This window comes from Saccostrea echinata, unplaced genomic scaffold, assembly GCF_033153115.1.
Source record: "Saccostrea echinata isolate AGI-Se365-2 ecotype Australia unplaced genomic scaffold, CSIRO_AGI_Sech_v1 ptg000010l, whole genome shotgun sequence".
Classification (NCBI taxonomy): Eukaryota; Metazoa; Mollusca; class Bivalvia; order Ostreida; family Ostreidae; genus Saccostrea; species Saccostrea echinata.
In genome coordinates, this window is record NW_026889759.1 from 1,425,061 (window position 1) to 1,539,806 (window position 114,746).

General features: G+C 33.5%; 3 protein-coding genes across 3 annotated transcripts; 2 read left to right on the top strand and 1 right to left on the bottom strand.

The window, feature by feature from the left end:
* Nucleotides 1-19,975: 19,975 nt before the first annotated feature.
* LOC133184113 (annexin A5-like) lies at nt 19,976-34,520 on the bottom strand. Its single transcript, XM_061318970.1, has 16 exons — nt 34,478-34,520; nt 33,285-33,317; nt 30,156-30,348; nt 29,667-29,743; nt 28,655-28,759; nt 27,925-27,972; nt 27,272-27,343; nt 26,118-26,361; nt 25,577-25,671; nt 24,558-24,671; nt 23,857-23,947; nt 23,549-23,649; nt 22,249-22,500; nt 21,787-21,862; nt 21,308-21,420; nt 19,976-20,836 (listed from the first exon to the last, which is right to left on the bottom strand). Exons 2-16 carry the CDS (start codon nt 33,297-33,299, stop codon nt 20,711-20,713), a joined length of 1,722 nt encoding a protein of 573 aa, XP_061174954.1. The 5' UTR covers nt 33,300-33,317; nt 34,478-34,520; the 3' UTR covers nt 19,976-20,710.
* A 2,141-nt stretch (nt 34,521-36,661) lies between these two features.
* On the top strand, nt 36,662-64,354 carry LOC133184114 (cyclin-G-associated kinase-like). The gene is made up of 24 exons (XM_061318972.1): nt 36,662-36,843; nt 39,290-39,351; nt 39,736-39,795; nt 40,984-41,086; nt 41,772-41,908; nt 42,538-42,663; nt 42,774-42,863; nt 43,518-43,653; nt 44,293-44,430; nt 46,299-46,494; nt 46,609-46,661; nt 46,976-47,124; nt 47,673-47,795; nt 48,242-48,375; nt 52,343-52,456; nt 54,488-54,568; nt 54,947-55,064; nt 55,624-55,703; nt 57,666-57,859; nt 59,324-60,367; nt 60,455-60,691; nt 60,970-61,118; nt 61,518-61,694; nt 62,172-64,354. Exons 1-24 carry the CDS (start codon nt 36,714-36,716, stop codon nt 62,271-62,273), a joined length of 3,933 nt encoding a protein of 1,310 aa, XP_061174956.1. The 5' UTR covers nt 36,662-36,713; the 3' UTR covers nt 62,274-64,354.
* A 4,626-nt stretch (nt 64,355-68,980) lies between these two features.
* On the top strand, nt 68,981-112,255 carry LOC133184115 (nuclear pore complex protein Nup153-like). Its single transcript, XM_061318973.1, has 18 exons — nt 68,981-69,106; nt 72,577-72,690; nt 73,612-73,780; nt 74,558-74,707; nt 76,392-76,504; nt 76,820-76,936; nt 78,020-78,133; nt 78,366-78,419; nt 80,189-80,284; nt 80,420-80,469; nt 81,338-81,434; nt 84,790-84,984; nt 85,308-85,440; nt 93,307-93,456; nt 94,571-95,713; nt 102,866-102,945; nt 109,332-109,516; nt 111,202-112,255. The coding sequence occupies exons 1-18, from the start codon at nt 69,032-69,034 to the stop codon at nt 111,260-111,262; spliced, it is 3,096 nt and encodes a 1,031-aa protein (XP_061174957.1). The 5' UTR covers nt 68,981-69,031; the 3' UTR covers nt 111,263-112,255.
* Nucleotides 112,256-114,746: the final 2,491 nt, after the last annotated feature.

The following is a 114,746-nucleotide window of genomic DNA, read 5'->3' on the forward strand; positions in this document are numbered from 1 at the left end:
TTTTAAAAAATTAACATTCCAGACTAAAATGCTTTGTCACAATTGCTTTATAATTTGTTACATAACTTTTCCCCCTCAGAACAAAATCCTTTCGGTTCCTGATTATTGTATTTAGAAATCAAAGCATTTTTGACAGGTAAATTGCTAGCCTTGATTGAACAGCGCTAGTTAAGTTATCGGTTTTAGATGAACTATCACCCTCACATCAGTTTCTGCTAGATAACTTTGCGTGTTATAATTAACTAACATACGGATGTTGACAGTTCAGGAGAGCTTGTTCCTTATATCTAGAGGACAGTCCTATTTGATGTGGTGGGTGATGGTGGAGAACCGTGTAGGAAGAATGCGTGGCCCGCAACTGTATCGAGGGAGGAAAGTTAGCTGAGGAAAAATTTGTTCCCCGTTTCTGGAGGGGATCACGTAGGACATTGTTCATGTCACGTATCGTGGATTGATGAAGAGGCGTTGATCACATTAAGCTGATGGATTAATTACTAAGATATTATAAATTTATACCATACAATCACCTTTTTTACATTTTGAAATTTACATGATGCATTGAATGAAAACAATCCTTGAAAACATAATTCCGCTGTTTGTTTTTTTTTTGGAATGTCGATGAAATAAGCTTAGTGTGTGTGTGTGTGTGTGCGTGTGCGTGTTTTGTTTTTGTTTATATGTATGTATGTAAAACAGTCATATAATCATGTGGTAAATTTTGTATTTACGGGATGGAGCTAAATGCAGAATTTACAGCAAGACAACTTATGTTGCATGTTGTAAATTTGACATTTACATCCACCCTTCCCAGTAAATTCAAAATTTATAACAAGATAATATGCAGAAAACACCTAGTCGCCTACATTTGTTTTAAAAAAAAATACAAGAAACGCTCAGACGCCTAAGCGTTCAGTCGCCAGATATTTACAAGAAACACTCAATCGCCTATATACTCCAGTGCATGTAAAATAGACATTTACAAGAAACACTCAGTCGCCTATATGTCTATATATGTAAAATGATATCTATAAGAAACGTCCAGCCGCTTACATATATACATGTATGTAAAATAAACATTTTGCAAGAAACTGTCACTTACCTGTAAGTATGAAAAATAGATATTTACAAGAAATGGCTAGTTGCCTATACACATGTTTATATGTAAAATAGATATATACAAACGCTCCTGTATTTATATAGAAAGACATTTACAAGACTCTAGATCGCCTAAATGAATATAAAACAAACCCTTCATATCCTTCAAAATTTCCGAATCCGTTCCAACTAAAGAGCAAGAGCCATGAACCATCAAAAATGGCCCTGTCTCAAAAATTAACGGGTTTTTGTCAATTGATAGTGAAGACCTTTAGCTTTGCTTTGCCGTTTTTCTTTTTTCGATATCGATTATATTTTTTGAAAAATAGAGTTTGAAGTATGATGGTGTTTTAAAAGAAAATGCTAGTAGAACGTCATTTTCGGTAAGGTAACGTCGTAGGGCAGAAAAATTACCTTGATCGATTTTACATGCATGAATATGTGACTTTGAATTAAAACTAGTATTGATAATATAATAGACATCATAATTAACTTAAGACAATTAAAAGCATTTGGAACTTGATTTTACATTGCCGTCTTTATGGTTAACTCGTGTCTAACTGATTGAATTTTATAGATACATGTAGTAAAACTAGCGGTACTGTGAGCACCGAGCTCACAAAATGATACCCCTGCCTCCCATATGTTTATAATGGCAAAGTCCATGTTTTGCTATGGAAGACCTAAAATATGTGTCCGATCAAAAGTGAAAAAGGAGGTGTACAATGGCACTATGTAACAAAGATTCTGTGAAAGTATCATTAAATCTTATTCATGCGTATAAGAGGAGTTGCGGATAAGAGATGGGTATCCCTAATATTATAGAAAGAATGGCAGTGTCTATACATGTATTTTGCTATTGGAAACCCGAAACATGTGTCCGATCAAAAAAGTGAAATAGGAGGTGCACGATCATTACATCTTGATGATAATTTTTTTTATATTTCCATCCGTACTAGTAATTCGATGGCATTATTTCTGTGTATTTGATGTCCAACCATTTTTTTTCCTCAGACAGGCGCGAAACTAGAGGTCATTTGAAGTCGATCTAGATCTGAATGAGGCAGGGGATCGCCGTTACATCCACCCATCCTTTCATGAGCTCCATTTCATTATTTCTTTTGTTTTTATTGAACAGTAGTAATATAAATTTAAAAAGCTCTAACATGTTCCTGTCTGGTGAAAATAAACACTAATTGATTAAAGGGAAATCGTATAATCAACACTGCATGCAAGGCGTGTTTATATATTGTTAAATTGTATTGTGTTTTTCATTTATTGTAAGTTTTTTTTTAATAAGTTTTTGAAGTAAAATCCAAGTACTGGCCCTGTTTCTGTAATACAGTAAAACATGCTTATAGAGAACACGTTTATAATAAATATAATGCATGAATACTGTGATTTTCATTCGTCGTGGCTTTTAAATATATTGTGAACTCAACGGATGTAACGAATAACATTTATAACGAATCAAAATTGTCTGTCCCTTGCACTTTGTTATAAACTTATATTATACTTTCATATAAATTAGTTGAATCTGATTCGTCGAGATCATTTGTTAAAAAACACTATTACCCGCTGAATAATAAAGCCACGCCCTCCAGCGTAGCAACAGTCAACATTGCTTGACGAAGGGTGATATTCCAAAAAATATTGATTGTGCAAAATTTATGCGCGCAAGGTTCTCTGTAATATGTATTTGTATAAAACATTCAGTATAATATAATAAATATTGCATGTACATGTAGTTGAGTGTAACATTGAAAATTTTCACCCCTCGAAAACCATTGTCAACCTCGGCTGCACCTCGGTTGACAATGGTTTTCTTGGGGTGAAAATTTTCAATGTTACACTCAACTACATGTACATGCAATATTTATATAACGTTACTGAATCTTTTTAAACCATAGTATAATTATACTATGGATAGAAAATTATAACAGAAATTAGTGACTGTGGTAAAATCTTCAATGTTCATAAATTGGTGATGATGATTTCATGTGCTAATTTAAAAGTGTATAGTTATAAACTTAACATCTTTGTTCGTAAATAATTATTGTTTAACGAAAAACTTGTTTATACTTACATTGTTTACATTGCATTTAGCATCACCGAAAGATTATATTGCAACAAAAAAGGGGGCAAACCGCTCTTTCAATGACCATTTTCATAATAAATAAGCAGTCAAATGTTACGTTCTGGATAAAATTCGAAGGGGATTCCCCGCCCCCTGAGCCGTAATAAAAAAAAATCAAAAAGCATGGGGTGGGGGGGGGAGGGGTGGGGGGTTAGAATGCATTTTACGACAAAACAGAACTCATGGAAAAGTATTAATTCCAGATGTGATGCTGAATAATACATTTTCCCTTAATTGTCCAGATGTTATTTTTCGATTATCTATCCAGAGAGACAAAATGAAAAGGCGGTCAGATCCTATGCCACAGACATGTATAAGAATTTTATTTACCAATAAATTAATTAATTTGATATAGATCTCTGGAATGTTACTGGAAGTTGTAGAATTGATTGGGCGATTGAAACACTATACTACAGACCAAAAACGGTTCCTACCCCGCAGACGACTGGAGCTGAAATTTACACGCTTGTTTGTTTTAATATAACGTATATATTGAAATTGTAAATATTGGGAGGAGCTGTTATATTAATAAACCTCGGCCCATAAATTAAGATAGAGCGATATCTCTTACTTAATCAAACTCTGCATTGAAGAAGGAATTCAACCCTTTTCAAATGATAATAGATAATGCCGAGGCCTGACAAAAACTAGGTTACTTTTAATTTACGTTATCCCATAAATGACATAAATTAAATCACATTATATATAGGTGTGAAAATTAGAATCTCCTCAAGACTCGGTAGAAGTAAACACTGAAAAATATGAACCAAGTTTGATTTTTGTTTTTCGCTTTGTCCTCTCCCCCTTATTTGTGAGTTTATCAGCACAACTCTTGAAACTCAATCATCTGAATGGTTTTAATGTAATTCGTCGAATTTATAGAAGGACATTCATTTATTTTTATATGTCACCTCATTTTGTTCCTTTGTTGGGTACATCGAATAAGAAATAAGATTACCTGTCACAAAATAAGACCTCAATTTCTTACTTTTGACATAAGATATTAATTTGACTTATCATGCCATAAAGGGTAACACCTCTATGTAGAAAAAAAACTTAAAGAAAGGAAAAAAATGGAGTGTATTTAACAAAGTTATAAAACAACTTAAGAGTCACACACAAGTGGCGTATCCTTGACAAAGGAAAGATGTGCATATTGATGGAGATGATTTAACAATTAAGTGTTTTTGTAAGTAAAAATAATAAAAAAAATATTCCTTGATAAGCCATATTTTTTTAGTATTCAGATGATTGGAATATTAGGAGTTTTCATGCTGTATATGGTTTTTTCGATCAAACTGTTGAACTGAAAAGTCCTAGGGACTGAACTGATTGTGTAGGTGAGTTTGGGAGAAGTTAGAATGATGATCGTATATTATTATTCAGCTATCTTAGGCATCTTAGCTTGTTAAATAGAAATGTTTTACTCCAATTCATATGTGTTTCTGTTATGAATGGTTTATTAGTACTATAATCACGCAAGTGTCTATACCATTTCCCTAATGCAGAACTAAATCTTTACATATATACTTGAAAAAGTTCGTGAATGTCGTGATCTGCGCTGTTGCGATAATCAACGTCTTTTCTGTCATATTTCTAAATATATTTTTAGAAATAATTTGTCTTTTAAAGAATCTTTTAAGATTAGATTTGTCGTGAATACCAAAGTTTAGACATAATTATTCTCCCACTGAAAAAATGTGCTGATTTGTTTTGCTGATTTTCCGTGTTGTGTACTGGCCACGCAGTTTAAGTACAGGTGCCCCCAAACGTTTCACAGCTCGTCAACAATCATCCTCCAGACGTTTTACTGGAAGCTGCTGTTGAATCATTTCTCGACTACACTGACCTCAGTGCTGTCTCTGCTGTAGTTATTTGTAAGGGAATTCTAAAAATTCTATTATCAGATATAATTTCGTAAATATTAACAGCATACGGATTACTTCAACTCAAAATAGAAAAAACGGAGAAAAAAAATCAAGCAAAATTTAATAAATGTATCAGACACACCCAAATTCCATATTTGATAACGAAATTGATCATTACAAGGAGTATGAAATATAAGATAGGCAATGAATATGATCACCGACTGATCAACTCAAAGAATTGATCTCCAAACAACTATGTAATTTGACAGCTCGCCTATGATGTGCAGCTAATATAAATCCCATATGCACCACCACGACTGTTCGATACACACCAATCTGAACTTTTATTCTATAGGGTGACCTTCTATAATGTGGGCCTGAAATCACCTTAGTTTATGTCATTTTTACAATAAAATCGATCAGGGGTTTAAGAACGCTTATCAAATGGTTATCAGTCCCCCTGTTTTCTCTAATAGGATTTGATCATGTCATTATTTGTATTTACAGATATATAAATGATCCGTGTCAATCAATCAAACACCTAATATTAATGCACCTGTAATTCTAAACTTACAACTTATGGAGTTGGTGTTTATATTTATTATTTTTATTCTCTCTTTAGTGATTAAAAGTGCTGATATTTTTAATTTCTATTTTATGAAACTTATTTCAAATTTTCTTCCGAGACGTCAAATTTCTTTCATTTTTTCCCATCTTATTTTGGTAAACTGCATTATGAAGAGAAATTGTGGCGCCATGTAGATTTTAACAGAAAATTAATCACCGAAAAAAGGTAAAAGCAGACGTTCCTTGTGTAAATTTCTTACAAAATGCTTGATTACATGCCTAATGTGTTGTAAAGTATACCTGTAGCGCAAAAACATCTACACACAATTAAAAATGGGGGGGGGGGGGGAGGTAAGTATGCAATATTTGATTTTAGCATTTGTTTCAATGTTGAAATTGATTCCTTTCAAATTGAAAAAGCTACTAATTACTAAAATGATATATAACAAGGTATTATAGGTATTATCATTCAATGAAAAATATCTGGAAAAAATAGTTAACCACAATAAATTTCTTCCTAACGAATATTTTCCTCCAAGACTTGATTGACCATTTATCTTATATTTCCAATAGCTGTGCTTTTCTGAGCAACCTCTATATTTTATGTTCTTTATTTCATACATTTTCTACATTCAGGAACCATCCTGAAGAATTGGATTCAATTTTGTGCAAGTTCATGGCCACATTAAATTTTTGTCTCTTTGGGAGCAGACCTCAATATGCAACATGATAAAAAGCCCCCCCCCCCCCCCCGCCCCAATAATTTTGCCAATATATAGTATACTATAGAAAACATAGCTTCTTTTTTTTTTTTTTTTTTGCTCAAATATAATGTTTGGTTATACCCCCCCTCCCCCCGGTTAGCATTGTTGCTCGTGAGCCTCATATTGTCTATATGCTCGTGATTTTTATTAAACTTCTTTTCATCTCAGCATATACTTTATTTGAAAGACATCTTGTAATCTTTATGGAGCCGCTATCATGTCAGAGCTTTGAGCAAATCAGGAAATAGAAAACACATTCCAAACTTAAGTGCGGAAAATAAGCTATAAGGCAATATGTTTTAATGCCTTTGTCGTGAACTAGGAAGACATGTTAATGTCAACATGACAAGCCTAGTAGAGAATTTTAAAGCCAAAAACAGGATTTGCGGCATGTCCAAGTAGGTTGTAGGTCAAAGGATCATTTCAACCATTTGTATTGTTTAATTGACAATTTAAGCATAAGACAACGAACATTTTTGAAAATTCTAGTACTAAACTAAAGGTGTGGAAAGAAGAGAGGTAAATAAATAAATAAATAAATAAATAAGTGAATTTAATGAGTGTTCTAGCGCTTTTGTCTCGAGATCACATCTGAATATAGATACTACCGGTAGATATTATTAGCTTAAGCACTTCAAATCAAATTAATATTCATACGAAACGTTCGGTAAAAAATTAATAAATAAATAAACAAAACATTTAAAAGAAATAAAATTAAAAATAAAATAAAATACGTCGTATAAAACAAAAAACCTCAAAGAATTCGATCAACTAACAAAACAAACACAGAATGCAAATCTTGTTAGAAAGTTGTTTTAAAACAATACACTGCTCACCTAATCTCGACTGAGATTCAGCTTAGCTGGGCACATTTGTTTGGACTGACACTTTCACCGGTGAAAGTCCAGTTAAGCCGGATCTCAGTCGAGAGCAATCGTTCACCAACTTCTAGTAAACTTCCAAAGCAGACTTCCAACCTGCAGAGCTCATAAACAATAAAAAGTCGGTAGTGTTTTGTGAGAAGGTTTTAACAATGTGAATATGGGGATAAGCAGGTCCGGTTGAGGGGACCTGGAGACTAGCCCCCCTCTCTTGTAGTAGCGTCTACACAACCTCTGAGGCTTCCCGCGCGGCGGGTGATTACCGGAGTTCATTTGATCACGTTACGCTCGTCCGCGTGTTTTTGGACCCGTTTCATAGTTTGATTGTAGGTAAATAGGACCAGTGAGCTCGCTCTCAATACGATCTAAAACTCTGAATACGATCATTTCAAATAGCAATTTACATCACTTGACTCACGGTGAGAAAATGACATGAGTTTAAACCATCTGGTGAATTAATTCAAGTTTCTTTCTCTTCAAATTTATTTTCACAAGCATATTTTTCAAGGGTTATTTAATGGTTATAACATTGAAATCAAATGGAATGTATGTTGAGAACTAATCTTTTGGAAAGATGTAAAATGATGTACATTTTCTTTGAATCCATAACTGTCAGCATGAAGCTATCATTTGAAATATTCTTACCTTAAGGATATCAAAGAATGTACAAAATGTAAGGCATGGTGCTGAAATCCCATACAATAGTCGCCTAATTTAAAACGCATCAACTTCAAATTCAGAAGGTCAACATAAGTCTACAAATGTTGTTGTCAACAAAGCTTAACCACAGCGAAGGCATTACAAGAAAGGACATGACCCTGTTTTGAAACTTAAACTGTCAATTTTTTCCTGCGTTACAAAAACTATATAATTCATTTTCTGTCAAAGAGATAACTTCTAGAAACCCATTCATCTATACATTGACATTTTGTAATACTTTCTAGTGGACCATTATCATAAATACCTATGTCTTGCACGTAAATCAGGATGCCAGTATAAATTTGTTGGACGTGCTTATTCGGCTGATGTGATATTAATATATTTTTGGTAAGCGAAATCACGAGCAATCGAATTCTTTTAGAAGGCATATGCATTTTTAACAAAATTACCAGAGAGGGTTAAATGACATACAGCTATTTAATGTCTGATCAGTCAATTGACCAGAATATTTTCCCCGAGTTGTTGAGAACACCTCGATGTGTTCTATTGCCCGAGGCCAACGGCCGAGGGCAATAGAACAAACTGAGCTGTTCCTAGTACCGAGGGAAATTATCTGGCCGGTTGACTGATCAGGCATTAAATGACTGTTTATTACTTTATTATATACTGATTATTTGGGTGCTCTGGTTCAATACATCACCGGTCCGAATTTCACCAACCATTGACCTGCGGTCCAATAGATCGAAAATAGTTCGAACGGATAAATATACATATAAAATAGTCTGAATACTAAATATTTCAAAAAAAAAAAAAAAAAAAAAAAAAAAAAAACGGTTGTATTGTATAATAAAGGTTAGTAAAATACCAGAACCTTCTATATCCTTCATCAAGTCCCGGGAATCTTACAACATAAACCATACCCCAAAGGAGGTTAAAACAGAAGAGTTGGTGATTCTTCAAAAACCTTTTGATTAATTTCCGCGCCAAAACAACAGAAAAGGAGAAAAGTCGGTCCCTGGTATAATATACTAAATACTAACCTAGTTTAATATGTAGCATGGAAAATTATACGTCGAATTACATTTTAAAACAAAATGGTACGGTTTTAAGGTAAAATAAAATAGAAAAAAAGTAATCTATGATGAAGACTTTTTTAAATATACGTAAATGCTAATCTCCCTGAAAAGATTCTATTAAAGCTTGATTCAGAAATAAGATGGACATTATTTTCGTATGTTGTCGTTGCCAGGAGCGAAACCGAACATAAAAATTGTTACAACTGGTGGCACAACCAAAGGACACCAAACATGACACTATCAGCATGAAATTTCCCTTTTAAGTATTTTGTATTTATTCAAGTTTACAAATCTCCGATAATTTGAAAGAGATTGCTTCTATAAGGAAAACTGTTGTAGAAAGACCTCTGCTCTCTGCTTTTGAAATTGTAAAAAAAGAAAAAAAAGAAAAAAAAAGGTCTTTTAATTAAATGCATGCTTGTAAGGTTTTTGCACGCCGAGAACTTTTCATGAGGACAGGGCTTAACTCATTAAAAATACATTTGCAAGGAATAAGTTTTCCCGCTGTTGAGCATTTATGTCGATTCATAGAAAACCCATTACAAAACCCGGAAATCCGAATTGTTTTTCTAGTGACATGGCCCGACACAAAACTCATTATGTTGTCGATTTTAATCCATTTTTGTCGGTCACCGTAATCACTGAAATTGTGATTTTGACCTATATTCTTGGTAGAAGACAGAGATTAACCGGTTAATCCCCTGTCTAATATATATCAGACTTCAGGAGTCCTTACAGCTCTGCACACTATTTCTTGTTATAAAATTACTTTTTGTATCATATTGCTGCGATACTATCAAATTAAATGGAGTCCTGAAAGCGACATATTAACCTTGCTAGGACAGGCTATTGACAAGTGCCCATTAAAGGCTTACACCGGAGTAGAACGACTCGACCTGAGTTATTTTGTTTTGAAAGATATCCCGTGATCAACATTTGTTTCAATAGGTTAAAAATCTACTGTCCAACACCTTATTTTAAAAAAGACGACCCGCTTGTGAAATGCTAACCATAAAAATAACCATCTTATCTATAAAATGTCAACATACCAACTCGCTTTTTTCAGTTATTAGACTTGTAATGAAACGCCAGCTAAAAAACACAGACTTATGTCACCAGCTTGTCTTTTTTCCCGATATTATTCTATTTATTATATAATGAATGTAGTTTCCTTCAAAGGAGATTATCATTTTTTGTAAAATTATTACGTTTGACCTACACACTTTAATCGGTATGTCTTTAAGGTAAACATATTCTCCATTTATTTGGTTGCACACTCGACATACGTGTCAACATTGACAATTGATAGATAAAATTTAGAACAAGTTTTTAAGCGATCACTTCACATAAACAATATTTGAAAATATCTCTAATGGGCTTAGTATATGACATAACCTTTTCAGTTTCCTTGATTTTGACACAGATAGTGGCCCTGAAGGTATTTTTTCAAAAGAAATATTCTTTAAATTCCAAATTTGAAGGTGGAATCTTGTAATGTATCAACATTCACCAGTTACAATAATTATATAACTAATGTATCTAACGTACTTTTAGACGAAACGAATTCCTTTAAAGTTAATGTAATTCCTGTGCAATTACATTGGCAAGACCTCGGGATAAAGTGGACACAATATTGATGTCGGTTTTATATCTTATTATGTCGATAAATTTTGAACTTTAAATGTTTAACAAAATTCTGTAAACAGACAACAAGGGAAGGGTTGCTGCAATTCTTCACTTGTTTAGTTTACAGCTCTTCGTTTATGAATGGGTTGCTTCATTATCGTTCTATTTCTGTTGTTTTACGAGGCTTTCAAATATTTTGGTACCATACCGCTTATAATTACTACTGCATGGGATCGCCACACTATGATGGAAATAGGTTTCGTTGAAAAACTATCCTCGGAGTCACGTTTTGTAGATTTTATGCACATTGAATGAAAATGTGCAATATATAATACAGGTGTTTAATTTTGTTGTTGTTTTAAAAATAATCAAAACACTTCATGTTTTTTTTTTTCTGTAGTAATTAAGGAAATTCAGATTTCATAGTTATTTATTATTAAAAACAGCAAATATTAATGTTATGCAAAAGTAAAAGCAATGGAAACGTTGTGCAAGAATTGTAACAGTGTTTTGCTAAAATACATGAAAGCATTTGCCGATTGCTACTGTAGGCGACCAATGCCTGATTTCCCCCTGATTGTATATCGCCAAAAGAGTACTATTTGTGTACTCAAATCTGAATTCTTTTTTCTGTTTATAGTTTAAAAGTCCTATCATTAATTTGTTATATAGCTAGATAATAACAACATTGTGATAAGTGGGTGGGAGGACCCAAGGCTCGCACATGGTCCAAACATTGATGTACCATGACGACGCAGAAAAAAAAGTAAACTTAACTGACTTAACTGGCCAGTGCTTTTAGTGTGAAATTACAGGTGCAGAGAACAAAGGAAGAGATATTCGGAATACCCCTCTCTTTTTATTCCTTCAATGGGATTAAATTTCAAGTCTTGAAATTCTTATGATAATGAACATGAAAAATACCTTCACATAATGTAGTTTTATGTAATGCGTGCTAATTGTGACGGATAGATTTTTTATTTCTAGTTAAGTTGTGTAAAGAAAAGTGTCAAATACCCGAAGTAAAGAAGAGCTTAAGAATTACCATATGTATGTCTTCTGTGGGGTAGATCTGTAGGTAAGGTCGGGAACGTTAACGTATTGTTTGGCATTTTACAAGTTGTTTGAACCTCCTCTGATGGAATTCAAGATGCGAGCAGAAGATAACAAAATTAGGTAAAACTATTTTGTATTAATGCATACAATATGATAAAAAGACATTAAATGTTACCATTAATGTCTGAGGATACCCAAAAGGAGTCTTTCTCTAAGTGTATGGTGACGTGACTGCACGCCACCTGCAGAGTGCAGAAGTTGATTTAATCCTTGTTACTGCGCATGATCTTGCACATGGATGCATACAACGATCACACAATGCTTCTGAATCAAAACGCTTACGAGCCACATTGTGAACTTGCTTTAATTGCAGAGAGAGATTTTAAAACAGAGAATTATCAAACCGATATATCTATGGCCACAGTTGGTCCTTAAAAGCCTGTGAAAAGTTACTTAATTGTTTAAAGGAGCTGTTTGTTTAAGCTGTTTAAAGCTATTTGACAAGCTTTTTCATGGCCATCTTCCAATTTTTTTTATGTAGTAATATTCCAACATCACCTGCATACGGTGTTTATGTCTCCCATCTGATTCGATACGCAATGGCATGCTAAGAGTACGATTAATTTTTAAATCAATGCAAGCTACTGACAAATAAGTTGATGTTACAAGGATTCCAACGATTCAATTGAAAGTCAGGTTTTCGCAAAATTCTACGGTCGTTATAATGATACAACCTATAGTTAGGTTGTATTCAGTCTGACATGTTTCATACCATTTTTAGATTGTTGCTTTTATACTAAATTTGACTCTGGAATACTCCGTATACCTTATTATATTGGGCTCATGGCGGGTTTGACCAGTTAACAGGGGATTCTTGCTCCTCCTAGGCACCTGATCCCACCTCTGATGTTTCCAGGGATCCATGTTTTTGCCCTGTTCACGATTCATTTTGTTTTTTCTGGATTTGAGATTGATCATTGTTTGTTATCTTTAATTTTACAAAACTTATAATACCTGTCCAACAATGAAGTTAAGATAGTAAGAAAGTTTGAAGATATAAACGATTGCTTTTTGTGATTAACAAGATTTGTAATAATGTGATATTAAAAATAGAGATGCTATTCTTCATTAGATGATAGTTGGTACATTTTTTGTTATTATTTAGAATTCCTCTGGACTTTGCTTATTACCAGATTGCTACATTTTTAGTAATACCTAAGTCTTCTTTTTACTACACCGGATTTTTTTATTCATCGATGCAAGAACGACAACTCAATCTATAATTTAGCTAATCCATGGTTAAATAACCATATATTAAAATGCCCATGTAAACTTGTTCATAGAACCTTTCTAAGCTTATAAAGGAAGATTTTTGATAACGAGGGCACTGTTTTAAGACTGAATGATTACACCATTCAAAATCCGACCTATAACGCAACTTATTGAAAGTTGTTAATTTGGATTCTTGGATTCATTTTTGGTATAAAATGGCACAGTAGCCACACACCAAACTTCTACACATTCTTACACAGAAGCAATCATCTTATCCCACATTATAAACTATTTTAAATACATTTCTGAAGATTTTATAACCATTGAAATCGTGGGAACGGATAGCAAAGTAATTTAACAGCTGCTCTAGTCAAAGTTATCTTTTATCAGGTTATCCACCAAAAAATATCGCCATTGCCGTCTCTGAATACATTTTCTTATGTCATATCCTCAGTATCATGTCCTTTGCAAACGTCCATTGTGTTAATATTTGTCAAATGAGCGTCACGTGACATTTGTTATCCTCTTGCGCTCTCACTTCTCAGTAGGTGTTTTTATTTTTGAAAGAAAAGATTAACAGTGGATTTGGGGTCGTTACTCCGGATTTTTTCCACACTTTATAAAATCTTTTAATGAGCATCCTTTGATAATCCATGGAAGAGATACAAGAAGGGATTAACTTGCAGAATTGGAGTGACAAGAAAAGGAGAAAGGGGGGCGATATTATTACTTCACTAACAACTTGTCACAGTTGCGTTAATCTTAGTCTTTCATTTCTCTACAATTAGTTGGTATCATTTTACACCTTAAAAAGTCACAAGACATGTGATAACGATTGAAATTTTAAGATGACCACAAATCAAACGACACTTATTCTATTATACAAAGAATTTGGGCTATATAGAAAATTATTTATTTTCTTTTGGGGGGGGGGTCGATTAAATTAAATAAGTTGCTTTTTGCTTCTAAAATTTTTACCCCTTCCCCTTTTCTTAAAAATATAGCCTTAGTCTTATCAATAATGTCATTCAAAAGACCCGTAAAGGTGTTATACCACGGAAAATTATAAAGTGAAAACTACACTAGACAAAATTGCTAACGCACCACCTAAATAAATTAACATTTTTCTTTTCAAAACTTGTTTATGATGTTTTTGATACATAATTATGTTACTTCATTAAAAAAATGAGACATTTAAATGTTTTAACTGATAAATAACAGCAATGTTTACTGAAGCGTAACCACTTCATAGAAAAAATTAAAAATCATATCTATACTTTTTTGGAATAAATTTCTAATTTTTTCTTTGTGGTTGTGTTCTTTATGTTTGTACTAATTAAAAACATGTGTTCAATCATTATGCAAACTGGAAGTTACAGATAAGAATTAAGTAATAACTATTAAGTAACAAGAAATAATAAATAAGAATAAACAAATAAAAATTAAGTTATAATAACAAAGTTGCAAGATGTTTTAAACAGATAAAAATTTAGTAGTCACAATTGTACTGGACGTTAAACTACAATTAGTCAATCAAAAACCACAGCTAAACTAGGACTAAGCATATTTTAATAACAAACATAAGTCAAGGTACGTGTAGTCCATAGCTACGTTACTCTTAGTTATAACCAGCAACAAGTCACAACAAATAAGTCATAAGAAGTAAGTCACTGTCACTCCAGGGCTTCCGTATTATTTCATGGCGTGAACGTTGTACATACGTGGTGTGTTTCTTTGGTTTAATCTCGTAGATATAAATAAACATATACAGTTCATTTGCAAACCAATTGTTCAATAATGTTTATTTCATAATTTTAAAAAAACATTGGTTGTGATTTTATCTGTATCTATTCAAGTATTATTTGATTTTTTTGCGAAAATAGTAATTCACAGGCATAAAACACTAAAACTTTTAAATATTATGTTCCTATATATACACTTTTCCTCTGTGATATATTAAATGTTGCTTACAATGTAATGCTTAATTGTATACAATCTTTTTATCCCACCATTCCCCACAATAAGGGAGAAAAGTAGAGGTTAGTTAAATAGAAGAGAGAGAGAGAAGATGAAGGGAAGAAGGAAGAAAGAGGAGGGGGTGAGAGGGAAAGGGATGGAAGAAATAGGGTAATGTAGAGAGAGGGAAGGGAGAGTCCTCGGGGGAAGGGAGAAATTGGGGAATGTAGAGAGAGGGGGAGGGAGAGTCTTCAACCACTTTTTCTCCCTGCCTCCTCTCTCTTTCCATCCTCTTTCATCCAGAAAGGGAAAAAGAGGAGGGTGGAAGGAGAGAGAGAAGGGGGGGGGGAGAAAGGATATAGAAGGGGAATGTAGAGAGAGGGGAGGGAGAGTCTCCATCCACTTTCTCTCCCTCCCTCTTCTCTCTCTCTCTCTCCATCCTCTTTCTTCCAGAAAGAAGGGAAAAAGAGAAGGGTGGAAGGAGAGGGAAAGGATGTAGAGTGATGGGAGGGAGAGTCCCCAAGGGAGGGGAGAAATAGGGGGATGTAGAGAGAGGGGAGGGAGAGTCTCCATCCACTTTCTCTCTCTCCCTCCTCTTTCTTCCAGAAAGAGGAGGGTGGAAGGTGAGAGGGGAAGGAGAGACCCCATTCCCTCAATATCCCCTCTCTCTCCATTAGGGAGAGAGAGGATGGAGAGAGTCCCCATCCTCTCCCTCCCCTCTCTCTCTCTCCCTTCCTGATGGAGTGAGAGGATAGTGAGAGAGGGGAGGTGGGGAGAGAGATTGGGGGCATGGAGAGAGAGAGAGGGGTGGGAGGGAGAGAGAGAGGAAGAGATAGATGATAGGAAGAGGGACTGGGGAGAAGAAGGAGGGGAGGAAGAAGGAGAGAAGAGAAGATTGAGAGGGGATGGAGGGAGAGGAATGGAGGGACAAGCAGGGGATGTGTTAAGAGGAGGGAGGGAAGGAAGAAAGGAGAGAGAAGGGATGAGTGAGAAATAGAGGAGAAAGAATGTGAAAAATGGGGAAAAATGACAATGGAGGAGAGAGAGAATGATATGGTACTTGAGATGCAAAAAGTAAGTTTCTGTAGTTTTGAGTCATATAAGGATACGTCGCAGAGACCTTTTTTAAAATTGATAAATCATGCACCAACAATTAAAGTTTGTTGGTTTTTGGCATTCAAAATATAGGATTCAATGACTTTATAATGATGAGCCTTAAAATTAAAAAAATTAATACTCTTTGACCTCCCTTTATTGACACATCTAAACCTCTTCATATTCAAATATTTAGCTGAAATGAAAATTAAGAAATTAGGTCACGATGACCTACTTTTTAATTGACACACTACCAAAAAAAAAGGATGAACTGATCTTGATGTCCCAATCTTGAAAATCTGTATTTAAACCAATTTTGAAAATATAAAGCCGCAAAAGCTATAAGTAGGACACTGTGTCTTTTTTTTTTTAAATTGAGTTGTTTTATGCAAGTCAAGGTCTAGAGATTCAATGAGTTCTTTTACGCCAAGTCAAGATCTATAGATTGATTGTTTATGCCAAGTCTAGGTCTAGAGATTGATTGAGTTGTTTCACTCAATGGCATCAACAAAATTTATCTTGACCTTTCCTTTCCTTTGACCTTGACTTAAAATTTTTATTTAGCTAAGTATTCAAGATAATTTTATAGAACTGTATTTGCATATACATATTAATGACAATTATTCAACAGCAGCAACATTTTTTTCCTTTTTGCTATCTGCTATCGTCCGTTGATGTTCGTCGTCAATTGGTCGTAATCTTTCAAACAATTTTAGCTTCTTCTCTGGAACCACTGAACCAATTTCAACTAGTTTTAGTATATAGCATCTATGAGTAAAGGGGAGTAAAAATTTTGAAATCCCCCCCCCCGTGGGGCCTGAGGGGTGGGGCTAAAACCATCAAAATTAATGCAATCTTTAAAAATCTTCTTCTTTACTCCTGGACATCAAGCAGTCAAACTTTTTGCATGGTTTAATTAGCATAGAGCCCTCTACCAAAATTGTGAAATTCATGGCCCCTGGTTCAGGGGCTCTGGTGCTAGGGTGGGGCTCTTATGATTATATAGTGAAAATGCATTAATTCTTTAAAAACTCTTCTCATCTGCTCCTGGGTATTTAGCCAATAAACTAAGTACGTAGTTATGATGAGCAAGAGTGCCTCTTCCAAAATTGTGAATTTCATGGCCCCTGGGACAGGGGTTCTGGTGTTAGGGTAGGGCTCTAATGATTATGTAGTGAATATGCATTATTTCTTTGAAAATTTTCTCCTCCGTCACTTGGTATTAATCAAACAAATTAAATACATAGTTATGATGAAAAAGGGTGCCTCTTCCAAAATTTTGAATTTCATGGCCTCTTAGTCAGGGGTTCCATGGTGGTGGGGGGTATTTATTACATACTAAAAATGAATTAATGCATTGAAAATCTTCTTCTCTGCCTTTTGATATTAATCAAAAAAACTAAATACATAGTTATGATGAGAAATGGTCCCTCTTCCAAAATTGTGAATTTCATGGCCCCTGGGTCAGGGGTTCTTGTGCTTGGGTGGGGCTCTATAGATTAATTAGCAAAAAAAAATTAATGCTTTGAAAATCTCCTCTGCCCCTGAGTAATAAGCAAACAAACTATATACAATATTATCAATGTAAATGTATTAAATATAATTTTAAGTAAATGTGCATTTTCTTTGCTCCTGGGTGTCTAGAAGGCAAACAGAGTATACAATTGTAATAAGTGAAGCAAATGAGAGTTACTCCCCTTTGCTAGATGTTTTAATCAAGAAATCCGTGTATATAATTTAATTAACAGGTTATTTGATTGAATGAGAATACAAGAAAGAATAAATAACAAGGTCAAAAAATGTTGATGTATCAATAGCTCTCATCAATATGTATCAGCATGTGAAATTTGATAAAAATATCTTGAATAGTTTCTTTGAACATGAGCTTTGAACTGAGCTAAATGTGGAGTGTGACGGACGGACAGACAATGGATGGAAGATGGACAGGACAAACTCTATATCCCCTGGCCATATTCATGGCGGGGCATAAAAATCAAGGTATTTTTATCAAGCTTTATATTCTTACACATAATGATGAAAGTTATTTAATTGCATCAACATTTTTACCTTGGCCTTTCCTTTGACCTTGACCTCATTTTTCTCAAATTTGTGCTTAGCTTAGTTTCAAAGAAGCAAATCAAGATATTTTTATCAAACTTCATATGCTGATGTTTTTATGTAAGCTTATGCACTCGTACATTATTTGGTGTGTATTTACCAACTGTATCCAATTCTTTTTTTTTTACCTTGACCTCCCCAATGACCTTTGACTTCACTATTTATTGTGTATTAAACTGAATAAACTCAGTTTTAAAGAAACTATTCAAGGTATTTTCTGCAAACTTCATACACTATTACCAATTTTAGTTGCATTGCTATTGGACCCTGGGAGGGGCATTCATACCCTATGGACATGTTTCTAGTTTTTTGTATCAATTTAAATGAAAAATATAATATACATCTGTTTTCAATATAAAGTTTATCAATATTCAAGGCATTGTTGTCAAATCCATTATTCAATCATAATTTATTTAAACTTCTCGTAGCCAAGTGACCTTTTACTTCAATATTTTTAGTCATGACAAGCCTTTAGGTCTTGGCTTAAATCATGCAAGGTAAGAATAAATCTCCACTTGTGAATGGTGGTAATGGGGAGTGGGTGTAAAAAGCTTTTTTCAATGAAAAGGAAACTTGAAAGGATACATAATTGGTTTATTTTGCTTAAATACTGTAATTCAAAATATGTTTAGACAAAGCATTGCTACAAAATGAGAACAAATTAACATTAAACAATTTTTAAATTTTTTTTCCTGAAAAAGGAGGGAGGGAGGCAGTTCATTGTCTACACAGAATAACATGATAAAATGTAGTTAATTTTTACTTTGACAAGGCAAGTCTAAAATGTTGATTCAAGATGGAGTTCCTTGCCCCTAAATATGTGAATCTTGCATACTGTGAAGTTAAAATTAGCAATCAAAAATAAGTACATTCCACATCTTGGGAAATTAGCCCAGTCTTAAAATACAAATTGTATATCTTTATTCATGTTCATTTATTGGGTTAATATGAATAAGTGGACAAGAAGCAGCACAAAAAGTGCTAAAATATGATAACCACTAAAATATGATTACCACTTAAATATGATTACCACTAAAATAAGATTACCACTAGAATAAGATTACCACTAAAATAAGATTACCACTAGAATATGATTACCACTAAAATAAGATTACCACTAGAATATGATTACCACTAAAGTAAGATTACCACTAGAATAAGATTACCACTAAATAAGATTACCACTAAAATATGATTACCACTAAAATAAGATTACCACTAAAATATGATTATCACTATAATAAGAACATTTATAGTACGTATTATGCTGTTGCACTGTATATCTGTTTTTTTTGCGATGATCTTTTTTTTTGGCATTTTTTGTGATCATTTCTAACTCGCAAAAATTAGAGACAAAACTCTCCATTCTAAAAGCATTACCAAATCATGTATAGTATAAAATACTGTTAATGTACTTAATTTAGCGGTAATCATATTTTAGCATCTTTTGCTCTGCTTTATTTCTGCTCATTTATGTACATGCTAATAGATGATTTAATTTTTATTTGTTGTTTTCAAGACTCAAGTGTGCTAATTCATGATTGTGCTAATCAAATGAATATGAAGAAATATGCTAAACTTTGACTATGTTAATTAATGAATGTTTACAGAAGTTTTACATATATTACACAATCAGTTATTCTTACAACAACCACAGTTGTATTGTAAAGGTTATTGCAAGCTCACTCAGCAATAGACATGCAGTGAACACAATATACAACTATGACTTAGTAAAACATTAAAGAAACAAAACAAATTACCAACATTTCTATACTCAACCTAGTTATTTAACGTGATTTAACTCATACATGTACTAATATATAAGAAGATAACTAATGCAGTGTAGTCAATAGTAACGTTCATTTATTCCAAAGTAAATAGAATATCACAGTTACACTTTAATGAAACAAAGTACAAAACAAAAGTGTCCAATTTTTAAACACATAGAAATGATATATCTGAATCTTATCAGGAGTTAATTTTAAAGATATTTTCAGTACTGTAGCAACAATTATGAATTAAATGTCGATCACAATGCTTTATACAGAAAGGAGTTTTAACAATAACTTGCTACCCTTGAAAAATTAAAGTCTGTTAGGCAGAAAAATGGCCACAATTAATTTAGGCATGATTATAATGATGCTAGTATACTGGTAAATATGTAGCAAACACAAAGTACAATGATAATATCTATTTTAATTTAGTACAAACAGGCTAATAGATATAGCATGTAAGTCTCATTTACATGCAGTCTCATGAACACACAGTCAGTATATAATTTGTAAAGGAGAAATGATCTGTAGTTTCCTCACTACAATTACTTTTTATCAAGTTCCAGTTTGACCCTCCACAATTAAGACAAATACAATACAGAACACTATTAATAGGGTTTTTTTTTTTTACAATAAAAAGCATTTTCATAATAAATGACATCAACATATACTACAAGTTAAAACAAAAAAGAAAGAATGATAAAAGAACACTCTAGTGCCTGGGCTATTATTTCAAAAATTGTTTTCCTCAATTTCTCTGAGTGCGTTCAATTTTTACCGACAAGTGCTAACAGGACTTTACGGTAATCACCACTTGTGTCGTCATGAATCCATTTCCAGAGTGTTTGATCAGTCATAGCCAGGAACTCTTTCTTTATCTGAACCATATCAATCTGAAACAACCAAAGAATAATTGTAAAGCAAATAACTTCTGCTTACATTTTGTGTTCAAAATTCAGAGTTGGATGAGATGTGCTCACTAGAGCCTACAGTTAAGGTATCCTATAAGCAGTACATTGTATAGTTCTTGAGAATGATATATTTTTAGAAAGTGTTGATAATGTTGCTATACTTTGTCCATATGCATTTTTTGTACAAACTCAAAATCTACCTACTTGTGCATACACTGAAATTGAACAAAAAGTTGTCCTGGTGTTCTTTATTTATTTCAACAGATGTGACTCTTTACAATCTTACTTTTTCAAACTCTCTGTACCATTTGTGGCCACCATCTGGCCTCAAGAACATGCAATTATGCAATCAAGACATAATCCAGAAAATTATTTTCTCTTAAATCTACCATTTGCAGAATGACTGATCCTAACTTGTTCAGAATAGGGAAAAACCAACATGTATAGTCTTACCTCTGCTCTTGAAACAATGATACGAATCAAGGTCTTATCATCAGTTCCTAAACCTTTAATGGCTTTTTTCAGGCGTTGGGCAAAATATTTTGGTCTGCACTTAATATTTTGTGCTGTAAAAGGTAAAATAACATTGAAAAAAAAACATTGGTATATGTTATCATAATGACAGAAATGTGTCATCCAAAAGATAAAAGTTTATATGGACATCATAGTGATGTTTGTACAAGACTATTTACAGATCAAAAGCCAAACAAAAAAAAATATATGGGTTCTTTAGAAAAAGGAAAGTCAAGATGATATAGGAATGCTGCACTCAAAACACAAGTACTTTAGGGTAACAGAAGAAAGCTTCAAGATTTTTCTTAACAAATGTCATTTTCAGCCCAGTGATTCTAGGAACAGAAGGAAAATTTTTTTGATGATATTTATATAAAATATGGATAAATCCTTTAGCTTATATATGATACAACTGTTACCTATGGCTTTAAGGCCAGATCGAAAGTCGCCTGAGGTCTCTCTGTCAACAGAATTTGTGATGTCTCTTTGAGTAAGCTGAAAATACAAGAAAATCAAAAACATATAACTTAATAAGTATAGAGAGGATAGGTAACATCCCAATGGGTGGAAACATGAATTTTACAAACAATAAGGTGGTTGCATGAATTCATGATTTTCCAAATAACAGTTGTCCTAATGCAAAAAAATACCCAAATGAGGCATTTCCAAATGGTACAAGTACCTTTGAAAAATTTACACAACCATCCCATTCTTGCAGTATTGACTTTGTCCATGTGAAACTTGTCCAAAGGTCAATAACCTCAAATTACCTTACCCCAAAACATTTTACTGAAATTCTAACTGAAATTGGCTTGTTTTTGTTGAAAGTATCAAGTCTTCAAACTGCTTATTTTATTGACGAGATTGCCCTATAAACACACCTTTACATACTCATCCCATGTGGCTCGTAACTGATAGTAATCTCTGGTCGAAAAGATACGGATAAATTCTTCTTCATCCGTACCCCATTTGTCTTCTCCTGCTTTATAGAGTTTCTCTGCATCTCTCTTAGCTTTCTTCATGTCTGCTAATTTTGAGTAGTTTACTTGAAACATTCCTGTTCCTTTTCCATCCACTTCAATCTCCTCTACTGCTTTTTCCAACTGTTCCCTGGTAATTTCATTTCGATTACCCTATCATCACAAATGGTAAGAGAATATCAAATTAGTTTCATGAAACTAGATTCTGTATAGGGAGAATAACTAGGTACTTATAAAGTTTTACTTTATTCAATTACTTTCAATTAATCAAAGAAATGAAAAACTTATAGGTTAAAATGTCAATTAATTATGTTGAAGACAAAATTGAAATTTGCTGAATTTTAAACACTCTCAATTAAGTATCAAAGGAAAAAATCAGTGAAATTATTCACTCCAGAATTGTACTTGTATATTGATATGCCACTTGAACAAGTCACTCTGTTCTTATGTATTTATAATAATTTTAGATTGAATTCTTTATTTATTTTCATCTCAGCTGAGGGCTTTGAGACTTGAAAAAATTTAATCCATAATATACACTGTATCTACTAGACAACAATTTCTCACAATGAATTAAAGACAGGGCATAGACAACTGCTTCTTTAATTAAAACAAGGAAATTTTCATAGCTCATATGATTAATCATTTACAAAAAAAACTTTGATAGAAATCATTTTGTTTCTATACTACACATTCACTGAAGTTGATATTTAAAAGATGCTGGAAATCCTTACTGACATTAGCTATGTACTTTGGAGACCAGATCTTCCAACAATCTGTTGGAAAGTTAATGGGCACAAATTGTGCTCCTTTATTGGCTGACCTGTCTTTGTATTCTTATGAAGCAGAATTTGATCAAAAACTTCTTCATGAGAAGAAGACAGCTCGTAATGTGGACTTCAATTTTACAGTCAACACTTTGTAAATTCTATTATCATTATAATGACCTTGTTTGCAGGATTTGTGAGATTGATTACTTTTCATTATCTTCACATTTTATATATATATATATATATATATATATATATATATATATATATATATATATATATATATATATATATATATATATATATATATATATATATATATATATATATATATATATATATATATATATATATATATATATATATATATATTCATGTATAAACACACACACATACACCCTCACATGCAAACAAATGTAATCTAGTCAAACCTGTGCTGCTGCTACAAGTAGTTGTTTGAAGTCTCCACTGGTGTCTCCCTCAATGTCCTTTTCTATCAGAGTCCCTGATACTTTTCTGTGAGGACTTGCCACTAAAATTAAAATAATGACTGATATTAGGGGAAAGGACAAGGCACAAACTTGATTGCTTTCTGAACATCAATGTTTTCTAGAAATATACAAATCAGACAGCGTGTTTTCATTTTTTTGAATGTACATGTTTATAAAACTTTAGAGACCTATTGTTTATGCTAATTTAGCTTACATTTTTCTACTTACACAATAAAATAAAAACTTACCATCTCCATACACTGCTCTAAGTTCTTGTATTTGTGGGTTTGTTCTTGTCATAAAAATTTCTATAAGACTGGCTTCATCTGTTCCTGGTCCCTGTAACATGTTAAAACATAAGCGTCATAAACTAACAATGCTCACCTGATGTGTATTGCTTTTATTGTGTAAATATTATTGTGACCCATGGAATATGTAAGTAATATTACAATCAAACTAAAATCTTATGAAGAAGCCCATGATCCACACTGTTCATTTGAGTCACCAGCTCATTCACCTTATATAGTTCCTACTACACTATCATCCAGTTATAACCTTAGAATTTATAATTCAAAAGTAGTTAAAAGATGATGGCACACAGTAAAAATAATCATAAAAGAAAAAGAAAATGCACAGTTTCCAAATTTCATTCAACACAAGCACTTTCTGGATTTAATAATCCGTCTTCAGGTGTTAATACATTTGAACTGAAGACGGATTATTAAATCCAGAAAGCGCTTGTGTTGAATGAAATTTGGAAACTGTGCATTTCTTTTTCTTTTATGATTATAATGATTCATTAGCATACTGCTGACGAACAGCTGAAGAAAACTCCACTCATTGCTTTAATCATATGCCAATTGATGGCTTTAAAGCAAACCAGTACAAAATTGGCTACAAAACTGATAAGACAAGTTCAAAAATATTAACAATTAAGGTTAAAACTTACATATATTGCTTCCTTAATGCAATATGCATCATACACAGCAGGGGGAACAAAAAGTGCCATTATTGCAGATCTGTAATCCCCACTCAGCTCTGATTCTACATCCTCGATCAAGTCCTGTTAATTAAACATGATGTAACACTAATAATTTTTTTTGCAGATTTCCAAAATAGGCACTTTCATTATGGAAGATGATCATCAAAAAACAGTATATACATACATGTATATACATATGCTGCACATAGGATAAAATTGTCACCCTTATATCTCACTTTTAAAAAGGATTTTGTTCATTATAAATCAAGTTTTAATCAGTTAATCAAATTCAAGGACAGGCTGTTTTTAATGATTTCTTAAAATGTTCTTGACTGACCAGATGACTTTCAGATTAAGTAATGAAAATGGTCTTATCAATGATTCCATTTTCAAGATTGAAAGTATTTATATGTATACTACTTAAGGTTAATTCTCAAAAGCTTTGCCATCTCTGGATCAATGATATGAAATGCCAATAAATTATTAAAATTTATTTTCATTATATTTATTTGAATAAGGAGTAGTTGGAAACTAATAAAATCCCTTTTATCAAGGATACTTTTAGCCAATCACAGTCAAAAATACATATAGTGTAATATACAGTGACATTTCTTTTCTAAATTTCACTTTCCTGAGGCCGTTATCTTGAAAATATAAATGATCTTGGTCCATGTTCTGGTCAAAATTAACTTCTATTTATTTAAATCTGAGGCACATCCAGTCCAGTATTACTATGCAATGTAATCCAGATTCTTTTCTACAAATATTAAGTGTCTGCAATTCCTATGATAATCAACTAGCTCCTGAACCCTGGATAAGTGTCACTCTCTGATCTATTGGTCCGTAAGTCCATATTGTCTCTCCAGTACATGTACTTACATGTATACACATTGTAATTAAATCATGGTTCAAGTAAGTCAGTAAGACAATTATAAGCAAAAGATCAGCAAGGTAAACAATAGAAAAATAATCAACAAAAATCCTACCCTTCCATATGCTGTTTTAAACATCTTTTTCAGCTGTTGTCTTTGGGCATTGTTTCTGGTGGTCAGCACATGAGTGATTGCATCTTCATTAGTACCTAATATGGAATTAATGTACATAAACCATAAGCAATAAGCAACTTTAAAGTTCACTGAAGTCAAATAGATATACTTAAAAATTGATAGGGAAACTTGAATCTTTGTATTTTTCGTTTAAGGAAAAACAGCAATAAATAATTGTGATTGCAAATTTTGGACACAATATCAATCAGGTAACTAAAATTTCATCAGGGGATGGATTTCTTCCTTAGATAAATAAATTTAAAATGGTCGGGTGAGGGATCTTCTTAGACCATTGTAATTTAATTATCAATAGCTCTATGTTTTATTCTGTTAGGTGAAATGCCTTGTTTTTTCTTTCCAAACAAAAATACAAAAAAATCTACTTATTCATGTGTTATTCTAAAAATAAATCTTTCAGCTTAAAGCTGTAGTTAATATTGCTATATTAGTATTTCAGTCAAATACATATTTTCAGTCTTACCTAAGCCTTTCATTGCATCTCTCAGATACTGCACATCACATTCAGGGTCCCATTTTGGATTTTCTGACAAATCCTCACCTTTTGATGCCATGAATTTAAAAACAGGGTCTTCAGGCTCATATCTAGCATAGGCACCAATAGTACCCTGTGTTATGTCAAGAGTTCCAGAGACTTTTAAGCGACGCATCAACTCATCAATATAAGTAGTACGCAGTCTTTCCTTCAGCATAGCCTCAACATCTGGCTGTAAACAAAATACAAGATTCAAAATTCTGGGAGAATTAAGACTACTGTGAAATCATCATTGTTTGTTAGGGAGAACCATTGTTTGTGGATTTACCCATGACTTTACATCAATGGTTCATTGAATCTTTTTTTAATTATTTTACATGAAATTTGTTGGTTGTTTTTTTCAGGAAAAAAATGGAAAAATTGTTTTGGTTGCTGCAGAGCTAAAACTTTGCGGTTAATTAATTTAATGCATAATACATGTATATATTTCTACATTAATATCTATATATCTAATAAAACATGTCAAGAAGAGTAAGATAAATATTTTTATTGCTTAAACTGTACATATATTGTTAGATAAGAAGTTGCATGAAAGGCGCTAAAATATGACTACTGCTAAAATAAGTAAGTTAATAAATTAAGTAGGTTTAATAAATAAGTAAGTATATGACAAATCATGACCCTGCTGTCCTGTAGAGGAAGAATTATTATTTAATTTTTTTGTATATTCCCTTGTAAAACTTTGATACCCTAAAATGGCCCCACCATACCCTTAGTGGCCATATTTTGAACAAATCTGATTTTTAAATGACCATATTTTTGCTTTTGATTAGCCTATCTCAACCTTTCTAAAGAAAAACATGGGCCTTCATTTAAATAAACTTTAATTTCCTTCACCCAAGGAAGCTCTTTGTCAAGTTTGATTGAAATTGGTCCAATGGTTCTGCAGAAGAAGTAAAAATGTTCAGAGATGGACAGAGGGGAAAACATCATACTTCAATAAGAAAAGCTAACTTGAGCCTTTGGCTCAGGTGAGCTAAAAATGGATCATTAATTCCTATATCCCTCTACTAAATAACTACATAAATAATAATAAATAATCTACTATCCCTACTCTATTAAATAAGATATCAAATCATTACATCTACATCGTCTTCCTCTTCCTCCTCCTCCTCATCTTCTTCATCATCTTCTTCTACCCTCCTTCTTTGTTTCTGACAACAAAAATTTAATCCATAGTTACTGTATGGTCTCAAACTTGTAATACATATGTCACTGCTATATTCAGTACATAAACTCTGAGCTTTAAATAAAATATATGCTAACATTGAATGCTGAATGAATTTAAATGAGAACTTTATAATCTGAATCTTCCTTGATTATAGTGCTAAGTCACTACTCAACAAACCAGACTTGTGCCTTAATTTTCAGGGTTTTTCAATGAGTTATTTGTTTATTCATGCAAGAGTTCAAAGACACAAGTGAATTAATGTGTAAAAATTTAAGAAAAAAAACTTCATTAATTAAGTAATAGGTTATTATTGTGCAACTTATTCAGCAGTGTGCCTCACATTCTCTAGACCATTAGTATTAGTACTTTCCTTTAGAAAACAAAGACTGCTTTAAATGTATTGTAATCCAACAATTACTGAAATACTACAAACAGCTCTTATTATGATGCCTTTTATTTTTGTGTGTGTTGTTTTTGTCCTAGATGTCTGGAAACTGAGCAGCAAAATGTGGTGATTTATCTGTGTAAAATAACTAATTTCTGATTGGCGAATAAAATACATACCCTTCCCTTCTTCTTCTTTTTCTTAATTCCCATTTGCTGCTGAAGTTGCTACAAGTAAAAAGACAGAATTTTATAGAAACACCTGAATATAACACTGTTAATTGATAACTGGAGAAGAGGTTTTTTAAAACTTGGATATTATCATTAACATAAAAAAACAAGATGTACTGTGAGCACTGAGCTCACAAAATGATACCCCCCGCCTCCCATTTGATTATAATGGCAAAGTCCATGTTTTTCTATGGGATACCTGAAATACTTAGTGTCAGATCAAAAAGTAAAAAAAGAAGGTCACAATGGTGCTATATGTAATGACAGTTCTGTGAAAGTATCATTAAATTTTATTCAGTGATATAGGAGGAGTTGTGGATAAAAGATGGGTACCCCTCAATATTATAGAAAGATGGCAGTGTCTATGTTTTATTAATATGCGTCTGATCAAAAAGTAAAATAGGAGGGCACAATGTATCAAAGATTCTGTGAAAGTCTCATTAAGTTTCATTCTGTGGTATAAGAGGAGTTGCAGAAAAGAGATGGGTACCCAAATAGGGTAACAGACAGACGGACACCCCCATCACTACACCCCCCCCCCCCAACTTGAAAAGCAGCGCAAGGGGGTATAAAAATTGATGTGACAATTTTAAGTGCAGATACTCTGAATATGAGATAATATACATTTCATGTTGTGAAACTCACTTGGTTTGCAGTCTGTGAATAAAAAATTTCTTACTTCTTTCATTTGCTGTTGTGCATACCACTGATTCTGGTACATCTGTTGATTGTACTTGTCTACCATTCCCTGTGGAGCTGGTGGTGGTGGTGGTGGTTGCCAGTGCTAAACAAAATGATAACAACAATACATAGTGTACAAAATGGTTATTACAACACATGTAGTAGTGTACAAAATGGTTATTACAATATAAGTAGAAGTCTATAAACTAGTAATTACTATGCATATAGTAGTCTACAAAATATACTTATTACAACACATGTAGATGTCTACAAAATAGTTATTACAACATATGTAGTAGTCTACGAAATGGTAACTACATTTACCACACATTTAGTTGTCTACAAATTGGTTACTTCAACACATGTTGTAATCTATAAAATGGTTGTTACAAACATGGATGTAGTATAGTCCAAATTACTTTTTACAGCAGTTTTAATCTTCAAAATGTTTGTTACTGCATATTTAGTTTTGTCTACAAAATGGTTACTACCACACATGTAGTAATTAATCTACAAAACATGTTGTAATCTACAATATGGTTATTAAAAAAAAACTATATATAGTAGTCTAAAAATTTCACAACCCTCTGACAACTCTATTTCAGTCATACTTAATAGTCTAAAGAGTCCATATTGCTGACCTCATAATGATAATTCTGGAAAAAATTCTTTCTTCCAAACCAGTCCTTGCAGTTTACAGAGCAGATTTAAGATACTTTATTCCTAATTTGAAATATCATATGACTTTTCTTGCACCTGAACAAAGTGTTTAAATATTCTAAGAAGAAAAGCAGCAAAAGAGGAGATAAAATTATAAGTGTGGGTCGTACATCATATGATTCTCTGGTCATTTTTTTTTTATTCTGAAGATATTTTTTTTAATTTAAAATTTTTTTTTATACAAAGTGATTGACATGAGAGCAACAGCATCTCTGCTTGAACCCAATTTTCTTCATCAATGCAATGTATGTGCGTCTGATATTATGAAGTAAAAATAATAAGCAACAAACCTGTTGTTGGTACTGAGGATTGCTTTGGTACTGTTGATAACATCCCTGAATTGCCTGGAATGGATTTGCTCCATATCCTGAAGGAGAAAGAAAATTATGAATCAAAATACTGAAATTCAACAATTTTAGCCAGAGACTGCCACCTATATACAAATTTGACATGAATGTTTGTCTCCGTTAACTCAGGATTAATTACGAGACATATAATGTAAATGTATTATATTTAGCATGTAAAATAGATGGTGGAAATTGATATTTCAACAAGTGAGCATAGATCTGATTTAGAGCTTTGATGATCGAATGTGCTTTATATAAATATATATACATGTACATACAAAACATTTAATGACGTACTTGGTTACAAGCTGTACCATAACACATCCAATTACATGTGTCCTCATCCTAACCCTGGGGGTCACAAAGGTGACCAACTGACTGGTTAGGAGTTATATATAAATCGTGATATTTTCTCTCATACTATATACTTACCTCCTCCATAACCCCCTGTGGGAGGGGGAGGGGCAGTTCCCATCTGATACTGGTTGTATGCAGACTGGTTTACATTGTAGGCACTGTATCCTCCATAACCCCCATATCCTTGTGGTGGGGGAGGAGGACCAGAACTAGTGTATCCTCCATATGCACCATACCCTCCACCTCCACCATAGGAAGGATAGTTACTCTACAAAAAGAAAAAAGAACTTGATAAATGTTAATGCACTCCACAAAATAAGGTCATACCTTCATAAATCTAAAATATATTTCTTCGTTGAAGTTCTATTTTTTTTTCATTCTCAATCATCTTTTTTTTCATTATCATGTTTCTAAAGTATCTGTGTGCCACATGATATGTCATCCCAAGGACAAACTGATTTATTAATTTTCCAAGACCATGACAAAGAATTATAGAAATTCTTTAATATTAGAATCTTGATTAAGATGGGTCATTTTAATGCACGACTTCTTTACTCATGTAAACCTCATTTGATTTTTAGCCCAGTATTAAAATTGCAAAACTAATAAAAAATAAAATATAACAATAATGAATGAAAATTAATAGATCAATGAAATAATGATGATCTTTGTTATATTTTGCCTCTTCTGTAACATTTTATAGTCCCAAACCTACTAACTTTAATTAAAATTAAGAAAGCCATGACCCTTAGAAAAAAAATAAAATCCCTCCTGAAGAAATACTAACATTGTGAGAATCACACTGTGTTGTAATCCGTTAGTGACTTTAAAGGCAGCACAAATTTTAAAACAAATATCTCTCTTGCATCAATAATGATCCCCCACACCCTTTAAAAAACATAGGTAATCAAAGATTACGAAGCTCACCTCGACGAATGTTATCTACATGTAAGGCAAATTTCACATCATATTTTTTTCTAGTTAGGGTACATCCCAAGATCAATATCCATGCAAGTTTGATTTAATTATAGATCTGCTCAAAAAACTTTTGACCTGTTTAGTAATCAAGAAAATTTTGGTCAGTTCCAACATCCAAAGCAAGTCTGGAAGTTTTCATCCTTAGATGCACCATCTATGCAAGTTTAATCATAACAGGCCATAATATTATATAGCTACTCCAAAAAATTACCCTGGTCACTCATCTGGAAAATGTACATCAGATTCAGAATACAAGGCAAGTCTGGAAGTATCCATCCCTAGATACATCATCCATGCTAATTTGGTTAAAATATGGCTAAAATTCACTCATGTGGAAAACCTAGGTCAGATCCAGCATTCGAAGCAGGTTGGTTAGTGTACATCCCTAGATGCATCATCCATGCAAGTTTGGTCCAGGTAGGGCTTATAGTTACTTGGGAACGAGACTACTCCTAAATCTAAACCTGGTCTCACATGTGGAAAATCTAGGTCAGATCCAGCTTCCGAAGCAAGTGTGGTAGTGTCCATCCCTGGATGCATCATCCATGCAAGTTTGGTCCAGGTAGGGCTTACAGTTACTTGGGAATGGACCTGCTCCTAAAACTTTAACCTGGTACACATCTGGAAAATCTACATCAGATCCAGCATCCGAACTAAGTGTGGCCATGTCCATCCCTAGATGCATCATCCATGCAAGTTTGGTCAAGGTAGGGCTTATAGTTACTTGGGAATGGACCTGCTCCTAAAACTTTAACCTGGTCACTCATCCGGAAAATCTACATCAGATCCAGCATCCGAAACAAGTGTGGTAGTGTCCATCCCTAGATGCATCATCCATGCAAGTTTGGTCCAGGTAGGGCTTATAGTTACTTGGGAATGGACCTGCTCTTAAAACTTTAACCTGGTCACTCATCTGGAAAATCTAGGTCAGATCCAGCATCCGAAGCAAGTGTGGTAGTGTCCATCCCTAGATGCATCATCCATGCAAGTTTGGTCCAGGTAGGGCTTATAGTTACTTGGGAGTGGACCTGCTCCTAAAACTTTAACCTGGTCACTCATCCAGAAAATCTAGGTCAGATCCAGCATCCGAAGCAAGTGTGGTAGTGTCCATCCCTAGATGCATCATCCATGCAAGTTTGGTCCAGGTAGGGCTTATAGTTACTTGGGAATGGACCTGCTCCTAAAACTTTAACCTGGTCACTCATCCAGAAAATCTACATCAGATCCAGCATCCGAAGCAAGTGTGGTAGTGTCCATCCCTAGATGCATCATCCATGCAAGTTTGGTCCAGGTAGGGCTTATAGTTACTTGGGAATGGACCTGCTCCTAAAACTTTAACCTGGTCACTCATCTGGAAAATCTACATCAGATCCAGCATCCGAAGCAAGTGTGGTAGTGTCCATCCCTAGATGCATCATCCATGCAAGTTTGGTCCAGGTAGGGCTGATAGTTACTTGGGAATGGACCTGCTCCTAAAACTTTAACCTGGTCACTCATCTGGAAAATCTAGGTCAGATCCAGCATCCGAAGCAAGTGTGGTAGTGTCCATCCCTAGATGCATCATCCATGCAAGTTTGGTCAAGGTAGGGTTTGTAGTTACTTGGGAATGGACCTGCTCCTAAAACTTTAACCTGGTCACTCATCTGGAAAATCTACATCAGATCCAGCATCCGAAACAAGTGTGGTAGTGTCCATCCCTAGATGCATCATCCATGCAAGTTTGGTCAAGGTAGGGTTTGTAGTTACTTGGGAATGGACCTGCTCCTAAAACTTTAACCTGGTCACTCATCCGGAAAATCTACATCAGATCCAGCATCCGAAACAAGTGTGGTAGTGTCCATCCCTAGATGCATCATCCATGCAAGTTTGGTCCAGGTAGGGCTTATAGTTACTTGGGAATGGACCTGCTCCTAAAACTTTAACCTGGTCACTCATCTGGAAAATCTAGGTCAGATCCAGCATCCGAAGCAAGTGTGGTAGTGTCCATCCCTAGATGCATCATCCATGCAAGTTTGGTCCAGGTAGGGCTTATAGTTACTTGGGAATGGGACTTGCTCCTAAAACTTTAACCTGGGACGCCGACGCTAACGCCGACGCCGGGGGTATAGCATAAGCTCATCTCGACTTCGTCGAGGTGAGCTAAAAATGGATCAAATACAAATAATTCTGCCATGTCTCTTTCTTTGAAATTGAATTAATGTGTCTGATATTATAAACATAACAAACCTGATAGTATGACATCAGCACTTTTTGTTCTGTCTGAAAAATCACATGAAACAAAAATAAATAAAATAATCACCCGTTTAAGGAACACACGTATCCCTAATATGTTCATGAAGCATAAAATGTTTAAATATGTTTCATTTAAAAAAGTCTTCAGTTTACACCAGGTATAACAAGTTTCTAGCATGTAAAATGAAAAGATATAACTATGAAACTTCTGTATCAAGTCCTGGTATCATTAAGTATATTTGTGTTTCTGCAGTAGATGGTAAACATATGATAAGAGAGGACATAAAAGTGCCCAGTTGTACCACTAACATTTTTAAGTATTCATTTGTGCCAACCACCATAAAGGACTGGAACAACCTACCATCCAACATTATTAACTGTAAAACATCAGAATAGTTTTAAGGTTGCAATTGCAACCACAAGTTACTAACTATTTATTTGTTAACATTAACTCATCCTGGATAACTTTGCTCAATTGTGAGAAACTAATATATAATTTCCAGTATTCGTACAGATACAGATACCACCATAAATTACCAAAATTTTCCCTAAATTTTTATTTGTAATGTCTTTAAAATGAGAAAATTTATGATTATTTGCTTTTTTCCCTTCACATGGACATCAGATTGTTCTACACTAAAGAGATTATTTTGTAATAAGACATTGCAAAATAACCAGAAAGGACAAATAATTGTCACTCCATGTCAGTCCCTTTAATAATATTATGCATGTATTTTAAAAATTTTTGTGACATCATCTTTTCTTCTTGTATATAATCCAATATTTGTAAGAATTCTCTTCTTGAATGCTTAGGAAGTCCAATATTTACCATACCAGCTGCAGTCTAATATATCTCATATGCTACATAGAAAAAAAAAGATATTCCCCTGATTCAGGGGGCTAATTATGTTCTACACCATCAAGAGAAAATAATATTTTTTTAAAATCAGAAATGACTCAAAAGTGCATGGTTGTCCCCTAACTGATAAGAATTTTGCCAAGGGGCTGTAGGAGGGAAGGTGAGAGCATTTATTCCTGCTGTGAGGCTGGTAAAATGATAGCTGTCTTCTACCATATTTCGTCTGCAGGTGCCCGATCGAGTGACCATACGTTTACATTTCTTTCACCAAAGTTATCATACTTGCTTTCATTCAAATAAGCTAAACATAACATAACGACAGGCTTACCTCGAGTTCGTATTTCTTTGTAAAGCCTAAAAGTGAAATCTGGTGTCTTTCAAAATTCCATCCTTGACAACGTCAAAACATCCAGTTAAACCCGATCCCGATCAAAATACAACGTTACAACCTATCTGATGCAGTTGCCATTGAGAAATCGATTTGTTTTATAAGTTAAAATAATTTGCAAACCAATATTACACCAAATGATCTAGTTTTCTGGTGAGATTGTTATATTAAATCCAACTTTTCAAATTCCGTCCTGGATCAGTTTAATTTCGATCGGGATAGGTTCAAATGGGGTAACGCGAATCACTGAAATGACCGGTAATTACCGAAATGTCCTTTAAAAACACCGAATGCCCAGATAAGTCACCAAATTTTCCTTCATGTGTTTTTGCATGATTTTTTTTCATGACAAGTAATGTTTTTATTTTACATCAAAGCATTACTGTCAGTAAAATTAATTATTTTCATGTTACATCTCGAAGCATATTATAGTAGTGCAAAGAGCGATAACTCGTACTGGTGATACACATCTAAGTTGTGAAGTCTTCGATGTTGTATGAAATCCTTGAAATAAATAATAAAATCATCTCCTGATAATCACATGACAGCTGATTGAAATTGATGTTTTAATGACCTTAAATTAATTAATAAATTAATGCTAAAATTCATTCATAATCTTTATTTATTAATAATGCACATCCATTAACATGTTAAAGCAGATAGCAATATTATATGTGAAGCTGATAAGTAAGTAATTTATTTATTTATAGTTACATGTGTACATAAATTATTTTGTTTACAAACTGTATTTAAAAAAGTCAATCAACACCCGGCCCATCGGGCCTATATGCCACTTTAAACACAAAATTGAAATACAATATACAAAGAAAAAAAAGGGCACAACTTTAAGAGATAAAAAAAAAATGTACATAGAAAATATACACAATGTTGAAATATATGCATTTTGTAAGTACCTGTATGCTAAGATTAGTAGGTCTGTTATAAAAATTATTGGCAGATATATATGACACTGAGGTACATTTTATAAATAAATAATATAATATATACATGATATATACATGAAAACACAAATAAATATCGATTTAAATACACTTCATTAAACATATAAACCCATAAAGCAACTATTAAAAGAACGTTTCCGACAAATGGCATACAGCTGTGTATTAATTAATCAGTACGTATTTAGAGACCAAAATAATTAAGTTAGGATTTTCATTCATTACAAAGCTTTGCTTTAATAACAAATGTGCAGAAATGCTGAAAATAACGCACTCATTTATTAACAAATTTAATTTATCTAAAAATGGTTATGTTACATAATTATTGCACAAAGCTTATGCATATCTTCAATTGTGAAAGTTTTAAAGTATTGTATAAATGTATGACCAATTGATGATTTTTATATGTTGGGCCTTTGCCAATTATTAAAAATTGTGTATGTGCCAATAAATATTTGTATTAATAATACGGTTTTATATTATATATATATATATACAAGACATCCAAGCAAAATATGATATCTTCTATACATAGATCATTACAAAAAATGCCATATTCTATTACTTCTTGAATCTATTTTTTTTTATATCTACCTGTTTCTACTGCATTTAAGCAATGAAAAGAAAACCTTATTCTATAAATTTCGGTGATTCGTAGCACCTGTTCAAATGAAAAAAATCTCTTATTCACAAATTTTTATATCATTATTTCTGTTAAAAAATATGATTGTCTTAATTTTTCACAAAAGTAGCAAAATATGTCTTGAAGATTTTATCCATTTACTTAAGCAGAGACATAAATTATATATATATATATATATATATATATATATATATATATATATATATATATATATATATATATATATATATATATATATATATATATATATATATATATATATATATGTCTCTTAAAAATCTTACTTAACCATGTTAACTGCTTAGGAAGAACAAACATTTTCCAAAATTATTTCTTTGAGGAAAAAGAATAATAAAAATACATTATGATAATTTACAGGTTACAGCTTATATAAGTCTTTCGAAGGTGAAATATGCAAAGAAGTACGTTTAAAATCTGTTTAATAAAATGTTGACCTGTAAATTAAACTTCCTCAATATTTTCGTTTAGATCGGGTTCGATATGTAAATAAATTATCCTTGACGTCATCTGTAAAAGTACAACATTGAATGTTATGTTATAATCTACAAAAATAATGACGGATTTCTTCAAATCCGCTTTCGGTGTGTTAACTGGGAATATATCTGGACCAGAGAATGATTTTGTTGGACAAGTTGTGGAACTAGGACAGCAAAAACTTCGTGTACGAAGAGTTATAGCGGAAGGTACGTGCAAGCTCATGATATCGGAAAATCCTCCCACCGAGCATTATAATGACAAATTTCCCGAGTAAAGGAATATATAGTGTCCTTGAACATTATATGCCTTCGTAAAATTTTGGTATTTTGTGAAAGGTCTTTCTCTTGAAATATCGAAATCAATCATATCGGTATTTAAGAATCGTCAACAACAATAAGTAATATTTACAAAGAATTGTTGTTTGTTGGTATGATGCACATCCTCAGTGACTTCTCTAAGACCTTCTTTCAGTGAGAACTTGAGTTCAGATATCATGTGTGCCCTCAATTGATTTTAAGGGGAAGAAGGACCTTGAGCTGAAAAAATACTTGTCATTCAATTTTTTTTTATATTTTGTATATTTCTAATTAACTATGTCCCACATATCTTAAAGCAGAAATATCATTAGGTTTCTGACCTTATTTTCGAGATATTGATTAACAAATACTATGTCCTACAGTATCTAAGTGGAGTTTTAATTCTCCATGTTTCCGGGCTCATTACTCTGTCCACAATGGGATTTTTTAAGCATTTATAAAAAAATATGTAAGTGGACATGTATCTTTTAAAATATTTTAGAGTATGAATAGGGTTAAAGATTCGAAAAAGCAAGTTTCTTCTATCACTCTGCATCTGGATAGGGAAAATTACGTACTTTTTAAGACAACTTAAACAACATAAAACGTAATTTACAAAAAATTCTATCATTCAATATTTTTAAATTTACCTTGAAATGCAAGTCCTTCGTATTATTGATTTACTGTAAAAATCTCGAATGGTGAAGCTGACCTCAATATTGCACAGGACATCGTGAAAGAAGGCATAAGCATGACAAAACCGTGTCATGTTTACATTTCCCGAGTACAGGAAAAACCAACTATGACGTCACGCGTAAGCTAAATAAGCAAAATAAGATATACCTACATAAGATTTCCGTCATCAGCAATGCAAAAATAATTTTTGCGTTCCCCGTTTCTCAGAATATTTCATCAAATACTGATTATGACCTGTTTTTACATAAAAATACCGCCCCTGTATTCACCGAGTATGATCTTGCTGTACTAACAGATCGTGTATGACGTCACCGACTTTTTGGACGCGCAGTTTAGGGAAACAGAGGAGTGGATCAAACAATTTCATAATTTGTTAATTTTACAAGAATGTTAAAACTTTTTATTTTTTATACATAAGATGGTAATCAAAGTAAACAAATTGTCAAAAATTAATACAAGAACTGATGCTTTACATGTTTTGCACTTATATAAACGGAGACTATGACATAGTTAAACAGAGTCATGTGACCATGTGTCCTTCATCCCCTTAATCTAATTCTCCTTATTTTACCTCTCCATCCCACAATCCCAACTGAGAAAACTAAAATAGTAAGATTGTAAAAAGACAGAACCTGATTGAACAGCTAATATGTTGTGGATTGGATATGTACATCAGATACACTATATGCAATGGGGGGGGGGGGGGGAGGCAAAAAAAATTAGTGATGTAATGATTGTCACCGACTTTTGATTAGCAGTCATCATATTTAATGAAACAATATTAAAAATCAGCATGATCAGTTGGTATTTTCATAATCAACATCAGTAATTTTTCATTGTATGGTCTAATCTTCCTCCTTTTTTACCATGAGCTAACAAAGATGGAACCTGATTGAACACAACAATTATGGCAGATGAAGATAGTTCATCTGAGACAGATAAAACAAAAATGAAAGTTAGAAACAACAGATCTTTTTCCATTAAAAACCAAATTAAAAGCATGAGACTTCATTTCTTGTAACAAGATAAGTGATGAACCTGCATCCAGAAAGACGTCATAGATATGACACAGCCATCTGTAGCAAAAAATTAACAAATTAGAGTAGATAAACTATGTGACCAAGCTTATTATATTTACAGTCTCAAATTTATATTTAAAATATCTACTTTTAAATATCAATTTGAATATGAATTTAGATAATTATGTTTTACATTGATTTCAATAGTTAATAATGAGGGATAAGGGATAAGGACTTCCAAATAAAAAGAAGAAATATTACTAGAATTTGATTGTGATAAGATACTGACTGCAGCAAATACAGTAAAACACGATTATACCAAAGTGCCAGGGAAGGACGATTTTGTTTTGTTATAAGCGTAATTCGTTATACATGTATCAATCAAGTTTACAATGCATAATAAAGTCACAGGAAATGAAAATCACATCGCTGGAAGCATCAATTCATAATAATCGTGTTCACTATAACCGTGTTTTACTGTCATTAAAAGGTTCATGGAATACACAACACATTTAAAAAAAAATTGTAATTTGGGGTAAAATAATATTCAATATTAATTTATTGTGTCCTTAAACAAATTTTTGATTATTTTTGATTAATCAGTCAAAAAATTTTTTAACATATATGCCTTCTCCTTTCAGGTGGCTATGCTTTTGTGTATGTTGCACAAGATGTCACCACTGGAAAAGATTATGCCCTTAAGGTAAGGGCATGTATTCCAACAAATAATAATATAATGGTTGTGACATTAGCACTAAATGTTATATATTTCATTTCCAAAATTTAAGAAAGAACCTCAAATTCTTAAAGTATATATATAGAAATTGCTGTCATTTTTAAAGTAAAAAGAATTTTTGAATTTGTAAAGATATTTACAGTAAACTAATTACTATTTGCAACAACTTATTCTGAATATTCTCGCGATTTGTCAGTTTGATCTATCAGGTGCTAATAATTTTGGTGACAGAGGAAACATTCCACATATGTTCACAATTAAATAAATTGTTCATGGCAAGATATAGAAAGCCACCTGTAAATAACAGTTGATTTACAATAATTTATTATTAAATGATTTTTTTTCCCTCAGAGGTTACTTGCCCATGACAAAGAAAAGAACCAAATGGTTATAGATGAAATCAAATTCCTTGTATCCTTTTTTATGCCTGCTGTGTTTGGTAACATCACAGTTTGACATGAACACTATACTTTTCATGTAAATTAATCTCAAAAGTCAAATCTATAGACTAATGAATTCTTCCCCTTGGCTTAATTCTTACACTTTGCTACCAATACAATTAGTTGATTTGAGAGAGAATTATTGAATATAGGTATACATGTATGAATTTTAATTATTGAAAACTTTAACATGCCCAGGCAGCCATGGATACATGCAATTTTGTTCACCCACTGCAAAATGTGTGCATCTCGGGTGTTCGGGGACATGGTTATTTCAAACACTAAGATAATTGATGTTTGTTTGTTAAAAGAGTTAAAAATTCTGATCTAATCACTCCCTGTGTATATTTTACATAAGTTTTTTGTTTAGTAAGTAAATATGCTTAGTATATCCATAAAATCTGGAAAGTGCTATTTTGGTATTTAATATTTTCCTGTGTTATGAATCCTTATTTCATTAAATGGATAATGGATATCATTTTATTTACAGTTGAACTTCGATACCTCAAACACTATCTCAAATACCATGGATATGTCCAAGTTATTTGGAAGTCCCAACCACTTATTCTTGAAGTATTTTACTCTTGATATCTCAAATACTCAGATGTCTAGAAGTTTTTCACTAGTCCCATCAAGTTCAAGATAATGACGTTTAACTGTATTTTCAAATGGGAAATAATTTACTGGTGCCATAAAGAAATTACTTTAATTGTCACATCTGTGTGTCCATCTTTTTTCTGCTTTTTACATCGTAGCTTACCGGTACTCCCTTTCTTATTATCATAAGACAGTAACTTGTATTTGAATAGACATGCATGGGAGCTTGAGTAACCTAAATTTGTTGTTTATTATATCCATTACAATTTAGTAATTGGAGAAATATGGGAGGATTCATAAATTTTCATAAGTGGTTGGGGGGAGGGGGCAATTTCCAGTAAAATAAAAAAAACCTTACTCAAGTATTTTCATTTGGGAGGATTACTGTGTAAGTAAATGAGGAATCGAGGATACATATACTTTTTTCATCTCGTTTTCGGTGCTTTGTAATTTCATTAATTTTCTGTTTTTATTTATGAGACTAGTATACTTGAGTTAGCAGTATCTATGGCATACCCCTTTACCATGTTTACAACTGTTTTTGCCTTAACCTTGCCAACAGAAAAAGCTAACAGGTCATCCCAACATTGTACAGTTTATTGCTGCTGCCTCAGACTCGGACAAAGGACAATCAGAGTATCTACTGCTAACGGAGCTCTGTACAGGTGGGTATATTTCATAGATACAGGTAGGTGTATCTCTGATTCTCATAGAAACAGAAAGGTATATCTCAGGAACAGGTGGACATAGGTACAGGTGAATGAATCTCTTAGGTACAGGTAGGTGTATCTCATAGAAACAGAAAAGTATATCTCAGGAACAGGTGGGCATAGGTACAGGTGGATGAATCTCTTAGGTATGGGTGGATGTATGTCATAGGTACAGGTGGATGATCTCATAGGTACAGTTGGATGATCTCATAGGTACAGTAGGGTATATCTTGGACTATCTCCTGGGTACAGGTAGATGTATTTCAAAGGTACATGTTATTGTGTCTTGTAGGTGAAGGTGGGTGTATCAAATTCAAAAGGTGAACGTTAATGTGTATTAGGCTGTTATTTGTTCATAAATCTAAACTTAAATGGGATGCATTGATTACCCCCCTGGAATTTGTAGTTACCTTTAGCCTTTTCACAAAGACATACATGTGAATAGGAAGAAAACAAATCATAAAAAAGATTTCAGTAAAATTCACCAGGATTTCCAGGGAATTCGAAATAACCTGAATTTGACTTGAACTTTTAATCATGAAAAACTTTCATCATGGGATGGTGACCACAAAAAAGTTTATGGTTTATTGTTGCCTTCATCATAGAAGTCCACCAGTTAAGTGTGTTTTTTTTTTTCCAGGTCAGCTAGTTGATGTGTTGAACAGTGCTGGCTCACCATTACCCTGCAATGATGTTATTCAGATCTTTTACCAAACGTGCCGTGCAGTGCAGCACATGCATAGACAAAATCCCCCAATTATTCATAGAGATTTAAAGGTAAGTAGATGCAATGTTTCACTCCAAGCTATAGGCTAAGGTTCAGATCAAAAAGTGTTCATATATGTTGTTGTTTGCAAGTTTTTGACTTTTTAAAAACAAATTTCTCCAAAATGACTTGCCTCCAAGCGTTCCCAGATTTATCAATTTTATTCTTTATTTAAATGAGACAACACCAATTTCAAAGTAGAGATAATTAGGAAATGGTAAAAATAGGGATTAAAAGATTGTTTGTTGAAAAGGAAGCATCTTATAGCTTTCGTATAAAAATTGTCTGAATCACTACTTTTGGCTGGCTTTGGCACCCTTACGATTTTTCTTAAATTTGACAATAACTCGAGAACTAAGTGACTCAAGTAGGTATTTAGGCCCATGGACAATGCGTTTTTATGTTTTACATGTTTCACATATTTGTCAAAACTGTGTCCCCTTTGCTCATGATATGCACATTTATTGCCGTACACATCAAAGTAAGTGATGATTTTTTTGAGGAAGTTTTTCTTTAGCAAACATGCACTATATTTTTTACCTAATGATAATCAAATACATCATTAAAAATATGCAAAATTATGGAATACTTCAAATTTTTATTCCAATCAAAAAAGAATTATATTTCTTACTGATTGAAGGCTGAGAATCTGTTGATAAGTTCTAAACACATGATCAAGCTGTGTGACTTTGGTAGTGCTACAACAACAACACATTTTCCTGATGGCTCCTGGTCAGCAATTCAACGAAGTCTGGTGGAAGATGAGGTAAATAATCATTGATTGTTAATCCTCCTTATAAATATTGGGCAGAGTGGAGATTAGACATGAATACTGTATATAGAAAACTTTTCTTCTAATTCGTTATATCATTTCAGATTGCCAAAAACACAACACCTATGTATCGTGCACCTGAAATGTTAGACCTTTATCAAAACTTCCCGATCTGTGAAGCTAGTGATGTTTGGGTAGGTATTAAGAGTTATAAAAACATTGCTTATCAGAAAATTAAGATTTTGAACTTTCCATGCTATTAGTTTATAAATTCAATGAGGAGTAAACATAAGAAAAATTTAAAGCTATCATTTTTAAAAATGACTGTAAGCATGGATATTTCATGATTGGTAGTATGATAGTTGACACATAGTCTCAAAGTTACTTGGTATGTTTCATTTGCAGTTTTGATGGAATTATAGTTTGTCTTGAATATTATAATAATTCTCCACTTCATGTATGAGTAACACTATTTCAAGATTCCACTAGAACACTAAGTATGCATTTATAGTGTACATGCAGCAGTAATGTAATCTGATGTTTCATATCCAGAAAGACAGAACCATCATGTTAAGTATAATCTCAGAGACATCTAGGTAAATGTGTACTCTTCCATATCAATGATATTAGAATCAATTCAATTGATTTGACCATTTGACCCAGCACCCTGTTATGTGGATTTACAAAGAAAATAATGTCTGCCTGAATGACCACAAATAGATACCTAAATATGTACAACCTGAGGCACTAAAAAATCCTACATGTTACTTGACACAGGTAATTGACCCATAACAACATTATATTATACTTTTGTGATCTAATTTTATTCTTTTTTTAAAACTTTTCAGGCTTTGGGGTGTTTACTATATATGCTTTGCTTTGGTAACCACCCATTTGAGGATTCAGCCAAGCTGAGAATCATCAATGCTAACTACACCATTCCAAGTGCAGACACCCAGTACACAGTTCTGCATGATCTCATTAGTGAGTGAAAATATATGTCCATTTGTCAAAAAGTGTCATCATACATTAGACAACTTTTTTATACCCTTGGTACCAAAGTCTATCCATTTGCCTGTTTATTCATCTGTATGTCAGTAGACACAAGGTTATTAATAAGCTTACGACATTTTTGGTCTCTCTCTGGCTTATATATCATGGAGTATTCCCACCATATTTGCAAAAATATTTCCATAGACTTCAAGTGCAAATTTAATGATTTGGTGCATCTTTGTATGTTTTTGTCTTTGCATAACATTTATTTGAAATATACAAGTACCATGTGCTGATTTTGCCCCTGTGTTTATCAGTCTTATTAAGGCTATTCAAGTTTTGAAGTACATGTATATCTGCCATAAGAATAAATGAGGTTATGGCCATTTTTTTTTTGCCTAAATCCAAACTTTGATGGAAAATTCAGAAATTGTATTCAACCAGGACAGTATTTTCAGACTTCAGATCATTAATTTTTTGCATTAAATATGGTAATCAGAAGATTTTATAAATTCAGTCATATTACAGAGAAACAGATCAGCTTCTTCCAAATGCATGAGATGAAATTATGCTAGATCATTGCATGCTGTTAAGAACAAGACGTTTTGTATTTATCTGATTTTCTTCCAGAGAGTATGCTACAAGTGGACCCAAATGACCGACCAACTGTTCATGATATAGTTGACAGACTTCAAGAAATAGCAATAGCTAAAAATGTCAACTTAAAAGGACCTTTACATATAGCAGAAAATATTCCAGCAAATATAGGTAAGCAAAAAAAACAATCCCGATACACACTTATGCGCACAAGAAAACCAAAGAAAAAGAATTGTTCTGGATAAAAGAAGGGGGGGGGGGTAGGAATCACTCCTTCAATTTGTGTATTACAATCTGGCATTAATTTTTTATGCTAAAAAACTTCATGCTGATGCATGAACTTTCATAATCATTAATGTTCTCACTTCAAGTTTATTCAAATCATTGCTTTCCTATTAAAAAAATATTTCAACTTTAAAGTGATAAACCCATGGGTAAATGGAAGATTAAGGCATTATCATGATGTTCAAACTAAGCCTTTCTTGTTAAAAGACTTGAAGGTGAAACTTCATTCAAATGATTTATACATGTATTCAGAAAAAAGAGACCAAAATCATTTTCCAAGCTACTTTACTGAAGTGTTTTTATGCCCCGCCATGAATGTTTGTCATGTCCGTCTTCCGTTGCTCTGTTCAAAGGTCAGTTTCAAAGAAACTGTCCAAGATATTTTTATCAAACTTCATATGCTGATAGATATTGATGAGGGCTATGCAACTGCATCAAAATTTTTGGACTTTGACCTTTCATTTGACCTTGACCTCACTTTCCTTAAATTAGTGTTTAGCTCAGTTTTAAAGATACCATTCAAGGTAGTGTAATCAAACTTCATATGTTGATACATACTGATGTAAGCTATTCCACTGCATCAACATTTTTGACCTTTACCTTTTCTTTGACCTTGACCTCACTTTTCGTAAATTAATGTTTAGCTCAGTTTTTAAAGATACCATTCAATACAGTGTTATCAAACTTCATATGTTGATACATACTGATGAGAGCTATTCAACTGCATCAACATTTTTGACCTTGACCATTCCTTTGACCTTTTGACCTCACTTTTCTTAAATTAGTGTCAAACTTCATATGCTGATACATATTGATGTAAGCTATTCAACTGCATTAATATTTTTTACCTTGACCTTTCCTTTGACCTTGACCTCACTTTTCTCAATTTGTGTTTAACTTAGTTTTAAAGAAAACATTCATAATATTTTTATCAAACTTCATATGCTAATACATACTGATGTAACCTTTTCAACTGCATCAACATTTTTTGACCTTGACCTTTCCTTTGACCTTACCTTCATTTATTTTAAATTAGTGTTTAGCTCAGTTTTAGATAAACCATTCAATATATTTTTATCAATCTTAAATATGCTGATACGTATTTGTGAGAATTATTCAACTGCATCAAAAACATTTGACCTTGAACTTTCCTGTGACCTTGACCTCACTTTTCTTAGATTTGCATTTTGCTTAATTTTAAAGAAACCATTTAAGATATATTTATGTAAGTTTATGCACTTATACATAATTTGGTGAGAATTTATCACCTATTTCCAACATTTTAGATTTCAATTTCAATTTTAAAGAAACTGTTCAAGATATTCTCATGAAACTTCATACACTAATACAAATTTTCATGTTGCATTACTAATATACCCTCGGCTGGGGAATTCATGTCCTATGGACATATTTTTAGTTTTTTTAAATGATAGGAATTATCAGGATATGTTAAAGATGGTGTAATGACAATTCAAATCTCATGTACTTCAATTTTTTTTTTTTTAGGAAAGTGCATAATTCTTTTGAATTTGCATGTGTAAAATCAGTTTTTAAGGAGCAACAATAATTTTGTCAAATACATATATTGTACATTTGTTAATATCATGTAATAAAGTAAATTGAATGTGTTCAAGTCCAGTATTTTCTTTAGATTAGGACACAGCAAGCTACCTACCAGTAAATCGTTTTGTCAGTTTGAGTTGCAAGTGATATTATTTAGGGAACTTTGTCAATCAGCAATTTTTTTTTTTTAGTAATAGACAGTGCAGAAACACATCGGCGACCTAATTCTGTGTTCTATGATGAGGGGGAGAGAGCTGAGAACTATCCCCCACCCCCCACACAAAGTGCAAATGCTTCCTCAATATTCAACTCTTTGAGAGGTGGAGCTGGAAATTTGATGAAAAATATTAAAGATGCATCAGCAAAAGTTATAGAAACTGTATCAGCGTATGTCTTTACAAGTTACCATAAATTCTGCTCTATGATATAGTCAACTATAGATTTCTGCTGTAAATATTAAATTATTTGTAATATACTTATTTTTTTTTTTTTTAATTTCAGTACAATGGGAAAGACAGATTTGGACATCAGCTACATTACATCAAGAATCGCAGGTATGAGCATATTATAGTGGATGAAATAAGTTCAATATTCTTAGATAACGCCTCACTTTATAACTGATATATTCTACATTCAACATATAGATGTATGATATTTATATTGGTGAATAGAATGATATAGATTGAAGAACAAAGAAATAGAAAGGGTTTATGGGGGTAGGGGGTCAATATGTCTTAATGATAATTTATGCTACAATTTCTTAACTAGTTCTTAACATTAGAATATGATTGCATCATACATTGCCCTTGAATAATTTTTATTAGGTAATCAAATCAGGTAAGCCTTAATTTTGTTGTTTTTTTTCCAGTGATGTCATTTCCAGCTGAGGGAGTAGAGTCTGCTTTTAAGAACAACATTGACGAGGTCCGCAGTTATTTAGAGAGTAGGCATAAAGACTGTTATGCCGTGTACAATCTGTCACAAAGGACATACAGAGCCATCAAGTTTGAGAATAGAGTGAGAAAATTATTTTCATTGAGCTGACATTCTCAGATCTTTTTCATGATTGTTAAATGGAGATAGATTTTTATTGGGGTAAAAAGCTAGCCAGTACAAATGCTTGAGCTTAGGCTTTTGTTAATGTAATTTGAACTTCGTTATACATGTATTTTGAATACTGATTTCTCAAATTCCATGGATATGGTGAAGTGATTTGGAAGTCCCAATCACTTATTCTTTAGTATTTTACCCTCAATAACTCCAATCCTTGTATATCTTGAAGTTTTTTTTGGTCCCATCAAGTTTGAGATAATGAGGTTTGACTATATTCATTGATTCCTTGAAGTTTGCATTGAAAAAATTGCTTGTGCAGCCCAATGTATGGGTGTCTTTTGAAGGAATAAACTCTTCTCAAGTGGTGTCTCCACCCAGTGCACCATTGTAAATTTGTTGACTTTATGGGTTGTAATGCATTGCAAAACTATAATTTCCTTTAATGTTGTATGTTATTAGGCTATAGTTTATGTATTATAGAGGTTAAAGATGTTTTGTTTTTCTGCTTTTAGGTGTCTGAATGTGGATGGCCTCCTAAGAAAGCTCCTTTACTTACCAGTCTCTTTCAAGTCTGTCAGAACATGCTTCTGTGGCTGCGACAGAATCCAAAAAACATCTGTGTCATTCATTGCATCGTAATTTTTCTTATCTTTCATGTCACAAAATATTTTAATGCTGCAAATTTTCTTTTTATAGTAAATTTGCATAAATCTTTTTCATGGAAACAAGTTCAAAGCAAACACATGAAATTAAATACACAAAGAAAACTCAGATTTTGTCACTGAGTATCAAATATCATCAAAAATAGCTGAATGTAACAAGGTATGGATGTACATTCAAATTAAGCCCAACCAGGAGATTGCTATAATAATGTTTAACTTTATATTCTGAGAAACATTGGTTGTAAGGACTCCATTACATGTATAAATAAGATTTTTTTTTTTACATTAGAATAAGGATGTTATGAGATTTTAATGATGCTACATGGAGCATTTGTATATGCATGTACATGCATGTGAGGAGAATTTTTTCCATTACAATTGTAAATGTATTTTAATCAAGATTTTTGTATGTTTTTCAGGATGGCAAAGCTTCATCTGCAACTGTAGTGGGGGCATTCCTGTCATTTGTCCATCTGTTCGAGTCACCTGAACAAAGTATTCACATGTTCTCCATGAAACGAGGCCCACCAGGAGTCACTCCTTCACAGAAAAGGTTGTTTTATAGCATAATTACATTTGCAGTGTAAATTCTCCCAAGATTTTTATCAGTTTTAGTCAACTGTTTTTATGATAAATAATAATGCTTAGAAATCTGTTTGTTTATTGGTTGTTGACAAATTAGTTTTGCCAGTCAGAGCTCAGCATACATACAGGTATATGTGTGCTTGCATTCAGTTTATTATAGGATTAAGGATTTTTAGCTCACCTGAGCCGAAGGCTCAAGTGAGCTTTTCTGATCACATTTTGTCCGTCGTCCGTCCGTCTGTCCGTCTGTCTGTCCGTCTGTCTGTCTGTCCGTCCGTCTGTAAACTTTTCACATTTTTGACTTCTTCTCAAGAACCACCGGGCCAATTTTGACCAAACTTGGTACAAAGCATCCTTGGGTGAAGGGGAATTTAAATTGTTAAAATGAAGGGCCAAGTCCCCTCACAAGGGGAGATAATCAAGAGAAGACAAAAATAGGGTGGGGTCATTAAAAAATCTTCTTCTCAAGAACCACAGGGCCAGTAAAGCTGAAACTTATATGGAAGCATCCTGGGGTAGTGTAGATTCTAAATTGTTCAAATCATGACCCCCGGGGGTAGGGCGGGGCCACAATGTGGAATCAATGTTTTACATAGAAATATATAGGAAAAATCTTTAAAAATCTTCTTCTCAAGAACCACTGGGCCAGAAAAGCTGAAACTTATGTGGAAGCATCCTGGGGTAGTGTAGATTCTAAATTGTAAAAATCATGACCCCCGGGGGTAGGGAGGGGCCACAATAGGGAATCCAAGTTTTACATTGAAATATATAGGAAAAATCTTTAAAAATCTTCTTCTCAAGAACCACTGAGCCAGAAAAGCTGAAACTTATGTGGAAGCATCCTGGGATAGTGTAGATTCTAAATTGTTCAAATCATGACCCCCGGGGATAGGGCGGGGCCACAATAGGGAATCCAAGTTTTACATTGAAATATATAGGAAAAATCTTTAAAAATCTTCTTCTCAAGAACCACTGAGCCAGAAAAGCTGAAACTCATGTGGAAGCATCCTGGGGTAGTGTAGATTCTAAATTGTTCAAATCATGACCCCCGGGGGTAGGGCAGGGCCACAATAGGGAATCCAAGTTTTACATTGAAATATATAGGAAAATTTTTAAAATCTTCTTCTCAAGAACCACTGAGCCAGAAAAGCTGAAACTTATGTGGAAGCATCCTGGGATAGTGTAGATTCTAAATTGTTAAAATCATGACCCCCGGGGGTAGGGCAGGGCCACAATAGGGAAAATAAGTTTTGCATTGAAATATATAGGAAAAATCTTTAAAAATCTTCTTCTCAAGAACCACTGGGCCAGAAAAGCTGAAACTTATGTGGAAGCATCCTGAGATAGTGTAGATTCTAAATTGTTCAAATCAGGACCCCCGGGGGTAGGGCAGGGCCACAATAGGGAATCCAAGTTTTACATTGAAATATATAGGAAAAATCTTTAAAAATCTTCTTCTCAAGAACCACTGAGCCAGAAAAGCCGAAACTTACGTGGAAGCATCCTGGGGTAGTGTAGATTCTAAATTATTCAAATCATGACCCCCGGGGGTAGGGTGGGGCCACAATAGGGAATCCAAGTTTTACATTGAAATATATAGGAAAAATCTTTAAAAATCTTCTTCTCAAGAACCACTGAGCCAGAAAAGCTGAAACTTATGTGGAAGCATCCTGGGATAGTGTAGATTCTAAATTGTTCAAATCATGACCCCCGGGGGTAGGGCAGGGCCACAATAGGGAAAATAAGTTTTGCATTGAAATATATAGGAAAAATCTTTAAAAATCTTCTTCTCAAGAACCACTGAGCCAGAAAAGCTGAAACTTATGTGGAAGCATCCTGAGATAGTGTAGATTCTAAATTGTTCAAATCAGGACCCCCGGGGGTAGGGCAGGGCCACAATAGGGAATCCAAGTTTTACATTGAAATATATAGGAAAAATCTTTAAAAATCTTCTTCTCAAGAACCACTGAGCCAGAAAAGCCGAAACTTACGTGGAAGCATCCTGGGGTAGTGTAGATTCTAAATTGTTCAAATCATGACCCCCGGGGGTAGGGTGGGGCCACAATAGGGAATCCAAGTTTTACATTGAAATATATAGGAAAAATCTTTAAAAATCTTCTTCTCAAGAACCACTGAGCCAGAAAAGCTGAAACTTATGTGGAAGCATCCTGGGATAGTGTAGATTCTAAATTGTTCAAATCATGACCCCCGGGGGTAGGGCAGGGCCACAATAGGGAATCCAAGTTTTACATTGAAATATATAGGAAAATTTTTAAAATCTTCTTCTCAAGAACCACTGAGCCAGAAAAGCTGAAACTTATGTGGAAGCATCCTGGGATAGTGTAGATTCTAAATTGTTAAAATCATGACCCCCGGGGGTAGGGCAGGGCCACAATAGGGAAAATAAGTTTTGCATTGAAATATATAGGAAAAATCTTTAAAAATCTTCTTCTCAAGAACCACTGAGCCAGAAAAGCTGAAACTTATGTGGAAGCATCCTGAGATAGTGTAGATTCTAAATTGTTCAAATCAGGACCCCCGGGGGTAGGGCAGGGCCACAATAGGGAATCCAAGTTTTACATTGAAATATATAGGAAAAATCTTTAAAAATCTTCTTCTCAAGAACCACTGAGCCAGAAAAGCTGAAACTCATGTGGAAACATCCTGGGGTAGTGTAGATTCTAAATTGTTCAAATCATGACCCCCGGGGGTAGGGCAGGGCCACAATAGGGAATCCAAGTTTTACATTGAAATATATAGGAAGAATCTTTAAAAATCTTCTTCTCAAGAACCACTGGGCCAGAAAAGCTGAAACTTATGTGGAAGCATCCTGGGATAGTGTAGATTCTAAATTGTTCAAATCATGACCCCCGGGGGTAGGGCAGGGCCACAATAGGGAAAATAAGTTTTGCATTGAAATATATAGGAAAAATCTTTAAAAATCTTCTTCTCAAGAACCACTGAGCCAGAAAAGCTGAAACTTATGTGGAAGCATCCTGAGATAGTGTAGATTCTAAATTGTTCAAATCAGGACCCCCGGGGGTAGGGCAGGGCCACAATAGGGAATCCAAGTTTTACATTGAAATATATAGGAAAAATCTTTAAAAATCTTCTTCTCAAGAACCACTGAGCCAGAAAAGCCGAAACTTACGTGGAAGCATCCTGGGGTAGTGTAGATTCTAAATTGTTCAAATCATGACCCCCGGGGGTAGGGTGGGGCCACAATAGGGAATCCAAGTTTTACATTGAAATATATAGGAAGAATCTTTAAAAATCTTCTTCTCAAGAACCACTGAGCCAGAAAAGCTGAAACTTATGTGGAAGCATCCTGGGATAGTGTAGATTCTAAATTGTTCAAATCATGACCCCCAGGGATAGGGCGGGGCCACAATAGGGAATCCAAGTTTTACATTGAAATATATAGGAAGAATCTTTAAAAATCTTCTTCTCAAGAACCACTGAGCCAGAAAAGCTGAAACTTATGTGGAAACATCCTGGGATAGTGTAGATTCTAAATTGTTCAAATCATGACCCCGGGGGTAGGGTGGGGCCACAATAGGGAAACATTGAAATATATAGGAAAAATCTTTAAAAATCTTCTCAAGAACCACTGGACCAGAAAAACTGAAACTTATGTGGAAGCATCGTGGGATAGTGTTGATTCTAAATTGTTAAAATCATGACCCCCGGGGCTAGGGCGGGGCCACAATAGGTATTACAAGGGGGGAAGTCTGGTAATGAACAGCATGGCTAAAGTTACTCAGGTGAGCGATGTGGCCCATGGGCCTCTTGTTAAAATTATTTTCACTAGAAATAAGACTGTTTATAATCATTTCAGCAAAATGTATTTCTATATTGGAGAGTGACTTATCTATCAGTAACCTCTCCTGTAGTTACTGATCAGCAGGTGATTAAATTGTTGACTTGTTTTGTAGATATATTGGATATATATCTGACATGGTTGCTGATACTCCATATGTTCCCCACAACTGTGCTGTTCTACTGAAATCTATGACATTATCCCCTGTTCCACTTTTTAACAAAATGAGGTAATAAAGGATTGATGCATTTTTAGCTCACCTCGACGAAGTCGAGATGAGCTTATGCTATACCCCCGGCGTCGGCGTCGGCGTCGGTGTCGGCGTCGGCGTTAGCGTCGGCGTCCCAGGTTAAAGTTTTAGGAGCAAGTCCCATTCCCAAGTAACTATAAGCCCTACCTGGACCAAACTTGCATGGATGATGCATCTAGGGATGGACACTACCACACTTGCTTTGGATGCTGGATCTGACCTAGATTTTCCAGATGAGTGACCAGGTTAAAGTTTTAGGAGCAGGTCCATTCCCAAGTAACTATAAGCCCTACCTGGACCAAACTTGCATGGATGATGCATCTAGGGATGGACACTACCACACTTGTTTCGGATGCTGGATCTGATGTAGATTTTCCAGATGAGTGACCAGGTTAAAGTTTTAGGAGCAGGTCCATTCCCAAGTAACTATAAGCCCTACCTGGACCAAACTTGCATGGATGATGCATCTAGGGATGGACACTACCACACTTGCTTTGGATGCTGGATCTGACCTAGATTTTCCGGATGAGTGACCAGGTTAAAGTTTTAGGAGCAGGTCCATTCCCAAGTAACTATCAGCCCTACCTGGACCAAACTTGCATGGATGATGCATCTAGGGATGGACACTACAACACTTGCTTCGGATGCTGGATCTGACCTAGATTTTCCGGATGAGTGACCAGGTTAAAGTTTTAGGAGCAGGTCCATTCCCAAGTAACTATAAGCCCTACCTGGACCAAACTTGCATGGATGATGCATCTAGGGATGGACACTACCACACTTGCTTCGGATGCTGGATCTGACCTAGATTTTCCGGATGAGTGACCAGGTTAAAGTTTTAGGAGCAGGTCCATTCCCAAGTAACTATAAGCCCTACCTTGACCAAACTTGCATGGATGATGCATCTAGGGATGGACATGGCCAAACTTAGTTCGGATGCTGGATCTGACCTAGATTTTCCAGATGTGTACCAGGTTAAAGTTTTAGGAGCAGGTCCATTCCCAAGTAACTGTAAGCCCTACCTGGACCAAACTTGCATGGATGATGCATCCAGGGATGGACACTACCACACTTGCTTCGGAAGCTGGATCTGACCTAGATTTTCCACATGTGAGACCAGGTTTAGATTTAGGAGTAGTCTCGTTCCCAAGTAACTATAAGCCCTACCTGGACCAAACTTGCATGGATGATGCATCTAGGGATGTACACTAACCAACCTGCTTCGAATGCTGGATCTGACCTAGATTTTCCACATGAGTGAATTTTAGCCATATTTTAACCAAATTAGCATGGATGATGTATCTAGGGATGGATACTTCCAGACTTGCCTTGGATTCTGAATCTGACGTACATTTTCCAGATGAGTGACCAGGGTAATTATTTGGAGTAGCTATATAATATTATGGCCTGTTATGATTAAACTTGCATAGATGGTGCATCTAAGGATGAAAACTTCCAGACTTGCTTTGGATGTTGGAACTGACCAAAATTTTCTTGATTACTAAACAGGTCAAAAGTTTTTTGAGCAGATCTATAATTAAATCAAACTTGCATGGATATTGATCTTGGGATGTACCCTAACTAGAAAAAAATATGATGTGAAATTTGCCTTACATGTAGATAACATTCGTCGAGGTGAGCTTCGTAATCTTTGATTACCTATGTTTAACTAATGGCAATGTTCATATCAGTTAGAAGATCTTTCTCGTTTACTTGTATACACATTCTGAAATCTTCATATATCTGCAACAATTGTCTCACTGTGTCACAATATTAAACCAATAAAATTATGTAAAATTAACTTTCAGACACAATCCTGGTGTTGAACTCAGATATTTTTAGGTCAGATCAACAAATTATTTTGATTTAATTCAAATAATTTTTTTTTTTTGAAAAGTGAATGGAATTTGGCAGGAGACACAACATATTTTAGCACACTTATTACCTATTTGATGTTGCACTTTGGGGTAAAAGGTGTGTAATCACATTCTTTCTACTGTTGATTTTCAGGAATGGATGCAGACCATTTGTTGAGGTTTATGTTGATGAAGAAAGGATCCTCACAACTTCTCAGGAATATGACAAAATGAAGTAAGAATGCTTTCTTCAAAAAAAAAAAATTCTACTCATTTAAACAAAAAATGGCTGTGTCCTCTAGATTTACAGTAAACTTTTTAAACATTGATTCTGAACTAAATCCCAGACAGCTCCAAAGAGTCAAATACTATTTTTGTGCTTGTTTTGAGAGTTTCACAACTTCATATAGAAGATTGTAATTCTAGTCCACAGGTAGTGTAGAATCAAGACAAAGGAAGGACCTTTGATTTGGTTTCATGATTTAAAATTATCAGTGAATTGAAATAAACATTTATATTCTGTTCTCAAGTGCAGAATTCCTTGGCTCAAACAGTTGAATCAATATTCGACCTTACATTTAATCATTACATGTGGATTATTTTATTCCTTTAGAGGTTATCAGGTAGAAGACGGATCAGCTATACTTCCTGTTAACACCACGGCTTTAGGAGATGTTACTGTTGTTGTGTACCATGCCAGATCTACTTTTGGGGGCAAAGTTCAAGGAAAGGTAAGGAAAAATCTAGTTTTGAAAGAAGATACATACAGTGTATGTGCTTGTCAAATTTATATCTTAACATCACTAACTTGGCATGTTGATTATTTATTTGTATTATATTTGTGCCTGTGATGAATATGGATATTGTTATAATTATTAAACCCTGCAAGTCCTGTGTTTGTTGTAATACCATATATACTCACCTATAAGTCGGTCCACCTATAAGTTGGTTGTATTTTTTAAGCTTAAATTAGAGGGATCGACCTGCTAAAATACCAATCTTTTTATAACTCGCATATAAGTCGGATAAAGATTTCTGGACCAAAGTTTATCTCCCAAAAAATCGAATTATTGGCGAGTATATACGGTATTATTGTTAGATGTTGTCAGTGGAATTTTGATCATCAATCCTTAATTCTTTGCTTACTCCATCCCTTAGTGTAAATGTTGAAAGCTGGTGTTGTACCAGGTTATTATATACAGTTCTGTTGTCATTGCAGTTTTCTTTAATGCTGCTTTCTCAGTAGGTCAGTTAAATTAACATACAATTTATATTTTTTTATTTTCAAAGATAACATCTATGAAGATGTTTCAAGTTCAGTTTAACACTGGAATGGTCAGACCAGGGACAACATCAATGAAGTTTACACAGTGAGTAGCTGCTAAATTCCCAGAGTCATCTAATGATACCATCTGCTACATCTTGTTGGTTTTTGTGTTTCAAAACTATGAAAACAAAAGGACAGACTAAGTATAACAAAAAGCAAATTACATTATATTAATACAAAGTAAAAAACTAAAACACCACAACAAAAGATATCAAATATTAAGTTGCATGACTTGCATCTCAATTTTTTTTCGCAAAAAGATTGATTGGTATCAATACTTTAAAAATATTGCAACGTGGGTATTGTTTTCAGAAAAGGGAATTGATTTTTGAGCAGTAGATTTCCTCAGAATTGCAGAAATAACATGGTCAGGAATAACATAAGTGTATATGGAAATGTCATTAAATAGTGTAGAAAAGATTCCCCCTAAGTTAATTGCTTGCTGTAGAAAGGCAATGGGGTAGGAAGGTGGAGGCAGTATTCTGATAACATGGATAAATATGGGCTGCATTCAAGATTATAGCAGCTAGTCTAGATACATGTATCTAGATTTATTGAATGCACATTATGAATAAACACTTGTTGTCTATGTAGTGGCTAAGTTAGCATATTGTTCAAGATCGTTCTATGTAGAGCTGCATAGCCGCTAGAACCTTTAATACTCTCCTGAAATCCACCTCTCAAAGTTGATAAATGTCAAAATGCCCACAAGATTTAATATTTTTATGCCCCGCCATGAATATGGCCGGGGCATATAGTGTTTGTCATGTCCGTCTTCCGTCCTTCTGTCCTTCTGTCTGTCCTTCCGTCACACTTTGTGTTTAGCTCTGTTCAAAGCTCAGTTCAAAGAAACTATCCAAAATATTTTTATCAAGCTTCATATGCTGATAGATATTGATGAGAGCTATGCAACTGCATCAACATTTTTTGACCTTGACCTTTCATTTGACCTTGACCTCACTTTTCTTAAATTAGGGTTTAGCTCAGTTTTAAAGATACCATTCAAGATAGTGTAATGAAACTTCATATGTTGATACATACTGATGTAAGCTATTCAACTGCATCAACATTTTTTGACCTTGACCTTTCATTTGACCTTGACCTCACTTTTCTTAAATTAGGGTTTAGCTCAGTTTTAAAGATACCATTCAAGATAGTGTAATCAAACTTCATATGCTGATACATACTGATGAGAGCTATTCAACTGCATCAACATTTTTTGACCTTAACCTTTCCTTTGACCTTGACCTCACTTTTCTTAAATTATTGTCAAACTTCATATGCTGATACATACTGATGAGAGCTATTCCACTGCATCACTATTTTTTGACCTTGACTTTTCCTTTGACCTTGACCTCACTTTTTTTAAATTAAAGTCAAACTTCATATGCTGATACATACTGATGTAAGCTATTCAACTGCATCAATATTTTCACCTTGACCTTTCCTTTGACCTTGACCTCACTTTTCTCAATTTGTGTTAAAATGTTGCATTACTAATATACCCTCGGCGGGGCATTCATGTCCTATGGACATATTTCTAGTTTTTTTAAAATTTGAGAATATTTAAGTGCTAGATTGGACACCATTCTCTCCACAGTTCACATTGTTAAGAAATTTTGAAGTGGACATATGAGGAGGTGTAATTTATAAAAGAGTAGGTTTACAGATAGTAAAAAGGAACACATTTATTGAAAACATAGTAATGCAACAAAGTGATGTTTTTTCTCAAAGTAAATTGAGTTTGTCATTTTTATCAGTGATCAATTTTCTCAATACATGTACAAAGTATTGTATAAAAACCTTATTTTTTCATCTCAGTCTAGTACAACTGAATGCTAGCCTTTGTATCTTTTTCCTTATACAGTCAATTTGCCAACATTTATTACAGTTTTGATTTATAAATTACGAAGTACATATGTAATTACAAGAGAAATGTGCTTGCTATTGATATTTAGAACATTTATTTAATTTTAAGCATAATTCATCTTTTTGGGGGTTTCAGATTTGATTTAGACCAGTTAGATACTGCTGAAAAATATCCTGAACTGTTTTGTGTAATGCTGGATTTAGCTGTGTCTAAGAATGAAAGGCCTACAAATAAAGGACAACCCTGGAAATCCTTTGATGGCTCAAAGTTATCCCCCAAGATTCTCTTTTCCAACAAAGAAGAAATGCATGACACATTTAAAGATTACGGTGAGATTTTGACCATGGACTGAAACTCTTTTTTATCTGTCATCATTAGCATAGGCAGGGAATAAAGTGTTTTAGAAATAAGTATAATACTCTAATGCTTCCTTGTATCATTATCTTCCATACATGAACTGGGAAACAGATATGGTTTTATATTTATTAGGGATGTCAAAATATTTATTTTCTTTAGTCGAATATTCGATTGCATTATTCGAACGACAGTCGAATATATTCGAAACTTTTTCGGAAACTAAAATTTTATTTCAAACTTCACTGGTACATCACATATTTAATCCCAAATCCCCCTTTTTTTTAAATTGATTAAAAAGTTACATAAAATGTTACACACAGATGTTCACTTGGACTTAAAATGTGGATAGCGTGTTTATATTTACTTAATATAGACCGTTAATTTCTCCAAAATGTAGGATTTCACCGTCAATCATGTTCATAAATTGGTCTGTAAAGTCGGTTTTTTAGGAAGCATAAAAAATGACTGTGTGATATATTTTTTTAAAGCTTATTAAAATGATGTGGGGCACATACGGTGACCTTGATAATGTTAAATATTTGGAAATACTTTTTGTACCAATTATCAAAATGTCTTTAGAATATGTAAAAGAATATTAATTTTATAATAATTGTCGTAGTGTCCAAACATGTCACGGCTATAATGGGTACATGATATGAGATCAAGTCCAATTAATAGTTTTACAAAGAAAGCGCAGTATGGCGAGATAATTTTATTATGAAAACAACACATTAATTGACAATAATTCACGCGGAAGTGAAGCGTTTTTAATCACTGTACTTTCAACATGTAAAGTCAGCAGTTTTTAATGAGGTAAATTATCTTATCGACTATGTCTGAGGGAAGACGGTTTCTCAATTTTAGGCTGAGAATTCCAACTCTTTATCACTCTTTTATTGAATTTATTTATTCGAATGTCGTTTCGTTATTCGATCGTCGGTCCATTCGACTGATGGTCGAATAGTCGACTATTCGTTGACATCCCTAATATTTATTAAGTTTGCATATACTTGTATAGTCAAATTTCATTATCTTGAATTCAACAGTACCAAGATTAAACTTCGAGATATCCAATGATTCAAGATAACCAGGGTAAAAGCATAAAGAATAAGTGGTTGGGACTACCAACACACTTTGACATCTCTCTATATTCCAGGTATCAGTGTTCAAGATAATATATTCAACTTTGACTAATCCGAAAGTTGTGTATTCCAAAATTCTGCCTAATACAATGACAATCTTTACCCCTGTTCAGTAAATTCAATTGTTCATAACATTGTCTAGACTGGAATGTTGTCTAATCCAGCAAATTTCTAAGGAACCAGAGGTATCTGGATTAGACAAGTTTTACTGTACTTGTATTCAAAAGCTCATTATAAATGAATCTCTCATTCGCAAAACTTATTTTCTTTTAAAACTCTTATTTAATTTTACAGGAGTGACAAAAAGAGCCAAGTCTCAGTTATCTAGATCATCTAGTCAGAGTTCTAGTGGACAGACCAGCCCAGAACATGTTCCAAACATGCCCAACAAGGAGTCCTCAACAGAGAATCAGGACCAAAGAAAAGAAAGGATTACAAAATACAATGAAGAGAAATCAAAAGCAAATGTGGCTTCCAGTGCAGCAAGTTTTCTTTCCTCTCTGTCTTGGCAGAATTCACATCAAGAAGAGAACCAAGATAAGGATAAACAGAGCAATTTTTTAAGCAGAGAGGAGGGGGAAGGGTTATTGTCTGGTAGTGATGATGATGAGTTTGCTGCACTGTCAGAACAGAGGAGCAAACCTGTCAATGCAGAGACTTTGTTAGATTTTAGTGAGGACAAAAGTGATGTAAGGAAAACTGAGGAACAGGTTAATTCATCAGATATAGGAGATAAAAGCAACAATGAACCTCTAAATCAACAACAAACATTTGATCCGTTTGCAGACTTTGGTTCCTTTAGTTCAAACAATGAGGTTCAGTCAAACAAAGACTCGAGATCTACAGAGGAAAATGGTTTCTTATTTGATGCATTCCAAGACCATAGTTCAGCAAACTTAAAAACAAATGGAAGTGTATCAAATGTTGATAACTTGCTAGATTCATTTTCATCAAGTACTGAACAATCACAAACAACCAATACAAAGAAAGATGACATGTTTGACTTTTTAAATGATACTTCCAGTGGGTCTAAGGATGATGTTAATCTCTTAGGTTCCTGGGACATCCACAATGTAAAAGATTCTATTCCCACTGTTAACATTCCCAGAAACAACTCTAGCTCGAGCATGCATCAGAGTAGCTCTGCTTCTAACTTTCAACAGTTTTCAGGAATGGGCAATGCAAACATTCCAAGAAATAGTAGTGGGACGTTTACAACCGGCCAAAAACAGCCATTGTTTGGCCAGAGTCGCTCAGGAAACAATTCCCCTCTCACAATAGGTCAAAATGTCAAAGGACAATCTACAAATTCATCATATGACCCTTTTGCTGAATTTGGTAATTTGATTTTATGACCTTTTATAAAAAAAGAGCAAATTTACATTATTTTCTCCATTTTGAATTGTTATGATTTTTCATTTTCAGGTAACCTAAGTGCTGGTAGTAAAGGTAATTTCAGTGGTAGTTTTCCCAACTTGAACAAACCTCCACAGCAGCCAACCCCTAAACCACCAGCAACTAGTGGACCTAAAACACAAGGGTCACCCAAAGTTGCAAGACCCCAGAATCCTCCAAAACAACAGACTTACAGTAAACCTAATTACAATGTTGGAGGATTTGTCACAGGCGGAAGAGATGAAAGGGGCACTAGAAAACCATTTGGTAACTAATTTCTGTATGGCGCTGTTAACAATTAAAAAAATGGATCTTAGATGCAACATTGTTTGTCTTCTAAGATCATGACAGATATAGTTTTAGATGTGGACTAATTACCGGTAATATATTTTTATTGAAAAAAAAGTTCAAGTGGGATTAAGATCTTGATTGTTTAACATACAAATTCAGGGTTAACAAACATGATAGATAGATTAATACATTTGCATAATAATGCAAGACTTTTTTTTGTCATAGTCTTCCTTTATTTCAACATTATATACTAGGTCCAAAGCCTCAAGTTAGTGAAAGTGCATTTGAAGATCTCCTTGGTAACCACCAGTTTACCAGCTCCAAACAGAGCAGTACACCAAAAACACTGGGAGCCATGAAAAAGCAACAGAGAGCTGAAGAAATGGATCCAGACAAATTAAAAGTAGGATCTGATTTGTCAATATATACATGTATTAGTCATAAAAAGCCTCCAGTTGATGCATGATGTTAAAAAATCTTGGTCTTAGTTTGGTACTACATGTATGTCTCGTTTTTGAATGTGGACTATTGAAGTTGTAGGTATGTAACTTTTAAAAGGCAGGAACAATTATTCTCACTATCAATGTCAGTATTTTTTTTTATTACACATGCACTTGAAGTACATGTATGAATAAATCCTGAAAGCCTAAGCTTTTAACTATGTATTAAGTACTAAATGTACTTCCTGATGATTGCATTTTTAAAATGACATACCAACGTATGTTTTGTTTTGTAAGATTATTAACTTTTTCATGTTTATTATAGTTATAAAAGTGATAAGAAATGAATTTGTTGATGACAGGTTTTGGATTGGATAGAAGGGAAGGAACGTAATGTGAGAGCTCTGCTGTGTTCATTAGACAAAGTGTTGTGGGATGGTGAAAATAGGTGGCAACAGGTTGGCATGCATGACTTAGTGACGGCAGACCAAGTGAAAAAAGTCTATCGTAAAGCTGTGCTCTCTGTCCATCCTGACAAGGTAAAGAAATAAAAACAATTGAAGACGGAATAAAAAGCAAAACAAAAATTCTATCAGAAGAAAAACTAAGCTAGTAAGATAAAATGATGTACACATGCAGCTGTGTTACACTTTGTCAATAAAGAAATGAAAAATGCAGACTTGTGCAAAATATTCTTACTCTTGGTTTTACTGTTTTCCAATTCCAAATTGTTTTTAGATTGAAAATTTCATGCATCATTTATAAACAAAATTGAAAGAACGTGTACATATTTTCCTGCTTTTAAACTGATTTTTGGCTGAAAACAAATTAAATGGCATACAAATCAATGTAGTTACTGGTGCTCCAAGCCACTCTAGGGCAGGCTTCAGGGTGGTGTTCCAAGCAGCTTTAATGGAGGCTGCATCAGCTTGTTTGATCAATCCTCCCAGGTATTGCTTCATAGCAAGTTGTAGTCTTTAGAATAATGTTGTACCCTTTTTTATTATTTTTTTTAGCTTGGTGGATCACCCCATGAAGCCTTAGCAAAGTTGATATTTATAGAACTGAATGATGCCTGGGCGCAGTTTGAGGAGGAGGGCATGAAATCCCTGTATTAGGATTCCTCATCATGTACATTGCATAAGTCTTTCTGAAAGGACTCCGCATTGAAAGTTTGCCACTTCAGAAACATTATGATTGGATACATGTATTTATATAAACTATTGACATTATCATACAAAGTGATAGAATTCATTGTATTACACTCATATGGAATATTTATGGATTATGCACTGGAATCAATTTTCTCTAATTTGTATTTTGTACATTTTACTTTTAGATCACAGATTTTATTTTCTTGGTTTACAGTTTTATTTTGTTCCCCCCCCCCCCCCCCCCCCCCCCCCCGAAAAAAAAACAACAACTACAAACAAGCACACACACATGCATAAAGTTTAGAATGTTATTATAGAAAGAGTTACTGCTGTTTTTGTATGTGCTTTTGTTGATTTTTATGTCTATAACCCCCTTCCTGTCTGGGTTATGCCTTTGTATTGAAGTATTAAACTGAAAGTGTTACTTGTCATAACCATAAACCAAATTCATAATTTCAGTCTTTTTTTTTTCTTTTTTAGATTGTAAGGCTTTTTATGGTATTTTACAGTTGTCACATGAGCACTAGAAGTAGTGTTACATTTGGACATCTGGGGTCAGTAAGAATATAGGTATAAACAAATCATGCACAATATCATTTTTTTTTAAAAAAAAACACCTTTTACACATGTATATGTTTCTGTATAATGTAATGCAATTTTCACAGTTGGTATATTTTGCAAATAACCAGAAGTTTTTATTACATGAGCAATATTTTATCATGTTTACATTGTACATCTAATTAAAAAAAAACAAAACATATCACAATGCTTGAAATATGAAAACTGTTTCAAGGCAACAAAATTGCATTTTGATATTTTCTTTTTCTTCTTGGTCTATATTTGACTATTGTATTTGAATCATTTTGAGCTCTTTTCATTTCCCCTGGGTAAAGAATTCTGAGAGAAACAACCAAGCAGTACTACATATAAACCCTGCTTACTCTAGAGTAAAGCATGTATGGTAGAAAACAAATTACATGCAAACTCTTATTATTAAATTAAGTGATGATATGTCTTCTTAAGTTATTATAACAGCTTCTATCTTGATTCATACTCTTATGTGGCATTAACCTTGCATATATGGATAAGAATATACATATGTACATTTTTTTTTTGTGAGATTTTTTTTAACAGAGCCAGATGTGATATGAAAGTAACTTAACAGTAGTAATTGTGTTTAAAAAGTTGCTGATGAAACTTTTATGTAGAGGACAATGTCCCTCCTTTTTAACACAAAACAGATTCTTTAGATTGTGTTATTTAATTTTGCTGGTATGGTACCGTAACTATTATTATTTTTCTGTGAAATTAACCACCGCTGAATAAAATTATCAGTTCACAAGATAAATTATCTGTTACAAGGCACACACATATAATGTGAAATAAAGCAATTGATACCATTGTAGAAAATCATGAAGTTTAAGCACTGTGGAATTAAAATGACTTGCAGTACGTAAATTAAAATTTTTTTAACTTGATCAAAATTTTGTTCCATTTCCCCTTTGTTATTCACTGGGGAAAAATGCCATAGGTTCTTAAACAAAAATCTTGTTTTTAATTGAAAATAAAACAACCCAGTAAATGATATTATTCTGGGTCAGAAAATATTTCTTCTACAATTACCAATCTACATGTATAGATTAACGTGTTGAAGTACAAGGGAAGTGAAACATATTATTTCAAGTCTCACTGGTGTACACAAGCTTTTATTTTTTACAAGGATTTGTTTTGTTTGAAGTAGCAAATGTTATATCTATGAATTGTTGATTATATTAGAACAGACGAAATATTAATTTCCTTATATAATAAAACATGTGTAAATGAAAATGTTGTAATTCTTAAAACATATTGAGAGTAAGCCTGCGGGATAGTTGACTTGCATGTGTTGTAGTGGTAGGTCCTATGCATTGTTCTGAGCAATCTTGTATGAAAATGAAGTATTGTTATTGAAGTTGTATAATTATTTATAATAGATCCTGTAAACAAACATAGTCTAACTATTTGACGTGTAGTATATGGGTATAATAAAGCATTCCACGGATTGATCCTCTGTATTTTATATTTAAGAAGAAAGTGGCACTCACACAGCACCTTAACTTTTGTTCTTTTAACAAAAATGTATCACATGATCATGATCCTGAGGCAAAAATATGAGGATCAAAGGTTTGTTTCTTTTGTGTGTGTGTGTTTTTAAAGAGACCTGACTTACTATTTTACTTGATAGGCTTCAACCACAACTCACCAAGGGACTTTGGTTCTTGGCTGCTTTCTTCCACTGGACCCAAGTAAATCCTCCATCTCTTGCCTTTGCTTCTATAGATCTATTCCAGGTTTGCCTGGGTCTCCCAGTCTCCCAATTTTCCTCTTTCCCTGTGGATTCCATTCAGGAGCTTGTTTTGTGATGCCTCGTGGTTTGCTCATTGTGTGGCTGATCCATCCCCATTTTCTCTTTCTGATGTCTATGTTAATGGGATTTTGGTTGATTCTCTGTGATAGGCTATAGTCTGATATAGTATCGGACCATCTGATGTTAAGAATATGGCACAGACATTTGTTCACAAAAGTCTGGAATTTATTATTAATTGTTGTGATCACCTTCCAGGTCTCAGAATTATGAAGAAGAACTGCTTTAACATTGATGTTGAAAACCCTGACCTGTTCATGGAAAGTGCTTGGGAGTTCCATCTTTGTCTGAAGGTATTGAATGGATACCTTGCCTTCTTGATTCGGCTTTTGACATTGTCATCTGTGCCCCCATCCTTGCTGAGATACCGTATATACTCGCCTATAAGTCGGTCCGCCTATAAGTCGGTTGTATTTTTAGCTCACCTGAGCCGAAAGCTCAAGTGAGCTTTTCTGATCACATTTTGTCCGTCGTCCGTCTGTCCGTCCGTCCGTCTGTCTGTCTGTCCGTCTGTCCGTCTGTAAACTTTTCACATTTTCGACTTCTTCTCAAGAACCACTGGGCCAAATTCAACCAAACTTGCCACAAAGTATCCTTGGGTAAAGGGGATTCAAGTTTGTTCAAATGAAGGGCCACACCCTCTTGCAAGGGGAGATAATTAGGAATTAGTGAAAAAATAATGGCATCATTTAAAATTCTTCTTCTCAAGAACCACTGGGCCAGGAAAGATGAAACTTATGTGGAAACATCCTCAGGTAGTGTAGATTCAAGTTTGTTCAAATCATGACCCCCGGGGGTAGGGTGGGGCCACAATGGGGGATCAAAGTTTTACATAGAAATATCTAGGAAAATATCTTTAAAAATCTTCTTCTCAAGAACAGCAAAGCCATGATTGGTCATATTTATATGGAAACATCCTCAGATAGTGTAAATTCAAGTTTGTTCAAATCATGACCCCTGGGGGTAGGGTGGGGCCACAATGGGGGATCAAAGTTTTACATAGAAATATATAGGAAAATGTCTTTAAAAATCTTCTTAAGAACAGCAAAGCCATGATTAGTCATATTTATATGGAAGCATCCTCAGGTAGTGTAGATTCAAGTTTGTTCAAATCATGACCCCCGGGGGTAGGGTGGGGCCACAATGGGGGATCAAAGTTTTACATAGAAATATATAGGAAAATATCTTAAAAATTTTCTTCTCAAGAACAGCAAAGCCATGATTGGTCATATTTATATGGAAGCATCCTCAGGTAGTGTAGATTCAAGTTTGTTCAAATCATGACCCCTGGGGGTAGGGTGGGGCCACAATGGGGGATCAAAGTTTTACATAGAAATATATAGGAAAATATCTTTAAAAATCTTCTCAAGAACAGCAAAGCCATGATTGGTCATATTTATATGGAAACATCCTCAGGTAGTGTAGATTCAAGTTTGTTCAAATCATGACCCCCGGGGGTAGGGTGGGGACACAATGAGGGATCAAAGTTTTACATAGAAATATATAGGAAAATATCTTTAAAAATCTTCTTCTCAAGAACAGCAAAGCCATGATTGGTCATATTTATATGGAAGTATCTTCCGGTATTGTAAATTCAAGTTTGTTCAAATCATGACCCCCGGGGGTAGGATGGGGCCACAATGGGTGATCAAAGTTTACAGAGGAATATATAGGAAAAAATCTTTTTCTCAAGAACAGAAAAGGCATGATTAGTAAAATTGATATGGAGGCATCCTTGGGTAGTGTAGAATGAAATTTGTTCAAATGAGGGACCCCAGGGGTAGGGTGGGGCCACAATGGGGGATCAAATTTTTACAAATGAATATATGGGAAAAAATCTTCTGCTCAAGAACAGCAATACCATTTGTTATATTGATATGAAAGCATCATCAGGTAGTTTAAAATTCACCCCCCCCCCTCCCCCCCCCCCCCCCCCCGTTAACTTTTCAGTACTAAACTGATTTTTGCTTTTTTTTCCCTAGCCAATTTGCTCAGGTGAGCAATGTGGCCCATGGGCCTCTTGTTTAAACTTCAATTAGAGGGATTGACCCACTAAAATACCAATCATTTTATAACTCGCGTATAAGTCGGATAAAGAGTTTTGGACCAAAGTTTAACTCCCAAAAAACCGACTTATAGGCGAGCAGTATATACGGTAGTTTCTTTGATGTTCTCTCTATTTAACTGAATTGATATTTCCTGATTGTTTTAATTCTCATCACCTCGGTATTCTTAATGTTTACTTTTGTGTTTCTGATGCAAGCATGACAATTTTGTATGGTGAAGATTCACTGGATTCTGGACTTGCTGTACTTTGTTTTCGTGCATGATCCAGTGGATGATTATCAGGAATGTGGTTGTTAACAGAATGCAGCCCTGTCTTACCCCAGATTCCACACTAAAATGATCTGTGAGCTTCCCTTTTTGGATGATGGGAATTGTGGCATCTTCATACAGATTTCTGATGATGTTGATGAACTCTGGTAGAATTCCATAATGCTGCATTAACATCCAAATGGTGGACTTATCCACACTGTCAAAGGCCTTCTCAAACTTCCACAAAGATTGAGTAAAGAGGAGATTACCGTTTGATGGACTGTTCAATGATGATGTTTAGTGTGGCACTGTGATCTGCTGTTTTGACAGAACTCTTTTTGCTCTGATCTTATTTTCTTGTCCAATGCTTCTGTCATTCTTTATAAGTTTAATGGTAATCATGTTAGAATCTTGCTGGCTATGGATAAGAGCTTGATTCCTCATCAATTGAGACACTGTGATATTGTCACCTTTAGTTTGACCAGGTATACTGTTATTCCAGTTATCTGGTAGTTTTTTTCCTCTTCCTATATCTTTTACAGGAGTGGTTGTAACATCTTAAGACTTTGTTCATCAACAGAGGATTTGTCTGGCTTCCTGATGGCTTTCAATTCAACACATCTTGAGCTCTGCTCGGGAGTCATCTTCCGGATCCAGGTCATGCATGTACTTGTATTGTTGCAGTTTCTGCAATGCTAGGCTTTTAAACGGGGTGGAGTTGTTAGCTCAATGTCCAACCTTCCTCCTGTACCCCAGCTTGGAAATAATGGCAAAATATTCCATGTAACATTTCAAGCAGTTTTTTTTAGGAGACTAAGGTTGTTACTATCAACTCTTGGGAGAATGGGAATATCAGACATAATGGAATAACTTTGCCTTGACAATTAACATCTGAGGCATGTGTCACTTGGCTGTATATAAGGAAAGGTGATTGACAAGAAGTATTGCTTGAAAGAACTGAAAAAAAATTGCAGAAATGGTATACTGGTTATACATTCATAAAATTTAAAAGATAAAATTGCTCCCCCCCCCCCCAAAAAAAAAATTAACAACATGTTTCATCCAAAATACAGCATGTATGACAATAGACTGTTTCACAATAACTGTGGTACTTCTCTTTTGCAGGGCAAGTTGATTATAAATGTATATACAGTTGAACTTCTGCATGATGACTAGAATATACAATGGATATCTCGTACGTACGTGTTTTGGAAGTCCCAAGTACTTTTTCTTTAATAAGTATTTAACCTCAATATCTCAAACTCTCAGATACCTCAGAAGTTTTTTTCACATTTTCATTGAGTTCGAGATAATTAGATTTGACTGTACTTTGGTGAAAATTATGACATCTAGCAGCAATTCCATTGTTTAATAAATGTCATTTATTATCTACCATCAAAAACTTTGCCAAATGTTATTGATTTGCCCTGCAGAAAAGCAGTTACTGTGAAAGGGCTGTATAGTTCTTGAAGAAATAGACCTCTCCTCTGAGAAAAGGATTATATTATAAAACTGTCACAGCTTAGTAGTTTCTCAAAGAATGGCCAGTAGACATATTGGACATCCTGAATCCACTGCACTAAATAAATAATTTTGTATAAACTTTACATCTCAACTCTTAGACATTACTTTTATGTATAGCAATAGAGCATCAAGGTTGACCTGGTCTCACAAATTATATTTCTAAAATGTTAGACTAGCTGTGAAAAGAAAGGCAGATTCAGGAATTTTTCCTTTAAAAAAAAAAAAGAGGAGGCATTAAATGCCCCACTTCAATTTTTGAATAACAATTATGTTTATGAAATACTAGTCATGTTACATTTTTACAGCCTCTGTAATTATTTCTCACAAAGGGACCCTTTACAAATTAAGTCTTTCTCGAGTCATCGGAAGTACAACTTGTCTAGAGACCTTGCAGCCATCTTTTTGAATGTATGTCGCGTGGATTTCTCTTATTTTGAATTGATTTTAAAACATTTATTTGGAGTACACTTTATCCACGATGACCGACAGCGGAGGTGGAAAAAGTAAAAGCAAACGATTTCACGGAACATCTAAACCGTACGAAAGAAGACAGGTAAAGTGATTTGTGTATTCGAGGAAAATATTTTCTGTATTCTGTTTTTATAGATTGATTGAAGGAATAAAAATAAGCGAGTATTTGTGATATTTAGCAGAAATCAAATGTATGATAAACCTCTTAACTGCAGCTTCATAACTGTCCAAGAAGACGTACAATGTCATTTCTCATGCTGTGAAATGTGACATTCTGAATTTCCTCGAAATAGCAATTTCATTTTAAATGGCTTATATGCGATACTCAGAATTAAAATATTGTACACAGAAAGCAGACACACACTATCTAATATGTTTATCGTATGTCCTACAGGTATTAAGGTAATATTCTAATCATGACAATTTTGTTAAATTTTTCATTTTCCAACAACATAACAATGCAATGTTTTGAAATTTAACATGTTGCAGTCAGACGGATGGTTCACTGGGCTGCGTTCAAGATCGTAGTGGCTAACCTAACAGCTAGGTTGTAGATATCTATCTCTATTGAACGGACAGCTAACCTAGCCCCTAAGTGTTAAATTTCAAATATAGATATATCAATAAATTACCAATGTCTGGTTCTCGACAACTTTTACTGGAAAACCTTGCATGTATTTTTAGATTTCTAACTTTTTGCGGGTAGTTACACAATTCCGAGTCAATTCTGCGCTTAATTTTTTTGACTGATCGATATGAAGTATAAGGTTTTAGAGATCATGATTTAGTATGACTAACGAAAGATGTTGGATGTAATGTAAAGACACAAAAAAAAACGAGATTGGGAATACGATGGTACTTGCTGATTGTGAGATTTCAATGAATCTGTGGAATAATATATTTCATGTAAATGCTTTGTTTATTTCAAATAAAGTATAAAACATATATTAATTGTCACGTTAAATTAATGTTAAAAAATATTTATGTTTCTTTCCTTTTTTTGACGGACTCATAAAATCCCTTGTGGACTAATAAAGTAAAGAAGCACTAGTCCGGCCAGACTAAAACCTTAAAATGTTAGTGTCGAACCCTGCTATCTCTTCCTACATAGCAGCTAGGCTAGCTCTCAGTTCAAGAGCGTAGCTTTACGTAGAGGGTACGTAGCAGCTATGCTGTTGAACACACCCCTGGTAGACAGATAGCTTAGTTGGTAGAGCACCTGTTTGGAGTTCAGGAGGCCAAAGTTTGAATCCTAATTTGGTATGTTGTGTTTTCCTTCTTGTTTCAAAATGATGATTTAGATATTACAGAATTAACATTTTTCTAACCTTTATTGCCAAACCCTCTAACTCCATCACTAGTCACTACCCTTACTCCGTCACTTTCGTGAAACTCTGCACTGTTTGTTAACAAATGTGATTGTGACGTCATTTTTTACATGCTGAAAATCTACAATCAAATGCCTAGAAATTTTTACAGTCAAGTTCAAGAATATGTCAAAAATAAATACCTGGGTAACTATTACACATGATCTATTGTATCTGTCAAATTTTATGTGAAATCAGTAAGTACTTTTTCCTTTAAGCACAATTCCATCGATACCTCCGACATGTGCATCAGTATGCTCATTTTTATATGTCAGTCATATTTATTGAAGGTCTTTGCCAAATGATTGATATGACATACCATATTGAATACGGCTAAAAATATTGTTATTTTTCGTCTTAATTTGCCCTAATATGCTACACGTTGGAGATAACATAGCGTGACGTTATTGCATAAAAAATATGTTATATTAATGTTATTTTTTTCTGTTGTTGATACTTTTCCTAAAATACAATTTAATACTATTTCAAATCATCAAAACTAATTTTCTATGTTTACAAGTTTAAGATGAAAGGAAAAAAAACTTAAACTGGAAAAAAATTTCTAATTAATACGTTGACATAATGTAGAGGGCCCTGTTGACGAAGTTAGGGTTCATTAGACGTAATGTACACAGATGTGATACATGTTCTATTTAGAGTAGTTTTGTACAAGCCCAATAAATGAATTTTTTGAAATAGTTCTGAAAACAATGTTAAAGTTCATTACTAAGTGTAGCAAACAAGAACTGAAACAAATCAAAAAAATTATTCAGAGAGTAACCTGATGTGTTTTCCACTTATGGTGACAGAGTTTGGGTAATAGGGGATAAATAGGGCATGTTAATCCAGGAATCAGAAGGACACAAGATTTCATTATTATTTTTATTTTAGGTTTTTCAAAAACAAGAAGTTAATTTTCATCCATTGCAGTCTTCACCAAAAACTGTCAAATTTTACGGAACATTTTGTTATTGTCTTTAGAGAAGTGGACAGGCATAGCCTTTATCCACACATCTTGGAAGAGAGAAATCGAAATCAATAGACATTAGGTCTTATATATCTCTATGATTTACCAGATCAAGTATTATTTTGCCAGACCAAAGTTTAAATTTGTTCTGTTTTCAGAATACAAGAATATGAAATTACAAATTTAATTACACTTGTAATCAGATAAATGCATTATGCTAATTGCTAACACTGACAATCTGTCCTTTCTAGTTATTCAATCTAGTTACTTCCCTTTTAGAATTGCACCAAACTTTAAGTATGCAAGTCATTACACCTATTTCACTACCCTGTTCAACCTTCTATTTCTTTAAAAATTGTGCAGTTTCCACTTAGCCTTATACTGTTTGGATGTAACTAATAACATTGGTCAACTTGCTGGTTGCGTTAACCATGCAGGTACCTCACCCTCAAGGTATTTCAAACCCAACATGAATGCCACTTTGAAGCATTATGAAACAAAAAATAAAACTAAGCTCTAAATTGATGCTGGACATTTGGTCCATAATAATAATGTTTTACCACTGAAATCAGGCAAAAGATTTTTCAGATGGTCCAATGAATCTTGATGGATGTTTATACATATATCACTGTCTTTCCCTCCCTTTCTCTTGTTGTATTGGGATGGGGGTGGGTGAGGGAGGAGGAGGGGATGTATTCAGGAGATGAGGGATTTCAGTGTTTGTGTAAGCTGAATTGACTTCATCAAGTTTACCACATAAGGCCTAAGACATTATAACTAGTTTTTCTCTGATATCTGCCCCCGTAGTCTTGTACACTTCCCCTTATTGAGCAATGTTTTGGGTTTCTTCCAGAGTTTTAGCGTAATTATCAGGTAAGAGTTTACAAATTGACGTGTTGATCACCTGTTGTGGTTCCAAAGATCTCAGTGTTAAGTAATAGGTGATAGACCTGCTAATGGATGGAATGTTGTTGAGATCAATGACATTTTGTGGAATTGACAGGTAAAAATAAATGTTGGGGAAAACATGTAAAAAGTTTCAATTTAATTTTTTTGTCTTCCAAGCAAGCCCTTGGAACAGTGCGTAGCAGATCTGAATGAGGTGTGGTGATTGTGGCACCAAATATTTTTCTGTGAAGCTTGTACACTTAAGAAAGAACCAAGAGTTTAGTCCTTGAACTTTAATAATTTTGGTAATTTTTCCATTCTATTTTGTAGTCTTTTTTTGGATCACTGACAGATACAGTCAAGTCTGTTGTAACACCCTCTTGGCTTACTGATTTAGTCAGGACTGTGAAAAGATCCTCAAAAAACGATGAATCCATAACAGAGGTGAGTATTCCTAGTAGTATTCCTAAAACATTGTTTTGGAGTTCTTGTAGTGTTTATACAGTAAAACATTCTAATAGTAAAATGCCAGGAATGAATAATTCTGATTTACTTTTAAATGTAAATCTCTATATCCATTATGTGTACAATATACATTTTAATACCATAGGGAATGAAAATCACTTCACTGTAAGTGTGAATCATTAGAAGAGTGTTCCCTATAACCATGTTTTACTGTATTACTTGTATGATTGCAAGTTAATTTCTAGCTTAATCATGTAAATTGATACAAAATCATAACTACCGGTAATCTTGAGAGCACCAATTTAATTTGCCCCTGTTGTCAAGCGTGCTTGGAAAATTGGAAAGGGATGATTATAGAGGGAAAGCTCATGGAGCCTGGGTGCTTATTGAGACAAATACATTACAAAGATGCTTGTTTTAAATATTGAGGTATATGGTGTACATTAGTTCAGATGAAAGTAAGCATGAATCAATATTTGATGTTTAAGACTAAGATTCCTTGAGAAACATTTGTTAAAAAACACTGTTACCCTATGAATGATGAAACCACGCTCTCCAGCGCAATAGATCTTAGCAACAATCAACATTGATGACAAAAGGTGATATTCTAAAAAAAATTGTGACTGCGCCGAATCTATGCATGCACACTTCCCCTTTCTTTGTATTTGTATAAAACATACAGTATGATATAAATACTGCATGTAGTTGAGGGTAACATTGAAAATTTTCAGCTTAAGAAAACCATTGTCAACTGAGGTGCAGCCGAGGTGGACAGTGGTTTTCTTAGGTTGAAAATTTACAATGTAATATCCTCAACTATATGCAGTATTTACATACTAATATAAATTTGTCACAAAATTTTGTTGATAATTGTGATTAAGCTGGATGTTATTTTAACAGGAAAAAGGTAGGGAAGAAAAAGAGATATTTCCAAGTAACAGTTCAAACCTAAAATCCAACACAGCAGAATATGGTCAGCTGCCGAATAACTCAGTACAGGCCAGAACAGATACATTTAGGGGTTTTACATCGGGATCCCCTTTGTCAGAGAACAATTACACTTTTGAAGGTAATTTTTTTTAATGTCACTTTGATACAATCATTGTCCCTGTGAGACTTTGTAATGATAAATTTGTTACAATAATTAGTTTGCTTACATCGGCCACAGGCTCAAGTAAGCTTTGCTGATCAACGTTTGTGTGGCATATATATGTGTGTATTTTTGTATGAATAAATACCAATAAACTCGCTTGTGAATTTGTTGTCGGTTGGCATAAAATTCACAACAAGCGAGTTCATTAGTCTGTAGAGACAACTGTAAAGGGTTAGGAGGTGGGTAAAATAGACCGGTCAGTTATAAAATATGTCTAGAATAAGGGGTTGAAAAGTCCTTGATTGACCAATGCTGGAAAGTGGCAAAATACATCCTGAAAGTGCGCAGAAAATCTTCGCTGTAAATTGCACTTTATTTGCATTACTGGATCTGTAGTGTTATCATGGTTATGGTCAAAGACTAAAATATAAAACCATAATGCTACAGTTCTGCAGCTATGTCTATCAGTAACAATGTGAAAAATTTTATTCGTTACAATAAAAAAATAAAATAATCCATTCTTTTTTCTTTTCAATTTAGTTTTGGTTGATTGCAATGATTTCTCAAAATGATAGACATCTCTTTAAATTTTCTAATATTTTTTTTTTCAAATTACATGTAATTAAAGGAGATGTGTATTGTGGCCACTGGTATCTTGTGCCATAGACATGTCAAATCACATGTTTGCATAAAAACAAAATATTACAAACTTCACTTTATCATTGTATAGTGATATGATTTTCATTTGAACAGGTGTCAGTAAAAAAAATGAATCAATGAATTTGTATCCTTCCAATTCATCGCGATATAAAGAGGAACAACCACAGGTTAAAGAATCGACAGAGATCTTACAGAATGGAAGAGATGGAGAAATGGAGCATTCAGTGGGAGCTCCAAGTGTCAGTAAGTAGAGGAAGTATACTTTGTCTTATCAGGAAATTGTTTTGACCTTTCCTTTTTCAGTGCTGTTATACACCATATTGGCATAACAAACCAGGGATGGCTTAGTTACTTCATTATATTAATAATTAGTTACATTTATTATTAATTTTTATACCCCTCGCAACAAGTTGTGGGGGGTATAATGTTTTTGACCCGTCCGTCAGTCAGTCAGTCAGTCAGTGTGTCAGTCAGTCAGTCAGTCCTGTTTTTTTTTGTCAGCGCAACTCCTCATAAACCGCTGCACAGAATTTGGTCAAACTTTGCAGGTATTTAGGACACAATGTGTAGATGTGCATATTACCAGGAAATTCTGATTCCTTTATTTTTTCTGGGAATTTCGGCACTTTTCAACTTAGATTTTTGGCCACATCTTGAGATTTTTGGCCACATCTTGAATATAGAGATGAAGAGTTTGTCAGCGCAACTCCTCTTAAACTGCTGCACAGAATTTCACCAAACTTTGCAGATATTTAGGACACAATATGTAGATGTGCATATTACCAGGAAATTCCGATTCCTTTATTTTTTCTGGGAATTTCGGCACTTTTCAACTTAGATTTTTGGCCACATCTTGAATATAGAGATGAAGAGTTTGTCAGTGCAACTCCTCTTAAACCGCTGCACAGAATTTCACCAAACTTTGCAGATATTTAGGACACAATGTGTAGATGTGCATATAACCAGGAAATTCCAATTCCATTATTTTTGCCTGAAGAGTTTTGCCTATTATTGAAGAAACTTTCCAGCTAGGTAATAAGGAAATCCACTGGAATCAGCTTCTGTAATGAAATTTTATGTGAAATATTTTATAACCTTAAAAGAACCTGATTGATTTTGAGATCAAAATATTAATTATTTAACACACACACACACACAATCTTAGATAGTTCTCACCCCCCCCCCCCCCCCTCTCAAATTGATGCTTTGGCTTAAATAATTTCATAAGTACAGTATATAAACAAATTCATATGACTACATCATAATTTTGTTTCCATCAATTATTTAAATGTGTAAATTGTCATGTGTTGGACATGGACTTACACTCGTTAACAAATCGAAATCACTGAGGAATTTAAATAACAGTTTGTCAGCATAACTCCTGCACTGAATTTCCTGAAACTTTGTAGGTATTTCAGACATAATGTAGTGATTTGTATATTACCAAGAAATTTTGGTTCCATTATTTATCTAGAAACTTCAGCCCAGTTAAATTTGTAACATACAAAGATTTGAATGTCCTTATATGCAAGAAGTTTTGATGTGATGATTTTTTGCAAGTAATGCCCCTTTTTGAATTATTGTACTGTGTATTTAAGATGTACTGTGCCATTCATTATGTGTTGCATTGTTGAATTTTGGGGGAGCGTGGGGTATGTGAGCTTGCTCACTTTTTCTTTCATTCTACTATGTGAAAAAAAAAATAAAATGTAGAAAAAATTTGAGTTCATTGTAAGCATGAATTCATGTATCCAAGTTTGATATAAATGGGTTTCTATTACTGTAATGTAGATGTAAGTTCTATCAATTTCCCATGAATTCCTCTTAAACAAAATTCTGATGTAGGAAAATGGAAGAATAAGTTACACAAATTGATGCAATGCATTTCCTGTTTAAAAAAAAATTAAACTTTATATTTGAATTTTAGAATTAAATCAGGCTGCCACCTGGACAGCTGAATACAACACAAAAATGTCCAGAAAACCTGCCGTATGGAAAACACCAGGTTTTGATGTCACATTATTTGGCACATCAGATGAGGTAATTAAACTGTATCTGCGTAACTATTTAAATGAATTGCTGTGAATTGTTCAATGTTCATTTCAAAAGTGTATCCTGAAATTTTTTTGTTAAACTGCAACATAGGCTTGATGTTTTTTTGTTTGTTTGTTTGTTTTTTCCCCCCGAATATCTGCCTTTTCTTCTTTGTATTATTTTCAATTTATTTATGAAATTAACTTTGATACCTTTTTTCCCCTATAAAAAAAATCCGAGTTTCAAAAACTTCATCTTTAGAGCTAAATTGAAAGTGCAAGCATCTTCATGAAGTTTGATTGTAGTTTTTTATGTCACTAGAAAAGAAGTAATGCTGGACGTGAAAGCTACCACATGTCACCCTTTTACAGTGGAAAAACATGTTTTGGAGGAGCTTTATCCCAGAAATCAAGGATGAATCGTACTGCGCCAGACTTGGTAAGTATAGTCTCTGCTGTACTCAGGTGCAATATGTGGTAGTCTTGGTAAAATCATGTGAGTACCAGTTGTAATGAGAATAAGGAATTCATTTGGGGATAACATCTGGGATCTGATTGTTTTTTAGTCCACTACTTGTGAAACCAGAGGGGACTATAAATTTTCTCCTCATCTGTCCATCTGTCTGTCTGTCAGTCTGTTCAATTTAGTTTTCTGTACTTTTTTCCCAAAATACTGGCAGATATTGAGCTAATTTTTGTTATGTGAGTGTACCTTGATGAGATACACATCAAATTTGCATTTTGTTCTGCTTTGATGATTTTTGACGGAATTATGGCCTTTTTTAATTTCTAAGGGGGACCAGATTTCCCACTTAGTTTTCCAGCTTTTTCCTAAACACTTGCAGATATTGAGCTGCTTTTTGGTATGTGAGTCTTCCTTGATGAGTTATAGATCAAATTTGAATTTTGTTCCACTTCATTGGTTTTTTGATGGAATCACGACCATTTCAATTTGAACATTGACCATTTTAATTTTTTAAGGGAACCAGATTACACTTGCTGGTAGGGGGACTAGTATTGCTTATGCAATACTCTCAGAATGCTTGTTTTCTATTGTATTGATTTCCCAATGATTGGGATGATTTTACTTTACAATGCTCAAAAATAAAATGCAAGTAGAAATAATGTTTGGATCATATTTGCAAAGTAAAATCTTTTCAGTTCATGCATTTTGGAAAAAACTTCATTGTGAAATGCTATAGCAATGCATAGTCAATCCATGGCCAGTTCATATCTCAAAGTATGAGACTTGGAATCAACCATCCTTATTACCAAACTCTAGATCAGACCTATTCTAAAAGACATCTTGACCAAAATACCAATGAAAATGGGCCTTAATTTGACAAAAACTGGTTTCCTGCTATTTTTATTGATCAATTTCAAGAAAAGAAACCTTTAACCAGTATTGAGGAATACTTACAAACTTTAATATTTTGGACATAAGACAATAGATCTAGGTGAAAATTTGTGCTCATTCATTTTAATTTATGCTATGGCATTGCAACTAGGTTACCTATTTCAGAAATATCCTTGTCCTGTCCGACAGAAAATACAACCAAAGACTAAAAATCAAGAATCTACATCAACTGCTAAGAGAATCTTGGCAACTCTTCAAAAAATGTCAACACCACTGAATGTAAGTATCCAGGGAATTCTTAAAAAAATATCAACACCACTGAATAATGTATGCCACACATTTTTATTATGAAGATTTTCTTGTACATGTATTTCTGCCAAGCTTCACTCTTCATGCTCTACACCAAGCCTTTAATTACTTTATATGGTTATCAGAATTTTCAATATTATCATCATGTTTTGCTGTCTTTCAAACTCCTTCTGTAGATGTTTTTCTTTTTTTTTCTGTATAGGATGCCAGAAAAATTCCATTTGAAGACTCTGTGCTTTTTGATTCACCAACTCCGGTGAGTGTATTTTAGTTAACAATAACATTGAACTTTAATTAACCTAAGTCCAAAGCCCACTTGATCATTTTCACAAGTTTATTGGCTGCTTAAAGCAGATGAAAAGCTTAATAACTAAGATAATGTGTGATTCGATTCTGCTTATTACCAATTTACATTATAAACAGAGTCATAATATACACGTATGCTTATTTAAAATAAGGGTCTTGAAAAGATCTCTGAAATGTTGCAGCCATTCTAGTTAATTTATTAGCTCACCTGAGCTGAAAGCCGTTGTCCGTCTGTAAACTTTTACCATTTTCGACTTCTTCTCCAGAACTACTGGGCCAATTTCAACCAAACTTGCTACAAAGCATCCTTGGGTGGGGGGAATTTAAATTTATTCAAATGAAGGGCCATACCCTCTCTCAAGGGGAGATCAGTGTTTGAAATAACTGTGCGCCCGACCGCCCGAGACGCACAAATTTTGCAGCGGGTGAATAAATTTGCATGCATTGACGCCCAGGTGGATGTATTCAAATTTTCAATAATAAAAATTCATATATTTGATAAATTTTTCATATCAATTAATAGTATCAGTAGCAAAGTGTAACAAGCAAAGAGGAAGAATTCATCAGTCTATAGATTCTGGTTCGAAGTTATGGTGACCTTGTTCAAGTCACATAATCGTTAAAAACAAATTTATAATAGACAATTATTTACTCAGGCTAATAGATCTTTGGCAGGGCTGGCAACTTTTTCTAGCAGTCAGCCCTGCATGTCTGGCTAATTTTGCAGTGAGTTTCAAACACTGGGGGAGATAATGAAGAAATATTGAAAATTTGGTGGTATCCTTTTAAATTCTTCTTCTCAAGAACCACTAGGCCAAAAAAAGTTGAAACTTATATGAAACCTTGTTTACATAGTGTAGAAAAATTAAAAAAAAAAATTCTCAAGAACAGCAAACCCATGATTAGTTATAATAATATGAAAGCATCCTCAGGTAGTGTAGATTCAAGTTTGTTCAAATCATGAACCCCAGGGATAGGGTGGGGCCACAATTAATGATGTTTTACATGGGAATATATAGGAAAATATCTTTAAAAATCTTCTTCTCGAGAACAGCAAAGTCATGATTAGTCGTAATAATATGAAAACATCCTCAGGTGGTGTAGAATCAAGTTTTTTTTTTTCAGGCATGAACCATGGGGGTAGGGTGGAGCCACAATGGGGGATCAAAGTTTTACAAAGGAATATATAGGAAAAAATCTTTAAAAATCTTCTTCTCCAGAACAGCAAAGCCATGTTTAGTCATAATGATATGGAAGCATCCTCAGGTGGTGTAGATTCAAGTTTGTTCAAATCATAACCCGCTGGGGTAGGTTTGGACCACAATGCACTATCAGAGTTAAACATATGGATGTATGGGAAAAAATCAAGAACAGCAAAGCTATGTTTAGTCACATTGTTATAGAAGTATCTTGAGGATTCAAGTTTGTTCAAATTATGACCCTGAGAGGTAGGATGGGGCTATGTACATCTATAAAAATCATGACACTTGGGGTTATAATAAAGATCAAGTTTGATATAGGAATATATATTAAAAAAAATCTGCTAAATGCTAATGAAGTACAGCAGAGCCATATCGAGTCAGGTGAGCATTGTGGCCCATGGGCCTCTGGTTCATTTCCTTCAGTGACTTAGTTATCATTACTTTCTCTGTATTGTGTGGTGTTTCATAGAAAAAGAAAGAGTCTGGTTACTAATAAAACTCTTCTAATGCTGTCTAGGTTGGACCACGAGGGCCACCAAGGCGACAGTTAACTACACCATTGGCTGCATCAGTGACAAAAAATCGCCAGAGAATAAGAATCAAAGAAACACAGGTAAATCGTATCCTAATTCCAGATTAGTATTTTATTTAAAATGATATGAACAACCAAAGCAAGGAAGATGTTGCAAACTCCTAGTCTATGCTACATGTACATGTGACATACATTTTAATTTTTTTTATTTTCCAGCCAACAAAATGCCAAGACGAATTACCAACAGAAACAGAAACAAAATCTAAGTAAGAAAAAAGCTTTAGATTTTAAAGAGACCTTGTGGAGACCTGGTTTCCATTTTAGAACTACCTGAATTTTAAAATGGCTTCGGATAAGCATAGCTGTTTCTAGAATGCAAAATTAAAGAAGGTCAAATTCCAAACCTTCAGGAGCTCATTCTGGTAAATCTGGTCGTCAAATTCCAAACCTTCAGGAGCTCATTCTGGTAAATCTGGTCGTCAAATTCCAAACCTTCAGGAGCTCATTCTGGTAAATCTGATCTTCTCAAAGGAGGACAGCAGGATTATTTAGAATTTTAAATCATTTTAAAATCTTTTCTTCAAGAAAATTGACTTGTCTTAAAAGAAGGCTTCTTCCTACATGGTAGGTTATATTTATTCAAGGCCCCTTGAATTCTTTTTATATATTTTCTTTCCAAGATCAGTAGGGCTTTAATTTAATACTGCCTAAATTGACCACTGCAATAATTAAACTCAAATATCAACTGCAATGCGGAATACAAAGACACTTTTAACATAAATTATATAGACAATATAAATATTTTTCATGCTCATTACTTTGGCTTTGAATGAGATTTATGACGAGTGGCTTCAAAAATGGCTACCCAAGCGAACCAAAAAATGGATTTTATAGAAAAGCGGTAGATTTATGAATAAAAGTGGTAGGCGGGAGATGGAGAAAAAAAGCGGTAGACTTCCGCCTAAAGCAGTAGAGTTAACATGTATGGCTATAGTAAAATTTCTTTTAACTAGACAGATTTTGGATGATTTAAAAAATGAATGTGTGTAGATCAGTTGATCTTTTATTAAGGAATAGCAATGAATATAAGTTATTTCTTATGTGAACTGATTCAATAATTCTGTAATTTTTCAGGTTTTTATCTGACAGTACCTATTCAGCAGGTGGAAAATTGAAAGAAAAAAAATTCTCTCAGCATATTTCTAAGAGAGGAAGTTTTTATGATGAGGAGGTATGAGAAGCTTGATGTTTATTTTTTTTTAAGAGATTAGGTATCATTTTTTAAACATCTTCTGGAATATAATTATGGGCTGGTCATGTGATCAAATCCCATAAAGCCCATTGAGCTTCATGGTAGATTTGATCATGTATCAATCCTTATACCGTATTTGGCTGAATATAATACGCACTTTTTTCCCAAAATAATTTTCTGTGAGAAAGGGGTGCGTATTTTACACCACAATGGGATTTTGATAGGTTTTTCTTTCATGTGAAACATGGCTATCATACGCACATACCAAAGTATTACCTAGAGACTTATGCAATTTCTTGCTGTTTATCGCCGTATTTAAAACTTCGGAAAGTTATTGTTGGAATGTAGGCTTGTTAAAAATGTTATATTTATAACCTTTTGATAGTTAAATTAACTTTAAAAGCAAGTTAAAATTAATTTGAGTTGCATGTTCATCGTCTCCGTGTAGGCCGCCATTAACGATGTTATTTATAGATGTTGACACATTCCTTTGCCACGTGCTTCCGTAATCAAAGTACACATGTACCTAATCAGTCAGACACTTGGTCAAAAGAGTAATAAGTCATTTTTTAATGAAATGCAATAAAATAAAATTTATTTTAGGTTTTAAATAACTCGGTGAAAATTCATTTCAACATAAACACCCCTCTACACGTCCCAATGAATGGAAGCCAATGTTGTGAACAGGTGCGCTTGTCACTTGAAAATTACCCCTCAACACCCCTCCAGGCAATTAAGTTGTTTACCGACTCCAAAGCATTGTTTTTACAGTTAGAGCACTGATTATTTACTGCCCTTATTAATGGCTTTGATTATTTTCTTTGTTAAAAATCGGGGGTTGGTTTATGATTTTCGCATGTATAAACGTGTGCTGATTACAACACATTAAACAGTAATTTTACTTTATCTTATATCGGCCTAGTGTTAAAATGATTGAGAGTTAAAAAAGGAAATATGAAGTATGTTGAAACTTAAGTGTTATCATTTACTTGTGCTCTGTAGAAAATAAGATATCCACGAAGATTACCTCGATGTATGAAGGCATATTTCCCACCATTGTACATCATTTTTCACAGCTTTTGAGGTGTGTTGATAACTACACTTTACACGCTTGTTAATTTTTGATTTTATTTTTATAACATCAGCTATTTATTTAATTAATTAATTTCAAGTTCAAAAGAGGAAAATCGTAGTCTATGAATACTTTGATGTTACAATATCGCTTGCTCTGTTAAATTTACATAATTTTCAACAAGATTACCTTAAACTAAAAATAAATATGACAACTGTTAAACTTGCAACAATGTCTCGTGCTTTGTTGAAATAAAATTATTTCCACAAAGAATAGTTAGAATACGGCGACGTATAATTTCAATATCACTGTATGCTAAAAAAAAAATTAATAATAAACTCTGTTAATACTTTAATGCAACATTATCCCGTGCTTTGTTAAAATAAATAATTTCCTCCAGATTAATTGCCGCGATGTGGAAAGTCAAGATTAAGAAATAAAAACGCATTTGAATAAAATATTGTGTTCTGTAAATTTTCGGCACTTTATCTCCGCGTCGATTTTCATAACAAATTACCGCGATTTTCAAAAGTTCAGAACACCGCTTGGTAAAATTTTCTGCTGCATATAATACAACCGAACTGCGTTTTTTCCCCCAGTTTCAGGCTCAAAAAGGGGGGTGCGTATTTTACACCAATGCGTATTATATTCGGCCAAATACGGTATATATCCCAACAGATGTATGATACCTTATTACTTATATTTTTCATGTTTATATTCCCTGCAAAGTTTTGGGGGATATCTATGAAGCACCTTGTCCCTCTGTCCAGGCAATCTTGTCTAGACTGTAACTTTTTAGTGGAGAACCCTTTGAAGCTCATACTTGGTACATAGATTGTTTCTGACCTGAGGGGCTCTCTTGACCTTGATCAAAGGTTATGCTAGCAAGTTCAAGGTCACTGGCAGTAAAAGTATAAAATTCTTGTCTGGTCTACAACTTTTTTATTGAGAAATATTTGAAATTCATACTTCATACAAAGATTGCTTATGACCTGAAGGTATGTCATGATTTTGACCTTAGGTCATTTAATCAAGTTCAAGGTCAGTTATACAAAAATGTTTAATTCCTGTCCTGACCATATTTTGTATTGGAAAACATTTGAGGCTCATACTTATCACAAATATTGCATGTGATCTTAGGGTATGTAATGACCATGACCCAAGGTTATTCAAGCAAATTCAAGGTCACTGGCAGAAAAGGTATAAGATTTTTTATGGAAGTTGAAATTTCAAACAAAGATTATTTGTGAGCTAAAAGTATGTTGTAATCTGGACCCAAGGTCATTGTGGCAAGTTCAAAGTCTCTGGCAGAAATAGTGTAAAATTCATGTCGGAGCCATTATTTTCTAATGGAGAAACATTATATGTCCATATTTTACTCAAAGATGACTTATGACCAGAGGACGTACCTTTTTATTAATGATGGTCATTTTGGCAACTTCAAGGTACTTACAAAGTTGCGAATGGGTACTTAAAAAAAATTGCAGCGTAGGGTATTATTTTGTGAGCTCAAAGTACCTCTAGTTAATTTGTGACCAATTTCCAACAAATACTTATGTTGATAGTTTAAAACCCATGAAATGCTTTATATTTTTTCAAATTTTAACAGTATAAACTGAATGATTTGAACATGTCAGCCACTTGTGATGTCACTGTGAAATTAAATCAACCAATTTAACAATGAATTCATGGCCATGTGACAAATCTGTATCCATACAGTGATAGATGTGCATTGCTCTAATAGTTTTACATAAAAGGGAAAACATTTGCAAATGTAAATGTAGTATCTTATTCCCTTCCAAAAATGTCAATTCATCTTGATGTATATTCCTGTGTATTTGATACTTTAAGTTTTGTTATTTTAAGTTTCAGTGCTTGCTTACATGGCAGCTTTTTTGTCATGTTTTCAATTTTTTTTTATTGTTTAAAATGAAAAAAAATTACAGTTCCTTCTTAAACACTTTGTGATCTCTTAAATTCATCTTTAAAGTGCTAGTGTGCAAATAACCTTTTTTAAAAACATTATTCAACATTTCTATGTGAAAAATTAGTGAGGTGTAGTTTTTACTCTTGATTTAAGATGTAATCCTTGAAACATCTTGGCAGCTCGGCATAGGGAATATTTAGTCACATATTACCTCCTTTCTGAGTCTTTTCAATTTCTTATTAAAACTGTATCACTACAGACTAGTCTTGAAAACTGTATTTTTGCACATTTGTTTTAAGTGATGTCAATCTTTTTCTGATTTATCATCATTATAGGTTGAGTTACCAAATTTGAGGACAGAGTTCACTCTTCCAATTGAAAATATTACGGGAATGAAATTTGGCATTTTGGAGAAGGAAAATGGGAATAAGGATAAAGGTCAAAGAAATGCCATGGATGGTGTCTTCACATTTTCTTCACCTGTTCAAAAGGGACAGATATTGAATACAACTTCACCAGTGCCAAAAATGGTAATAGATAGCAGCAGTAAAATACATGTACATTAAAAAGCTTAACAAGGAAGAGGTGTACAAATAATCAACATATATATATATATATATATATATATATATATATATATATATATATATATATATATATATATATTCAGGTTATAATCAGGTTTTGTACATCCATTGTATAACAAGGAAGATCTGTGAATGGATCAGTTCACAATACAGAAGAAGTAGGATTTTTTTTTTTTTTTTTTTTTTTTAGAAAATCCACATACATGTATATCTCTTTAATTACAATTTTACTTCCTGGTTTAGTATTGTGAATTTTCTTTTTGTAGAATTTCACATTCAGTTCTCCCATCAAAGTCCACAGTCCTCAGACATCAGTCAGTCCGACGTCTGTTAATGTGGGGGAAGGGAAGTCTACTGCAGACCATATATTTCAACCTTCAACTCTGAAACCACATCCAGGTAGAGTTGCATGTTTATCTATAGGACCTGTATTACATGTACGTTCACCAAGCTTAGGGTGATTAGAAAATTGCAGTACATATATAAAAGTATCCATAGTTTTCTTTTTTCTTTTTTTCAATTGTAAAAAATGGGTTATCACAGCTGACTTTAAAAGATGTAGATACAGTGTACTACTAAAAACATCAAACATGATGAAAAGTCTATCAAATATTCCTACCTCTCTTACAGTTTTGGTTCTATTCAATTAGTGTGAGGCTCAATTTGTTGAGTGCTCCTTTTTTTGTCCATTTTATTTTATATAACTATATTGTAATGCATTAAATGTAGATAATGACAAAGATCGTAATAGTTGCCAACCTCTGGAAGTGAAAAAGTTGTTTATGACCCTCTTTTGAAATTAAGAAAGAGGGTCAAAATATGCAACTATTTCTGTTTGAAAAGAAAACTAAAACAAATCATCTCAGACATAGTTGCAGCCTTAAGTACACATGTTGTTGGGTTGAAGTTGAGGCATGATACATCTCTTTATCAACCACTATGTTTCGAAAGACATTGAAAATTAACATATTCATCGTGAAATGGAGCTACTTCAGGATAAACCCATCTTAATAATATTCTTTCCCTCTACAACTTCCACCAATATTTATTTGGTTTTCAGTCCAGTGGTAAGAAAACATTTGACAACTGATTTTCTAGAACTTAAAATGTTTCCGAAGTTGTGTGGAATTTGGCAGGAGTTACTCAGATCCTGACAGATTTCCCCAGAAATTTCTGAGAAGCCTCTTGATATGAAAATGGAGAACTTCAAACCTTGCAGCATCTGCCTGAGTGATTACAACATAAATTACTTGATAAACATCATTGAAATGTTAATAACATGATAAACCTGAAGCATGCATTGAACTCATCCATGAGCCATGACTATGAATATCAAATACAGCTTATCTCTGGATTTCCAAGGTGCTCAGAAACTCTTCATGCTACCTTCTTTTTCAACATCCTTATGACTTTTAAAATAGCTGTAAAGTGCTGAACTATGATACAGTGCAGGGCAATGATACACTGTGAATTTAACCAACTTCTTTAATGACAACCACCTGATAATGTTATGAGAACCATTTAGTGGTAATGTATTGATAACCAACTGATGACATGTAATAACAGCCAGTGGTAATGTTATGATAATTACATGAACCTGGTGATTATAATTTCACAATGACAAGAACATGGTGTAATGTATTGATTGCTACATGAACCTGATGATAATGTCATGATAAAGACATGAACTTGGTGGTAATGTAATGATATAAACTACATGACCTGGTAGGGATATATTGATAACTACATGGCATGGTGGAAATATATTGATAACAACAGAACCTGATGGTTATATGTAATGATAACTACATGAACCTGCTTGTAATGATAACAACATGAGCCTGGTGGTAGTGTAATGATAACAACATGAACCTGGTGGTAGTGTAATGATAACAACATGAACCTTGTGGTAATGTAATGATAGGTACATGAACATGGTGGTAGTGTAATGATAACAATGTGAACCTGGTGATAATGTAATATAATTACATGAACATGAACATGGTGGTAGTGTAATGATAACTTCATGAACATGGTGGTAGTGTAATGATAACTACATGAACTTTGGAGTAGTGTAATGATAACTACATGAACATGGTGGTAATCATAATGTAATGAGGACCACATGGTGATGACATGTTTCAAGATTACAGGAGTCATATCCAATCATGTTGATGAAGTTGACAACTGATCATTGCTTATGAGTATTTGTCATAAGTTACCCACCATTTGAAATTCATAATAAAACAAAGAGCCTTCACTTAGTCTTATGATAGTTATGAGCAAATTTTTTCTGTAGTGGAGTTTGGAAATAGCCAAATCCTTATGGCTTAAAAAAAATAAGGAGTGTTTTCTTTTAGTTGATGAAATTTTATGACACAGAAGCTTGAATTGTGTCTTTTTATTTCAGGTTTGAATTTGAGCTGGGCTCAGGACTTTCAGTCTTCTTGATCACAGTCTTTTCTGAAAACCAAACCCTGCAGGAAACTCAGTCTCTTCCTTGTTGATGAGATATGAAATGTTAAAAGTATAAAAAACACTGACTTGTGGAGATATACCACAAAGATACAGAAAGTGCCAGCTTTTATGATTCATAGAGAAATCCCAATTTCAAAAGGATCAACTCTGTGTACCAAAACATGTTGGGACAGGCCCTGAGGTCAGCAGTGTTTTAAACTGGTGTCATTTTTGATAGACAGTACCACAAAAATACAGTCAAACTTTGGTGTCTCGAACATCAATAACTTGAGTATAGATATGTGGATGATTTGGAAGCCCCAACCACTTTTTAAAGCATTTGATCTCAATGTCTTGAATCCTCAGATATCTTGAAGTTTTTTTCTGTGGCCCCATCGACTTTGAGATATGAAGACCTGACTGTATACTACATGTATTTCAAGGGTGTTTATGAGAATCTGTTTTTTCTGATTTGAGAAAGTTTGCGTTGAAGTTGGATGGTTCTGGAAAATGGACAAGGAGAAAACTGGATATGCTGTCACAATGTTCTGTGTGCTATTTATCTCAGACTTAATTATTTTCCAAGTGTTGAAATGATATTATTTAAAATTTAGGCATTCTGGCTTGTCTTATTCATGCAGATATTGAAAGGAGGATAAGGACATAAAATCTTGAGATGAGTTGACTGGAGTATACCTGGAGAGATGCTGTTGTGTGTCAATTGTTCTTTATTGTGCCATGTGTCAATTATTTTTTATTGCTTGCTATAATATTTCCTCTTGTGAAATGTTAAGTGAACATTCTGTACTTTGAATGGGCATAGATACTACTTATTTCTATTTAATTATGTGAAAAACGTAACACATCCAATTTGCAAGTCTATAAAGCTAAAAAAAATTATTTCTCAATCACAGCAGTTCAAGAAAAGGGTTCAAATACCTTTTTGAGACTGCAAGCTTTGTATTCTACATTATGAGAACAAGGGTTCCAATACCATTAAGAGACTGCAAGATTTGTATTCAATATTCCAATACATGTACGTTTATGAGACTGCAAGCTTTCTATTCAAGATTTTAAGAATAAAGTCGTAGTAAGAAACTGGTAACGGGACTTTAGGATCTAATCTAATCCGTCAGTTTACAAAAACTTGCAATTCTGAGATTTAATAGCAAAACTTATATTCAAAAAAGTTCTATACATGAAACTGAGAGTTAAGAACCCTCTAACATTGTACACTAAAGAGTTCTGATTTTGTGGTATTTTTATGTAGTTAGAGTAATCTGCCCTTAGATCTAAAATAAAATAAATTAAAATCTACAGTTTATCAATCAATTTCTAATCAATTCAAGCATTCTTTACATTTTGATAGGCCAAGATAAAATAAATGAACTACTCATCTGCATGCTTTTTTCTCACTTAGGTAAACAACAGTGATTTCTGTTCATCAAAACTTTGTTGACTTTAAACATTTTTCCTGGGGGTAAGAGCCCAGGTACTCTATGTTGAAAATGATATAAGTAAGCTCAATATTTACACCTTTATACAATATAATTTTATCAATGTCCAAAAAACATTTTCTTAAAGTGTAGAGAGGGTCCTTAAGGTCTCAGTGTCAATCTCTACTATGGAATTTTAGAACTGACAAAAACTTAATTTTTTTTACAAAATAGTGAATCAATGAAATTTGAATCAGAAGAACTCAAGTTCACATTAAGAAGTTAATTACCTCTGTCAGTTTTTTTTCTTTTTTTTTTTTTTTTTTACAAAAGCATACAATGAAAATATTTGTTGAAATTTTTTTGACAGTACTCTAAAAAATGCAGATTTTGAATTTTGCTTTCAGATATTTTTGACATGAATCATGCTTTGAGTCTACATTATTTGTGGAGTCATTTCAAATGTTTCATTGATTAATAATAAAGGCCAAAATTGAATTCATTTATATTGATTTAGTTGTACAATTTAATCAACACACCTGTCATTTGTTTGCCAAAGTGAAAATCATTGCCTATTTAAAAGTAGAGGAAGTGAAGAAGCATTTTATCTATATATCTGATCAATCTATTATATAATGGGTTACAATCTGAAGTTTTATCAAATAAAGAGATTAACAGTTTTTATTTGTTACTTCTTGCTATATGTATTTGTCATTTGCTGATAATTGTGAATGATTGTTAAAGTTTTGAACAATTTTAACTTTTCCTAAGTCTGCTAAATTAACCAATTCTGATGTTAAGCATTTTTTGAGATGAGGAATAAAACTATTTAAGCCTCAGCCTCTAGGATCAGGCAACACTTCTAGATATCAGACCATAATTCTACAATATCGACCCACTAACACACAAGTAACAATGCTGACAACGTACAAGTAATAATGCTGATTATGTCTTCTATTTCAAAAATATGCAATTCTGCATGAGAGTGTGTAAGTTTATGACTGAGTATTGAAAGTACAGCATATTTTTATAACATTTTTTACACATGGGCAATTTGTCATGGATTAACTCTTTACAACTTACTGAACTGTCATGCAACATGCACTTAATGTTCATATCATAGAAATATGATGTTACCTTTTCCCCACGAGCACTAAATATAGCGAGGTACAAGTTTCTCTAAAGTTTATCATAAATAATTATGACGTAATATTTTAATAAGATTATAACTTTTCTTATTTTATGAGATTTTAGCAAGTATAAATTAGAAGGGAATTGGCATTAAATTGAAAATTAAATTTACTTTTGAAAGTGCGTGAAAAATGCGTGATTGCGGGGAAACGGTATATGCGTGATTTTGCGTTAGAAATAGGAAATTGTACATGCGTTAAAATGCGTGACTGCGGGGAAGAGGGTTAATGAACATTGATCATTTTACCAATATTGCAAAATTCTTGTCCCCTGGAAAGACATGATCCTGTCATCAAAGAATGGGGTTTGACAAGCCATAGTTTGGCCTCATTCTGGGGTGACTGTTAATACATCATAACTTAGTTCATAATCTTGCAACTGTTTTAAAATTCACTTGTGATGTCACTTTTTTGAGTGCTGAATTATTTTTTGGGAATGGAGACTTGAAAAAATTCACATGGAGAACACACTTTTTATTTCAAGTAGAAGTTTTCTCTACTTCTGTTGATGTTAAGCTTGTTAGAACTTGGCAAATAGTTATTAAGTTTGTTATATTTTAATAAGAAAACTGTGGTACTCTGAACCTGGTACCCTTAACATCTGGTGCTTTCCACATTGAGCTACTGAGCTGATGGCATACACGGTATTTAAAAAAAAAAAATCTCAACACTATCTTGTAGTGCTAGAACCTATATAATCTTACAGATTATTTAATTGTATACATAACACAAATCATGTCTTTATGATAATATAGACAATAAAACAATAATTACCAGCATTTAAAATGGGAGGGCCAATATCCTCAATTCTCTCCATTCCTTAAAAGCAATGGCCTCTGCTCTTTCAAAGTCTCAAAAGCTGCAGTACTTTTTAAGAATGGAGAGGTACTCAAACATTGATCCATACATAGTTAAAGTTTCATAAAGTTTTTAGATCATTTATAAGCATTATTTTTCTGCAGAAAACATGGGTGCACAGTCTTGCCTGTCTGGCAATTAATTGGTATGGAAATCTTTGATAAATAAACTTGCTATGTTTTTCAAATCAAAATTGTGAAAGTTTATGAATTTAAGGTCAAGATCTAGTAAATGAGTTTAGACTGTCTTTTTGAAGCTAGATTCATTATGACGTCATAATTAATTTCAAATGAATTTTTCCCGTACTTCATGGTTGTAATAGAATTATGTAAAAAATGAAACATTCTCATGGAATTCAATTTGATATCATGTCAAAGGTATCCCCGATACCTATATTCAATTAAATATCATTTAAAAGTAGAGGTCAAGAAGATACGAAAAACCTTTTTTCTGAGAGACTGTGGGCAATATTGATACATTTCCTCTTTCTGAGATGGAAAAAACTCCGAAATTTATACCTGACTTTCTTCATTTTTCATTGAAAATGACAGTTTAAAACATGTTTTTTTGTTAAGTTTACCTAATAATTATGTCCCGATACACCTTATTTTACCAATTAAGCTATATTTGCAAAGGATCATTAAAAGAACTCGCCCCTCAAATTTGAAAAATGTGTAGGCACCTTTCATTTACTAGATCTTGACCTTAATATAAAAATTTATTAGTTACATGAAGAAGGAAATTCAGAAGAGTAGTTAAATTTTCCACCTTTTGACAACTGTATTTGCTGTTGATATAACTAGTTTTGATAAAAGAGTGGGGTTGGGGGTTGGGGTCTTTGGTGAAGATATACCTTTACTTGCATCCTTTTTAGCATTACCATTTTTTCCCAATCAGATATGCAATACAGTTGCAAATCTATGAATTCATACATAATACATTCATGAATTGGTTTAAGTCACCATCAGTATTTTGATACACTTAATAATTTTATTTTGATGATAATTAGAAATAACTATTGATGTCTTCAGGCTGACAAATAAGTATACACAGAATATTTTCACGAACAAAAGAAAAAAAATCTAACTGTAACATTTGTTACAGTGAGGGTAGAGATACATATTCCTGCCTGTTTGTTGTCTGTCAACTTTCCTTAGGAGTGAGTGTTTAAGATCCCCCTTAATAAGCCAGAAGTGTAAAGAGGTCTTTCAGCATATTTCATTTTATCATAACTTGTCAATTAAATGAGATAAAGATTTCATATTTGGAAATATATATGTCATATTCTCATTAAGGTCATACTAGACGTTTGTAACATTTGTAATAGTAATACATGTACATCTTTATGTATCTCTAGGACTTTATAGTTCATAAAATGTACACTTTTTAGCTCACCTGTGTGTTGTCCGTCTTCCGTCCATCCGTCCGTCTGTAAATTTTTCACATTTTCAACTTCTCAAGAACCATTGGACCAATTTTGACCAAAGTTGGTACAAAGCATCCTTGGCTGAAGGGGAGTTTAAATTTTTTAAAAGGAAGGGCCAAGCCCCTTTACAAGGGGAGATAATCAAGAAAAGACAAAAATAGGGTGGGGTCATTAAAAAATCTTCTTCTCAAGAACCACTGGGCCAGAAAAGCTGTAACTGTATGGAAGCATCCTGGTGTAGTGTAGATTCTAAATTGTTCAAATCATGACCTCCAGAGATAGAGTGGGGCCACAATGGGGAATCAAAGTTTTACATTGAAATATATAGGAAAAATCTTTTAAAATCGTCTTCTCAGTACCACTGGGCCAGAAAAGCTGAAACTTACAAGGAAGCATTCTTGGGTAGTGTAGATTCTAAATTGTTCAAATCATGACCCCCAGGGGTAGGGTGGGGCCACAATGGGGAATCAAAATATTGAAATATATAGGAAAAATCTTTAAAAATCTTCTTCTCAAGAACCACTTGACCAGAAAAGATGAAACTTACGACAAAGCATTCTTGGGTAGTGTAGATTCTAAATTGTTCAAATCATGACTCCCAGGGGTAGAGCAGGGCCACAATACGTATTACAAGGGGGAAAATCTGGTGAAGAACAGCAGGGCCAAAGTTACTCAAGTGAGTGTTGTGGCCTATAGGCCTCTTGTTTTGGTATTATTAACTCAATTTATAACCAATAAGTTATTATTTCAGGTTTAGCTCTAGTGATGTGGTACATTATGTGGACCTCTTGTTTAAAGATATTTTGCCTTTGTCATTTAAGCAGTTTTGCTTTAAATCTTTTTGGTCTCATTTGTGAAATTTTGTGAATTTTTAAGTTAAAACATTATTGTGTTACAGGTAAGACAGAAATCAATGACGGGGAAGGAAAGAGTAAATTTCCCGTAAAAACATGGGATTGTGATGTTTGCTTGGTTCCAAATAAAATGGTAAATGCCAAGTGTTTGGCGTGTGAATCTCCTAGATCAGGATCCCAACCATCAACATCAGGTAAATAAAACAATAAGATATGGCTGTACATAAGGTTTTATAATTGTAAGAAATATGGCCAGCTCTCAGAAGCTGCAGCATGTATCTGCAATCACTGAAACATCAATATCACCTAAGTGCCAATTTGAATGCCTCTGCTGTTAAATTTGGGGGGATTGGTTGAAAAATTGTTGTAGTTTTATATCCCTTGCAAGACGAGTTTACTCATGGGAGAGATGTCACTAGATGCTGGTGAAGGGCTTCAAATTAAGACTTTACTTTTTACCCTTTTCAATGTTAAAAAAAAAAGACCTTTACTCAGCACTTATCAAGCAATGAGGGTTCAGTTTTTGGGGTGCCAACACCAACGGTGACAAAGGACCTCAGTTTTTAAGGTCTCATTTAAAAAGACCTGCAACTTTCACTTCAAAGTGCCAGATGCTAAGAGAAGGAACAGTTGCTACCTAATTTTATCAACTTGGCCTTCCAACAATGGTGTGAGCGCTATACCAACTCAGCTATCATGAATGACAATAAATTTGGAGAGGAATTTCCTCTCCTGGCAATGAATTTTTAGCTTGGGTTAATGCTCTTACAGAGTGACATAAGTATACAATATTGTTTTTAGGGCTGAGTATTGGCTAAAGATTTCATATTGCGATATTTTAAACTGTATTGCAATATGTATTGCAATATTTTCAACAAATATTAAAATGGTATTTTCTTATTTTATTAACATCTCTTTACATGTAGAATGTACATAACTGACAAATAATCAATAAAAAATATCTTGTTGATTGAATATTACAGTTATGCAACTAAATACACCAATACAACAGCTTTTGTCTTACTGAGCAAAGCATTTAGTTCTCTCATTTTTTAATTCAGGAGCTATTCATTTATACCGTATAAGTGGAAATTTTTAGCGAGACAAAAATTTAGCGATTTATCCTTAAAAAATTGATATTTGTTTTTAGCAAGAACTAATTTAAAATGCTAACTTTAGAAGCTATTACAAATAAAACACGATCAATTTTTAGTGATAGTCAATTTTAGTGATCTCAGCACCTTCGCTAATAATGCCAAAATTAAATCCTTGTTAAAATTTCTACTTATACAGTATCTCTTTTTACAGGTTTTATGGTGAAACCAAAAGCATTTTCTTCACAAACAGGATTTGTGGTTGAGTCTGATGGGCCCACAAAGCCAGTAGTAAAAGAATTCAGTTTGAATGGTGAAGGTATCAACAAACCTGTCCCTGTAGAAAAAACAGCAGGAAATTATGAAAAAGATACATCTTCATTTGAACAAAACTGGAACTTAGATAGAAAAACTAAATCTAGTGTAGAGGAAAGCAATGGATCTAACATGGAAAAAACAAGTGAAGATTCATTTTTGAAAAATTCTGGGATTTTAAAAGACAATGAAAGTCCAAGTAAGAATGCAACTTTGCCAGAAAAAAAGGAAACGGAACAGAGAGCTGTTAATTTTACCATGCCTACAAGTCTGACATCAATATCTAATGTTCCTGTAACAAAAGAATCTGGGGAATCTAACAAGGGAGTAGTTACTTTTACTTCACCCTTCCCCAGTAACAGCATGAATCCTGTGGCTCCAGCACCAATGCAGTTCAATAAGATGAGCTCAAATTTTGGGGCACCTGTTTCAACAATGAATAAAGAACAAATTGAAAAGAACCAGGAATATAAGGTTTTAACTACAGCTCCCAGTTTTTCTGTTGTACAAAATACAACCCCAAATTCTACTGTAACATTTCAATTTGGTGTAAATTCAATGACAACCACATCAGTGACATCATCCAGTTTTCAATTTGGACAAAGTACAACTCCAAATTCTAATGAAAATTTTCAATTCAGTGTGAATTCATCAAAAGCTTCTTCAGGGGTACCTTCCCATTTCCAGTTTGGACAAAGTAATAATATAGTCCCAAAGTCTAATGCAACCTTCCAGTTTGGTGCAGATTCATCAATTACTTCATCAGCATCATTGTCCAGTCCTTTTCAATTCTCTTCAAGTGCTGCTTCTGGAGCCTCCATGTCAGCAAAAACAGTGCCATTGCAAGTTGCTGCAAGTTCCACAAAAGCTGTGTGCTCCCCAAGCTCAATGTTTTCACAGTCAGGTGCTAATTCTGGCAGTCTTGGAAATAATACTACACCTGGGAGTCAAGGTGGACCATCAATAAACTCAAATTTTGGTTTTGCTGGTCAAGCCCCTACATTTGGAACATCAGTTTCTCTTGAAAAAGAAAAACCTGCAGGTAAGCAGTGGGTCATATTTTATTATTTTGATAGGTTTTTAAATTTTTTAGCATGTTTGAGTGAAAACCTGAGCTCTTCTGATTAAAGAGTGTCTGGTGTCCATCTGCCATGTGTTGTCTGTAATTTTTTATCACAATTTGAACTTGTTCTCCAAAACCACAGAGCCAATTTTGACCTTGGATGAAGGGAATTCAGATTGTTCCAGTGAAAGGGCATACCCTCTTTCAAGGGGAGATAATAAAGAAATAGTGAAAATATGCTTGCAAAATTGAAAAAAAAAAAATCCCATCTATAAAGCACTAAGCCAGAAAAAATGAAACTTAAACTAATACTCCTTTATATTAGAGGATGCTTCAAATCATGATCCCTGGAGGTGGAAAGTTGTTACGATAGGGGATCAAAGTTTAACATAGGAAAATGAAGGGAAAATGATATAAAATTCAGCACAAGCACAGCAGGACCACAGTTTTAAATTTATCAATATGCAAGCATAAAGTTTTACATAGGAATACATGTACAAAGAAAAAAATTTAAGGTTTCTCCTCTCTTCATGTTTTCATGGTTAAATACATGTAATTGTTGTTTAAATTTAAAGAATAATATCTTAAGGATTAAAATAAAGTAAAATATTTATAAGTTGCAAACCTTTTTTTTATACTGTGGCAGTTTACATAAGTACACTAGTTAAAACATATTAGCGAGGAATGCTGTTAAATCAAATATCACATAAAAGCTATATTAATATGCAAAATCTACAGCAAATCTTTGCATAAAACAATACAAATACTTTATTTTATTTGTTAAAACAATATAGAGTCATTAAACCTGTCAGTATGCATATCATAGCATTTTTCAGTGTATTTTTACTCATTTTCCTCTACATCAAAAAATGTTGCCTCTACATCAAAAAACGTTGTATTGTCTTCGAAAATGTCTATAACTTCTTCAATAATGGTTCACACTTTATAAAAATTGGTATGTATTTAATTCAAAGTATATCCTTTCCAAAATTGCAAAAAAATAATTATGTTGCTTGGTAAAAAATATTGAAATATGGTGTCTGTGTATGACTTTCCCTGTACATTTTTTGTATGATACTAGCTAGGATTGCTGTCAAAATTGACATCACATATTAAATTAATATGCAAAATTGAAAGCAAAACTTTGCATAAACTAATCAAATTAATGTGTCTTTAAACAATATGGAGCCATTTCAGCTTGTCAGTATACACAAACATATTGTTCTTACAATTCATCTCGAAAAATATGGTAGTGCTGTCTCTAAAAATGTCTACAACTTCTTCAATAACGGTTAAAACCTCATAAAATTTAGTACACATGTAAATCAAAGTTTTTCCTTTCTAAAACTCCAAACCAATATTTATGTTGCCTGGTAAAAAGTATTAAAATACATTGGTTCTCTATGACTTCCACAATATATTTTCTACTCTTATCTTTAAATCCAGTAATGTGTTAACTCAATAAATCTTGAAATATAATTGACACTTCGATAACTCAATCAAGAAATAATACTAAAACTGAAAATATATTACATTTCTACTGTTCCACTTATGACTACATTTTCTCCCCACTTTCTACATGTACATGTCAGTTCAATATACATATGTACATAAATGTATATATGCTTACATACTAAGATAATCCACAACATTTTGAATAATCTTTGAGGATTTTGTTATTCTTACACTCTTAGGATTTTCTTTCAGTGGTTCTGAAAATATATATCTAATACCATTTTCTGGGTCTCTAGCATGAATTTGTCTCAGTTTTGACAAACTAAGTCCACATAGAACCAATTTTACATGTGTAATATGACAAATAAAAAACATTTTCAGACACTGTACTTCCTGACAGACACAACTTAGAGTAATATAACTTCTCTAATGCTGTCACATCTGCCATCGCATTATGAGCCTCATATTCCTCTCCTAATAGATTCTGAACCAATGTCCCTTGTTTGTAGTTAGGAAGCTGGATATCTTTCAATAATTTCTTGGAAATCTTTAGAGTATCTAAAAATCCAGTTACATTCTTACGAAATCTTTCAAGAAGATCACAGTTTCCCAAATGGTGTCACAGTATTGGTAAGTCAAAGTTTTGAATGTTGTGTCCCACTAACACTGGAAGGTCAAAAGACTCTAAAAATATCAGAAACTTGGTGAGTGCTTCAGGTGGAGGAAATGCAGTGACTGCTTCTTCCTTGTAACAGAGGTTGTTCACATCGAAGGTCAAAGAGGTTACTTCAGATGCTTCCTTGCTGATGGAGCGAGTGGGCAAGGCATACACTGAGAACTCCTTTTCTATGCATTTTGCAGCAATTTGAAGTATATCAGATGTTCTTCCTATAGAAAGAAACAAAATGTGTCATCTTATGATATTGGCATACTCAATGTTATGATTACAAGACGGATTTTAAAAGTACCGTATTTGGCTGAATATAATACGCACTTTTTTCCAAAATAATTTTCTGTGAGAAAGGGGTGCGTATTTTACACCACAATGGGATTTTGACAGGTTTTTCTTTCATGTGAAACACGGCTATCATACGCACATACTGAAGTATTACCTAGAGACTTATGCAATTTCTTGCTGTTTATCGCCGTATTTAAAACTTCGGAAAGTTATTGTTGGAATGTAGGCTTGTTAAAAATGTTATATTTATAACGTTTTGATAGTTAAATTAAATTTAAAGCAAGTTAAAATTAATTTGAGCTGCATGTTCATCGTCTCCGTGTAGGCCGCCATTAACGATGTTATTTATAGATGTTTAAACATTCCTTTGCCACGTGCTTCCGTAATCAAAGTACACATGTACCTGATCAGTCAGACACTCGTCGAAAAAGTAATGTCATTTTTTAAGGAAATACAATAAAATAAAATTTATTTTAGGTTTTAAATAACTCAGTGAAAATTCATTTCAACATAAACACCCCTCTATACGTCCCAATGAATGGAAGCCAATGTTGTGAACACGTGCGCTTGTCACTTGATAATTACCCCTCAACACCCCTCCAGGCAATTAAATTGTTTACCGACTCCAAAGCATTGTTTTTACAGTTAGAGCACTGATTATTTACTGCCCTTATTAATAAAATGGCTTTGGTTATTTTCTTTGTTAAAAATCGGGGCTTGGTTTATGATCTTTCGTATGTATAAGCGTGTGCTGATTTCGACACATTAAACAGTTAAACGCTTGTTAAATGTAAATTTTACTTTATCTTATATCGGCCTCGTGTCAAAATGATTGAGAGTTAAAAAAGGAAATATGAAGTATGTTGAAACTTAAGTGTTATCATTTACTTGTGCTCGTGCTCTGTAGAAAATAAGATATCCACGAAGATTACCTCGATCTATGAAGACATATATCCCATCTTTGTACATCATTTTTCACAGCTTTGGAGGTGTGTTGATAACTACATGCTTTGTTAAATTTTGATTTTATTTTTATAACATCAGCTATTTATTTAATTAATTAATTTTAAGTTCAAAAGAGGAAAATCATAGTCTATGAATACTTTGTTGTTGCAATATCGCTTGCCGTGTTAAATATACATAATTTTCAACATGATTACCTTAAACTAAAAATAAATATGACAACTGTTAAACTTGCAACAATATCCCGTGATTTGTTGAAATAAAATTATTTCCACAAAGAATAGTTAGAATATGGCGACGTATAATTTCAATATCACCGTATGCTAAAAAAAATTAATAATAAACCCTGTTAATACTTTAATGCAGCATTATCTCGTGCTTTGTTAAAATATTTAATTTCCTCCAGATTGCCACGATATGGAAAGTCAAGATTAAGAAATAAAAACGCATTTGAATAAAATATCGTGTTCTGTAAATTTTCGGCACTTTATCTCCGTGCCGATTTTCATAGCAAATTACCACGATTTTCAAAAGTTCAGAACACCGCTAGGTAAAATTTTCTGCTGCGTATAATACAACCGAACTGCGTTTTTTCCCCCAGTTTCAGGCTCAAAAAGGGGGGTGCATATTTTACACCAATGCGTATTATATTCGGCCAAATACGGTATTATATGATTAACAAACACCTATGAATTATACATGTACTGAAATTTAAAAATGAACAAACCTAATCCTCCTGTTTCCAAATCAAAGAACACCAATGGATGTATATGCAGATTGTCAACAGGCTTGCACTTAGGCATATTTTTCATGAAGTGTTATCGCGCTTCATGAAATATGCCTACGTGACAAGTCTGTGTGATTTACACACCAATAACTCACACAAAACTTAAAAACATTCCTTAATTGATTAATTTTAGCAATTTCATCATCTTTAATATATTTACACATATATTGATACAATCTAAGAACAAAATGATTTATTTTTCAAGGAGATACATATAAGCCAAATATATGCTTAGAGGCTGAAGAAAACCTAGATATAGATGATATTCAACTGGATGCCCCTGTTGACGATCTGCATACACATCCATTGGTGTTCTTTGATTTAGAAACAGGAGGATTAGGTTTGTTCATTTTTAAATTTCAGTACATGTATAATTTATAGGTGTTTGTTAATCATATAATACTTTTAAAATCCGTCTTGTAATCATTACATTGAGTGTCCCAATATCATAAGATCACGCATTTTGTTTCTTTCTATAGGAAGAACATCTGATATACTTCAAATTGCTGCAAAATGCAAAGAAAAGGAGTTCTCAGTGTATGCCTTGCCCACTCGCCCCATCAGCAAGGAAGCGTCTGAAGTAAACTCTTTGACCTTCGATGGAAACAACCTCTGCTACAAGGGAGAAGCAATCGCTGCATTTCCTCCACCTGAAGCACTCACCAAGTTTCTGATATTTTTAGAGTCTTTTGACCTTCCAGTGTTAGTGGGACACAACATTCAAAACTTTGACTTACCAATATTGCGACACCATTTGGGAAACTGTGATCTTCTTGAAAGATTTTGTAAGAATGTAACTGGATTTTTAGATACTCTAAAGATTTCCAAGAAATTATTGAAAGATATCCAGCTTCCTAACTACAAGCAAGGGACATTGGTTCAGAATCTATTAGGAGAGGAATATGAGGCTCATAATGCGATGGCAGATGTGACAGCATTAGAGAAGTTATATTACTCTAAGTTGTGTCTGTCAGGAAGTACAGTGTCTGAAAATGTTTTTTATTTGTCATATTACACATGTAAAGAGTCTTTAGAGCCATTATTAAGAGGCAAAGTTGTGTCAGCTTTAATACTTCGAAAATTGGTTCTATGTGGACTTAGTTTGTCAAAACTGAGACAAATTCATGCTAGAGACCCAGAAAATGGTATTAGATATATATTTTCAGAACCACTGAAAGAAAATCCTGAGAGTGTAAGAATAACAAATTCCTCAAAGATTATTCAAAATGTTGTGGATTATCTTAGTATGTAAGCATATATACATTTATGTACATATGTATATTGAACTGACATGTACATGTAGAAAGTGGGGAGAAAATGTAGTCATAAGTGGAACAGTAGAAATGTAATATATTTTCAGTTTTAGTATTATTTCTTGATTGAGTTATCGAAGTGTCAATTATATTTCAAGATTTATTGAGTTAACACATTACTGGATTTAAAGATAAGAGTAGAAAATATATTGTGGAAGTCATAGAGAACCAATGTATTTTAATACTTTTTACCAGGCAACATAAATATTGGTTTGGAGTTTTAGAAAGGAAAAACTTTGATTTACATGTGTACTAAATTTTATGAGGTTTTAACCGTTATTGAAGAAGTTGTAGACATTTTTAGAGACAGCACTACCATATTTTTCGAGATGAATTGTAAGAACAATATGTTTGTGTATACTGACAAGCTGAAATGGCTCCATATTGTTTAAAGACACATTAATTTGATACGTTTATGTAAAGATTTGCTTTCAATTTTGCATATTAATTTAATATGTGATGTTAAATTTGACAGCTATCCTAGCTAGTATCATACGAAAAATGTACAGGGAAAGTCATACACAGACACCATATTTCAATATTTTTTACCAAGCAACATAATTATTTTTTTGCAATTTTGGAAAGGATATACTTTGAATTAAATACATACCAAATTTTATAAAGTTTGAACCTTTATTGAAGAAGTTATAGATATTTTCAAAGACAACATGACGTTTTTTTGATGTAGAGGAAAATGAGTAAAAATACACTGAAAAATGCTATGATATGTATACTGACAGGTTTAATGGCTATATCGTTTGAACAAATAAAATAAAGTATTTGTATTGTTTTATGCAAAGATTTGCTGTAGATTTTGCATATTAATATAGCTTTTATGTGATATTTGATTTAACAGCAATCCTTGTAATATGTTATAAATAGTGTACTTATGTAAACTGCCACAGAATAAAGAAAAGGTTTGCAACTTGTAAATATTTTACTTTATTTTAATCCTTAAGATATTATTCTTTAAATTTAAACAACAATTACATGTATTTAACCATGTAAACACAAAGGGAGGAGAAACCTTAAGTAATTCAAGTTTGTTCATAGCATGATCTCCAGGGGTAGGGTGGGGCCATGATGGGCGACCAAACTTTTACATAGGAATACATAGGAAAAATTGTCTTCTAGGGAACAGCAAAACCATGTTTAGTCGTATTTATATGGAAGCATCCTCAGGTAATGTAGACTCAAGTGTTAAAATCAAAACTCTTGGGGCTAAGGAAGGGGCCTCAATGGGCAATCAAATTTTTACATAAGAATATGTAGGAAAAATCTGACAAAGTCTTCTTCTTAAGAAGAGCAATGCCATGATAAGTCATATTTATATGGAAGCATTCTCAGGTAGTGTAGTTTCAAGTTAAATCAAATCTTGATGAGGGGGTGGGAGGGGGGATAAAGGGCACAATATATTATCTTAATTTTACGTAGGAATAGAAGGGCTGTAGAAACTCAGGTGAGCATTGTGGCTTATGGACCTCTTAAGTCTTCTGAAGAACAGCAGGGCCAAGGGAGACTCTGGTGAGCATTGTGGCTCATTGGCTTTTGTTTCACATTGTCTACAGGGAACAGAACATGATGATATTTTTACCATACAGTCCATGCTTTATGTCTAATGTTGGATTAAACATGTAACATATTTTCATTGACAGGTTTTAACTTCAGTTTTGGTGCAGCAAAATCAAGTGGAGCTGTATCCAGCTCTTTGTTTCAGTTCGGTAACCAGCAGCAGGTAAATACATTTGCCCTCAGATCAAGGGTAATGGTATCAGGGATAGACATTAACTTTCAGATTTACTTGCCCTTCGGGCAAGTGATCTCAAACTTTGACTTGTCTGAACACAAAACTTGGTTGCCCAAAATAAGGAAAGAACTTCAGAATTTTTTTTTTTATTACTGTAAATATTATGACAAGAAAAAATGTGACCAAATACACTACCGTCAATTTGGCAAGGTGAGGTACCTGAAAAAATTTTGATGCTGCGTTTGTACATAAATGTATACCACTGTCCCTGTAAATCTAACCTGTTAACACACACTGCCATGAAGCAATAACCCTCCGTTTATTTAAATTCATATTTTAAAAAAATTATTTTCGGTAGGATTCTTTTGTGAATCGTAATTTTCTGAGATAACTGTGAAACAACGCTGAAGGAAGATAGTTGCTACATAACACACATCGATCTTTACCTTGATCAGGATACATCGTGTTACACTTTATTTATATTCTGTAAGTGAATAAATAATCTAATTTCCAAATAAGAAGTTAACAAAAATGTTAGACGAACAGCATATTTACCAGGGAAAAAGAACGGAATAACGAATCCGATTTTCAAATGAAAGGTATAATCCAGAAATGCTGAAAAGGAATTCCGAATACAAAAACAATGTCAGTCAGGTACCTGGCGGAAATCAAGTCTTCAATTTATTGTTTTTTCATATAAATTAATGTAAACGAAATAAATATGTACATTTCTATGAGGAAAAAATCACTTGCCCGATCGGACAAGTACGTCGCAAGATTCACTTGCCCGAACTGAGAATTTACTTGTCCCGGGCAATCGGACAACCGTTAATGTCGATCCCTGGGTATAAATTCAAGTTTATTCAAAGCATACTCCCCATGGGCTTAAATGGGAACCACAACAGGGTTCAAAGAATAGAGGAAAAACCTTAAAGAATACTAGTATATTCTTCTCAAGAAGAGCAGGGTCACAGTTAGTAATATCAATAAGTAAGCATCAGCCATCTCTGTGTATTGTTGGTTCTGTGTCCATTATTTTTTCAAAATTTTTATAAACTATCATCAGTGAGACTCCTGAACCAATTTCAGTCAAAAATGGTTCATGTATACAGAATTTTGGGGAACAAAAATCTGAATGTCCAGATTCTTCCCACCTGGGATCCTAGAGGTAGGATAAAAACCTCAAAATTTTAAACTGTTTTTAAAATACCCTTGTACACCAAGCAGAGAAACTGTTAACATGATTATAATGAGCAAGTCATCCTCTTCAAAAACTGTGTGTATTTATATCTTTTGGGTCATAGTTTTAGTCCTCAGGATGTCCCCTTGGTCAAGGGTCAACACAAAGTCAATCATACATTAGCATGACAAATCATATTCTAAAAATTCTTGACCACTGAGATGTTTGTTTTATTATAATGAGCACCGACCCCTCTACCAAATTTATGAAAGAACTGGGTACGTTATGTATAACAGAGCGGCCCTGTCTCCAAATTTGATTTCAGTTTTTTACAAACATTCCTACGATGTGTCTTTTCAAAATCATTTTATTTTTTTCAATTATCACAAACCGTTTTTCCATCAGAGGTCTCGAAATATGGGGAGTTTTCTTTAGAAATTACAAATTTTGACGTGATAACGTCATCACGGCGTTACTGATTTTAACGGTACGTTAAAAGAAATCTGTAAATTCTCTGAACCGGAAACTATTTACTTTAACCTGCCTTATGTTTCAGAAAAATTTTTTTTTCTTTTATTTCAATTCATCGTAATGTATCTTTGATAGCTGGAAGGAGTAAAATAATTTAAAGGAAATATAATTTTATTACAAACGATTTCATCAGACAAGTAATGAAGCTTGATTCATCCATAATACAGACGAGACAAGGTAGTACTTCTTTTAAAATTGTGCTCGTATCAATTTTATCATTTTTTTTAGGGTAAAAATGTCCTAATGATTTCATTTTCCGCATTGTCTATAATTTATATTTCATTTTCTAAAAATACATGAATCAGTATTAAAAAGAAAATAGGATCGTCCCATATAAAGTTGTCAAAATTGGATTTTTGGCAATGAAAAAGCCATCAACATCAATCCCCTTTTCCATTCCAACATATGGCAGCGCTATTAATTTCGTATTTTCTTTCTTTCTTTTTTTGATAAACGTATAAATTACTCACTATTACGGGGTTACGAGGTGTCTTAAACTGCGTTAAAAAAATTTTCTCTGATGTTAGGATTTCTTTTATAGATCGTTATTCATTCCAGTGGATCCGCTTTACTGCACGGTTCATGTAAAATACCCTAATTAGGAACAATCCCCAATATACTTGCACACAATCACTTTCTATGTTAAAACCACAAGAGGAGACCGGTTATAAGAGTCCTGATTGATGAGGCCATTCCAAGGTTTTTCTTTGTTTAGTGTCCATCCTAACCTATCTTCCTATCCGAGAAAACACACAAACCAAAAGGGGAAAAACGCAGCATTTTCAGAACAGTTCTAGAATTTCTTATTATCATTTGAGACCTCTCCTCGCCATAAAACTTAGTTAAACTACTAGTTTATTGAAATAAAAAAAAATTAAAACACCACTTAAAAAAGAGAGATGTCAATTCCAAAAGAGTAAAATGCATTGCAGAAATTCGTATTTGTTGATTTTAATTTGAGTTAACTTTGTGTTTGCGTTTCAAAGCTTTGTATTTATCAATTTTAATTTGTGTTTGTTTTTAATTTCATAACCTCAAAACCAATTCGTCCGCGTACAATGCACATTAAAAAGAAAAAGAAAAAACCTTGGAATGGCCTTATCATAACTTGCGTTACAGACCTTGAAAAATTTTGCTTTAAATAAAAACCGTGAATCTCCGAAGGCTTAAAAAAGGGTGTGCAATTTTTTTAGATCAATTTTTCGATGAACAAAATATTTTATATAGCCAATGCTAATAATTTAATTTTAGAGACAAACACATTACTTTGCATGTACATACTCATTATTTGATTAACAAAACCGAAAATTATATGCCTAAATCTGCGTAGTGAATTCGACAGGAAATGCACACGAATTCTCGGGAAGGGATTCAGAAGCCTGTAGTACACTCTAACGGGCATAATTCCAAAACTAAAAATTATCAAAATAAGGATATAATATTATATTTATGATTTGCATATAGAGTTTATCCGCGTCAGCTATGAAAATATGCGCATGTCGTCTTCAAAGCAATGCAGCATGAAACGGCAGACACTTGCATTGATATCGATCAATAAAAGATCGATCAACGGTCACAGTCCAGTGGGGAGCCAAAGGAAATTGGAAAGATATAATTTCTTTATTGGTACTCATTACAGTACATGTACATGTATAATTTGATTATCAGTAAGCCCCCCCCCCCCCTTCTATTTACATAGAGACAAAATACAAATAATTGAAATGCAGAATAACAGAACACTCACATAGAAGAATCAAAATTCACTTTCACGTCCCTTTTTTTAAGCTACACAGAGATTTTATTTCTAGTTCAGTTATCAAATTATACGAAATCTTATGTTATTTTGTTACTTGTGGGAACAATACGCAAAACACATCACAGTGCTTCTTTATAGAGTTATCCTTTCCATTCCCGGATTATATCACTAGCTTGATTATGTTTCTTTTTCATGTAAGTGTCTGGTAAAAAAATCTTTAAAAATATACCTAACAAACTGCTGACACGAATTGCAAGACGATACATTACGTCATCTACTAACACAGACACTGCATTAAAATAGATAAAGATTTTCTTTAGAACTCCTCCCTATGTTTACATGTTACACAGCCGTAGGTAAGATACATGTATTTGATATAATTATTTCGGTGACAATGATAATTTTATCACTTCCTTTGGATACATTAACTCTCTGGGGCATTTCCTTGTGCATTTGTCCTTGTAGTAACGATAAAATACTTTTAATTTGTTTTTTTTCTGGAACGGATTATCATCACAGACGGATGTTGAATCTTTAAAATTTAGCGATAATGTGCACGGCCGTTTTCACAGAGGTGATATTGGACAGGACGCTCCTCCAGCCCCGATGAACATCTATTGGAATACTAAACATATTTCCTATGAAATATATTACTATTATTTTATGGATAATCTGGATAAAATCCTTTTAAAAATACTCGCTTCAAGATTAACAATAATGTACATGTAGTTAATATGTACATTCGTTTTTTATAAAGATAAATATCTATAGAGTAATCTTTTTTTTTTCTTTTTTTTCATTTCAAGACTTGGAATGCCTTAAGATGTATTAGGAAAACAATTTCTGAAAAAAAATAACGAGTTAAACCATCGATTATGGAGCGGAAGGGGGGTGTCTTGTCCACAAGTAATGCAAGATCGTGTTTGTATTTCTTACAGAACTGCATGGGAACAGATAATCTTTATTTACAGGCAATAAAAAAGGTTGATTGTATCATGTTTCACTTAAATTTTCTTAGAAAATACCGAAAGCGTACACCAATGTATACGTTTTTTAAGCCTTACAAACTTGGTCAACATAATTATCTAAAATTCCTTGTAAATTATAAATTAAACCCAATTTTACTTGAAAACACTGATGTCAATATTCCGATCAGCATGATAAATGTATATATAATTAATAAGTGTAAATACATGTAAGAACTTTTCCATTCCCAGCTGCTGACCTTCAATAAGTAAATGTAATCCGGCAGTGGCAGATTTAGAAGTATTTTGTCATATATAAAACACTTCCTGATTATGTGATAAAACACTAGAATCCTTTCTGACATAATTAATTATGTCAAATAAAAATCTGCAACAATACAGTGACAAGGATAACAAGTTTTGAAAAGAAATGTTCAAATGGTGACTGCTATACATGTAAGCCAAGCTTCCAATCTACCTCCTCCCCCCCCCCCCCCTCCCAAAAAAAAAAAGTTAGCTATTGTCTTTTGACATTCATGAATCCCAGACATATAGAAATTGAAAACGAATAAAACATACTTAAAAAAGCTGATGATTTTCAATAAAAATGTTAAAAATAATCTTTTCTTGAAGTCAAATAAAGTCAATGTCCACTATGAAAGAGACGCGCGTTTTAATTGGAGGTACATTGTACATGTAGGATTAAATGTAAATTGATTGTCTGAACCATCCCAACTTATGTCGTTAAATTACTTTTTCACGCTGTAAATATTGATTGAATATTTATCATAGTTGCGAAGACTGAAGAAATTGTTTCAATACATATTTTCAACATGATTGCTCTTTGTGACGTCATTTTTTCAATGCATTGCGTCACTAATTTACATGTAATGTCCCATAGTAAATTTCACTGAGAAAGGTTCATATGGTTTTCATTTGCATAAATAATTGTATTAAATTATTTTTTTTCAAATGCAGAATTGAATTTAAAAGACAATAAAGAAATAATAAAGCCTTCAGATACAGAATTAAACAATTAATTTCTTTAAAAATATAGATTTTATTGTGGAGAAAAGGTGACGTCTATCCAAAAATGCAGCATTTTTTACTTCAATTTTTTGTAAAAATGGATGTGGCCGCACTTTTGTAAGGTTATTTTTTCTCTTTAATATTAAAAATCGTATGTATTTGTTCTTTCTGCAAAGTTTCGCATACATACTCGGATGCGGCCATATCGAAATATAGACTTGAAGAGGAGGAAAACGTCCAAATAGGGGAATTCCGGAATATTAGACCGGTTTTGAACGTTATATAAATGAAAGGGTACGTGAGTTGAGAAAAATTTATTCCTATTTCACACACAGGGAAACCTTAACAGTTAAATGATACAATTGATAGAATGTAAATGTGCGTTTAATTTTTGCCGATTTTACAGGGCGGTAAATCCGTCTTAACGTACCCAGCTCTTTATGCAGGGACCTGAGTTCATGCCTCAAGTCAGAGTACTGTATGTGAACTTAAAAATGCGGGCTTTATAATTAAGTGGCTGTGGCGCAGAGAAGGATGCGCTAATTCATGACTACCACGAAGACGTAGCTTTCTTAATCTACTAATTAATACACTAATTATGTAGATGGATAAAGATGGAAAATGTTCTACAGATTTATTTTTTTTAAATTGTGTACACATAGAAAACTGTAAAAGAAAATTTGTAACAGTTTTGTAATTTAATGTAGAGCATTGTATTATTTCTGTCAGAGCAATTAACATGATTCAGGAATACTACATATTGGACAAGTTTGGCTACTTCATTTTTCATATGTATTGCACATCTCAACTAATAAGCTGAAATTTTAAACATGTATGCATAAAAATGCAGTAAAAACTTACAATTTGCTGCAATGTACTTGGTTAGCTAAGTGAGGTATGAATTTATTTTTAGTCAAGCATCACAAATGAAAATCAACCATCTTTAAATGGAGGACTGAACCCAACTCCTCAAGGAATATTTAGCTTCAGTGCTGCACCTCAACAGAACCCCCCTCAGCCCTCACTACCAGCTGCTACAAGTTTTAATGCTGGCCAATCTAATACCCCTACTGCTGGATCATCTTTCTTCAATATTGGGTAAACACTGATTTTAATTTTAGAACTGTATATGTGTCAAACTCAAAGTTAAGAATTCTCAGTTTATTGTCATTAGCTTGCCTGTACTTCAGTATGGAAGAGCTATTATTGTTGAAATTTTTCTCAATAATTATTACAAATGAACAGTTGATATTTGTCACATAGATATAATCTATCTGACTCCTACATGCATCACTTGTTTTGGGATTTGATACATATTTAGAGTTGATGTTATTTTCCCTTGGATTGAAATGTTGCAGTAATGTCTGGTAATATGGTTTATTCATTTGGATATCTAAAATCATTTATTGCAGAAACCACTTTCCATAATGTTTTCTGAAATTAGAGTAGTGGCCTTTATAAGAAATGAGGTCAGATTTGTTTTGTCTGAATCACAAGTGATGGTATCATCAAGGTTTGTTCAAACAAGAGAGAAAATTTTTTTTTAAATTAAACAATAACAAAGCATTACCAGGTAAAAGTAAACAAGATGCTTCAAAGATTTTTCAAGATTACTCAATGGTAAAAGGTGATTAATAATTTTGAAAGTTTGTTGTACTAGGGGGTCAGAGGGGCCCGACCTCCCACTTTTTTTTTCTCGGAATAGTGTTTTGCTGTAGATTTTACATTATTCAAACGCTGCACACTTGCAACCCCCCCCCCCCCCCCCACCACCACCACCACCACCACCACCACTTTTTGTTGCAGTATGGTGGAAGTCTTCCAGGTTATTGCATTAAAATAAATGCCAAAAATTTAGAGGAAGATCCTATCCCATTCCCCCTCCCGAATTTTAGCAGTTTAGTTTTTTTGTGCCCACCTCCCCCCATTTTATGGGCCTGCCTTGTGATAATGTCTCTTACATTTAAATCTTCAGAAAATAAATCACTTATTAGGTTTCTTACTTACTGTCTACAGAAATATATTGGGTTTATTAATCTCATAGATGGCTTGGCTTGGCCTCTATCAGATTGATCAACCCAATATAGAAAGTCATTAACTAACCTAATAAGTAAAAGTTGTGTCTTCCTTGTACTGAAAAATTTTCCTAGTTCAAAATAATTTTATTGCAGTTTCTTGAAAAAATTATCCCTTTTAAACTTGATGAATAAAATGAATAAACTTTGCAAAAAATGTGTACCATTATAGATCAGATTGGTTGGCTGCCAAGGGAACCTAATTTTTATTTAGGCTTTGCTCTGATAAACTTTCAAATATTCTCACATTATTTGGTATATTTAGTGGATCAGAGGGCAAGTGTCATTTGCTATGATTTATAAAGTATTTTTGAAATACTTCATATTATTGAAACTGATCATAGTCAACAAAGAAGTGTAAAAGTTCTCCAAGTTGTAGTTTCTTCTGTAACAGAGTTAAAAGTGCGATGTGTTGTAAATAGTGAAGGCACACTCTTACTAGCACTAGCTAGTGGGTTAACCCTTAAGCTTAGTCGGTAGAGCATTGGATTTTAAATCCGAGGGTTGTTTGTTCAAGCCACAGTGTTGACACCCCCTAGTTAATCAGTCATACTACAAAAACATCTTTATGGTACTTTATATGTGTTTGTGAGTAGAAGATAGGGCAGCAACATTAAAAAGACATCAAATTACCCAGATACAGAACTACTTAATTATTGCAAAACCATGAAGGAAGAACTAATGCCAGTCATTATTATTTTGTTTCAGTGCCTCAAATGAATCTGGAAGAAGGGTGGTGAAGAAGGCTGTGAGAAAACTAAAGCGATAACTTTCTAAGATGGTGACTCAAGTAGAAAGGTGAAGAAGGCATTGAGAAAGAGGATGGCTTTTATGGAATAGTGACTTACAGAAGGCTAAAAGTGTATAGAAAAAGCTGAGATAACTGTCCATCATCTAGCTCACCTAAGTCAGAGGGTCATTTGAACTTCTCTGACCAAAGTTCTTAATTCTGTGTCTCTGTGTTTGTTATCCTTCACCCCTCCAACTGAGATGGGGTGAAGTTAAAAAAAAATTACATTTTGTAAAAATTCTGTCTTTATTCTTGTGCTTCTGACAGACAAGCTCTATACATCATTATATGAATCAGTGAGCATTTTTCTGAGACTTGTATGTGACATAAGGATAGCATAAGCATGGGGAGTTTGTGTAGAACAAGTGATACTCAGGTGACATGTCCTTAGACATTCTGCTCTATTTTAGCTCTAATGGCCATATAGTAGTCATGTACAGATACAGATGGGTGAGCTCATTTCTTCTGACACAGATGGGTGAGCTCATTTCTTCTGACAAGTGTGTATTTTGGCATGGCAAAATATGAACTTCTATGCATGCATGCAGTTTAGTCTGGATTTTAAAAGCTTTTTTTTTTCTTTTGTTTTGCTTTTGAATCCATGATGGGCAAATATGTTTCTTTAGGATATAATCCACCACAGATTACACTTATCCAAAGTAGAAATTTTTATGAATTCAGCAGCAATGTGTGTTTCATTATATACTGAACTCAAGTGCATACAGACCTTTATCTCTGCCAGAGTTGGGAAAATCCTTCATTTGACAGAACTCTCTAAAACAGCAAAAATGGTTCGAAGGGCACATTACAGATTTCAGGAAGAGATACTCAGGTGAGCATATGTGGCCCAAACCTGCAAAGCCTAAAAGCTTGTCTTTGCCTGCGTGAATTACAGAACTATTTCAATCATGTATGTGGCTATTGTACTTTTTTATGTTATCAAGAATTAAATAAAACAAGTATTAAATTATTTCCAAGTAGTTTGTTACTCTATACAGTTTTCAGTATTAGAACTTGCAGAGATACCTGGATACTGTATCTAACTTTTTTCTGTCCACAAGGAGTTACAGTTTCAAGATGAAAGGGATATCAGAATATAAAATGCTTCCATGTTTATTATTTGCAGATAGACCTCTTTGCAGTGAGTCTGGTAAGAACTACTCCTCTTGATGTCTGTGAAAAGAAAAAGATCTCTAAGTACACGACATCCCAGGTCCAAGTTGTCAAACCCTGACTTTGCTCTATAGATCAACTCCCAGAATCTCCCATTTACCAACTGGATGAATGTTACAATATTTTTATCCTAGAATGGGATATTTTGATACCTGATTAGGGTTGAAAGGATTGACCTTGCCAAAGGCCAAATTGAGCTTTTCTGATTTTCTCGGCAAGAATTATTCTGTTATTAAAAGTAATGTGGTATTCATGGGCTTTGAACCCTAGCAATAAAAATCCTGTGTCAACCTGATAAAAATCAGATCTTTGAAGGTCACCAGGAGATGACCCTGAATGGGGTTTCTTCAGATCCTTGTTTAGCGACCTACGTGAGCGGATCAAAGGATCTGATTTTTTTCAGATTGAATTCTGAGTATCATTTTCCTTAGAGCCTAACCAGTACGCTTCACAGCTCCTGATGAATAGTGGCATTTAAATCATGTTTGTGATATGACCCTTGACTAAATGGACTTCAAGTATTTCTCAGATGCGAATGTTGTGTCATAAAAGTGTATTTTTAAGGTATAGTGGGTCTTTGCTCCATGTTGTAAACCAAAAAATATATATTTTTATGCAAACTTTGAGGATAAACTTTCAAAAAAGTGAAGCGAAGACCCACTCATATCGAAAAATTGTGTTATAGTATGAGAAAATGATCCTTTTTGCCCTCTTAGTGTGTGTATGCTATTTCATAGGCAAATAATTTCAATTTTTGTGAGATCTTTGCAAATTTTGGAGATTTTACATAAATTATGCTTTAAATTATTCTGTTAGATGAAATATGAAAGAAAATTTTGTTATTATTGAGATTTAATTTTTCACCGTGTTTGTGGCACTATAGGCACTTCGCTCGCCTTGTTCATCCATCTTCTTTCTCCATGATCTGTTTTCCAGTCAATTGAATTACAAAGAATTGAATCATGAATCCAATCAATTTTTGTTTAGAAACTTATTATACTTATCAGTACTTCAGAAATTGAAAGTGAAATCAAGCAAGTTTCTAGAGTGTCCAGTTCAATGATGTATCAAAATTGGGTAACTCAAAAAAATTAATAAAAGTTATGCAAGAGAGGCTCTTTCCTTCAGAGTTAGTTCAGTTCAATATGAAGAAGGGCAAATACAGGGGTGGAATAAGAAGAGAGTATCCCCCCACTCCACCCCCCTAAAAAAGCCAGGATAAAAATACTCAAAGACAACATTTATGAAAAGGACAGAAACATGATTGTGTCAATGAAATTACGACAAATTAAAATAATAGTACTGGAGAAACGATGATACATGTATATTTACATCCACTGAATATTATTTCCTTTATTTCTTATAAAAACCATTGCGGTTAATCAGTCAGTAAACAACACTAAGCAAGCCACCTGCATAGATTTCTTTAAAACGGCTGTTCCATCAATTATGCATACAATGACATTCACATCTATAATACAATATTTAATATATTTAATTTACTTTGAATGTTTTTTTTTATAAAGATATAAATACAAACAATAAAATGTCTTTCTTTGTTTGTTAGTACGGGAATTAACGTCGCAGCTATTGCAGAAAAAAAATCACATAACCCGCTTACGCGGGTTATGTATTTTTTTCTGCAGCAACTGCGACATTAATTCCCGCACTAACAACCAAAGAAAGCATTTTATTGTTTAAATTTATGATTATATGGCATATAGAGAAGTAAAAAAAAACTGCCAAATGAAGGTAGATTAACTTGAAGACCACAACTTTGCCGTAGACGACGGTATAATTTTTGCATCATCATTATTACCCAAAGGCCAAGGGGCACTGTGCTAATAAGTTCAAGCTACTGAATACTGTGCCCTCCCCTCCCAATGAATTTGCAAGTATACACCTTGCAATAAAAAATCAATCCTAATATACGCTATGTATAAGAAAAATGGTTGTACCCCCTCAACAACATTGTCTGGTGATTTTTTTCCGGGGGAGGGGTGTCAAGGAATGGGGGGATTTCTCAAGTTTGTTAGGTTTTGTTCTCATTTGGTGCGATAAATCTTGTCTCATTTTCACTTTTTCAAAGAGCCAAATCCCTGATTTCCTCGATTTACTATAAAAAAATTACTCTTGCTTTAAATATTATTTTAATTTATTTATTTGATTAATTAATTAATTTATTTTATTTTATTTATTTATTTATTTATTTATTTATTTATTTATTTATTTATTTTATTTTATATCATTTTATTTTATTTATTTCTGTATTTATTTATTTTTTATGTAT

Excerpts from the sequence above, each read along its gene's own strand:
- LOC133184113 (XM_061318970.1), bottom strand. Across the intron at positions 26,362-27,271 it reads AAGAGGAAGACGATGTAGAT|CCAGATGTTGAGGCTATGCT; the intron begins GTAATGATTTGA and ends TTTTGTTTACAG. Across the intron at positions 21,421-21,786 it reads ATCTGGCCTTAAAGCCATAG|CACAAAATATTAAGTGCAGA; the intron begins GTAACAGTTGTA and ends TACCTTTTACAG.
- LOC133184114 (XM_061318972.1), top strand. The coding sequence starts at position 36,714 with ATGACGGATTTCTTCAAATCCGCTTTCGGTGTGTTAACTGGGAATATA. Across the intron at positions 46,662-46,975 it reads CATTACATCAAGAATCGCAG|TGATGTCATTTCCAGCTGAG; the intron begins GTATGAGCATAT and ends TTTTTTTTCCAG. Across the intron at positions 60,692-60,969 it reads GGGCACTAGAAAACCATTTG|GTCCAAAGCCTCAAGTTAGT; the intron begins GTAACTAATTTC and ends ATTATATACTAG.
- LOC133184115 (XM_061318973.1), top strand. The coding sequence starts at position 69,032 with ATGACCGACAGCGGAGGTGGAAAAAGTAAAAGCAAACGATTTCACGGA. Across the intron at positions 78,420-80,188 it reads TTTTTGATTCACCAACTCCG|GTTGGACCACGAGGGCCACC; the intron begins GTGAGTGTATTT and ends AATGCTGTCTAG. Across the intron at positions 95,714-102,865 it reads TGAAAAAGAAAAACCTGCAG|GTTTTAACTTCAGTTTTGGT; the intron begins GTAAGCAGTGGG and ends TTTCATTGACAG.